Source organism: Drosophila novamexicana, unplaced genomic scaffold (assembly GCF_003285875.2).
Source record: "Drosophila novamexicana strain 15010-1031.04,08,12 unplaced genomic scaffold, DnovRS2.1 tig00001302-arrow-arrow-pilon, whole genome shotgun sequence".
NCBI lineage: Eukaryota > Metazoa > Arthropoda > Insecta > Diptera > Drosophilidae > Drosophila > Drosophila novamexicana.
This window is the reverse complement of record NW_020824849.1, coordinates 890038-1033597: the sequence shown is the minus strand read 5'-3', so window position 1 is coordinate 1033597 and position 143560 is coordinate 890038. Positions and strand designations below refer to the sequence as shown.

At 41.0% G+C, this 143560-nt stretch overlaps 13 protein-coding genes across 16 annotated transcripts in view; 4 read left to right on the top strand and 9 right to left on the bottom strand.

Annotated features, from left to right (window-relative positions):
* LOC115767031 (uncharacterized protein CG43867) overlaps nt 1-47872 on the bottom strand; it is a 137689-nt gene extending 89817 nt beyond the window's left edge. For both annotated transcript variants that reach the window (XM_030711157.1, XM_030711158.1), the window contains exons 1-3: nt 47578-47872; nt 26187-27054; nt 26030-26122 (exon numbers count right to left, since the gene is read on the bottom strand). In XM_030711157.1, coding sequence (XP_030567017.1) covers nt 26030-26122; nt 26187-27041 — 948 coding nt within the window. In that variant the 5' untranslated portion in view covers nt 27042-27054; nt 47578-47872. The remainder of the gene's footprint in view (nt 1-26029; nt 26123-26186; nt 27055-47577) is intronic.
* A 33116-nt stretch (nt 47873-80988) lies between these two features.
* LOC115767057 (leucine-zipper-like transcriptional regulator 1 homolog) lies at nt 80989-86663 on the bottom strand. The gene is made up of 6 exons (XM_030711193.1): nt 85836-86663; nt 85461-85769; nt 84266-85375; nt 84027-84202; nt 83109-83287; nt 80989-83049 (listed from the first exon to the last, which is right to left on the bottom strand). Exons 1-6 carry the CDS (start codon nt 86561-86563, stop codon nt 82645-82647), a joined length of 2907 nt encoding a protein of 968 aa, XP_030567053.1. The 5' UTR covers nt 86564-86663; the 3' UTR covers nt 80989-82644.
* A 568-nt stretch (nt 86664-87231) lies between these two features.
* Nucleotides 87232-89268, top strand: LOC115767065 (mediator of RNA polymerase II transcription subunit 22). Its single transcript, XM_030711205.1, has 3 exons — nt 87232-87343; nt 88295-88396; nt 88956-89268. The coding sequence occupies exons 1-3, from the start codon at nt 87232-87234 to the stop codon at nt 89171-89173; spliced, it is 432 nt and encodes a 143-aa protein (XP_030567065.1). The 3' UTR covers nt 89174-89268.
* On the bottom strand, nt 87351-88288 carry LOC115767064 (ADP-ribosylation factor-like). The gene has a single exon (XM_030711204.1). The coding sequence runs from the start codon at nt 88016-88018 to the stop codon at nt 87437-87439; it is 582 nt and encodes a 193-aa protein (XP_030567064.1). The 5' UTR covers nt 88019-88288; the 3' UTR covers nt 87351-87436.
* Nucleotides 89269-89272: 4 nt separating the features above from the next.
* LOC115767063 (nucleosome assembly protein 1-like 4) lies at nt 89273-90581 on the bottom strand. Its single transcript, XM_030711203.1, has one exon. The coding sequence runs from the start codon at nt 90502-90504 to the stop codon at nt 89305-89307; it is 1200 nt and encodes a 399-aa protein (XP_030567063.1). The 5' UTR covers nt 90505-90581; the 3' UTR covers nt 89273-89304.
* Nucleotides 90582-92910: 2329 nt separating this feature from the next.
* Nucleotides 92911-94442, bottom strand: LOC115767043. The gene has a single exon (XM_030711172.1). It carries the CDS (start codon nt 94399-94401, stop codon nt 93001-93003), a length of 1401 nt encoding a protein of 466 aa, XP_030567032.1. The 5' UTR covers nt 94402-94442; the 3' UTR covers nt 92911-93000.
* A 1428-nt stretch (nt 94443-95870) lies between these two features.
* On the top strand, nt 95871-101258 carry LOC115767038 (nuclear pore glycoprotein p62). The gene is made up of 3 exons (XM_030711167.1): nt 95871-96836; nt 96903-97043; nt 101037-101258. Exons 1-3 carry the CDS (start codon nt 95871-95873, stop codon nt 101106-101108), a joined length of 1179 nt encoding a protein of 392 aa, XP_030567027.1. The 3' UTR covers nt 101109-101258.
* Nucleotides 98259-100365, top strand: LOC115767039 (translocating chain-associated membrane protein 1). The gene is made up of 2 exons (XM_030711168.1): nt 98259-98644; nt 99039-100365. The coding sequence occupies exon 2, from the start codon at nt 99097-99099 to the stop codon at nt 100210-100212; it is 1116 nt and encodes a 371-aa protein (XP_030567028.1). The 5' UTR covers nt 98259-98644; nt 99039-99096; the 3' UTR covers nt 100213-100365.
* Nucleotides 101259-102927: 1669 nt separating the features above from the next.
* Nucleotides 102928-104443, bottom strand: LOC115767027 (GPN-loop GTPase 1). Its single transcript, XM_030711153.1, has 3 exons — nt 103778-104443; nt 103360-103713; nt 102928-103300 (listed from the first exon to the last, which is right to left on the bottom strand). The coding sequence occupies exons 1-3, from the start codon at nt 104411-104413 to the stop codon at nt 103091-103093; spliced, it is 1200 nt and encodes a 399-aa protein (XP_030567013.1). The 5' UTR covers nt 104414-104443; the 3' UTR covers nt 102928-103090.
* An 856-nt stretch (nt 104444-105299) lies between these two features.
* On the top strand, nt 105300-107537 carry LOC115767026 (crossover junction endonuclease MUS81). Its single transcript, XM_030711151.1, has 2 exons — nt 105300-105749; nt 106192-107537. The coding sequence occupies exons 1-2, from the start codon at nt 105653-105655 to the stop codon at nt 107523-107525; spliced, it is 1431 nt and encodes a 476-aa protein (XP_030567011.1). The 5' UTR covers nt 105300-105652; the 3' UTR covers nt 107526-107537.
* On the bottom strand, nt 107535-112857 carry LOC115767025 (RUN domain-containing protein 1). 3 transcript variants are annotated; one of them, XM_030711149.1, is made up of 5 exons: nt 112629-112857; nt 111414-111568; nt 109620-111364; nt 108471-109283; nt 107535-107883 (listed from the first exon to the last, which is right to left on the bottom strand). In XM_030711149.1, exons 3-5 carry the CDS (start codon nt 110948-110950, stop codon nt 107694-107696), a joined length of 2334 nt encoding a protein of 777 aa, XP_030567009.1. In that variant the 5' UTR covers nt 110951-111364; nt 111414-111568; nt 112629-112857; the 3' UTR covers nt 107535-107693. The 3 variants fall into 3 exon arrangements, with proteins under 3 accessions (XP_030567009.1, XP_030567010.1, XP_030567008.1); XM_030711150.1 differs by having other exon boundaries at nt 109620-111359; XM_030711148.1 differs by having other exon boundaries at nt 109620-111349.
* Nucleotides 112858-113986: 1129 nt separating this feature from the next.
* Nucleotides 113987-114920, bottom strand: LOC115767035 (3-oxoacyl-[acyl-carrier-protein] reductase FabG). The gene has a single exon (XM_030711163.1). The coding sequence runs from the start codon at nt 114887-114889 to the stop codon at nt 114122-114124; it is 768 nt and encodes a 255-aa protein (XP_030567023.1). The 5' UTR covers nt 114890-114920; the 3' UTR covers nt 113987-114121.
* Nucleotides 114921-117136: 2216 nt separating this feature from the next.
* On the bottom strand, nt 117137-120945 carry LOC115767045 (synaptic vesicle glycoprotein 2C). Its single transcript, XM_030711176.1, has 8 exons — nt 120404-120945; nt 120164-120342; nt 119070-119251; nt 118786-119009; nt 118429-118733; nt 118212-118371; nt 117368-117495; nt 117137-117310 (listed from the first exon to the last, which is right to left on the bottom strand). Exons 1-8 carry the CDS (start codon nt 120835-120837, stop codon nt 117255-117257), a joined length of 1668 nt encoding a protein of 555 aa, XP_030567036.1. The 5' UTR covers nt 120838-120945; the 3' UTR covers nt 117137-117254.
* Between the last annotated feature and the right edge of the window lie 22615 nt (nt 120946-143560).

Genomic DNA, 143560 nt, shown 5'->3' with positions numbered 1-143560 from the left:
TTACAATTTTTTTATATTCGTGTTTTTTTTTTTGGCGTACTCTCTCAACATTTCAATAGTTTGGCTGATGACAATGACGATGATGATGACTGCAGCTACACAAACGATAAAAGTGCCCCCTTGTGTGTGTGTGAGTGTGTGTGTTTGTGTGGCTGAGTGCTTTGCTGTTGGCCCAAATTAAAATCACATTCAATTTGCATATTTTTGATGTGCATAAGGATTTAGTCGACAACATGAACAGTTATCGATAAATATGTAAATGCAGCTGAGTAAACAGTTGATAAACATTTTGTTTATCAGGGTAGATTTTATATTTTTTCCCTATTAGAAAAAAGGAGATCGATAAAATGCTTGCTGCCTTTCAGAAGGCAGTCCCAAGTGTGTCGATAATTTGTTTTCATTTGCTTAAATACCTAATTATGAAGAATAAATCTACTGAAAAATGTTCTCGCTTCGCTCGAAGCTACAAACAAACAAATAAGTCTTTCAAAAAAAAAATAAACAATAACAATAATAAAAATTCATTATTCCAATGGTGAAGTTTTGGGAAAGGATTTATTTGCAATTTGTTATAGACCAAAACACAATTTCCAATAATTTCACTCACATTTGTTTTGGGGCCAATTATCGATGCATTGTTTATTGCATATGGTTTGGAGATAAACAAACAAATTTTACGTATTCCACAATCAAAAGTTTTCAACAAATTTGCAAATACAAAATCCGAAAAGTTGAATTCACCCAATCTCTAAAACTACACACTAAGTGTGCCAGAAAAGGGAATTGATGGGACAAGTGGCTGGTATGGAATGGATAGGAGAGTGCAATTGTACATAAAAAGGCAAGGATATGTGCCATGTGAGAAAACTCATGATACCCGCCAGAAAGAGGCACTGGGCCATTTGCCTGGCCTTACCGAGCCGTGGAGCTAGTTGGAAACTCGGTCAAGTTGTTGCCAGGCAGCTTAAACATACATTCATACCCACACAACACACAACACACACACACGCACACACACAATAGCATCCAATTGCCAATTGTGATAAATTGTACTTTTAAGCAATTTAAACCCAACAAAAAAAAAAGAAGCACATAGAACAAAAAACAAGAGAAAAAAGTTAAGGCAAAACAAACCGAAACCGAGCGGCCCCTCATCAAAGTTCTTGTCAAGAAAAAAAATAATAGAAAAAGGTTGACTCTCTGGCCAGGCCGGACAAACGGCTTTGGATACCCTGTACGCAGGTTAGCGACAGGTATATAATATCTCAACCCTGAATCGATCAAGTCATAAAATATAAGTAGATCTACGGCATGAATACGAATCCCACATAGAACAAGCCACAAATAAATTAGACGCACACCGCAAGACGCAGGCATGGTTGTTGTCATCACTGAATCGCTGCATTCTTGAACAGGGCATATATAAGTCCTGTATGCTCTCTGTGCTTATTTAAAGTATGTAAAACTACTTTACTAATAATGCCTCAATTGTGCGCCATTTTGAGGCCGGAGCTCGTCTCCAGCTTAATGGCAGTGGGTCCGGCTGATTTTGGGCATTTTTGGGTATCCGGACTGGACTGCATATATGTATGTGTGTGTCTGTGTGTGTATGGAGCACATATGTAAGGCATTACCCTAGTTAAGCGTACGCAACACTCGTTGCAGAATTTTCTCTTTTCTCAGCTTTTCTATTTTGATGCTTGTTGTTTTTGGTATCTAGAGTATTAATCCTAATTGAAGGGAAATCCCTTGATGGGCACACGCATATAGCCAAAGGTGCGGGTTGCGGGTTGCCAGGAGCGGTTAAGCGGTAACCCTTTTCTATTCTTTTTTTTTCTACTCTGGGGCCACTCTGCTGCCCGAGTTCGTTAGTTTTGCTATTTTATGACGCTTTGTGTGTGTGTTTCTCTTTTTTTGTTGTTGCTGGTTTTTCTATTTTTACGGTTTTGCTTTTTTGTTTCTACTCTTTTTGTTTTTTTAGCTTATTGTGAGAAGAGTAGCGCTTAAGGAAATCTGCTGTGAAGGGTTCCCACATGAACGTGCGTGTGTGTGTGTGATGCAAGGATTGCCAACATGTGGCGCAAGATAAATGCGTGACGTCTCAAAATTAGCTGCGTCTATCAGTGCCACTCTGCTCATACACACAAATAGACACACACACACACACATACTCGCATTAAGCTTGAGTTCCGTTAGCTTATAGCTTTGCTCAAGATTTGCACGATATGCGAAATGAGAATAGTTTTCAATTCTTATCAGAATTGGAAGCTAACATAAGCCAGGCAGAGAGAGAAAAGAGAGAGAGAGAGAGAGAGAGAGAGAGAGAGAGAGAGAAAGAGAGAGAGAGAGAGGGAGAGCGGCTCACTAATAAGACAAGAAAGGGACAATGCACAATTTACTAAACCCACACAAAGCTCGTAATTAGAAGGTATTAACGTTGGCTGACAATAGCTCATTGCTATACGGCTTCCACAAATATGGCTGCCGAGTGAAAGCAAAAGAAGAGGCGAAACGCACAAGCCCAAAGACACTGCCAGCGAAAACTGTAAACGCAACGCTCGACTAAATAAATACCCTATAATCAAATTTAATTAACGCTTAGCAAAAGTCGCAGTTTAAATAATTTATATATTTATCAACTAAGTTAAGTTTTTAATTTGAAGCACCACAAGAAGCTTACTTTATCTATGATATGCCGCACTTTTGTAACATAAAACATAAACAACATCCGGCCTTGCGCTCAAAGAAAACTCGAAGATTCTCCCAAAAAATTCCTAATTTCCACACGACGAAGGAAGGACCAAGTATGTAGAACTCTCAAATGAACTTAGCTCACATTGGGGTAAATATAGTATGCGTGAATCATTAATCAGTCAGTCAGTCAATCAATCAGGGCAAGCAGGCTATATATATATATATATAGATTAGCAATAAAAGAAATTGTAACACATGTGCTTACAGTACATTAAGTAATATTAAATTCATTAACTTTAAGGTAAAATTTATAGGCAAAAGTTTGTTATGCCCGTGTCGTACCCATTTTATGGTTACAGGGTATTAAAAAAGCGCAAATAGACATTTAATGATTCCCCATTGTCATTATATAAAGGTGGCTTATAAAAACATTATTTCACAATGCAGGTGTTGTGGATGTGTGTTGTTGTGTGTGTGTGTTAGTGTGCGTTTGCTCGTGCGTGTTTTTGCTTGCGAATGTGTGCTCGTATGTGTGTTTGCTTGAGATGAGTATTGTGTAGCAGTTTTGGGGCCATGCGGGCTGCTGCTCATTTGTTGGCTGACACAGCTCCCAGAACGAAGGCATTTCATGGCGACTAACGAGCGACCAGGGCAAAGAAGCTAACCCAAAAAGCTAACCCAAGCCGCAAGCTTGCCTCACTCCCTGCCGTCGCAAAGCAGGCGTGTAAACCGAACTCACCCCTCCTGCCGTGTGCCCCTCGTCAGGCCCACATGTAATTACGTTAAGGTGTGTACAATTTTTACCCCCACGCCCGGACTCATATATTAAATAATTCTGAGCTGCTGGCCTGCGTCGTCGAGCCATTAAAAATGCCACTGATAGGGCCAATAGACAAATGAGTATATTAAATGGGGCTTCAGCTTAGTTATGCTGTATTTAGTTTATGTAGTTAATGATATAGATAGATCTAAAAAAAACTGATTAAGTTCTAAACATTCAATTTAAATATAACAATACCACATATTTGGGTTCAAATCTGACGACAAGGACCATATTTATGATTTGTTTGCAGTTACATTTCCTCATAGACTCATAACGATTGACTAATTTAAGGCTGGTCAAACAGTTCACACAATGGTCACACTGCACGTCTCTTAAGCCAGTTTATAAAGAAGAACTGATTCACTTTAAACGCATCTGGCCACACTGATAGCTGAAACTCAATTAATTCCCTATAATTGCTTGTCACCCAGCTGTTTGGGAGGCAATTGCTCGTGGTAAAAACTAAAATAAAATTCAGCAAGTAAGAAGTTCTAGTCGGAAGCTCCCGACTAGGGGATACCCTATTTTAGAAGCTATATGTCAAGTTTGGTGACTCTAGCTCTTATTATTTACCAAAATTGCCCAAAAAACAGGATATCGATATCGATTTTTACCGATTGCTTGGAAACGGAGTAAGTTATCGATTATCGGAAACAAACTCGATCTGCGCAGGCACTAGGAGCACTTACATCTAAAATTTCAAGTCCTAGCTCTTATAGGTTCTGAGATCCTTGCGTTCATACAAACAGACGGACAGACGGACAGACAGACAGACGGACATGGCTAGATCGACTCGGCTATTGGTGCTGATCAAGAATATTTATACTATATACTTGATTTTTGACTTCAGCTGGTCACATTGCTTATTGCTTGCCAGACATTTGGCCAAAGCAATGCTTAAATAAGGACAAAATTCAAGTGCATTTTATTGTTCGAGTCACTTCAAACGCAGCTGGGCACACTGTACGCATGCTAAGCAGCCTTCAAATATAAATCAATAGATTAAGCCTATTACTGGAACTGGTCTCTTTTCTTCGGATCAGTTTCATTTCGTTCGCTGACGACTACTTGAAACCCGCAGCCGCAAAGTTTGTTGATGCTTCAAATGCTTCAAACTTGCGCCGCAACTCGATAACAACTTTCGACTAGTTGTTGTTGGTGTTCGTCTTCTTCTTCTCCTTCAGCCCCAATTCGATTTAAGTTCTGCGCTTGCTTTGGCTTTTGCCTTTGACCTCGTCTGCCGTTTATTGCCGCAAAGTTCTAGCGCCCAAGTCCATCTAATTTCCAGTCTATGTTTATGACAAACGTCAAAGTGAATCAAGCCAAACTTTGATTGTCAGCGAGTGGCCCAGTTTTCTTGTGGGGCGGCCAGGCAGGTACTCGCCGGCTGAAGTGGCAGGGAGGGCGCAAACAATGAAATGTCTGCATATTTTGGCACATTATTCAAATTGCCATTATGCACGCGCCTGGACGGGAAACTATGCCACAACAAAATTGCAATCGCAATGGCAAATGGGAAACGGCAAAAGGTAATAGCAACAGCCGCGTCGCAGTCCGTCACAACCGTCGGCAGGTCCGCATGCCGCAGATCCGCAGCCCGCAGGTCCGCTGCCCGCAGCTCCATTATGGCGGCCACAAATGCAATGCAGCAGCAGCAGCAGCAGCTAGAAACGGTGGCAACAACGTTACCAATACCGATACCTACATCAACCATCGACCCATTAAAGGGGGGCAAATGTTAACCTGTGGCAATGCGACACTGCACAATAGAAACAAATAGGTGTGAGCCAAATAGGGCGCACGACTGTTAAATACCCTGCAGCTAGCTATCAAATTTCTGCTTAAAGATCTACTACTTTTAATGGCCAAAGGCTGAGAGTTTGGTTAGGGTTAGGCTTTGGCTGCTCTTTAAACTATAAGTCCAGCTTAGGGCTCGGCATAAAATCGAATTCCGGCTTGAAGCCTTGGTATCCGCTCAGCTTTACGAAATCAGGATCAAGTATATACTTTTTGTTGTATGGTTCTCAATACTAAAATTCAAGCAAACTAGTTTTGCATATTAAATTGAATTTGCCTAGACTCTAAAGACTTTCTTAGCTAAACTTTTGACGAGCTGTATAGCCTTTGGCTATTATACGCACTGCCACAACTTGAAGATACCCCATTTCCGCCGCGTTTCAATGGACAATGCACGCGCGTACAGGAGGCATAGTTGAGGGGTGCACATGCCACAAAGTATGCAACGGTTTCGTTTAGTTTCGCATCGTTTCGCGCTGGTGCACGTGGAGTTCATTATCGCTAATAAAATGCAAGCGGCCAAAATGGTCTAACAACATACACACACCCATACGAATACGTAATATGCACACGAATACGTATACGTAATGCAAATTTGCACGCACACTAAACCCAAGCCAGTTGCCAGGTCAGCTTGCGGCATTGTTGCAGCCAGGCAGCCAGTCCGCCAGCCTATTATACATTAGGCATTCTTTCGGAGCGCATAACAAATTTAAATTGTTTGCATGCCGCTACCATACACACCCACACCCCCCTACACTCTGCCTCACACAAGCAAAATAAACGAGAAAAATTATTTTCATAAAAAAGGAGCCTAAAAAAGGGGCAGAAAAAAAATCTTGTCGCATATTATTTATGGGTCGGCTGCGCGCTTAAAAATGTTCAACACGTAAAAAGCGCTGCATATTTTTTGGGCGCACGGCGCGTCTTGCAGCACACGCTGTGCGACCGGACTAGGCTCTAGATTTATGGCCACGGCGGACAGGCAGACGGACAGCAGACGGCCAGACAGGTCCAAAAAGACGAATAGTAGACGGCGAAGTAGATGCAGCAGTGAAATGGGAGAAAGTTAGCAAGAGAGAGAACAGGGACGAGAGGGCGAAAAATGTTCTTAAAGAGCAGCCCTCCACTCCGACCTTCTACTGGCGCTTGGGCTCAGTATTAAGAGGTATATATATGTAGGTATATATAATATTATGATAAATATAGATGAAAATAATCTTAAGATGAGGTTTATAGCAAAACGTTAGTGCGTTTATAAGATATTCATTTTGCTAACAATTTGTAATTGTCACATGGGCCACACACAGCAAGGTGGCAACACTTACATGTCGAATAAATAACAGCTAGATAAAGGGCATGTTAAATTTTGTATGTATAATTGCCAATGTTTACGCCCAAACAGACAGTTGAAGTAAATTTAACTTCAAGAAACTGAGAGTTTCCTAGTAAGTTAATGTTACGCTCTGTCATCTACTTTAGCTTCAGCGGCGTAAATAGGATATTGCGACAGCTAACTTTGACAGGCAATTGGTAAAGTGGCTTGTAAGTAAGTAAGGGTACCCACTGAACAACCGTTTTGAGTTTTATATTATATTTTATATTTATATTTTGTAAGAAGAACGAAATACATTGTGAGCATTTGTTGCTTTTACTATGCTTATTATGTAAAACATAAAAATGAGAAATAAGCTCCTTACCTTTCGCAGCATATCGTCCAGGGAGTCCACATCGAGTCCGGCGTAGTTATTGTTAAATTGGCTAGAGCAATTCGAGGAGGTGCTTGTGTAGCGCTTACGTCGGCCCAGCGCGGGCGAATTGACCAGCGAGCTGGGCCCACTGGAGCCCACATAGCCCAGTTGGGCGGCAGCCATCAGCGGATACAGCGAATGATGTGCCGCCATATGCGGCACATGGCCCATGGTCATATGATGATGCGTGGACGCGGCGGCGGTCGTTGAACAGCAGACTGCCAGACAACCGCCGGGTGGGGGCGAAGCACCCGAAAGCTGTTGTTGCTGTTGATGTTGCTGCTGCTGAAGCTGTTGTTGTTGATGGCGCACTGAAGCCAGTGGCGAGGGCGGCGCCGTATGGTGCAGCTGCAGCGAATGATGATGATGATGATGATGGGCAAGTGGCGAGTGGGCGCCGTGGTGTAGATGATGATGCAGATACGCCTTGGCGGGCGAACTGTTGCCCGAGGAGCTGTTCGAGGTGCCAGCGATAACAGGTTCGATTACAACTGCATTTGAGCTAGCAGCGGAACCAGAACCGGAACCGGAGCCAGTGGCAACAACATTGACGGATATTTCGTGGCTTTGTGCTGTGCCGCTTGTTGCATCGCCGGACGTTTGGCCGCCCGATTCGCCGCTCTGGCGTTGCAAGTGCCGCTGATGCGAGTGATGTGAATGCTGATTATGCATCTCGTTGGCCGTGGACGCGTCCACCAGCATCAGCGTCGTACCGGCGACTTCCATGTGGGGCTCCACTTTGTGTATGTTTGTGTATGCCTTATAAGATATTCTGGCACAGTGATGTCTCTCTGTGGTCACACTATGTGGCTGCCACTTAGGCGTGGCACTTACAGCTTAGGGCTGCATTTGGTTTTTATTTTGCTTTTGTCGCTCATTAAACGCTCAACGCCTAAAAATTATGCAAAAGCAATTTGGGCTAAGCTTAAGCTCGTGTGTGTGTTTGCGGCAAGGAATTTGTTGCATACCTCACAGCTGCTGATGCTGTGCACCCCACAGCCCACACCACACCACCACCGAACCCTCCCTGCACGCTGCACTCAACATATGTCTGTCTGGCGCTTCAAATTTATGTTGCCGTTGCGTTTTGTTTGCTTTTTAATTGCATGCCGCATGCTGCTTGCTGCATGCCACAGTTGCTGCATACTTTTAGGCGTCACCCACATGATAAATGATTACCCAGGGAATGGCCCGGCTTGGCTCCGGGTCGGCAATGGTCTGTTGTTAACCACAAATGCTCTGCAGTAAATGAAACTGAAAACCGATTGTTGTCATTTGCCATTTGATGAGCGCAAATCGAAACGCCAAGCGCCATAAAGTAGACAACAAATATAATAAATACTCGATATGTATATATATATATATATATATATATATTTCTGAATACATGCGTTGCGATTGCAATTGAAATTGCTGTCCAATATTTCGAACCGAGTGCATAATAAATAAATAAGCTCACAAAATAGCGAGAGCGAAAACAGAATGTGCAAAAATATATCTGAAAATAATTAACAAAAAAGAAAACATGCGAATCATTGTTGAATATTTTACAGACATTATCGATAAGCGTATACCCTATGAAATGCATCAAAACCAGCTGCATTAATGTCCACAAATATTTACAATTAATTAATCATATGCAATTAACAGCTTAAGAGCTGCCAAGCTGTGTTTTTTTTTTTATGAACTTAAATTCCAATCGTAAACGTGAAAAATTTACGTTTGCAGAAAAGAAAGGTATATAAAAGCTTTATGGCCGACTAATTGTGTTCAATATTGTTATTTATTTATTATTAATGATCAATGCACCTGATTTAAGAGCTAAGCAAGCAACAGCACTTATTATTGATGGGAAATAGATGAAAAACTGCTGAGTTAGTTATTTTCTTGATATTACGTTTAAATACAATGAAATAAGCGAACATGCCTAGCTGGGAAAGTCGTATGGACATACCTATGAGCAAAAGTTGAACTTTCATTCGATCGATTTCGACCGTTTATATGAATTTGAATGGACAGCTTGTCAATATAACATGCATTTAACATTTATAATTTGTGTCTATAATTGTCAGTTTAACTACTGAATGTACTTTTATATCAAGAAAAAATAAATAAATTGCTGTCATATAGCTAATGAATGTCATGTGCAATAATTAACTATGATCTAATTACAACAGGCGCCAAAACAAATATCAGCTAAAACGATGCATTTTTGCGTTGCCAACTTTTAGTTGGTAGAACAAAATTTATTTAAAATACAAAAAAAATTTATAAAAAAAAAAAAAAACGAAAAGAGCAGTTTAATGTATTAACAGTACAATTTGTAAAAGTTATCCGAAATAAAAATCAAGCAACGTGCAAAACTGGCTTGAAATGTAAAATAGAAAAATAAATTAGCTAGAGATTGTATAAATATTTATTTAATAAAAATCAAGCAGAGCTTCTTACAATAAAAGTTCGATAAAGATTGGATTTTTCGGATGTGTACGAACCATAATGAAACTAGTAAAAGCCAAGTGTGTGCAACACAGAATATGATTTAATATTTTGGTCCGTTTCGACCAACTCATATACATATATAGGACAATATGTTATATAGCTGCTATAGGAACGATCGGTCCGAAGTAGGTTTTTGTATGACATATTTCTTCATATTTCCCAAGTCTTTATATATATATACTATATGGTCGCCTAGGCAATACATATTTTGTATTGTAAAATTGGAAATGCTTTAGCTACGCCTTGGGCTAAATAAAATGACAAATATAAAATTTCGGAATTTTTATAGAAAAAATTTGCTGCATACTTTGCAGCGCAACTGCAGCAAGCAAAGCTTCGTATGTGTGCGAATCTACGTGTGTGTTGATTATTATTGATGTTGTTGCTGTTGTTGGTATTTACCATTCTGCCTCACGCTTGACTTGTTTGACCAGACTTGGGCGACAACGGAGAAACAGGAGCACGGCAATTTACAACAAACAGCAATCAATTCTGAAGCATAAATAACTCAATTTCTAGCATTAGCCATTGGCTGCTGCTGCTGCTGCTGCTGGTGCTGCCTGGCATCAATAAATTAGCAAAGGATTGAAGCCAAGTGAAGAGCAGCTGTCTGACTGAAGCTGGGCAGGAGGAGTATTGGGATAAGCCGCTGCGGCGCCGGAGCCAATTAGTGGGACGCATATTCTCACAGCGTTTATGCATTGGGCTGATTTAAAAATCCAGTAAGGGGCTAGAACTAGCCACTACAGCTAGTACTATATCAAGATCTAATTTCAAGTTGCAGCAGAGCAAGAGTCGAGTAATTCGAGGCAGCAACAGCAGCAGCAGCAGACAGTGGAGGACGGCAAAGTGCCAGGCGACATGTTTGGCAGGCGGCAGGACATGTCGCTACGTTGCATGGTGTTCTTGCTGTTGCTGTGTGTGCGTGCGTGTGTGTGTGTGTGAGTTGAAGTTTTGTATCGTTCATTTAACAATGTGTGCCACAATGCACGATGATGATACACACATAGACAGAGACGGTAACGAGGTTTGGGGCACATAGAAAAAGGTACATGTTTGGCATGCAAGTGTGTGTGTGTGTGCGGCAGACATTGGCCAGCAGTTGGTGTTCTTGTAAGGACACAACGTTTTGGAATCTATATGGCCAGCCCATAATTCACTAGAGATAATATACATATGTCTGGCTCACTGGCAGGCTGGTTGGCAGAGGCCAAGCACAGGGCAGAGCGTCATATGCAATTGCCTCGCATGCACGCACAACAACAACAACAACAATACACACACACACGCAGAGCTCGGCATATTAATGACACGCTGCCTGACTTGCAACTTAAAGGGGCACGCTTAAAGCTATGCAGCGTGCAGCACTTTTTTGCATATGTTTGTCAAGGTATGCTCATGCAGTTTACAGGCCGGGATATTTATTTAATAACGTTTTTGCTTTTCATCCGTGGCCTCAAAAGCAAACTAATTAAATATGCTAAAGTCTTGTTCTTATTACTATTTTTGTTGTGCTATTTTTGAATTTGAAATGCTTATCAAATATTTATGGCCAAGAAACACACATATATATATATATATATATACACACACAGACAGGCACACGCGTTTTCTTTTGACAGCAAAATTCATCAAATATGCTCGTGTTTTTGCTTGACTGCGCCAAAAATTATGCTACAAAAAAATAAGAAGAGAAAAGAAGAAGCAATTTTCTTTGCCACTGAATAAATATCCTATGGTGAAGTGGCTTGATATAGTCAACATCTTTGAGTAAAAAACTCAATATCTACTTAAAACTGTGAAGATATGAGATTAAATTCAGCAACTTCTTGTTGTTGACTTTGCCAGAAAAGCCAAGAGAATTTTTATCATAACAAATCTGTTTTCTACTAACATCATTTTGCACCTGAGCTACATGATATAGCCAGCCGGTCTGCAGATAGAGAAAGCTTTTTTATATGGCAACAAGAGCCAAGCGACAGACGAAGAAGACTACATTATGTCGACTTAACTTTGCCAACAGACTCTAAATGTATATATGCATATAGTTAACGATGAAATATTTGTTTACAATTATTATGAGAACTATATTATATGGAAAAGTATCTGCAGCAAGAGTGAAGACGAAAACGGCAAACAAAATTAAAGAAAAAATAAAGGGTGGCAATTAGAAAATATATGAACATATAATTTATCTAGTAAAAGACATTGGATATTTAGTCACTAAGTATACTCTGTTCAGGGCAAAAGACAGGCCTTTTGAAAATGGCGCCTGAGCGTCTGCTATTTTAGTGGCCTTGACAATAGCTAAACCGACGCCTCACACAAACCCGCACAGCCCCTAAGGCCCCTAAAGCTGCTTGTCATGTGCAAGAGTCAAGATATTATGAATACAATTCGATTTTCCTGCTCAGCCTGAAAGTATGCAACAAATGCCGCAACACACACACACACACACGCGCAAACAGGTCAATGTATTTATATTAATATTAATTAGTATGCATTATTATTTCGATTAGTTCAGCTTTATACCTTAGCGGCAAACAAAAATACACAAAAAAGCACTTGAAAAAAATAAATAAATATTAATGCTGGAAATTGTTGTCGCTTTTCACTTTTTCGCACACATCACGCAAAATGCCGCAAATGTTCCTTGTTTTTTTTTTTGTTTCGTTGCCTTTGGTCCAAATTCGACAAGTTGCGTTCGAAATTCGTGGAGCGCACTCTGAAAATGGCGAGCGAGGCCGTGTGGAAGCACGCGCTACGCGTTACACAGCCAAACACAAACTGATTGCCGTGTGCCGTGCCATGGTTGTGATTTACCGACAACCGACAACCGACAACCAACACAACCGACAACCGACAAGCGACAACCGACAAGCGCCCCAGTCAGTGCCGGAGTCAGTAGCACAACAAGGAAACGACGGCACGGCGCACACACACACATGCGCACACTCCACAGCTGTCCTGCGTGTATGTGTGTGTGTGTGTGTGTGTGTGTTGAAAGAGCGAAATTTCCCAGTTTGGCTGGGAAAACCTAAATACAGGCTTTTTCCTGTGGCCTTATATGACATGTTTAACAAAATACCTCAGAAACAGCTGAATGAGACTTTAAGAGATTAAAATCAATATTGAATATTGCATTACCCGGCTTTGCATGGGCACGTTTGTTGCTTTATCTTACAGAAAAGCCTTTCGTCCACATTGCACGCCAGTGGAAAATTTGTATGGTTAACAATAAACTACAACCATTTAGCGTCAACTTTCCGCCAATTTTCCGCAGTTGCGGGTGAAATATTGTGGAAATTTATTGTCACTTCTCATCAAGTGGAGTTTGCAAAAAGTGAAATTATTCACACTTTCAAACACGGGCTCTGTTGCACTTACATGACATAAGGTAACCATAGATAAAATTTCAGCCTTTTACTTGGGTTTTGGCTATGCACAAACTTAACTGTTATATATATATAAAGATATAGATAAAGAGAGCTTTTGCTCTGGTATGTCAATTTGTCTGGGAGACTTTTAGGGACTAAAATATGTTTTCAAAAATTACTATTTTCTATCAATGAAGATATGCGCGAATAATATATAAATTAAAGCATGACACATAAATTTATTAAAGCTTCAAAAATAGATTAAAGCTGCGATCTAGCTAAAAGCTAGATAATAAATGAACGTGAAAAAATCTACACTCAAGGTAAAAGAAGCATTTATCAGTCGAAATTTGGTCTAACGAGCCTTAAATCGTTAATCTTTAAGTATAAGAGTGTAAATTGTTTAATTCCAGGCAATATTGTAGTCGAGAATGGATGAAAAGATGCTGTTAAGACAAAGGCAACATTTAATTTCCCGATATTCCATATGGGATATACGAAGGCAAGCTGAGGATATTTTTGTGCCCTTCGGTGTGGTGAACAGCGTCGAGTTCGTGTTTGGCTTGCCAGCCGATGTCATCCCCTTTGACAATGGGTGGTGTGAGTTGAGGTGTGTATGGTGTGTGTGTGTGTGTAGCATACTTTCGTGCGCTGATTGTGTGCGTATCAAAGCCACGTAGTTAGCCTTAAAGACGCAACGCATTTGTTTGGCCGCCTGCGAATTTTAATGACTTAGACTTTACCTAGTTGCGACCTGTGGCAAACTGCTTTTGCATTTGAATTTTAAATGATGACAATGATGGCATGGAAATTGTGAGGAAACTGAGCTGATGATGCGTATGATGACAACATGTTGTCAGTTGGCAGTCGATGCGGCAAAATGCTATTGATTTTTGGCGTGACCTTTAGCGCTCGACGCCCTCCCTCCCCCTTCCCCCTCTAATCATCTTTTCCAAAAATGAATATTTAGGGGCCAGGCAATTAGCGTGCCATGTGACAATGGTGGACTTAAGTCTTGACAGCGACGCATCAACATCAACATCAGCATCAGCATGCGGCGACCATTTTAATTGTGGATTCCCCAGATTGTCATGGCCCAAATCCGCACCTGCTGCCACACACACACACACACACACATGCACACACACAGGCGCGCGCACAGCAGCTGTCAACAGCATTAGATGATGTTGGCCGTGTGTGTGCCGCATGTCACAGCGCCTGGCAGGTGGCCTTTGCTCAAATTGAATGCTAAATTGTATTCGTATGCTGCTTTCCTTTTTTCCATTTTGGTCTTGCCGATTTTATTTGGAGGGGGTGTGCTGGGGACTCTGGCAACGCCGCACGACGCCAACTTGTTGAGCAATTAAGCCAACGCTTAAACCGCCCAGACAGCCAAAACAGCCAAAGAGAGCCAGGGCGCCCATTTGCCAACTCTATGAATTTATGTTAACTCCAAATGAATACAAATACAAATAAAATAACAAACACACAGACACCCACACGCACAAACACTCACACATGTGTGTGTGTCTGCACCCAGTGGGTTACTGGCAGGCGCTAAAATTGAACAAAGCATTTAGCAAATATTTGCGCAGCTCAAATATTAACAAATATTTGATTAAATTCAACTTTAAGCACATTTAATTGAAGCATACTTTACATAATAGAAATATACATGAATAACATGTGGAACACATTCCTCTTTGATCGCTTTTAATTAATTGTTAAAATTACCAAGCACTCAGTGGACTTGTGTTGTGCATAAGGCTGGACTTTCAGAGCTTTAAAAAGAGTTTAATATGAAAGTTATTCTAAACAATCTGCTGATTGACTGACTGACTGAAGGACCGACTGACTGGTTGATAGACTGACAAAAAGATCGATTGATTGATAGACTGACTAATTGACTGATTGACTAATCGACTGACTGACTGATTGACAGACTGACAGATCAACGTTCAGCCCAAGCTCCCTTCGGTTGAAAAGTTATCTCAAAAACATTTTACAAAATTTGACCTACCAGTTGGAGGGTGTGTGTGTGTGTGTGTGTGTGTGTGTGTATAGAAACGTAACGTCATAAGCCGTGTAACATGTGCTTAGCAAGCGAGAAGGCGCTGGTTCAACATCAGAAGCAATTACTTGTTTTTATATTTGTCTATTTAACAACGAAAACAGCAATTATAATAGATAGAATAATAGAAATGAAAAATGAATGAATGCATATTTAAAATATTTCCTTTGTTTTGTCAACTGCGATATGTATATATGTATATTTATACATATGTATCTCTATATTTAGCAACATTTGCCTATGTCAATATCTGCCTGTATATAATTGCATTCCCTGTTAACAATATCGTTCTATTCACCTTTTGTCGCCTGTTTTGTTGTGTGGCATCTGTTATGGCCATTGTTAGCACTTGTTTAACCGGAGCAGAGGCGACAACTGGCTAATATCCTTTTTAATCCCATGCCCATAAATATATATGCTAGTGCCTAGCGTAACATTGAAACTACCTACACAGTTGCCACAATCCGCTGCCCCGTGCCCCTCTCCCCAACCACTGCCCCACCCTGCACGGCAGCTAGTGTGTGGTCGTAAGTATTATTGGTGTTTGCCTTTTGTAGTTATTGTTGTTATTGTTATTGTTGTTGTTGATGTTGTTGTTGTTGCCTTTTCACATAGTTTTTCATAAATTTGAGACGACTCTTGAAGTTGGACTCTACTATGGCTATGGCGCAGTGTTTCTCAGTGTCGTCGGGCAATCCGCTTAATATCATTTTTCGGCATTACTTCCGAGTGTTCCTTTCACATTCTCTTCATCTGCTTTAGTCAGTACGCCAAGCAGGCGATCCTGGAGCTGGCGCGCAAATTTCAGTTGACATACGGCCCACGGCCATAAGTGTGTAGTGCATGCGCGTGTGTGTGTGTGCGTGTATGTGTGTGTGTGTGTGTGTTTGTAAGTAGTGTGTGTATCGCAGTAACACGTAACAACATAAACGGCTTAAATACGCAGCCAAAAGCCGCTTAACACACAACTTTAGTGCGGTCTTCTGCGAAATTTGTTGAGTGGAGGCTAACAGGATAGCAACAGGGTGAAGGGAAAGGGGGAGTGGGGAGGGGGGGCAAAGCATAGCCAGCTTTAATTGCAGGCAGAACTTTAGGTGTCGCTTTCTGGCGGCTGCACATAATCATGTTTTATGCTTCTACCGCGCCAAAAAGTAGGCAACGAATTCGTTTTAATAACTGCATAACTAAGAAGCGGCCCTTTCTAACCTGCCTCTTCACAGCTTCTCCCCAACCAGCCTCACTGCCGCATTATATTTATTAGCTTTTTTTGGCATTTGAAATATGTGCCCTCGCAAGTGGAGAGCATGCATGCAACTTATTTAAGCCGCGCGCCCAAAGGCTGACAACAAGTGAAATACCGGAGCACAGTGGGCAAAACTTTGATAAAAACGAGACAAAAGAAAATGCATGGCAGAAAATGTTCACATAAGCGTAAGTCAATCGATTGATGGATCTCCAAGATCTTCAAAACTTATCGTTAATCATACCAATTACCGTTAAAAATGAGTCGAAGTTGTCCGAGTGCATGCGTATGAGTTCCTTTTCAAACAACTTAAACTTTCAAGGCCAACCTTTTTATCGATAGCCCGAACGCTTCCAAAATCGTTATTTAATTTATTTCTATCGAATTAATGGATATATCCATAACAAGACTTCTCACTTTAGAGTTCTTAAAAGAAAAACAAACATTTTTCGCTGGGATACATTTTCGTAAACTATGGCAGGACTTATCTCAATAGAGGCAGAACTGCCCTTTCAGAAGTTTTTCGATAACACAAATTATTTTTCTATATTTACCATCCAATGTTTTAATTGAGTCGAAACCTGTTTTTCAATCAAACCTAGAAACATAGCTCTAAATAATTTATCGACAGTTTCTGACATACATTTTATTCAAATTTATTAGCTTACCTTCAAGAGCTTTATAACACATGAATTATTTTTATTTTCTGCACAATTTGAACATTCCCATTGCCGGCATTTTAGCTGGCTTTTCCAGGAAAAGATGACCAGTTTCCCCCCCGTCGGCCAATTGCTTCACTTGCTGTCCCACATTCAAATGCTGTCGTCAAAAGCCTGACAAGCGCATAAGTCAAGTATGGCTGGCACACCCCCTGCCACAGGGCCAGCTCAGCCCCAAATCAACTCACTTTCAGTTGCTCGAAAGCAGAAAAAAAAATAAATAACATGAGATAAAAAGGACAAAAGCAGAAAGGACGCAGCACAAAGAAACAACAACTGCAAAATACTTTTGCCTTGAAATATTTATTTGAATCTAATACCCTGTATCTTCATAGTTTAAGCAGCCAAAGGCTATCTAGTTACTATATATTCTGAAAAAACGTAACAAATTATTTTAAATTAAATCTTGAGACAGTTAAGCTGAATTAAATGAGCAAAAGATCGAGCTAAGTATTTATAATAAAAAAAAGTGCTGAGATATGGTCCTCTAAATAGACACAGATTTCGCAGAGTTCGACTGCAACGAATATGGCGGATCGATAGATCTCTCGGATCGGTTTGTAACAACAATAATGCTGTCATATGTATTCATTGGGCTATCACAGATATTTCCCTCGTTCCTATCGATGCAGAAAGTATCTTAAAATTCCGGTTGAGATTTATATTCATGATTTACATTTAAGACACATAGAACGGGGTACATGTTAGTCGAGCATGCTGGCTTTCTATAATTTGTCGCTTTTGTTTTGATGTTTTTGCTGTGCTCGTCGTTTCTTTTTGTTTGTTGTTGTTATTTGCACCGCTTTTGCAGGATTTGAATTCAGTTTTTAAAAAATAATAATAATGAAAAGAATATTTCATAGTATTTCAAGTAGTACTATTTTAATGCATGTAAAAAATATTTTAAAATGAGGGCAAACATAAACAAAGGACCTGCTCATAGTTAGTTCTAAGCGTCCAGTTGCTGCACAGCCGAAGTTTGTGTAGTACTCGAGAATGCCAACTGAGCATTACTTAATCCGCACGGCAAATGGGAGCGCGAGGACAACAAACCAGGACATATATAAGAGCCAGAAGAGGAACGGGGCCAGGGTTGAACGAAGGGAAGGCATGGCATGCTGTATGAGGCATTCTCACGCATAATTAAAATTAAATGCGCTTTTGGGAATAATTCAAATGAATAAACGAGCGTGGCCAACATGTGTGCGCTGCATACACAAAATGAGTTGTCCTTGTCTTTGCGAAGACATGAGACACGCCCCACCCCCCTTCTCGCTACCCTCACACAATCCACCGACTGGTCCTGGCGCCTCATGCCACACGCGAATCTGTTTTGGCTGTGTGTAAAGCATGCCGTCTTAGACACCAAAAACTTTACAACTTTTCTGTCTTGTCGTGTGGGCGTATGGGCGGGTGGGCGTGGCCGAGTAAGCGAAGGACGAAAGACATTGCTTCATTTATTATGCGACTGATGGCCATTAATTTTGCAGGCCACAGTCGCTTGGCAGTTAGTTGCCTCCGAATGTTGTCGCCTGCCTCGCAAGTTGCCAGACAGGCGACGCTGAAAAGTAGGCAGCACATGTTGCTCCTCTGTGTGTGTGTGTGAGTGTGCGCGCATGTGTGTGCGTGCGTGTGTGCCTGTGCATGTGCATATTTAAAAGTTGTCATAAACAAAACCAACCGCCTCACAAAACGGACATGAGAATATGCCAGGCGCAGACCTACGACTGCCAAGTCCTTAACCCATTGACGCACAAAAGTATGCAATGCATTTCGGCTACCAATTAATTATACACAAATGCCGTACGGCTCGAGCGCCCCGGCGTGCTGTCGAACCTTGCCTAATTGCTCAAATAGTTGAGCGAATTTTCGTACAGTCCATTTGACAGCCTCCAAGCGCAATTTATGCCCAGACACGAAGCTGTCGACAATTTTTAATTAAGAATGCCGCCCCAAAAACTGTGCCCCGTTTGTGAATCTCCCCAACTCTATTGCAATTCCATTTGATTCGTTTCCAAACATTTTAAGAGCTTAAACTCGCCGAGAGGTTATTAATAAAAAAATGTATTTTGCTCCACGCATTTCATTAAATTTTTGGGACATTTTACTTTGGACACAAACAAAATTTTCTTCTTTACAATGTTTGTCAGGGACAGATTAAAACTAAAGCTCATTGCAAGAAAGGGCATTATGCTCTTGAAAATATTCATAAAATATTCATGCCAACAAGAAACCGAAGAGCTACGCTTAAGATCAAATACCCTTTCTGACTTTAATACAAAAGCTTTACTTCTGAAGGGCCTAAAGGAGCCATATGATCAGCTAGTCAGATTTTATTCACGAGCTTGGTCAAGAAACCTTCAAAAATAGAAATATATATATAAGCTTAATATTGATAGAATTTCGCGGATATGTTAAGAGTAGTAAGTGCAAAGTTAAGTCAAGATATGTATCTGAGAAAACAAAATGTACATATATGGGATTATTTTGTAAAGTATTTGATGATTTAAACGAGATGATTAGGCATATGAAATTCAAACACGTCTACTCTCGATACACGATATACCTATTTATCGTTTAACATGCAATGGCATTTAACTGGGGTAACAACTGTCCCAACACGACGTGGCACATGAGACATCCTTCCGGCTAAGCTGGAAAAGCGTCGCAACATTTTCAATATCCCATTGTATAATGCGCATAAACAAAGGCACCGCCTCCTGCTATGCAATAATGGAATATGCAAAGTGTGCGAGTGTGTGTGAAATCAGCGCAATGCACGCTTATAGGCGCCTATCTGGAATCTGTCGGATGCGGCATTGTTACAAAAAGGCGTGGCCCACAGCCACGCAGTCAACGACCAAACGCAACCAGATGACAGTCCTGACAGATGCGACTGTTGCACCGGGCTACGTGTGCTCATTGTTGTTATTGCAATGATAGCACATACCCTATATGGTGTGCAATGGGATAGTATACATCCTAACAAACCCAATATATATTCAAATGTACATACAACCATTTGCGGTCAACCATGTGGTATTGCCAAATTCTTCAATACATTAACAAAAATATTTTTATTTTTTTCAATAACAGACTTCAGAGTTTCACAATTTTCGCACAATCCAGCCCCCCTTGTGCGAAAATTTAAGACTTTCTTTTCAGACTCCTCAGCTTTTGGCTCTTTGGTTGTAACCTTCTCCCTTACTTACCCATTCTTAGCTTTTTCTTTTCCTTTTTTATGCATATCACTTTCTTCTCTCTTCTCTTTCTGCTTGTCAGACATTCCCCTATTTTCGGCTACTTCAACTGACTTTTGAAACTTTCATCTATTTTAATTTCGATTCAAGCTCTGATGCTCTTTAGTTCTCATATAGGGTATCGAAGAGGTTAGCACTCTTCGTTTGGCACTTTTATACTTGTTTATGTTATGGCATTTCAGCTGCATCCGATTTCAATGGACGGCAGGACACAACTTTTGTCACCGTTCCTTCATTTTTTGAGACCAATGGGGAAATTGAAATGGCGGGCAATGCCTCTAAGCGCAGCTTTCAACGCGCTAACGCGCTGAACACACAACACACACACACGCACACACATCCCATGGCCTATAGCTTATGGCACTAATGTGGCCACTTTTGGTGCCAGCCTGTTTGCCTGTGTATGTGTGTGTATGTGTGTGTGTGTCCAATGTGCAATCACTAGCAACTGGGCCGCTGGCATTGCAGATTTATTGAAGCCCATTTACGTTCATGACGGTCACATAAAAAACAATACAAACAGAGCGAGAGAGCTAGAGAAAGACAGAAAGAGGGAGAGCGAGAGAGAGAGAGAGAGAGAGAGGGACGAGGACCTAGGCAATTGACAAACAAAATTTCATAACAATGCGCGCGCTCCAATTGAAGGACGAGCAAGGCCACTTGAGTGGCAAAAAGTCGCTGTGGCCGCCATGCCGCGGCAATATCTTAAAAACTTGCCTTAACACTAGAAAGCCGTTGTCTATAGTGCAGTACGGCGCGGCAAAGTACACTTCAACCCAGCAACACGCTAAGAATCTTCAGCTGAACTTTGCGAAACAATAAAATAGGGATTTGAGCACAATAAGCGACCGCTTGAATGGAGCCCAGTTACTTGGTCACTTGAATAAAGATTTCATAGAATTTGAAACAAGAGGAAAAGAAATAACGCGGCACAATAATATATCGCTGCGAGTAAGTTTCGCCTGCTGTATTCGCTACTATAAATAAAGTGTGAAAGAAAAATATGAAAATTGGCAATGTTATCAAACCTATATTCAGTGAATTTTGGCAACATTAAAGTAATGTAAATCGCACCTTAAATAAATGCAACCTCTAAAACTGTCAATTTTAGCTCAAAGTTAACTGAAGCGCGGCAACAATGGCCCATGAATATATAAATATTTCATTCATGATAAGATTTAATTGAAGACAACCTTCTCACTTAGTGTTAAAAACGCGAAATTTGGCAACGTCGCAGCTGTAAACACAACGATATGGGATATTGTGTGCCCAGCTACGTAAAACTTTATTCATTCGGTATTCTTTTCGGCACAGTTCTCGCCTGGTTGGGCCAGTTGTTTGGCTCGGACGACTGTGAACTTCGACTTGGATTGGGCTGAGCTGCGGCTGGGACTGGCTGGCTTGGCAATAAACTTGAATTTTATTATCGTACAAGAATGTTGCAATATGCTTGGCCATAATTTCACGTCTTGCACATTGTTGCCAAAAAACATTTGCTGGCCCAGTCGATGTTGTGGTTTTTAGCTTAACGCCTCTTTTGATTGCTCCTTCGGTGCGCCCCAAAGCGTCCCCTTCCCCCCTTGTCATTGCCATAGCCTGTCCCCATCCTTCAACTTGTGACATTATGAAAAGTGAGCGACAGCCGAAAATTGCGCTTGACTGGAAAATTTGCATTTTATGAGCACTCAAAAATATAAATAATAAAAGGTTTTTCTCGACAGATTTGCTTAGTTTTTATAAATGGGCTTTGCGATGGGTAAAATAAAATGAAAAGAATATACAAAATAAATTATAAATAAACATAATGTTTGCAAAAGGCGGCTGGGGCGTGGCCAAGCTGCAAGTTTGCTGCAACTAATTTAAAATTTATGATGACAAAAATGTGCTGCACTTGAAAGCTGCTGCAGCTGCAGCTGCAAAGTTGCAAGTTGTGTGGCAGGCGGCAAAAACAACCAAAAATAGAAGAGCTCATAAAAATGGGCGATGAAAAAGGCGAAAGGCAAGCAGCAAACAGCAAACAGCAAATAGGAAAAATGGCAAATGGCAAATGCATAAAACACAAATAAAATATTCATTGCATACTTTTAGTCGTTCGAGTTGTTATATTTCTCATTTTGCGTTGATATCCAATTTGGCTTTGCTCTGATATTTTTGAATACCCTGTAACATGACCACGCAGCGGCATAGCCGAATTCTCTCATACATTAGCCCCTATTCGTGTTGCGAATAGTATTAATAACAAGTTTACTTTTCCTCTTGAAACTTTCAAAAAGGTGCATAATTTGAACACTTTAAGATAAAACAAATGTTTTTAGTGACCTGTCAATTATTAATACTTAATTTAAAACAGGCCGGCTCTAGGGGATCCATTTAATCCCAGATAGCTACTAGATCTAACTGGAATAAGCCCTATTCATGTATTTTTGCGAAATATAAAAAATGTTAGAGTTATTTATTCATAAATTTTCTTTAAAAAAATAAATAAATAGAAGAAAACTAAGTTAGATTGAACTCTACAAAATAAATTACTTAAAACCAAAATCTATAAATAATTTTGAGGTTAATTCAAAAGTAAATTCTTTGAATAAGCTTCTATTTGCTTCTATTTGTTTTTTTTTTTTTCTTGTTGTGAAAACTTAATGCAGGGCATCGGCAAGTCGAGCAGCGCAAATGCGATCATACCTCTAGTTGCTTGTGCTTATATCCGGCACTGCTTTGCTTTGATATATATTTATATATATATATTTTTTTTGTCCACTGCTTTGCGAAATTTGCTGCCAATTAAATATTGAAAAGTGCAGCAGCAGCATTTCAGGTGTTCAGGTCAAAGGTTCTTGGAGTTTTTGCTTTTTGCCATAAAGAAGTTTTAGTATTCACAATCAATTTTTGATGCTCGCTCGCAAAGTGAAGAGGGTATATTGGGCTTGGCCGACTTTTTGTCTGTTAGACATAATTGTGTATGGCTATGGCTACGACCACAGGAGGCGTGGCAAATCTATGAATTGTGCTAAAGAGACCATTCATTCCACTCGCAATGAAGACTTCTGATGAGATCCGCTCGAGATCGATAGCACAATATTTATCGAAATAATCGATATATGTTTTAAACTGTTCGTGGTACTGTGAACGGGCATGGCTCAGTTGGCTGCACACGATTCACACTTGTTTTTATTTCTTTCATTAAAAGCGACATGCGACAATGCACAAAGCAAACGAATGCATTCGCCATACTCACTTCATTCACTACATTCCTGCCACCCGCACTGGCCTAGCAAATATCAACAATGGCCTGCAAAGTTTCCATTGCATAGCAATAGGCGCTGCACATATGCACACACATGCCTATACACACGCACACACACATACATACGCGCACACACCTTGACACCAACGTCGCCTAACATAATGAAAACAACAATGCAGAAGCTGGAAGTGAGCAACTTTTGAAGAGGTCATTTCGGGTTATTTGTTAACTTCTCGAGCGACACAAAGAGAATATATGAAAGGGGTGCTTGTGGAAGGGGGGAGACGAGCTAAAGGCGAGCGGCATACCTGCTGCTAGCTGCCAAGCTGCCAACTTGCTGCAAATGTGTCAAGACTCTATTTGGCCCGGCACATTTATTATAGATGCCAAAAGTTTGCAAATAGCACTCTGAAAACGTGTGATTGTGTTTTCCTTTATGCTCTGCTTATAGGCTTATCAAGAGTATATTGGTTCTGGCTGAGAGACAGTCATCGGTGTATCTGACTATATCTACACATTAGTTCCAATCTGATTGATCAGTTCCTCAAGCCAGAAATATTAAAATCTCGATTACTGCCAGAACTGAGTATCTTATGTTAAATCGTAATCTCAACAGTTAAATTAATCCGAAAATCATTTTATTTTTAACTGATTCCATAAAAATTTGATCAACGAGAATTTTCTCTAGAGGGAGAATATTCTCGTGATTGAAAAGAACAGGAATCATCTTCTGAAAGAATCTTCATGATTGTTGAAAATTGAAATCTCCTCTGGAGCCAGTCTCCTTGATTGTGGAAAATGGGAATTCCACCCCCTGAAATAGTCTTCGGGATTGTAGAAAACGGGAAACTCTTCTTATCTCCGTGATTGTGGAAAATGCTTGCATGAATTTAAAAGAACTCTCGGAAAATTCATTTAGAATAATCCAGAAAAAAGTCTCATAGGCCAACCAATCCTGTGCAGAAAATGGGCATATCAGGTTGATAAGCAAAAGTTAAGTTCTGCGTTTTAAACTCATATTCAAATGTCTTTCTAAAATGCGGAATACTTGGAAGAGTAATGTTGAAATTTTTCACGGCCCTGGTTAAGTGACCGTGCAAGGCTATAAATATGAAAATATGAAAATATCAGCAATGTTGCACATATTTATTCATTGATTCACTTGTTTAACTTTAAGCTGGAGATTTCCTACATTTTATTGCGATTGAAAAAGATCGTTACACAAAATACATATACCCGAAATGGGCATTAAGTATGGTCGCGCTCAGCATAATGCATAATTCATGCAGCAAAAATCATTGAAGTGTAATTAATTTATGTCACGACTCATGACCATGTAACCATGTGAAGTGTATACACCATCTGCCATGTGTGCAGAGATGAAAGTAATCCTCACACACACACACAGAGAAACATTTTAATAATTCATATAGTTTTTGCATTACTGCGCCGCTAGATGGCGCTGCCAATAAGCCTAATGACAATGGCGTCGCATATCGCTGCGAGCTCCCTGGAGGTGAGCAGGCGCGGATCGGAGGCTGCTGATGCTGCTGATGCTTTTATTTTGGCCAAATGCCTAATGACTTAATTAGTCTAATCATAAAAGGACTCAAACACTCGCACACACACACACACGTGTGTAGAAACTGTCAACAGACAGCTGCACTATTTCCGCTACAAATTAGCCAACGGGCAAGTAAGGGAGTTCCGGGCGGAGAGCTCTGTTCCTGGCAAGTAGATTAGCTTTTGGCCTGATAATTGTAAGGGGCCGTCATAAAAATGTTTTAACCATGGGCCCCATAAATCATCATTTCGCACAAGTCTCTGCGTGTGCGTGTGTGTGTGTAATTAATGTGTCTGTGCGTCACTTTGTGCTCGTTATTTTATTTTTTTCTGCTCATCTTCTTCTTGATGCTCACTTATTAACTCATTTACGCTAATCAACAAGTCCCCAAGCGTCCCTATTGCCCATGTCGCATACGCTTATCCATTATGAACTTGTTCCAAAACAAGCTGTGAACGGAACCAGTTCACAAGTTTTTATTCACTTTTTGCGAATTTAGATGTATATATAGTGCTCCTTAGAGTACATTCTTCCAATTAATTCTAAAATTGAGCTCCTCATAAGCTAACAAGAGAAAGAATTTATGCAACGAAACAATGAACTGAACCAGTTCCACTTTTATTCGGTCATTGAACCTGCGCTCAGTTTTAATCAAAGTATACATAATTCAGATACTAAACATTCGAGAACCCCATTTTTTCACAGTACGTGCAAAATAGTTCTTTTGAACCAGTTTTATGTGGGTTCGCTGCTAACATTGCAGATTGACATTATGCCTAGCCGCAAGTTTTTGTCATATTTAATGCTAGCGGCTTCTGCCAGATATAATAATACAAGAATATGAAATGGGCTCTATCACATTTGCACTTTTTGAGTTTATAATGAAAAGATTTAGTGCTGTGGATCGCTGAACCAAACCAGTTCAATTTGGCCTCCACATGCTCAACGGTTTCAGATAGAGTTTAATAGAAAAGTATTTGGACTCACCTTTTCGCGCAGCATATCACGAATGCGGCCCGCTTGGTTCTTGGAGCGATGCAGCTCCAACTGCAGCTCCAAGCAGCGCTCCTGCCAATTGATCTGCAAGGCAAAGAGAGAGTGAGAGTCAGCAGGACTTTCATGAGCTGAGTACTCTGGGACGCACCTCGGGCAATGCCTGTCCATAGTTGTTCAGCTGATGCACGTTCAGATGTTCGGTTAGCGTGGAGAAATGTGGCCAGGGTGCGTCGGGTGCATCGAGGGCGGCAAGCACGGGATTCACCGGGGCTGCTGCTGTGTTCGGCTGCAGCTCCTTGGCCGGCTTGGCCGGTATGGGCGGCGGGCGTGGCACACGCCGCGGCATCAGACGCGGACTGTTGGGCGTCGAGGCGGCCACCAGGCGTGCCTCATGCAGCTGGGCGGCGCGCGTCAACGGCATCTGTCCGCTAAACGAGGTGGCGCGCTTGGCCAGCAGTGGCGAGCCGTGCAGCGACTGTGACCCAGAGCCGGAGCCGGAACCGGGCGCCGAACCAGAGCCGGAGCCCGACAGCCGCCCGGGCAGATGGGTGGGCAATGAAGGTGGCTGCTGCAGCTGATGCTGCAGTTGCAGCTGATGTTGATGCTGCTGCTGCTGCTGCTGATAGTAGTGTGAGGAATGTTGCGCGGCGGCCGAGGCCGGGAACGTGTGCAGGTAGCTAGCGCCATCTTGCGGTCGCAGAAAGTAGTTGTGCGTGTGCGTATAATAGAGCGTCTGAGTGGCGGCCACGCCCAGCGCTGCGGCAGGCGTGGCACGGCCCGAAGTCGACGCCGAGGCACTCGCTGACGGTGACGGCGATGAGGAGGCCGAACGTCGACGCTGCTCCGCTGCCGTCGCCTGATGCTGCAGCTGCAGCTGCTGCTGCTGCTGCTGCTGTTGTTGTTGTTGCTGCTGTTGTTGTTGTTGTTGGAGTTGTTGTTGTTGTAAATTGGTAAGTGTATCAAAAATTTGCGATAAACGTCCCAAAGGCACTTCGTCAGACATTTAGCGACGGCAGCTGCAAGTAAAAAACTCTGTTAAAAATGCGTCATTTTGCTGGAAAAAAACTACACTAACTAGCAAATCGCACTTAGAACCAGCTATAAGTTCACAGAACCAGTTCAGTTGTCAAATAAACACTTTTCCATGCAATCCTTACCTAAATGCACAACAGCAGAGCATTAATAAAAGGCTTTTGATCGTATCGAACCCAAAATTCCAGTTAAGTATTTACCATATAGCGAATATTAAGCCGAATTAGCTGGATAAGTTATAGTGAAAGCTATTCCTGAGCCAAATCGTATATTTATATATAAATATATATATGCCCGTCTACCATACGCAGAACGAGTTATCGTTATCGAGATATTCTTATCGATATCTGCTACTATTTTTATGCTATCGATAAATATCGATTTCGACACACGGTTTTTTATGCATAACTCGAGGCTTAAGAGCTAAGAGCTAAGTGCAGCAAATCTGGTATATATATAGCATATATAGCATTAATTTAACGCCTTGGCAAAGCAAACGTGCGCAAAATGCAACAGAGACAAAAAGGCACAAAAAACTAAATGCGAACGGGCAGCTACTGTCCATTGAGCCAGAGCCCAGTAATATGGGAATTGGGAGAATTCGAGAACTGAGCAAAGTGTAGAACTACAACTACAAGGCGAAGCTGTCAGTTAACTGGGTGGAACTCATCTGCCAGAATGGGGGCAACAACAGGTGCGCGAATCTGGGGCGTCAATTGCGATTACGTGTGCGCAATTTTTAATCAAGCCGGGCGGGCAGTTGCCCGTATTTGTACTCAGTTTTTGTGCAAAAGTCCCAGCAATTATGGCCATCATTGGTAAATTGAATGTGCCACACAACATTTGTTAGAGACAGTCAGAAAAAACAAACAGAAAAAAAGATGAAGCTGAACATATTAGTTTTTAGCTTGAGCTGAGGAAGAAGCACGCCATTTCAATCATCAAAGTGTAAGAGTTTGGCCTTTCATCTTTTGTGCGGTTTTGTGTCTGAGCCAAAACCAAAACCGAACAGACCATCAAGGCTATAGACCGTAGTTACAAAGTCTCCAGTCAGATGATGGCTTTTGAAGCACATGCAGGTTACAACGACTACAACAACAACAAGAAGGACCAGTGCATTTGTCGACTTTTCTTTGCTGTGAATTTTTGTGGCCATAAAGGCTCTCGAACTTCCAACTTCAACCCGAACTCCAGCTCTGAACTCCTACAGCTGGCTTCCCATTTGCAGCTGCTGATGCTGCTGCTGTGGTCGTAGGGTGCGCCAAGGCCAAGACCCTTGGTATCCAAGACCAGACCGGAGCACAACTCTCGGGGCATTCATGAGAATTATATTCAAATTTTGTGCTGATTAGGAAGACGAGAACGAAAAGGACGACAACTGGCAGCTGCCCATGAAATTGGAATTGAAGTTGAGGGTTTTAGTTGAAGTCATCGAGTGACTCTCGAATGGTTATTTGTGTGTGCGTGTGTGTGCGTCTGCACTTCATTTTACAAATTTTGATTTAATTTAAGTTGATTGAAATTCAAATTCCGTTTTTGATTTGACAAAATGTGCACTTGAGGGCACAGTTTTGAGTTCTGTTGCTTTGGCCAACTGCACTTTACAACAAAATTGTTTGCTAATTGAAGTTCGGCAACCTCGCAAATGGCTCTTTGAGTGCAACTGGTCAGCAATTAGAGAGCCGGACATGCCCAACTAGAGCGCCTGAAGCCTCACGCATTTTCAATGGGATTGGATTGCCTTTGACAATGTTGACAATTTGTGGCTTTCAAATGTGGCAGTAATGCTTTGGAAAATTTCTTTTGAAAATTGGCAACACGGCAATAAAGATTGCCCACAGCGTATTAAATTATTATTTTAGAACGCTCTGCTGCAGTTTCCAATAAAAGTTTGGCAACAAGGCAAAATGTTCGGAAAGGCTTTAAAACGACACTTTGAAATGTGACAACAATGCAATGCAAAAATTCTGTTGAAAATTGGTAAGGAGGCACTGAAGTTTACCTACTGCGCTTTAGTTATTTACTAACGCTTTGCTAACTTGTTCAAAGCAAATAGTTTCCAGTTATAGTTCGGCAACAAGGCAAATGGTTTGAAAAAGAGGTGGACTCTAATCCAATTTGTCAACAATGCACTGAATGCTCTGAAGTCTGAAATCTGACAATGACGCTTCGAAGATTGAAAACAGTCTATGAAAATTGACAACAGTCTATAATATGCTGATGAGTGTTTGCTATTAAATTATAAACAAATTGCTGGCAATAAATACAAAAGACAGCATTTTGCATAGAAGTTTGGCTAAGTAGAAATGTAGTGTATTTGAGAGTCTTAAGATCTTAAAATTAAAGATGGACACTTTGAAAACTCAATCTGTTGAGGTTTGAAAATATCTCAAAAATACAATGAAGTTTGGCAACAGCGCAGCGTTTGGCCACGGCGTAAAATAGCTGTATGCCAAACAGATGTTTGTTTTTTATTTGTTAACAAGTTGAACGAACTCATTAGCCCTGACAACACTTTGAAGCTTTCAAATCTTAAGCTGCTTAGCAATATGTAACTTACAGATACAGATACTAAGTATTTTCAGTTACCATCTATGTTTGTGACTCGGCTTAATATGGAGTTACACACAGATACACACACACACACACACAAACACAGTGACAGTAGTGTGGATATGTGCAGTTCCTATTTCAGACTTCATTGTCTTGTGTTTACTCTTTGGTTTGCTTAGCCTTACGTTTTTGCAACAACTCGCTAATGCACACACAAATACAAAAATACACGCACACACGCACACACACACATGTTTATAGACAGAAAACCAAATAAGTATAAGAATAGCAGCGTCGGCGGCGGCAACGACGCATGAAAACTCACTCAAATAGTTAGCAAACTTGTTTAGTTGCAATGAAGTGCGGCATGTTGCAAGTGTAGCTGGAAGCAGAAAGCAAATTTGAGACCCCCAGACGACAGTTAACTTGCAACGCTTCGCCCGAGCATCCACAAATATTAGACAATGTATTTGGGTATTATCAAATCCATGTGTGTCTGCTGCAGCAACTTACTTGCTACGGTGGGGCGAGCTCAATAGACTTAAGGCACTAAAGATTCTTTCGCCTTGACAAACCATTTAAAAAGGGGTCGGTAAATTGTGCTAAGAGCAACGATTTATAAAGTTTTCGATCAATATTGCAGAGTGTACAACAGCATAGAGCGAAGAAAATAAAACTGTTTGAATAGCTATTTTTAGCTCAATTTGTTTCATTTTAAAGCAATGCTTGGCCTTTTTATTTGACAGAAAAAGTTTCTTAGATAGTTTATCAATACAGCTAAATAATATTTGTTCATTAGCTCGTTTATCAACACTGGGTGAAAGCAAGTGGATGACTATTCGAATTTAAAAAAATGTAGATAAATAAAAAAAACGCTTATCTTGAGGGCATTTTTTAGTTTTTCAACAACAAAATTACGTTAAATTCATTTTACAAAAAAACACTGGCAGCGCTGAATCAATAAGTTGGCAACGCTAAGCTAAAGATTTGGCAGTGTTGATTAACAAATATTTTATTTACATTTAAGCTGCAAAGTTATTCTATTTTAACAACATGTTAAAGTGATTGTTAACTTTGATCCGCACACAAACACACACACAAAAATCGAATATGTTAACTCATTTAACGCTGGGATAAACGCAAATTGCTGTCGATTAAATTGTTTAACTTATTTAAAAGACAATTGATTAACGTTTAATTAAAGCGATAAATTAAAGTTAATAAAATTAAGCCATAATTACATAAAAATAAAATCAAGCTGATGGCAAATTAATAAAGCAGTTCTCGTTTCATAAAGCAATCAAAAATGAAACTGATAGACAGCACACACACACACTCACGGCACACAGACAGACACACACACACACACTCACGGCACACACACACACAAATACCTCTATTGCCTGAAAATCAAGTATATTTGGCTGCAAATAATGATATATGGTGCTCATGTTGCAAAATACAAAATGCAAGTTGTAAAATTAATACTACATAAAATGACACACACACACACACACACACACACACGCATACTTCTATTATGTGTCTATATGTACATATATATACATATATTTCTGCAGCCCCTTTTACCCCTGGCAACACTTCACCCTGGTGCGGCACTTCAAAAATTTAATAAACGTTGCAGCATCGTTCGCATGCCAATAATTTTACAGCTTGCCACGCGCCCCAACATGCCCCCCCCCCTCCCTTCCATGAAGCATCATGCACCATGCCCACCCACCCCCAACAGCCCCACCCACCCAGCTTATCTTTCCATCTCTCTCACTCTTGTTGTGCGTCGTCAATTTGAAAAACATTGTCAATGCATATTTTGTCGTATGTGTGTGTGTGAGTGAGCGTGTGTTTGTTGGCATGAATGTGTGTGTTTGTGTATGTGTGTGTATGTATGAGACAACTACTAAGCGTCATATTAACAACATTGTAACATGCACAGAATATAGCGGGGGCAGCGGGCCGGGTTGTCGCACATGCAACGGTAGCAACTGTACCAGCCCGACCCACACAACAATCCCTCCCCCCCCTTCCAGCGACTCTCATCAGCACTCGTTCAGTCAACCCCCTGCTCTTCTGTTCTGCTTGTTCTTTATGCGCTTTTATTTATTTGCTCCCGCTTTTTAGTTTATTTTTTTTTTCTTGGTTTTTTACCAACTATTTTTCAGTCAATTCCAACGAAAAATTTATAATAAATGCTCGCGCACATGTGATGTCGCGCATTTTAATTGGTAAGCCCACCACCTTCTACACCAGCCCCCCTCCTCTACCGCCCTGTACCCACACACGCAACAGAGACACCCGCAGCAATGGCAAAGGCTAGGCTGGCCTAGTCGCAGCAGAGCGGTGAAGGGCTGGAGAAGTTATTGTCTGCGCTGCGGTTTGCTGTAAAAACGATTGTCATTGTTGTTGTTGTTGTTGTTTATGCTAGTTGGTAAGTACTTCTGGGCCATGCACAGGGGTGTGGGGGGGAGGAACCGCCGCTCTATGACCTACGTGACAAGCCAAACAGAAGTTGGCAACTCTAAAGACTGCAACTTGGTCGCCAGATCAAGTAAATGATGTGTATGTATGCAACTTAGTGCGTGTGTGTGTATGTGTTTGTGTGTGTGTGTGTGTGTGTGTGTATTGTGGGTGCTTAATGGTTTTTAATAGCCACTGCATAATGCATGACAAATGCAAGCGCTGAGCTCATCGAAATGCAACCCAACAATGTAGCCAGTGTTGTAAAAGCTGCGGCGACAATCAAAGATCAAAGTGAATTCGCCAATGGACTGCAAACTGAGAGCATAATAGGTAACGAAAAAAGCATTTGAATGCCTCTTTAAACCTATGACTTAGAAGTGATTAATCCGTCCGATTATTCCTATGGTCGCTATATAATAGAATGGTACAATTTGACGCGGACTTGCAGATGTGTTGGGAGCATAGTTTGGACAAGGTATCAGGAAAAACAGAGGAGTTTTCCACACAACAAACTTATTTTTCGAGCGATTCTTTCCATAGAGCTATATGTAATAGTAATCCGATTTATCCCAGACGCATTATAAGCTGCATTGTGGCCTAGCTCAAAGGAAGCTTATATCAAGTTTATGTGTAGCTCCAAGAAAAACAAAACCGGTTAGTTGTTGTTTTAGTTGCCAACAATTCGGCCACCCGCTCCAAGCACAGCCGGCAAAAGCGTCGCCCAACCCAGCGAAACAAACAAGCAACGACCTTCGCTGCGGACCAGTTTACAGTTTGCGGCTTAAAGTCGCGACAAGTTGGTAAGGCCTCAGAGTAGACAAAGTGTACACAAAATGCAAAAAAAGCAACAACAGTTATATACGACGATTCAATACCCTACCAGTTACCCTACATACATGCATCACAAACGACAGTTCATAAAGGAGCTATATGATATGGAACTCTTCCAAACTCTGGTCAAAACTTGATTAAATTAAATAAAACTATATTCTATACTGTAAAAAAAAAACACGAAAGCTGCTCAAAAATTGGAGCTTTCAATAAATTATATTATGTTTAAATAGTTTATTTTGGAGACAAATATATAAATTAAGTTGTTTAGCAACATTTGAAATATAGAATTTTAAAAACCTTAAAATGCACTCCTGCAGAAACCAACATATTTATAACACTTTTGAATTTATATGAATCGAGCTTACGGAAGCTACAAATTGTTGACAAATCGGAAAAGTTTATATTTAAGAAAAATATAGAGCTTTGCCAGTTTCGCAACACTATAGAAATCAATATATTTTAAGCATTTAAGAACATATTAAAATTAAACTCATAGAAGTCAAAAATTGTTAGCAAAATTGAATGTGTGACATTAGGTTATGATCATCAGTAAAAACTGCAAAGCTTAAACATAATACGGAACAGAAACTGAAAGCTGTTGGCCATGTCTATAAGACCGAATTAAAGCAGCGAGTAGACAACGTTAGCCTGGCACGTTACTCGACAATTGGGTCTTACAGTTGCTGCGCTGGTATTATAATATTTATGATTCGCATTCGCTTTAATTAAATTGTAACGACAAGGCCCGCAACCGCGCCCGCGCTCGAGCCCGAGCCCTGAGAATGCGACTGTGCGCCCATGCCACATATTTGACTTTACGACTTGCATTTAATTAAAGTCAATTAAAGTAAAAGAGAGAGAGAGAGAGAGAGAGAGACTGCGAGTGAAAGAGTGATAGAGAGAGAGAGAGAGAGAGAGAGAGAGAGAGAGAGAGAGAGAGAGAGAGGTATTCAAGTCCCACTTAGGCAACCTTTACATGCAGCTTTCACGCCTAAAGCCAAATTCGCAGAACTTCTTATGCTTTAGCTATTTCCGGCACAGTACTCTATAAAAAAAAGTGTGAAAAAAAGTGTGAAAAGCTCAAATACGTATATGTCCTCTTTAATAATATTTGTAGCCTGAACCCTTTTAAAGTGAATAAAACTAGTACAAGGGACTCATGTCATACCATTTTCATGCTATCGATAAATATCGAATTTGAGAAATGAACGATAAAATTAGAATGTAGGTATGGAATAGGTATGGGTTTTTAGTTACCAACCACACCTCCCGCCACTTCCCAACGGATAAAGAAAACTATTTGGGCTCTCAAAATCGCATAAAATAACAAAGCTATATATGCAAAACTGCATTTTCCATAGTTATAATAGTTATAATAATAATAATAATATTTAAGTAATCGCCCATTAGCTGATCATTGACTTTGCGCACAAATCACGCCCACTCCTTAACTGCAATTTATTTATAAACAGCCCACAATGAACTTTGGACAACAACTGATATGTTTACACATAAATATGCATATCCATGTGTGTGTGCGTGTATGTGTGTGTGTGAGTGTGCTGTCATAAACTGAAGTTATCTTAATTAAAATGCAACAACAATATAAATATGTAGAGTTGTCTATGCAAGAACGATAGAACAAGAAATACCCTGTACTCAGCTAAACTCTTAAACAGAGTACTAAACAATATAACTGCAAGCTGCATTACAAAATTGTCCAGAATATACATATGTCTAATATTTCATTATAGATTAAAGCATTCAATAAGAGTTGACTATGACATACTCTGTTTTACGTACGTTATTTGAAACCGTTTGTGTTTATTATTTACACATTTGAAGTCCCTTTTGTTGTAATTGCAGTGTTTATAATGAAGTTTGTAGAATGAATTTGATTGGAACTAGGAATTGGGGAAAATCGTTTTAGAAATGCTTCTCTTTCTGATTCTCGATTCTGAATAATATTAGTTACGATAAACACAAATTTTGAAGCAATTACAGCTATAGTGTTACACACTGCTGCTCAAGCTGATTCTACCCATGCTATGCGATTTTTTTAAAAAAGGGGTATTCAAATAAAACTCCCACAGCAGCCAGACAGAGGCTACATATTCATATATATGAATGTATGTGTGTGAGTTTGTAGGTGTGGCTGTGTGTTGTGTTTGGTAGGCAGCCCGAGCCACGCTCAGCACACAGATTGCAGTTTTTATCGTTAATAAACAAAACGGGCTTATGCATGCGTATGAATAAAGTACAAGCAAACATGCAAAAGTGAGAAAAAATCTATACAATAATGCCAATAACAATAACAACAACAACAACAGCAGCAGAGCAGCAGCAGCCGTAGCAGCAGCGGCAGCCGTAGCAGCAGCGGCAGCCGTAGCAGCAGCGGCAGCGACAACGGCAACGGCAGTGCCAGCAACTGTGACAACTGCGCATAGCGCCAGCGACAGCAACAACAGTTACTGAGCAAACTGAAAAAGTCAATGGACTGCAATAACAACAACAATCATACCAACTGGCTGCAGTTGCAGTCGCAGCGAATGCGGCAGAGGCAGCAGCAGTCAAAACGTCAACGTCAAATGCTCACTTACAAAAAAAAATAAAACAAAAGCAACAATAACAACAGCCGCACATTACAAGCAACGACTGCGCTGCGCCCCCACTTGCTCAATTGGCACTCTCTCACTCTCACGCTCTCAAGCATTGCTGCTCTCTGCGCTGCTGTGTTACAAACAGCGAACAGAGTAGTTCACTCACATTGAAATGCGCTGTTGCGCCGCTGTTAGCACTTAACAGACTGCTGTTGTCTTACAGCAAACAATGCAAGCGGCATTGCAAACTATTGTTGTTTCTTTTCTATTGTTGTTGTTGTTGTTGCTGATGTTGTTGTTGCTTGCTTGTTTTTGCATAATGCGAACTGAATGGGCGTGTGCCGACAGGTAGAAAAGGTAGATAGAGTAGCCGCTGTTGCTGCGGCAGCAAAAGCCGCACGCTCCCTTGATACAGCTAAGAGCTGTTGGTGCACAAAAATAAAAGGCCAAGTTTGTTTTGTTTACATTAAGTGGACAGAACTGTTAGCTCATGTTATTACAGAAAGACAAGGAGTATATTGGTTTTGTGCCAAGTTCGTGCTGAAGTCAATTTTTTTTCGACGCCTATTGACGCAATAATCCAAGTTCAAATTCATATTATCAAGAGTTTGATCCAAAAAGTGTTTGGCCACACCCATTCATGGCCATTCTATCTATGTATCTTCAAATAACTTTATGGGCCAGCATAAGTAAGAGTATTCCGCTGTTGGTTACACCCGTCTGCTACACATTTAGTTGTTTTTTCCATTTCAGTTTTCTTAAATTTACTCAGTAAAAGCATTTTAATAGAGTTTTGTTGTTTGTGCGTTAAATGAATGAATTAGCTGGAATGGGTCAAGAGTTCTTGATTTCAAGGGGAGAAAAGTGTCTGTCGTTTTACCAAGATGTACTTTATGTTTATTTACTTTATTTATAACATCTACTGAACTAAACTTAAGTCATGAGTGTCATAAATATAAACGTATATATGTATATATTTTACATACAGATATATAAGATTTCTTTCCACAATATCTGCTGTGCAGAAAAAACTTTTCTTATCTTGTCTATCTGAATATCGGACGTCAGATTCCTTTTTCTTTTTCTTACATATTCTATGTTATAATCTTACATTTTCAGCAGAAATGTATGTCAGTTCTTGGTAAACGACAAGGATTCAGGCATAAAGCAATGATAAAAGAAATTTAAGTCTATGAATAGAAAATAGAATATTCTAAACAAATTCTCATATGCATGGACTTTTTTCTATTTGAATTTTTCTACGTGTGCTTACAATGCATTTGTGTATGTATGTTATATTTGGATGCATATTTATGCAACTATGTGTGTATGGATTTGCACAAGTAGGGATATACATATATTTATGGTTGTTTGTACGTATTCTGTGTATGTGTGAATATATGGTCGTCTAAACCAAATAAAAGACACTTTTGCTTTCCGCTGGGCTGCAATTTAAGTAAAACGCATTTTAAATATTGCCCTACTATGCGATTCTCATGAATTCAAGTAAGCAGGTTGTGTTGACTATCTTATGAACTTCATCTGCTTCTCTCCGTCTTTTCCCATCCAACCTTTCCTTCTTTCTTCCCCTGCTCCTGTGAATAAATAGAAGTCTCTTTCCATTCTACCAAAAATGCATAAATGATAAATGATGATTAATTCAATTTTTGGGTAAGTACACAATCGTATATATTTATATACAAGTAAAAAGATATGTTAAGCCATTTCAGACCTGACACAGGTTCGCTGCTAGTACTCATACATGTCTGCCATGTTTATAGTAAAACACGACTGTATCTATGCAGCGCTCGCCCCCAAAACTTAACAACATATACAGGCACATCCACTATATATCTACATACATATAAATGAGAAGCATCAACTATATATATCTACATACATATAAATGAGAAGCAGGCTAGGGGGCAGAAAAAATCCAAGTAGAGTGCAATTGACGCCATCGATTAAACAAAAAAAAATGGGTAAACACTTTGCGACGGCGCCACTAAAAAGATTCTTTTGAGCGAAATCTTAATTGCCAACCAAAACCGAATCACGAAAAACGCTAGGAACGGCAAGGGGGGGGGACAGGGAAGATGTATACTTATGGACATACACATTTATATAGATGACGACGAAGACGACCCTGACCTTAATATGGGCGTGACTGCCAGGCGCGTGGCAAATTGACTTTGGCAAATAAATAGTTGGCCATAGGTACTTGGAATAAAACAGAAGCGAATTTAAAACGAATTCCAATAAAACACCACAAATAAGGGAAAGAGAATACATATTAAATATATTTGTTCAAGCATAGAATTTTTAACTATATGAAGATAATATAGATGATATCAATTATATCCATCATTTTCTAATCCTTAAATATATATCGAAATTTCTGCGTATAACGTGACGTTCTCATATCATAATTCTTGGCTTTTATCAAATAAAACAACAAAGCCATACAAAAGGTACAAAAGGGAAATGCTCATTAAACGGGAGGAATGACAACATCTACGGAAAAAACAACAAGTAGGAGTGTTTCAGTCGGGTGTGCTCGACTGGAACATACCCTGGAATGGGCATAGGTATCTAAAAATAAATAAAATAATAAATAAATGTATATAGTATACGAGATATATATCCAAGGTTTGGTGTTTCCAGCTCTTATAGTTTTCGAGTTATGCTTGGAAAGCATGTGTCAAAATCGATAATTATCGATCTTAAAGAAACTGTTAGAGATCTCGAGAGATTAGGTTACACTCTTTTTGTGTATTTCGCGCGCGAATACAATGCGAGTTTATTATTTTCTTTCAGGACCGATAATTATCGGTATTAGGAAAACAGAAAGACGGACTAGGCTCAGTTCTGACTAAGAGTATATAGAACACCTTATAGGTTCGAGTCGAGGCTTTTTTCTGCCCGAATCATAGATTTGCACAAAACTATTATACCCGATCCTACACATTTTCAATGGGCATAGGGTAAAACAAGAAGATGGCAAGACGTTGGGTGGGCGAAAAAAAAAATATAAAGGAAAAACAAGGCCGAAGTGCAGGAAATGTCAGCGTTGACAAGAAAATGCACTCGCTTCGCCAAAAGGATATACACTTGACACACACACACACACGTAGACACACACATATTTATAACAGACATTAGCATATGACATGTGTGTGTTTTGTCGTGTGTGAGGGGGGGAGGGCAAACGGCCTCAAAGTGCTTGCTTCGTGCCCTATAAGAACACAACAAGCAAACGGGATGAGTGCGACGAATGGATGTTTGTTTAGGGGCCGCATAGGCAAAGTGGAGCCAAGGGGACTTGGCCCAATGCACGGCAAAAAGTTCAAAGTTCAAGCAGCAAACAAGGCCAACAACACGCACACACACACATACAGCTCGCACCATAAAAATCCAAAGGAAAAATTAACAAAAAAAAAATGCAAATAAGTAAAAACAAAACTTTTCTTTTAGACAAAAATAGAGAGACTCCAGAGTTGATTTTAATTAGTGTAAAATGTTTAGTTTTGATATTTAAATGAAACGAAACAGAGAAGACTTAATTAAAAATTAAAAGCAGCTATATATATAATTTTATATTTAATTTCACTAATTCTGGCTTTTATTAACTTCTGACTTTATTCTCCCTTTTTTATACACTTGTTGAGGGTATTATAGTTTTGGCATGAAATGTGTAACGACCTTCAAAGCAATTGACACAAGCGAGAACACCTGTTCTAGGCAGGCCGAGGATTAAATACCCTTACAGATTTATGAGCAGTTACGTTCATGGATATATCGGCTCGGCTGCTGATACTAATCACAAAGATATTTCCTTTATGGATACTGACTGCCTCCTCTGATTTTTTTTAAATTAGTGTGCCCTTTGCAAGGTATAAGATGTTTATATATTTCAAAAATATCTATATATGGCTTGGCCGAGAACTAGTTCGATGAGCGACAATTTGAACAAGTTCCGCACTTCAGAGCTTCGAACAAGCTGTGCTAAATTTTGTTTTTATTTTGGCATTTTGCATTTTAGATTTAGCCAATAATCACAACACTTGCCCAATGCCATAACCCCACGTGCTGCACACACAACACACAGGTATAGGGGGCTGGCAGGTGGTTCCTTAGGTTTCATCTTGTTTCAAGTAGCTGCTACAAATTCCTAACGTCGTAAATTCACATTCACATTTTTCACGGCTGCTGCACGGGGAGTCGCGTGCGGCTTGGGCTCTGGCTCCGACTCCGGCTCCGACTCCGGCTCAGGGTCTAGCTCAGGGTCTGGTCGTGCCCACGGTGGGGCATTGCGGGCGTGGCAGGCAGCACAGGCAAACAATTTGAACGCTGTCTGCTCGTTATATGGCCAGTCATTTAATCAATTATGCAAAAAACGACGTCGACGATGTCAGCGACGATGTAACCGTAAAATGTTTGCCACGGCTACATTTACGGGCATTTCTTTCTCCGTAGCCGCCAGCCCCACGCCTAACCAACCCCCCCGCCCCCCTCCCTCCCCCTATAACATGCCCCTTGACTAGCTTTGGCTTTGGTTGCTTCTTGCGTGTTTTTCGGGCACGTTTACCTTTTCCGGTATAAATAATTAATTGAATGTACAACAGTTTTGGCCCCCACATTGCAGTCAAGCCAGGGCTTGACTAGGCGCTTACCATGGCGGAGAGTGTGTGAGGAGGGGGAAGGGGTAGACAGGGGGGGGGGGGGGTGGTAATCGCAGTTAGACGCTCTCGGCAGCTCATTGGGCAGTTAGGAAACCACTTCGTTTAGCTGAATGGCATTGCATGAATGCCTGAAATGCCGGAATGAATGTGAATGGAAATGAATATCGAATCACTCGTTCATTCATTCACTCAATCGCACACTCAATCGTAGGTGCCAAGTGGCAAATAAATTGAAATAAAATAAAAAAATTGATTCATCTCGATAGGGAACACATGAATTGGTTTGCAGTGAAACTAGTTGCATTTTGAATGATTCACGGTGAATCAGAATTTGTATTTGTATTTGTATTGATTGAATACTCTTTAAAGAAGATTTCTATATGCCTATCTTTATATTTATATTAAACATTCCAGACATTCAATGCCAACAAACTAAACTAACTAGCTCTTAAGATTTCCATTTGTGAACTAGTTCATAATACAACTGAGTCAAAGCAGCCCCTAGTGAGAAAAGGTGCTTAGACTTAGGTTCATCTAGAACGCAGTTATGTGATTAATAGAAACTGGTCGAAGTAACTGGTGAACCAGTCGTAAAGCTAAGATTCACTTTGGTTTCTTGAATAACAACAGACAACTAGTTTATAAAATGAACTTAGCTAGCTCTTTGTGATTTTAACGTGCTTTTCAGCTTTCACCAAAGATATTCGATTTATTTTGTTTCATCATCAATTTGATATGAGACCAAGCCCTGCCGTACATTCTGGCTCAAAGGAACCGATCTAGTTCACCGATATTGTCTTTAGCGCCCGCTTTAAAGTGGTTCGCAAACAATCTGCGCTAGTGCCAAAAACTAAGAGACAACTTTAGAGTGCTCCAAATCGAAATCGTTTTGCATTTAGTTGGGGCCCATTATCTTCCCCTCGTTTACCTTCCCCCCGTTTACCTTCAGCCCGTTGGCTTTGTGTACGGCCGCACTTGACACTAAAATGCAACTAGAGAATTTGCATACATGGGCCATTGCGTGGTTTTATTGTGTGTGATGTGTGCGTGTGTGTGTGTGTGTGTGGCAAGCACTTGCCCCACTTGCCCCAAAGGGGCCACTTGCAACGCATCGCAGCTGCATGATGCCGTCTTCAAGTAGCGCTCTTAAAGCGGGCCTCGTGTCCAAAATTGGGCAAGTTGGACAACATCACGTAGCCCAGAGCCAGCGGCTCAATGGGAGAAAAGCTCGGCTGGGCGTTGCTGGGCTGGTCTGAGCAGGGTCTGAGCGGGGGTGTGCTCGAGTCATTTGCTGTTGCTATTTATACTCCGACTGCAGTGGGTGTCAAATCTGTGCACAAGATTCATTTTAGCAGGGTGGACGGCAGCGTTGACGCCTTTGCCATGTCAAAGCGTCGCCATCGCCACAGCAAAAATAATCTACGGCAATTGCATATGGCAGGCAATAAACTTGGTCAAGTCCAAAAAACAACAGCAGCAGCAACAAATGCGGCGGGTGGCCAAAAAAAAAAAACTCGACTTGACGCCGTTTGCGGCTGCCACAGCCAAAGAACGGGCGAGCGGGAAGGTCGGGATGGCTGCAACCTGGCGTGGTTGTGTGGGCGTCTCGAGTTTTTCCTCTGCTGCAGTTACTTCAGCGAAAAGTGCTCTTGACATGTTTTTATTAAAGTTTCCTCCTCATTTTCTTGTACCCTGTACTAACAAAAATTGGCAGCTCCGCAGCCACATGGTAAAAAAAAATATATATATATATGCTTATACTATTTATATATTATAACATATATGTAAAATCGGTTTCAACAGCCGAGTCAAAAAAAAATAAGCTCTACTTAAATTTGTCTCACTTTTAAGTTAGCTTCAAGTCTGCAACTTCGGCATAGATTCTACTGCAATCCGTTCGTTAAGTCGGATCGAACCACTATATCATATAGCTGATATACTGGCTTGCCAGTTGGATTTTGAATTTTAAAAGGCAAGAACAATTAGCTGAAATAATTAAACAAGTCTGACTGAGACTAGACTTTACAGGGTAGTTCCCAGTTGCGCACTCTCCACTAGAGCACGCTTGGTTTTTTTTTTGTTTGTGAGCTCTTGTTTTGTCGGCTGCTGTTTTTCTTGGCCGGCTTGTTTGGCCATATGTCGACGGTTCGGGCCAAAAATGCACCAGAAACGAAAATAAAATTGTCTAGCTGCGTGTGCTTCTATGTGTGTGTGCTTGTGTGTGTGTGTATGTGTGTGTGTGTGTGGGGGGGGGGGTATATATTGTGGCAAAGTTATGTTTATGTTGTGTGCGTGCACAGTTCATGGAATTGCTATTTGAGGCTTGCATTTTGCACCGCCAGCTGATGCCACAAAACCAGCTGAAGCACTCGAATCATTTGCAGAACTAACCGATGCAATCTGCAGTCCACAGCTGGATTATTCGACAAATTGCAAATTATTTATGTTTTAAGCAGTTCTTTTTCTATTATTGGACTGATAAGATAAAGCGAATCCTTTATGTTGGGTGGCTAGTTCCGTTTCGAAGGTTTCAGTTCGCAGCTCAAAGCTCGACTAAAGATTGGAAACGAAAGAGTTTGTAGAAGGTTTCAGTTCACAGCTCACAGATCTTACGGTTCAGAGCCTCTATCAAATGCTCTAATCCCGTATGTTTATTCTAATGAGGTGCATCATAAAGCGAATCCCTTTGCTTTTTTGGCTGGTTCCGTTTTGAAGGTTCCAGCTCGAAGTTTTTGCGGCTCAGAGATTGGAAACGAAAGATCGAGCATGTTTATTCGCAATAAAGTACATTTTGTTTATGCCCAGCAGCGGCTCAACAAAAAAGTTCAAGTTCAGCTCAGGTACATTTTATTCTCAAAAAATTTGAACCTATCAACCCAAGTTGACCCACATAAATGTGGGAAACAAGCAAAACGCAGAAACTAATCAAACGTGGCAAAAACGAAATGAAAATCAATTAAACGAAACAAATTTCCGATTGCAGGAAAACGCTCGGAAAAGTATTGACATGGCACCAGTGTCGAGAGAAAAGAAAGGAAAACGAAGCGGAAAATAGAAAATGAAAATGACAACAATAACAATTTCGCAGTCGGGAGCTAATAAAGGCAAAATGTCAAAGGTCAACTAAGCTGCAGCACGGATAATGCAGGTGAATGTTGCACACACACACACACACACACACACAAATAATGGTACTGTGTCTGGAAATCAACTTTAACCAGATGCTCTGAAACTAATTGAAGATCTAAAAACAATTGGCAAATGCTGCTTGCTGAGCTTGAGGACATTTATTGTGGGCTTGGCTACAAATATTATTAGTACAGTAATCGCTCGTTAAATCCAATTTTAGATTTTAGATTTTAGAGGTAAATTAACTTTAATTCCAACCCGCCTTTTGCATGTGGGACAAAGAGGGACAAGAGCAGCAAAAAATCACGGCACCTGAGCTCTAACCATAGTTAATAAAGTTAATTAAGCAGATAAATCGATTTTTTAGCCACATTATAGAGTGGGAAAGAGGGAAAGGGAGAGAGAGAGAAAGAAAGAGATAGATACAGAGAAAGATAAAAAAATATATGTAAAAATAAAGAGAAAGATAGAGAGACAGAGAGCGAGAGAGAGAATAAGATAGAGAGAGCGAATGAGAGAGATAGAGAGAGCGAGTGAGAGAGATAGAGAGAGCGAGTGAGACAGAGAGAGAAAAAGAGAAACGTAGACAAAGAGAGACATAGACAGAGAAAGATACGTAGACTGAGAAAGAGAGAGAGACAGAGAAAGAGAAAGGGAAAGAGAAAGAGAAAGAGAAAGGGAAAGAGACAGAGAAAGAGAGAGACAGAGAAAGAGAGAGAGAGAGAAAGAGAGAGAGAGAGAAAGAGAGACAGATAAAGAGAGACAGATACAGAGAGAGAGAGAGAGAGTGAGAGAGAGAGAGAGAGAGAGAGAGAGAAAACTGTAGAGAGAGAGAGAGAGAGAGAGAGAAAAAACTGTAGAGAGAGAAAAAGAGAGAAAGAAAACTATAGAGAGATTGAGAGGGAGAGACAACTCGAAAAAGAGAGAGATGAACTGAAAGGGAAACAACGAGATAGATAGAAAGAAAAAAATAGCGAAAAAGAAATAGAGAGAGAAAAAGATATAGAGGGACAACAAGAGAGATAGAGAGAGAAAGAGAAATGGGAACATTGCGAGTAAGGGCGCATGATAGAGATAGGCTGCAACTGTAAAAGTTGTTTACACAAGCCCAGCAAAATGAAACGCTATAGAAAATGATCTTTTAACGATTTCCATATGATACCACAAATATGTTCACCCCAGTCACAGCCCCAGCCCCAGCCCTGACGCATTCCTGAGAATTCGTCAAGATATGCAAACAATTCGATTGCAACGTAAATATCTCAATGGAAAACTTGGAACAATCAAAACAAACTGAGGGAAAAAGCTAATGCGTACGGGTTAACCCTAAGACACAACCTACCCTAAAATAAAAATAATAACAAATAAGAGAAATAAAAGTGGAGCCAACCAGACAAAAGAAAACCAAGCCAAGCCAAACCAAATTCAAGGAAACCAAAACCAAAACAAAGTTATAGCTAAGCAAATAAGACAAAGGACATGGTTCCTGGAATGTAGCACCAAATTAACATAAATTCCGTTTTCCAAGCCGGAATCAAGCGGCGAGGAGGGAGAGCAACCGAGCGCTGAGACTCAAAGGAAGTTAAAGGTAAGAAAAAAAAAAAACAGAAAAACAGAAGAAAACGCAACAGTAAACAAGTTTAAATATCTTGTTTGCGACTGCTCGATTGGACGCTACCCTGTAAACGTTTTAAAAGTGCAGCAACAAAAAATGTATCTAATTATGGATAGATTGGAAGAATCTGGGAATATTTTCGTGGAACTGTCCGAATAGACTTGGGAGCAATGATAGCAATAAATCTATTGAAAACTGAACTCATTTGGTGATTTCCAACACTGGAGCTTTTAAATTATTTCATGGCATATTTTCATGGAAAATGACAAGTGAATTGTCAAAATTAATCAGACGCCAGGCAAGCTTGCACAGCCAGTGTTGAAAAATGCACTTATTTAGTATATAGACTAAGTTTAGTCTACCGATCAAGACTATATAGATTTAATGAACTTTCCTTTCGCCTGTTGCATTCGATCGCAGTAGGTCTAGGGTATAGCAGAACGAGGCATGTTGCAAAAAGAAACATGACTATATAGATTTAGTGTACTCTCATATATAAATTTCATGAGTGTTCCGTTGCCAGTTGCATGCGTTCGCAATATGCCCGCTTTGTAGCTTTTCAAAAAGTCTAGGGTATATCAGAACGAAGCATGTTGCAAAAAGTTCAACGACGCAAACGAAGAAGCCGCCCCGCTTCCGCCGCCCCCGCCGCCACAAAGGGGTGCGCGCAGTACTCGGAGCACTGCGTCAGGCGCCGCAGCGTTCGTCAGGGGCTGCGACTACGAGCGGGAGAGAAAAGGGGGGAGGGGTTTCTGTTGTGTCTATATCCATGTCTACCATGTCCATGTCCATGTCCTTGTCTATGTCTATGGCCTGCGCCTGTTGGCCGTGTGCCGCACTTATATTTTCCTATTCCCACAAGAAAAATCAATGGAATTGTTTGGTATATTGTTAGGTCTATGGGTAAATGGGGGTTGCGAGGGTGTGTGGGCGGCGTGGGGGGCGTGGGCGGCGTCTGGCAGAATGCCCTTTCTCTTGATATGTCTTTTCGCTATAGTGAGTTTTTCCTGCTCCTTTTGCACTCGCTTTCGGCTTTTCTGTCTTTCTTTTCCCATTTTTTTTTTTTGGCCAAATGAGCGACGACATTGGCGACAAATGTTTCAAGTCCGTAGTTCCAGTATTTGCCGCCTCCCCCAGCGCTCTCCAAGCCCCTCCGCCGCGACCATACAGCGTCCATCTGCTGTGCAAATGCTGTTGACTCAGTTGACATACTTATTGATGGCACTGTGGTGCATGCAGCGCAGCCACGTGGGCGTGTGCTGTGTGGCAGAATGGGAGGGAGGTGTGGCGCGGATGTGCTGAGAGCGATGAGAGGATATTGCAAAATGCAACGAGGACAAATGGCAGCTGTTCAACTGCAGGCACTGTAAATAATGCGATGTGACCCATCAAACCCAACAAATTCCCAATACTAACCGCACCTCGTCAGACCTTAAGGACCTCTGAGGAAAGAATTAAAGCTGCAAACCGAACCGTTTTGAAACCAGGAAGAGCAAGTTCTATATTATGTATCGATTATGGGGCAAAAAAAAAACAGACGAGCCCAAAACAGAACCAAGGCTAAAAAAAACTTTTTTTTGACATATGAAAAGATTGTACGTGTTTTTTTTCTGAATTTCTAACAATTAAACTTTTTTTAAAATTGGAAATGATACGAATTCTTGAAACAAAATCAAAAATCTAGTTTATGCATGGAACCAGGCATTGATTCGAACCGCAAACCGACAAATTGTGTTCACGTTCGATGTTCTTTGTTTTTTTGTTCTTTTGTCAATCCACACATCCAAAACTAATCATGAACAAGAACTTGACCATTGATATTAACCATAAAAATCAGCTAGGACTTATCCAAGTCTGTTAAGGATTTTACAAGTCCAAAAGTAGTAGAGTACAAATCAACAATGAAATGGAAATACATACATAAATAAGAAACAACATTTTATGGAGCATATATATAGAGGGTATCTAGAGTGTACTGCAATTATAATAATTGCAATGGAAACTTCCAACAAAACATTTAAAAAGCCCGATTTAAAGGAAATCTTACTGAAATTATTTTTTTTATTTTAACATTTTGCCAGCATAAAAAAAAATATATTGCTAAAAAATGTTATTCAGCTGTTAAATAACATTTTGTGAAAATTTCTCTGTTAAAAATTGCAGTCTTATATTTCAAAACTCCACATCTATGCAAAGGGATCAATTTGAAGCTTAGTGCTAACTTAACCAAATCTTAAGGAAAATTATGTTACGCAGCGTTTAATATGACTTGGACAAAAATTAAAGAAGTTATTAGAAGCAAGAGGTTATCAATTTAAAGTCTCATTTCTTCACATTATTTAAATGTAATAGTAGGAATCCCTCAGAAGCATAAATAATTAACTTTCTTTTGTTTAAATTCAGTACATGCATATCTTCAAAATAATGGAATTACGACTACCTATTGCGAATCATTAAAAAAAAAGACGCTAATTTACAACTGGCTTAATGAAATGCAAAAAAATCCCAAAATATACACATACATGCATATGTGTGCACATACATATTTACATATTTCCTCTCTCACAGCGATCAGGAACCGTTACAGCATATAAGCAGAGCTACAAATTTACTCACCTCTTTCTCTGTTGGCAGCGTCCACTTCTGCAGCTGAGCTTATCACAGCAAACGACGCCGACAAGGAGATGTCGACGGCGGCGGCGACAGCAGAGTCCAAGTAAATGGATGGTCCACTGTAGCTGCTACATGGCCGCTGCAGCAGTTGGAGTAACAGTGGCAGCAGCAGCGGTAGCCAAGGAAATGTAACAGTAGGCGGCACACAAAATAAACTGTAGAAAATGTACTAAACGGCCGCATGGGAATTTCTTTGCATTTATCAAACGGGCCGCGGTCGGCGTCGCAGTCGGCGCAAACACGTGAGAGCGCCAAACTGCGCAGGCAAAAAAAAAAAAACAAACAAGAAAAACACAAAAAAAAAAACTTGAGAAACACTTCTTTGCTTGATGCTGCTGTTGTTGTTGCTATTACTGTTGTTGTTATTATTGCGGCAGTCGTCGTTGGCCAGGCGTCTCTCCGCAGCGCACAAAAAACGGTAAATTTGTATTTGGTGTTAGTTTGATTTGTACAATGGGCGTTTTACTGTAAATTTGTTTTGACTACTTTTAAATAAATTTTAGATTTGCCAATGCGACACTTGTCAACTGGCAAACAGCTGTCGCTTCATGTAACTGTTGTTGTTGCTGCTGCTGCAGCTGTACTGCACTTGTTGTTGTTGCTGCTGCTACTGTTACTGTTGCTGGAGACGCGCGCCGTTAATTTCGTTCGCTTTATTTCACAAGGCATCACAAAAACAAAAACAAAGAAAACGCGTTTTATAAAAGGCCGTTACATATGGTATTTAGTAATAACAATAATTTTAACAAATAGTCAAAACGACGACGACAACAACAAACACTGAGCGACGCGACCGCGACACGGACACAACTTGACGGCTGGTGAAAAACTGCTCTTTCCCAATAAGAAAGAGAGTACAACACGTCGAGGCAGCGGCAGCAACGTCGACGTCGCAGCTGTCACGCGCGCTGCTCGTTGGTGTTGTTGTTGTTAGTTGCGTTCTATGCTTTTGCTGTCGTTGTACAACTTTTTTTGCACAACACAAACTGTGTGTGTGTGTGTGTGCGTGTGCGAGAGAGCGAGAGCGCCGTTGCTCTCATACTTGCTCAACAGTTGTTTGTATTAACAGCACGCTGTTAAGCAACAGAGCTTGGGCATGGCTATTAGGTAACATAACACAAATTGATTCAAATGTTAAAACGATTTACTGTTATTCCGTGGCGTTACATTTTGACTGCACGAATTTATAATAACAATATAATTTAGAATACGTAATGACCACATTTATGCATATGTATATTAAGCTAGCCTCGCAATTGGTTATGAAACCTTCCCGTCAAAATTATTTTTTTGCTTTTGTAGTAGGTACTGAAAAAACATATCAAATTGAACGTTACAACATGCGGATCCCGTGTGCACAGCTAAAAAAAAGAAAATGATATTTTATTTTAAAACAATTAGAGATTGGTCCAGACTAGGAAATACCCTGAACCCAGCGTGCAGCTGCTGTTACAGACATTCTATCTTCCCCTCACATTCACAAACACACAACCACGTACGCCGCCTGCTGCGCAGCTCACGCTGCGACTGCGCTGCTTCTTCCCTTAGTCGTGTACTATGGAAAATGTCTCCTTGAATAACTCGGGTGTTTGTAGTGCCATCTTTATGAAATTTTCAGGTCAGAAATATTGTTTCGAAATGCGAGCCTCAACAGAAGCACAAGGCTCTACCATTAAAAATTTGTTCTAAAGCCCAATACAATCTTGTTGATAACCATTTTGGAGGGGCGAGGTACCCGTAAAGCGTATACTAAGCCATTCCTGCATACCAAATTTGGTGCCTTTAGCTTTTATTGGCTTCCAGATATGACCAAAAAACTAGGATTTCTATATTGATTCTCATCACTTTTATAGAAACGGGACAAGTTATCCATGATCTAAAGTATACTGGGTCTGCGCGGATAGGAGAAGGACCTATATTTGGAGATAAACAGACGAATCCGGACACGGCCTTCCTGTTACATAAATTTGCTCGAAACCATCATACCCTTTCTACTAATTTGCAATGGATGCTGGGTATACGAATGACAAGTTTACTTACGGATCTCGCATCAGGAACCGCCACTCTCGGCGTTTTTTGAATTTGAGCACAGTACCTTTGTGATTCGATCTTCTTGTAGCGCGGCCTTGAGTCCCTCCTCTGGAGATAGCTTCTCCTTTGCTTGCATATTATACGAATCCTTGACTATAACCCCGCCAACAGAACCGGTGTATCTTGTCATATTGTTCACCGCCAACTTCACGATATCCCGGAGGGCCAGGACACGTACGGACTGCATCAATGTGCTGAAGCGATTCCACTTGGACATTTTGCGTTTAAAAGCGAAAAAAAATTCCTTTCTTGAGGCAAAAAATTTTCTGAAAAAAATATAATAAAATTTTTTTGAACTGTTCTCTACTAGTGTTAAAATTGAACTCACATTCTAAACGAAACATGGGCAGAATCTGGAACAGAAACAAAAGCATACTTGGATTTTGGGCATGCCTCTTTGAGCCAAAAGGAAAGAGACACAATGAGATAGAGCGAGATAAAGATGTAAATTTGTTCGTAATAAATAAAGGAGATATAGAGAAAGAAAAATGTATCCAAAATGTCTACAGGACTCAAAAATGTATTCAAAATATGTATTTCATAGCAAGAGTCTGGGGAAAAAAGAACATTATAGTGTTAAGTCTAAGTCAGTGCTAGATATTTTGCGTGAATGAGATAAAGCAAGGGAGAGAGAGAGAGACAGTGAGAAAGACAGAGACTACATCCTATTAGTCTGATAGGTTTTAAGCGAGAGAGAGAGAGAGAACGTGGAAGAGACAAAGACTATATTCTTAAAGTCTGATAGGGAGAAAGAAAAGAAAGAGAGAAATAATAAATATTTAAGGATAAGGAGATAGGGAGAGAGAAAGATGAAGACATGGAGACTGTATCCTTAAAGACTGGTTAAATTTTTATCGAATAATAGAGAAAGAATGTGAAAAAGATAGAGAGAGATAAAGATCGAGAGCCGGTGACTTAATCGTAAAATTCTGATAGATTTTTAGCTAGACAGAGATGGATAGAGAGAGGGAAAGAAAAATAAAGAGAGAGAGAAAGAAAAAGAAAGAAAGAGAGAGTAGGAACAAGTAAAAAAGAGGCAGAGACAAAGACAATATCCTTAAAGCTTAATAAATATTAAGTGAGAGACAGAGAAAGAGAGAGTATCTTAGAAATCTGATACATTTGTGTGAGAAAGAGTGAAAGAGTTTAAATTAAAAAGAAAGCTAGGAAGAGTGCGGTATTTTGAGATTAAAGTTAAAAGTCTGTAAGTACCTATAGATAAAAGCGAGAAAGCGACAGCGTTCGCTCTCACTCACTCAATGTTAGCCTTGGCCTCGCACAAATGGTCGGCTTTGGGTGCTTTGAAGGATATCGCAGCCAACCGGACTGTGTGTCCTGGCAATGTCGTCTGGATGACAACAATTAACGGCATTCCAATGTGTCTGGCCGCTTGCAGACTGACGGGAAATTTCAAAAATTTCAATTCACAAAAATTCACAAGAATGCGCCCATTCACACATATACTAGATGCGCTCTACGTACTCGCATGTCCTTTTGTCCTTATGGGCGCACCGTGCCGATGCCCGACCGGTCCAGGCAGGTGTGCGCTGCCCACCTGAACTCCTTCCGGGCAACTTGTCTGCTCGGCAGTTGTAACTACTCGCAATTGGCAGGCCCGTCCTCTATCCATTGCTGCATTGGAGCCTTGTCAAGCTATCAAGTTTTTGATTACATCAATTAAATATCCTTTGGTCCTATGCAATCAACTTAATTGCTTTATATCTGCTGCAATAAATTGTCAAACGCCGTCAGGTGGGGCTTATGGGGTCCTTGCCTAACCAAGGTGCACCCCCTGAAGCCCATCAAGAGCCAGTCATACATATTAAATAGCATTCAACTAACATATCGAGGCCTTGAAAGCAATCCTTGCAATCCATTCATTGTCCTTGAATTGGCCACTTACAGCAACATTTTCGAACTCTTGATTTAAGATAGTTTTGCTCGACTTAACTACTTTCAAATGTAAACTAAGAACTAGATACTTAACCACAAAATGTTCAGGCTTTAAACTAAAGATAGTTTATCTTAACCTAACTACTTTAATATAATAAGCAATAAATACTTGACAGGAAAAAATGCAAATAGTAAAAAATATTATTGGGAAAGCTACATAAGAGTTTCAGTATAAATAAGTCCAATCAATATTCGAGCTTGAGTATTTTTTTTACTAAAAAATAGTCCATTAAATACTCATGTTTGTTTCTTAAATCAAGAACCAGTGAACTTAATAAACTGGCCAACTAACTAAGAACCTTAAGCCATAAAAGTACTCTAAAATCAAAAAAAAAAAAAATTATAAACGGATTATATTTAAAAGAAAACAATCCAATATAAAAATGTAAGAAGTTTGGTATTAAAAAAAAACGCTGCTTAATTTTCAACTTTAAATTCATATTAAATGAAATAAAAATAATAAATCGAAGAAGGAACTGAATACCCTAAACAAAAAAACTTAAGATTAAGTATTAAGAAAATACACAATATTGATTTAAGCACGATTTTTTGGTATAAAAGGAAACTTTTGATAATGCATAAGAATTTCGTACCCCATGAATATTCGAAAACTAAGTAGTTTGTTCTCCAACTTGCATCTTTCGGTGGCATAAGTGTGCCACGGCCTGAGCAGCTCTCCAAATCTCGGCAGCTATAGGAATAGTCTCTGGTGCAGACTTCGCCAGGGCTGACCACAATTTGAGCAACTTATCCTTGCAATCCTTGCCAGCACAAGGCACATTATCCTTAAAAGCTTGTAAGACGCTGTGGCCATAACAAAGTTAAAAGCAACTAAAATAGACACCTGGGACATGGCCAAAAAGAGTGTGTCTGTGAGTGTGTGTGTGGGAGGTGGGAGGTTCTGTGGCTGGAACAGGTAGGCGGCTGCAGCGAGACTCTGGAGTGGCTCTGAGAGTGGATAGTCGGGCTAAATAAGTGCAGCTCAGTTCAGCTCGTTGGCCAATCCAGTGCCACAAAATTTATTGACTTTGTCGTCCTCAACGTCCTTGGATGTCCTACGCGTTGCTTGTCGCTGTCGTTGTTCCCGTCCCTGCCCCTCTCCACGTGTACAGTTGCGACAAAGGTTGTGTGTCCGTCTCTCGACTAGAGTGCTTGACAGGCTGTGGCAGGCTGCCGCTTACGAGCCTGTCTTAATAATTTGGCATCTTGCTAAATTAAAACTAAAGTCCGGCCACATAAATCTTCAGGCCCAGCCGCATGATGGGCATCTACTTTAGCCGGGCTATATGGCTGCTCATGATGTTCATGATACCCTGTAACCATTGAAAACGCGTAAATGGGTAACATGATTTTGTGCATGCATTGAACGACAGCTTGAAAACTTTAGTCGATCAAGCCAAGTCCCTCTTCATTTTCGTCCGTATGACCAGCCTTCTAATAGCATATATACTCCCGTTTCCAAATAAATATTGCAAAAACCACATCATGAGAGCTAGAACCTTGTGCTCTGGGCACAGTTAAGTGCTGAAAATTGCTTAAAGATCGGACTATAAGTAACGAAGTTAGGCAAGAATGCTTTTCCCTACACATGGGGTGAGGCAAGGAGAAGAAGAAGCACAACCGCTATAAAAGGCGCCGCTATAAAGATGAGCACGTGCGCATGTGTGTGTGTTAACTAGGAAGGTTATTCGAATGAGTACAGGGTATTGCCTAGTCGGACACACCCGACTGTTGCATGCTGTTGCATACATGTATCTTAGCTGTGCTGTTGGCATTTACAACTTGGCCCGTTTGCTGGCATTTATGTCCTTGTTTATGAGCACGTGTAATCACTGGCCAAACGGCCATGCTCCATGGAACCACTTCATTGCCAGGCGCTGCCCGACTGCACCTGACTGGAGGGTGGCAGCCAGTTGCCCCTCTCAGACCGTTGCCATGCGTCCAGTCAACGAGGACGTTCGCTTCATTTATTGCCGCACTGGCCCTGTTGGATGTTGGCCCTGTGTCACCGACACTTGGCCACTTCAAGCTGGATGACTATGTTGTGCTCCATGCATTATTGTAATTGCAATACACAGTGCTTGATTTTAACGTTGTTGTTGCTGTTGATCCGCTTGAAGTGTCCTCGTTGATGATCCGAGTGTGCTCTGATGGATGCTGATGCATCAAGTGCTTCAGTGTTAAATCATGGAAGCTATGCGAGCGACTGCTATGCAACTGCTTCGCTCAGGTGTGTGCATCCAAGTGCGGTGTGTGTGTGAGTATGTATACATGTGTGTGTGAAATAGATTCACTTCAAATTCATCAGTCAATGGCACTCCATTCGCCATATCAAAATCAAATGTTGTTTCCAAGCATCTTAACTAAGGCCCCTTTTGTCAGGCTTGTGTTAAAGTTCATGTTAATGCTAACAATCAGTTACATTTGACATAATATTTGAAGATGTCTGGTTAAACTGTCAGACAATGTGGCAACGCCTTGGCCATAGGTGGAAAGGCCAAGCATCAACAAGTGGACAGTGCGTCTCGATTAATTTATCTTTATTTGTCCACCAGCTCAATTGTTCGCTGCAAATTTATCCTCTGGTTAAATATCTAAATCTAGATGCTTCTTATTGAATTTCTTTTAAAGGGAATTTTTGGTATTTCGGTTCATCGAAAGCATAAACAAATTTGATTTCCGCGTCGAACCGGCTCGGCTTAAACTTGATTTGCTGTCTCGATTTCTAGGAGCACACTTTTTAGCTAAAAAGTCTGTTAGCTACGCATTATCCTAGAATATCAAGGAGATTATTAAAGATCAAAGTGCTCACAAGCTAAAGGCCTTGGATATCGACGTAAAGCTTCGTGAAAACGCTTTTCAAACGCTTTTCAAGGAACAACATAATTTCAAAGATAATAAAGTCCTGGCGAGTTACAATGGAAACAATCAAATGCCTCGAGCTAAGATGATTGAGGCGGCTTAACCCACAGAGATTCCAGGACATTCGGGACAACAACAGGCAGAGTGCCAAACAGAACCTTGATGCCAAATGTGATCACGCAGTGCGCATAAACAACGACTGCCGCGTAAAAGTTATAAAACCAACAACAATGACGACAACAACAAAATGCGTCGTTTAGATGGGCGTACAGTTGAAGTGGGCGTGGCACTGGGAAGTAGCTGCTGCCGCAGTGGCGCAACTGAACTATAAACCATAAGAATAAGACGTGCGAAGTGATAAACATCAAACAGGCAAAAAAATCGGCCAAGTGAAACAAATTGATGCCCTGCCATATTGCCATCTAAATGAACTAGTTCATCGTAAGCTATTTAAATGCTCTAATGAACTTTGTTAACCAGTTTGAACGGAAATTGACATATCATTTAGGTAACTTAAACAATGTACTTTGCTGCCATATTATTATCGAGATGAACTAGTTCACAGTGAGCTGGTGTCTTTACACCTTCCTTGGTCAACTTAACGATTTAATGAGCTTTGCCAGAAGCATGCACTCAGTTTGACAAATCTTTCTCTTAATTAAAACAATCCAAAACTAGCCATATTGTCATCTAAATAAATTAGTTCATTTAGTGAGTTCGGTGCCATAATGAACTTTGTCAACCAATGCCAACAATGTGAACTTCTGCCATATTGTCATATAAATGAACTAGCTCACTATGAGCGAATGAAAAGACTACCTTCGATGTCTTATTGAAAATTTTTTGGTTGAACTAGCTTGACATATCTTTAGGTTAATTTAAAGAATTTACTTCACCGTGATCTAATTAAACGCTCTAATAATAACTCAAAATAATGTAAGGCCCTATCATATTGTCCTCTTATTGAACTAGTCCACAGTGAACGAATGCAAATAGTTTATTAAATTAATTTTGCTAACCAGCGATAACTTAGATTACTTCAAGATAAAACTCTCGAAATATATATATATCGACATAAATAGTAACTGGTTCCGATAGTTCTCAAGCTCTTTAAAACCCATGTACACTGCACAAGTAGAAGCAGGGCATGTACAGAACATATGACAGATTATTTCTAACATATGTAGGACGGGGCAACGGTCTCCCATATTCCGGTGTCCCGGTGTCCTGTGACCTGAGTGTGTGTGCGTGGGCGGGACTTGGGTGCGAATGTTGTGCACATACACTCGTGTTCGCAATGCGCCGTACGTGTACTACATATACGTACTGCCTGTGTACTCATTACAAATGAAAGCCGGGCGAATGAAACACCTGTGCCAAGGCGTTGACAACAACAGCAACAACAACTGCTACAAGTCGAGGAACAGCATCAGCTATTCAAGATGGAACTGGAGGGCAAACGATGTATTGTTGCGCCATTAGAGTAACTTTGGCAGTTAGACGACGCACAGTGGAAAGACAGCCACGAAAATCGTAGAGATATAGAAGCATGGAAGACGAAAGGTAGAATTTAAAGAGTTCATTCCAGAGGCTGTCATATTTGACACAAAAAGTTGTAAACTATCTAACTATATATAACATAATGTATATAACTTAAACATATAAAGTTTTTAAAAGATTATTTTGAAGGCATTTTCGAAGTCAGTGCAATGTCAGTCAATGAACTAATTTTCTTGAAAAAAAAGAAAAGAATAGCAAAGGAAAAGATTACTTTATATAACCTAAAGAATATGTAAAATTTATGGAGATCAAAAAATATATTTTATATTTTTTTGATAGGTAAAGTTGCAATTTGCCCCACTGTACGTGGGCACTCATAAACACCAGCGCGAATTGGGCAATGGAACGTGAGATACCGCTGAGCGTTGCGTGTGTGGGGCAGACAACCGGAACCGGTGTGGACTTTACCTCCGTGCCAGCAAAATTAATCAGAGTTTCAATCAAACATAAAATAAACGCTGAGATTTGATATGACAGGCCCGTGCATTGGGCACACGGTAACAAAAATGTGTTAAGTGCCACATGACATACGTTTGACAGCTATCATATATGTGTGTGTGTATATATATAATACTGTCTGCCAAGAAAATATCCACCTTCCATTGCATTGAGACCAATTTATTGTTTTTTCAATTCGCTGATTCATAAAATTTCAATGAATCTGCCTCTTCACATTAAAAGGAGCATAGGAGCAGTTTGTAAATGAAAACGAATCCGAGTGAATTTCTGGATAATTTAAGGAAAAAATGTAAGCCTGGAACGATGGAACTTCGAACAGTGAAAAGTGAAGCAGTGGAATAGAACTTTGGAAAATGGAATGCATGACATGAAGAAGTTGAACAGAATCAAAGAAAGCTATGCAAAAAGAAAAGTGCAATACAGGAAAACGAACTATTTATAATAGAACAACGCAGAAAACGAACCGTACAATATGGAACAATGTCATATAAAACAGTGGCATATGGAACAGTGGCCTCTGGAAAAATGGCAAACGAAACAGTGACATATGGAATGGAAGCATATGCATTACCGCTAGTTGAAATAAATGCGCATGGGCAACATGCATATGGAACAATGACATAGATAACAGAGGAATGGAACAATGCTGAATGAAACGGCAACATATGAACTAGTAGACTATCGGAAAGTAGCAAATGGAACAGTATGCGGCGTATGATAGTGTCAAAATGGAACACTGACGAATGAAACAGTAGCATATGGAACATATGGATATGTGAAACTGTGGCATATAGAAATGCGACATATGGAAATGTGGCATATGGAACAGCGTTAAATGACAGAGTGGAATATGGAATAAAGCAAATGCATAATAACAGTTGCCATGAAACAGAAGCATTTGGAATAGTGATATATGGAACAGAGGCAAAAGAAATGTGGCACATGGAACAGTAACATATGGAACAGTGGCATATGGAACAGAGACATATAAAACAGTGGAATATGCAGCTAGAGTATCTGAAACAAACGCATGTAGAACAGTTGCTATGGAAGAGTAACATATTGAACAGTGGCATTTGGAACAAGTTAACAAGATAAAAAAAAATATATTAAAACTTTTAAATAAATTATAAATTGTTAACTCAGAAATCCCAAAAGGACATAATAGAATATTTTTGCCCCTACGTTAACTTCTGTGATGCCTGAAAAGCAGATCCTATAATCTAGTCCGATCTGTCTGCTTGTGGCAATCATTCAGTTCTTGAGTTTTCGACACTCTACCATCCAATAGCACGCGTTGGAAATTTCATTTAATGCCAAAGCGTGCATGTGTGCGTGTCATGTAGACACGGTAATTTTTCAGGCAATTACACCAGAAGGGCGGGCAGAGAGGCAGGCAACAAACATCCCACCCCTAAATTACACACACGCGCACACCTACACACATGCACACACACACACTCATACACAAACATGCACACACATGATACATTTCACCTGCAAGTAAAATATTATTCAAAAATCAGTTACGCCCCGCATTGTGAAAATTTATTAGACCGGGCATTAGAAAGGGCAACTGGTGCATTACTTCCCCCCAGCTACACCCCCCCCCCCCCCCTCTCCATTCAGACAGCACCATCCCTGCTCGTGCAGAGCACTTAAGAAATGTGAAGTCTAAAAAAAAAAAGAAAAGCAAAAGGAAACCCTTTCCCTTTCCAATTTCGTTTGGCAGTTGCTTGGCTTTAGAACTACATTAAGAAAATCACTCGAAACTCAGCTCAGCAGCTGCTGGTTGAATTGAATTGAATTTATGGCTGCCAAGAGCATATGCGTGTGTGTGTGTGTGTGTGTGTGTGTGTGCGCGGAGGTGTGCGTCGTATGGGCGTGTCATTAGCCGCATTGAAGAGGGCTAAAGAAAATAAGCAACGTGAAATGTTTTATAGCGTGTGTTTGCCGTGAGTTATGTGTGGGCTACAACACGAAATTTACATTATGCGAACGTCTTGTTTGAGAAATTAGCGCTAAACTCTCAAGTCCTTTGGCCCCGCAAGCGCTGGCAGCCCCTCCTGTCCAGAAATCGCGAAAGATTTTGCTCAAACGAACTTTCGCATTTGAAAAAGAAAACTCACTTTTGAACGTATTGCCTTCGGCTATTTAAGCACATTTAGATTTCATCTTTATGCTACTAAGATTTAATAAATATTGGACAATAAACACCAAATTTATTTAAGCATATGCGTGCTTTTGTGCATGTGTCCATATGTTATATCTATATAATGAGGTTAGAATACAAGGTATCTTCTAGTCGGGCATTGCCATCTATTGCGCATTTTTTGTCCAAAAAGTTCATATTAAATTACCATATGGAACAGGGTATAAATGCTGCTGTTAAGACTGGCATTCACTTTAGAAAAGAAAGAGGAACGGGCTGCATGCAAGGCATATTCTAGTCGGACATACCTTACCAAAGCGCCCATTTTGTCCAAAGAGTTTAAGCTGATGTTTAAATTCCATATAAAACAGCATATTAAAGTTTTTTTAATTCTAGCATTCGCCTTAGAGGAATCTCATCTAGAACGAATAGCAAGAAGAAAAAGCCGGTTACAAGGTATATACTAGTCTGCCCTTACTGATTCGAAAGCGAAAATATTTAGCTCATGTTAAACTACCATATGGAACAGAGCATAGAAGCTGCTGTTAATTCCGACATTCACTTTAAAAGAACTTCATCTTCCTGTTTCAATTTTACAATTTGCGTTCGCCCCTCTTAGATGTACCCTAAGAGTGTATTCGCTTTTTAATAAGCAGCTCACATCAAAAAATCAAGGCATTTTATCATTATTTTTTTTCCCGTAGTCCGCTTTTAGGCGTATTCAAAATTAAATTTGCCTCGGCTGCGAACAAGGGGCGATTGTCTTGGCCAGCCCGAAAAGATGTGGCGTTTTTTTCTCTCTACTTTTTTTTTTTATGTTGGCTGACTTTAATGAAATTAGATTGATTTTTATGCTGACGTCCGACGATTGCCGGTTTCAACCAGAAACAGGGCTCCCCACTCGTCGCGGACTTCACTTTTTTACGGCTACTTATTCATCAAGTTGAGCGACTGACTATATAATTTAATTTTTGTGTGTAGTAAAAATAAATTTTTGATAGATGCGTTTGCGCTCGGCCAGCTGCTACGCTTTCAGTTTACGACTTCGGTGCCAGGTGAGGCAGCCCAGACGTTAGCCATGGGCCATGATGGAGGGGATTTCTTTGGGAGGTTCACTTGGTTATTTACGATATGTACACATATTTTCGTTTGGGCCGCCGAAAGCCAGCTGGCAATCGCGGCGAATGTGTGGAAAGCGTTGCATACGCTTAGGCGCCGTCCAAGATTAAAGTCATCCACAGTTAACACTTGACAAAATTATTAAACTTTATTAACCTCTTACGCTGTCTGCATTGCCAGAGCCCCATAAATTCAGCACGGCATTGCAAAGCACACACATATGACTGTGCGAATATTGTGGCAGCTCGAGGGGCACGGTTGACGGGGGCAGTTGGAGCTGCACTGCAGCCAATTGGTACGCGCCAGCCACTTGTAAATTATGGCCACAGTCGGCAAACGACAACGCGGGATTCAGGATTCAGTTGCCGGGCGGGCGCGGCAGATGCCAGAATATTGCCAGCGACATTTTTGGCCAGCCATTGGGGGACAATCACTTGTGGCTTTAAGATATTTGCCATGTGCGCATTTTGCTGCAATATGTATTTGAACTTTGGATTCCGCATGCGAATCCAACCAAATGGGTTGCTTAGCGATTGCAACGACGCGATTGTCCTTCTTAAAGCCATTAAGAAGCTAAAAGGGATTGGTTGACAAGGTTTAAAGCACTTGCGAACTTGCCAGAGTTGTCACCATGGCTGCAGAACGGCTCAGATTCGAGCTCGAAATTAATCTATTTCGATAGATTTTCATATACTTATATCGTTATATGACAGTCTGCTAGTCAGCTATTTAACATGCAGATAAAGAAATTTAATTACATTCTCTAGATAAGCAGCAGCAGTATTCATGTAGAGTACAACTCTTTTGGCCAGGGCTGTCATGCTAATCCCGTTAAATTGATCTTATCATGTGGCTGTTAGGCCATGAAAAGTGTTTATCAATTTGGTAATTTTTAAATGATATCGATAAGAAAAAATGTATCGATCAGCTACAGGATTATAAGCACAATAACAACTGTACTTGCCAGAATTGTCACCCTGTTTCGTTGTCTGAGCTCACTTTCATTTTGTACAGCACACACACACACTCAGATGCTTTGCAAGTGACTGTGTGAAATTTTTGCCATAAATTTGCACATTACACGAAAAGTTAACACGAATTACTGTTGTAAGTGAGCAAAAATTACAATTGTGCAGCACGGGGTCGAGCACAATGTGGGGGACACAGACAAAAAAAAAAAAGAAAGAAAAGTCAGCAACAGCAAGAGCAAGCGAGCTGGTCCAAAGTAAAAGAAGGAGTCGACCGCTGTGTATTGAATGTCCATAAATTTTGGAGAACTTAAGCGGTAAGCTGGTGACAAATATATGAAAGCTGCATGAAAATTACTTTAGTTGGCTCTCCAAAGACGATAGACAGGGGCAAGCATGCATGTGCGCAGCTATCGATAGCAGAAATGATTGCATAACTAAGAAAGGTTTATTTTAAAATTGCAGAGAGACTAACATTTCTTGACTCTTTAATATATCCAGACGACGGTAAGCAGCAGAAATGCATGAGTACAGCTATCGATAACAGAAAAAAGTCAATTAATGTTATCGATAAGAGGGAAAGGCTTCATTTGTTAAGCTTTCTAAATTGATAACAAAACTTTATCATATAGCTCTTTTGGCAGAATCAGCTTGAGTGCATCAAAATATTTAACCAGACGTAGCTATTAATAATTCCACTACTCTGCCAACATATCTGCAAGACCGTATCAGACTACCCAATCGCTCTGATAGGGTAGTTAATGCTGTTTCTTTCTTGTTGTTGTAATAATTATCGTGTATTCAGTGGCCAACATTCTGCCAGGTGTGGCATAAATAGCCATTCAGCATGGATTTGGCCAAAATAAACACGCATAAACACCTTGTTTTGGGCCAACTGCTGCGAATGCTGGTCATGGGATTTGTGTATCCCTTTTTGAAATTTGTTGGAGTGAATGCATTTGGCATTTTGTGGTCACTTTGTGGCATTCAAATGGATTTAGCCCGATCGCAAATCGCTTTTGGTGCCGCTTTTCTAACGATTTGTTCACTCTCTGGAATTTGGCATGCCAATTGTGGCCAAATACACTCCATGAACGACTATTTACAATCAAATTGATGGTTGCAATCGGTTAAAGCACGCAGCTGCCAGCCACCCAACACAATTTCCAATTTCGCTGTGAATTATATATAATCTGAATAACAGAATTGTCAATTAGTTTTTTGGCTAGCCTTAGCTGGAATCGGAAAATTTAATATTGTTCAAATGCGCATTATTTGAAATGTAAAAGCATATTTACCGCTATTTCTATTTGTGTCAGTGGGTATGTACGTATTTATCTGTGTATGTGTGTGTGTGTGTGTATATAGGTATATGTGCATGCATATATGTATGCATGCGTGTACGCATGCATGTGTGCATGCGTGCACTTATCTATTTTATAACATGTATGAATGCGCGTATGCATCACCATGTATTTATAAATGTGTGTGTGTGTGTATGTATTTGTATATGTTTGTATGTATGTATTATGTATGCATGGGTGTATGTGTACATGTTTGTATGTATTAATGTATGTTTGCATGAATGTATGCATGTATATAAGAATTGATGTATGCTTGCAATTAAATATGCATATGTGCATGCATGCATATATGTATATATTATGTATGCATATGTATACATACTTGTATGTATGTATCTATAATATTTTGTATGTTTATATGCAAGAACAAGTTTCCCTGTCCTGCAAATTCAAAAGAAAATCGTATTCTTAACGAATTCCCTTCTACGCGATTCTCATGAATTAAATTAAGTCACATAAGCTTCACTTCAAGTAGAGGAGCTGGCGGCTTCAATATTAAAGGAGATGGCTAGCTGAGGCAGCTTGAGCAAAAGAGGAGACGGCGGACAAACTCAAGGCGTCGGCTTGAGCAATGGAAGAGACGGCGGCTTAAACTAGGAGGAGGAGGCGGCTATGACTTTGACGGAAAAAATTGAAAAAACTGGTACCTTTTATAAACATAACTAAGCCTTACCATATTTAAAATAAAGCTAACAACTATTACAATCGTATGTATGCATGTCGGTCTGTATGTATTTGAATACATGTATATGGATGATGTTTTGGGTACAAAGTCATAATCAAGGATCTTTATGAAAATTCATTTAGCATTCTTCGCAAAATTCAAGCTCCAAGCGGTGGTAAATGCGAATCGAAGACATTTTGGAGATTGGCTTCAAAATTATTTTCAAAGCCCTACATAAGAACTTAATGAACAAGACTTTCGCCGATTTTTGTACAAGTTATTTGTGCTTTTTGTGCCAAAAATAAACTAAGGGTCGGGCAACGATTCGGCTTATGGTAAATAATCAATTTTGAATACCAAGTTCAAACCGGTTCGCCTTCAAATTGACAATTATACAAGGCCCAGAAATTTAATACGCTTAAGATACATATGAGTATTATTTGTGTCTATTAGGTTCGGTGCATGCTCGTCCACAAAAGCATTTTTAAGTTTGCTTTTGCTGGTCCAAGTATTTATGAGCATTTTATATGCTGTGTGCACAAAGGTCACATGACGATATTATTGTTTTGTTAAAAAATAAAACAAAAAACAAACAGGAAAATCAAATAAAAAATGGAGTATATAAAGGGGGCAAAAGCATCGCATACTTTACGGCTGCGTTATAAAATATTTAACGTGCTTTTCATTGTCTCGATGTCCGTTGTGTTTCCGCTGTTTGTTGTTTTGTCTGTTTATGTGCATAAATTTTATTACACATGTGCTTTTGTTTATGCGACGCAACACCAAAAAGTTAATGCAACATAAAATTTTCGTTTTTTATTTATCACTTGTGCTTGTTGTTCATTTTTTTTTTTGGATACGCTTTCCCAGGGGAGCGCAGACTAAAACAAAAAAAATAGACTAAAATCAAAAGGGAAATACAATAAAAAATATATATATACATGCATATATATACATATATATATATATACATGTATACGAAATACAAGGACACAATAAAATGCCACACGCATGCCACACACACACACACACAGAGACACATGCCAAACCGGCATAAACCACAGACGCGGTGCCACGCCCACAAGGCCATGCGCATTCATATATCACAAATATGCTAAATCAGCATATTTGCGAGTTTATTTACAAGGACATTTATAAAAATTTACGGCCGTGCCGTAAATTGCAGCCGCCGGGCAGGTCTTGAGATTTATGCCTCGCCGATTATATCAAAAGGGGACTTCACCCCCCACCCCCCCCCCCCCACCCTCTCACAGTCAGCCCCACCACCAGACTGTCTTATCGGTTAGCAGCGATTTCTCACATAATTCAAAAGTCGTTGCATAACACAAGAGCTACCAGACGGCAGAAAAGAAGTTGAGCTGGGTCAAGCCAAGAGGTGTGAGTTTAGGGTTGTCGCCGCAGCTGGAGCGAAAGATGTGACCCAATTTAGTTAGGGTTAAGCAGGCGTAGCTCAGCTTAAGCAAATGTCAGGGCGGCTTTTGTAAAATTATAATTAAAGCAGGTCACACAGTTGCTGGTACAAAACGTTTTCAAGAAGCAAAGTGTTATATGTATGACATTATAATCACTTATGATCAAGCTCCTAGAGAAGTGTTATACAGCCAAGGTGTTATACCAAATTCAAATGCTCGCATATTAACCAAACACCTTTGTAATAACACCGCTGAATCTGTAATATAAGCAACAATTTGTGTACTGTTAGTTTGCTATGCTGTTATACCACTTAGAGGTCCACAAGAATTAATATTTAAAGAAATTCACAGCATACTGAACCTGTTGTCATATGCAAACAAAACTGTTATACTGCACATCAATATGCTCTACTGTTTTAATCTTATACAAACAATCCTTTAATTTGCTTTTCTCTTTTACTGTTAAACAGTGCTCATTGATTACATTTGCAATCAGAACATTTTTTTTAAAAGTGAGTCAAAATTTGTCACTCCCATAACTTGGTTAAATCCCATGTGATGTTCACGATGCTTGGCTATTGGTTTATAGTTTAGCCTGTAGATAAATTTGACATCTAAATCTGGCAGAAATGGTATCCTTATAGGTCAAAATTTCCCACTCCCATAATTCGGTCAAAACTCAACCGATTTTCACTGTCATTTCAGAAAACTTAGTCAAGTTTAAATCACGAAACCTTCAAGAAGCTTTAATATATGTAGTCATTTGGCCACCCTAAACGGGTGCTATTCATTTGTTTAGTTAACTTTGGAACGACCTTTCCATAAAGTCAATGGCTGGCAGTTGCCAGCGCTTACCCCATGGGTGATTCATCATTGATTACTGTCGTGCTTCATCTTCGTTGGCGTCGTCGACATCGTCGACGTCTTCATCTTAAATCAATTTTGTGCTGCGCTGCGGCCAGGGTTGCCACTGCTGCAGCTGCTGCACACCGTTGTACCGTACCATTGTACCATTACAGATGTACGGCTGTACCGTTACACAAATATCATTGGCGTTAATCCTTTTCTACATCATCAAACAATTTCATCAAATAAATCTAAAGTGATTTGTATTTGTCACACACAGTTTTCAACTGCTGCTCGTCATTCGCGTTGCATGCCCCTTGGCAGCATCAGCATCAAGCGAACGACGACCGGCAAGTGTTGCCAACATGTCTGCAACATTGCCAGCACCCAGCTCCAGCTAGCGATTCTGACGCCGACTCCAACTCCTGCTCCTGCTGCACGCTTCGTCTGTTTTTAAACGCTGTAGCATTTTATTTATTTTTCTTGACTTATTTTCGTGTTACTTTCTTTTTTTTAGCGCCCCCTTCCATCTATTTTTCTTCGCGCTGTTGCGCTGACTGCTCGCTGATTGACTGCCATTGCAGAAGCCAGCAGTAGTCGCGGCAACCAAAAGCCATGCCACATGCCGCATGCCCACATCCTGCAAACCTAGCAGCCAGCATCCTGCATTTGCTGCATGTTTACTTTGCTACATTTCTCATTTGATGCCTTGGCAATGACGTTGACTCGCCGGCTCTGGCGGTGATTGAAAAGTTTGTTTTAGCATCCACTGTACACTAAGTCTGCAGTCCAAAGTGCCCCTCCCCATCACGGCAACCCGACTTGCTCCTAGCAACCCGTCTTGCCACCAGCACAGCTGACATTGGCTTCCTCCTGTGGCAGGCTCTATACTTTCCTTAGTTTGCTGTTTTTAAGTCACAATCAAAATTAATTCCAATTCACATCAAGCACAATATATTGAGAACTATGCGATTTTATGATCCTTGTGATCCTTGTCAACATCTAACTGTATGTATGAACGCAAGGATCTCAGAACCTATAAGAGCAAGGACTTGCAATTTTAGATGTAGGTGCTCCTAGTTCCCGCGCAGATCGAGTTTGTTTCCGATAATCGATACCTTACTCCGTTTCCAAGCAATCGATAAAAATCGATACCGATATCTTGTTTTTTGGGCAATTTTGGTAAATAATAAGAGCTAGAATCACCAAACTTGACATATAGCTTCTAAAATAGAATATATATATGCATTTGATGTTGGAAGAAGAGGGTTCAGGGTATCCCCTAGTCGGAAGCTCCCGACTAGAACCGCTTACTTGTTTTCTTTTCTAAATTTAGATTTAATTTTAACAGCTCTTGGGAAATTTAGATTAAAATAGTGGAATCTTATTTCGTTCGGTCGGAAATTAAGCTTTCATCCTGACAAACTTTAAGCTTAATTTGATCATCAGAAGCGTTCGAGCTTCCGAAAACTGTCTTTGAAAGTGTGTTTAAGGCGTATCGAAACATTTTTCACCAATTTTTCACACTTGAAGGTGGTTTCCAATCAGTCGGGGCATACGCCCAGTTCGTATTTCAAAGCATTAACTTGTTAAGAATTGCAAGCGTCAGTTTTATATATATTCTTGCTCAGATTTAACAGCCGAGTTTGCTAAGCCGTATCGAACCGGACTTACAATATAATTGAACACCTATAGGAACAATAGGTTGAACTAAAGCTTGTGTCTAAAAGGTTATATAATTTGCATTATAATTTAAAAGCTATTCTCTCTGGTTTTGCTTGAATTTGCCAGACTTGGAGCATCATATAAACTAGATTTATTTAAAATTTGCATGGACACAAGGCCTGGCCTCGCCTGCAACAGCTACTCTTCAACGAAATGCAACACAAAACGCTGTGTGTTTGTGCGTGTGCGTGTCTGTGTGCGGGTGTATGTGTGCGTGTGTGTGTGTGTGTGTATGTATGCACTTGACATTTTCAATTTGCTGGCCATCAAGCGGCAACTATGGATTGCAACGTTAACGCGCCCAACAAAACTCTGCAATGGACTTTTTGCCCTGCCAAAAAAATACACATTGAAATCACTTTTGTTCCCTTTTACCATTTGTCAGCGCAGAACGAATGGAATGGGTTAGCAGCGAGCTCATATTATTAATGGCCATTTGTGTTAGCTGCACTTAAAGCTCACTTGCTGAGCTGGTTGTTGCCTTAAAGCAGGCACAATTGGATTTTTGCAAGAGGACTTTGGCAAAATGGCCGCTGGGCTGCAACGTATCAACCAATACGCACACACACAAATACACACACATACACACAGCGCAAACAAACAAATAAATAAATAAATATACAGGCTTTGTGCACATTGTTCGCATTGTTGTTGCTGTTTGTTGCATATTCATGTGCGCTAAAAAGTATGCAGCATTTGTGTGCCGCACGCCTCGCATTCATATTTCTACAGCACACACACACACACACACACACACACACACACACACACACACACACACACATAATAGATGTACATATAAATAAATAAACAAATACCGCATTCGGCCGACAAGCAGCAATGGAATTTTGCTGCGGATTTAACTGGGCGTATGCGTAATATTTTTTTGTGTTTGTTATTTATTTATTTTTCATTTTTATTTTGTTGTTGTGCCACCCGACCCGCTGGCGTCTGCCACAAAACTTGTGCAGCCACAACATGTGGCAAGCTTAGAGATGGTTTTGCGCCTCGCAAACTTCACAGTTTTCGTGCATTGCAATTTTCTAGTGGCCATTTGGCAACTTCAGTGTTGGCTGTTGCTACTTTTGTTGCTGTTGTTGTTATTGTTGTTGTTGACGCCTACGCAACCGAAAGCTGCATTTGAATGTTGCAGTTGCAGCCTTATTGTTGCTGCTGCGGCCTCTACTGCTGCCAGTCACGCTTATTGCAGCTAAAGCGTAAGACGTGCAAGCCCCAAAAAGCAGACAACGCAAATTCCCATTAGCGCTTTGCCATTTGACTGCCGCAGCTACCTTGCGCACCCTTACCAACTGCAACCACCCCCTCCCCCCTCCTGCCTCTCTGCACAGACACACACACACACACAGCATGCAACCATGCCAGCGCCGTCGACTACTTTGTGGGATAAAGTTGAGGCGAACATATGGCAAACTTCGACTTTGACTATTCATATTTTCACAACTATCGCTGAGTGTCTGCGAGTGTGTGTGTGTGTGTGTTATTGCCTGGTTAAGCCTGTCTGTGTACGTGTTTGCATAACAAAACTAACATTTAACAATAACATTTCCTACTCAGCGATGTCGACGCCAAAGCTGAAAGGATAAACATTTTGCGCTCATCGCCTGTTATGCGCTTACCAACACTGGCCGGCATTGTTTACTTTGTCTAGCTCTTTGTTCACAGTGTGCACTTAACTAAACTCCCATTATACTAGCCTTGTTATTTGATATGATTAACTAATATAATTTAAGCCAGCTGGTATATTTGCTTCAAATTTAAGACTTCAGTTTTCCACCCATTTTCCGCAAGTCTCAAGATAAATCCGTCGCATTTAGTTGAAAATGTTAGAATCAACAAATTTTCACATTATCCGAAAAACAAACTATCGCTCATACAACCTTTTGCACTTATTTTCCACCCAGGAGGCGTGGATTTTTCAAAAAGTGTGAACCATTCCTAAATTAATTCATACAAAAATCTCTCAAAACGAATTTGTAAGCCGTTTGTACGGAACTTGAACTGAAGGAAAGTGTGAAACATATCTCAAATAGATTTACATAAATATCTCTGGATATACGTTCACCCAGTTACACCAAGAAGAGATGAATTTTACGAAAAGGGTGGCCAAACAGTAACATGAATTTGAACAATCGTAATTACCAAATTAGAGTGTAACCGTAAAACCCACGATTTTTCCACACTTGTGAGTGGAATTTTCCAAAAGCACGTCGTAATATGCAATTTTCTAGCGTTCCGGATCTGATATTGTCCTTCAATGCTTTGAAATTAGCTTAGTTTGACATTCCGGAACAATATAATACGATTCTGATTCTCTAGTTTAGCTGTTTAGAGTGTATTTAAGCGTCGGTGTGACGCACAATTGACATGCCACTCTTGTTATTTGCTCTCTGGGTGAGCTTTGATTATCATATTTCTTGCTACGCTTCTGCATTCCACACAGCCCGCATACCCTGGCCGCAAGCTCTTACCATCCGGCAATTCCTTGGAGTTTTGCGCTACTTGAAATGCATTTTCTATATTTTATTTTTTCTTTCTTTTTATTTCAATGCCTGCGGCTGTGGCAGCCTGTGAATAAAGTTTAGCGCAACATTTTGATGCGTTTTGATATCTGTCTGTGCAACTCTGCGGGCTGCTTTATATGAGTGTGTGTGTGTATGTGTGTGTGTGTGTGTGAGGGTGGGGATGTGTGTGTGTGAGTGCCTCGACTGGCGCTTACGGTGGCGTATGCGTAATATGATTTTTATTGGCTTAGAAATAGTGCAAAGCGTTATTCAGCATCAAAAAGTGGCTGCCAAGCTGAATGCATATTTGGCAATTTACCAGCGAGACGCGCTCAAATTACCAAGGCAAGGAGAGAGAGAGCGGGCGGAGAGAGAGAAGGGGGTAGAGAGGAAGAGTAAGGAAACAAACTATGCCAGTTTGAATTGGCTCTTTGTTGCCTTTGTTGCACAACTGACCATCGCCTGACAGCACAAAGCATTTTGCATGAGAAGGATATCCAAGTACATGAGGTATAAATAATTATATAGAATTATCGAACAAATATTCTCAATTTTACGAGAAATAGTTTGAATAGCAGAGCATGTGATTAATCCCGTTCAATTTGTTGTGGCAACAATTGAATACGAGGCTGAGTGAGTACTTGAGCCCATCGATTGGAGCTGTAAATAACACAAGTAACAAGTAACAAGACACAAGTTATTTATCGATTAAACAAGTATTGAGGATATAAATGGAGTCTATTGCAATTGTTCACCTATATAGAATACATGTAGCCTACAAAATTTCAATCGATGGCATACCAAAATGTAATCATTTATAATAATTTATTTATTGGCAGCTCTCTGATAAGCAGGAGCTAAACCTTGTCAGATCTATATGTGACCTGTCATTTTAAGTTCAAGCAGCCTTCTTCCCGAGAACAACTTCCCCCCTTCTGAGACCAACTTAACTTATGAATGTTTCATTAAAATTGCCAAAATATATTTTATGTGCAACTCAAACAAGGAAAACGAGTGGAAAAGTTGGCAACGAGTGGGCGAGGGCGACCCTAAGGTCGGCAGCTGTCAAATTATGACCAAGAGGAGATAGAGAGTGCCGTACAGATAGAGGGAGAGAGAGAGAGAGAGAGAGAGCATCATAAAAATCATGTTGTTTTGGGATCCAAAAGTGACGTCCAATCGCCCCCTCACCGTTCACGCCCATTGTCCAGTGCCGAAGGCTGCTGCTTCTGCTGCTTCTGCTGCTTGTCAATAATGTCAACAATGTTGTTTGTTGGTCCATAAATTACAACCTCTCTACCTTCTGCTCCACGAACTTCGTTTTGGCAGCGGGTCCAGCGTTTTATGAGTGCAGCTGGTGCCGCCATTGAAGCTGAAGTAACAACATGAATCGAATAACTATTTATTGCTAACCGATGCACTAATACCCTAACTTAGTTAACTAACGCTAAGGCTGCCATCCACTGGATCTACCTAACAGGGTTCTATAAGACACATCTCATTGAAAAAATATATAATATAATAATCAGCAAAATAAAAACATTATGCACCTTAGACTAATTAGTATTAAGTCTTGTTAAATTTTTTTCGTCATAAATAAATATACACATTTTTACAAAAAAAAAAAAAAAAAAAAAAAAAAAAGACTGAATGTTGGAAGTACATGTTAAAGTTAATGTTAGTTACAGAAGTGCACATTTGTCTGGTATATGACATAAATAGCATATGGTTTTCTCATGTTAAGCAAAAAATGTCTGGCAACGCCACTTTCTTAAGCAGGCTACGCTCATTTTATTTGCTTACATAGCAAATGGCAACACTGCAGCTATACTTGCATGTCAAATATATTACCCTACAGTTAAATTTTCAAGCAACAAGCCCCAAAACAGTTACCTTTTACTGATGGGAATTATTATTATTAATTATTAATTATTAAACAGTCGAGAACTGTTTATTATTACATCTGTTAATTATTGGATATATCTGTATAATTATTCGCTTGTATTATAACATTGGCCTTATCCACTTTACTTTAATTTGTAGTATATTAGCTTGAATCGTTTCTTCCTGAATTTTTAATAGAAAAGTATATCTATATAGAAATATATGTCTTCACTTCAATCATTAAACTCCTATCTCTAGACATTTGTCATTATTTTGAATGACCGATTTGGAAAGAGTAATAATAATCCATACAAAAGAGGTGAATTCTAGTCGCACATTTTTTGGGTATTTTTAGCCCTACAACTATTCAATAGAAATATTTGTTAATTTTTGCCAATACCTTTTGGAACTTAAGTTATACTAGACTTAATATGTATATGAAAAATATGATATAAAGTCAAAGCAGAAAAAGAAGAAGCAATTATTTTTGAGTCAACTTTTGGCAACTTTGTTAAGTTTGTCGTCATTGTGTGCTTGGGACTGGCATAAAATGTTTATGATGCGCCTAATTAGAAGCGAAAACTTTCCTTGGAGTCGGTGCCAAGTCATAAAAAAACGAGCTCAACCAAATGCTCGGGCGGCATATTGAATTAAATATTCAATCATAAGAACAAAAGGCAACAGTTGCTACGCAGCTGGAAATCCGTCCAGGCCCCCTCCATCAAAAATCCACTCATACCCCCAGCCACCATCTAACATTCGCCCCATCCAGCTGCTCCACTTGCTTCAAGTGACATTTTATGGCCTGTTCCGACAGCGACGTCGCGACATCGTCAGCTGAACTTGATAGACAATTTTGAGTACGTCATAAACATTTACCGTTCGACGTGAGCCCAGGCACAAGTGGGGCAGGAGGCAGGCTCGAGTGACATTTCCATGCCAATCAGAGTGCGTCTATCGGCATGTGAGTTCAGCACGAATAAGCCGACAAACAGCTGTATGTATATATAGAAAACTGTTTTTACTCACTGATTGACTGACTGAATGATTGAATTACAGAATTACTGATTGACTAACAGACTACCTGAATGACTGACTGACATATATACACACGCGCATATACAAATAATACTGATTGTCTTGACTGATTGACTGATTCACTGATTGACTAACAGACTGATTGAGTGACTGACTAACAGACTGATTGATAAACAACACGCATCTTTCTACATACATATATAAAATTGCTTGTCATGGCTGTTTGATTATTGACTGATGGACTGACTGACTAACTGAATAACTGACTCAACACACATCTTTAAGCCTGCTTGTCCTGACTGATTGATTGACTGAGTGAAAGAATAGCTGAATGACTGACTGACTGACTTAATAAAAGTTTGATGATCAACACGCATTTGTATTTATACATATATAGAACTGTTTGCCTTGACTGATTGACTGACTGAGTGACCTAATGCCAGAGTGACAGAATGACAGAGTGATTGGATATCATCTCTATATATATATATACATATTTAAAACTTCTGACTGATTCACTGACTGATTACCTGAGTGAGCGATTAACTGACTGATTGACTGACTGACTGAATTATTGATTAGTGATCAGCACGCATTTTCGATTTCTATTGTAGTTTTATATACAAAAAGGAGTTTATTCCTGACTGACTGACATTTTATTTAATTTAAGTTTTGTTGTTTGTTTTGTTCTCAGAAGCGATTCTTAAACCATGCCTGCCGCATCGGTTGCATATGCAGTTAATATTCGTATGCGTTTGCTTACTGCTTTGAACAGGCAAATCCCTTTGAAGCCCTTAAGCTGCTTTAGCGCTAATACCATGAGGTGGCCGGTGGCTGTGGTATAGAAGGAGGCCTTTCTATATTTTGTGTATTGGCCTTAGTCCATGCCATATTATGTGCATTATGGTTGCAATTTGGAAAGTGCCTGCAACGCACTCGCAGTTTAGTGAAACGGAAATCTTGCGGCACTCGAGCGACTATTCCCGACTCGCAACGCCCCACATCCAGGCCGGCCGACATCCTGTGCATATGCATGGCATGTAATTATTATTTTATGGCATACAATTAGTCGCCGGGCGGAAATGCTGCCAGCCACGTGGCACGGCACGGTGCGAGCTACGTGAGCCGAGCTAACAGCCAGCTTTGCCGGTTGTCCCGCCGTTGTCGTTACACCCGGGCTCTGAGTGGCTTTGTGAGCTTTGCTCCTGCTGTTGCAGTTGTTATTAGTTATGTCAGAGGCAATTAGCCAAAATAATTTGTAATCTTATTAGGCGCGCACACACACATAGAGTGTATGTCTATCAAATATTACTGACAGTCACTCGAAGAGTTTGCTCGAAGCTACGCACCTCACACAATTGGCTGAGTGTGTATGTGTGTGTGTGTGTGTGTGTGTGCGATAATTACATGCATGAAAATTAGGGTTTAATTTTGTGCTTTGTGCACATCAAGCATGTACTATTTGCAATTGAGTTGGGGCAAAAGAAACTATTGCATAACCAAAGGCGCACAATCGCCTCACCCACACACGCACACACACAAAGGCCCTTCGACCCACACCTGCGGCCACAGACAGTTTTATTTGATAGCTTAACATTATTAATTTATAATCAATTGACAAACAGGACACACATCAAATTTCGTATGTGCTTAAGTAAATATTTATGCTGCTCACAATTGACATGCCATAACATGCACACACACACACACGCACACATAAGCGCAAACACGGACACACTCAACACTTAAAATGCATTCTATTCAACCGATAGACAGGAATGTTTTACATTTGCCGAAACATTTAATATAATTTAATTTATTGCTTACTCCGAATCAACTGTGCATTTTAAACACTTATTAAAGGCTGTGTTTCATTGGAGAACTCACATACTTTTACAGACTAGAAATCGGTTGGTTACCATATAATATAATCATTATAATATAACACAAAGGACTTGAGGTTTGGTCGTCAGCACTCTCTGAGCAAATGCAGCGCTTTATTTTTTCTCGTTCAATTTCAATCTTTTAACTTCTTCCAAAATCTTTCGATTTATTCTGAATTTTTTGCTTTTCCATTCTTCAAGTTGTATCCCCAAAGTGCGCAGGTTGTCTGTACATGTCAACGCTTATAATTCTCAAAGAGTTACAGCAGCACATGGATGGTAAGGTGGTTAATAAGCTAGAACCTTAATTCTAGCCACACAGACAACCTACTAGACGCAGTCAAGCTTAATATGTTTCATAATTTTAATATTATTAATTATATTTTATTTTAACAAAAAAAAAAAAAAAAACAAGTTGACAGGTAAACAAGGTGTCTTTCATATAGATAGATAGATATTATATTTATTTATTTTTTTTTATTTTAACTAAAAACTACAAATTGAGAGAAAAATAAATCGTTTTTCACATGGAACAACAAGTTTTTAGTTAATTTTCTTTCAGCGGCAATGGTAAGGACCAACTTAGGTGCTCAAGAGGCTCAATTAGCCGCACCTAACCTAACATTATGTGTAAAGTTGGAAGCCAAGTTGATAAAAGCATGTTACAAGTGCACATCATATATATATCTATACATATATATATATATATATATATACGTGCCAGCCAGCCGAAAGCCTACCCGAGAGACCTACTTATTAGCAAGAGTATCTCATATATGAGTCCCATACACACACACACACACACACGCGCGCGCATACACTTTCGTCTATTAAGATGAAAAGAGAGCTCGTGTTTTTACCGTTAGCTGTCATCGTCATGCCGAATCCACTGAGCCCCTGAGCAGGCAATCATTTGGTCCATAAAGCACACGATGCGCCCAAATGTCATGTGCCAAACGGATTACATGTTACAACACGTGGGAGCTGAGTGGGGGATGGCGGGACTTGGGGGTACTTGCGGGTGGACGAAAGGTGGGTAGATCTCATATAAAAGTTAAATGGCAGAAACGGAAGCGTTGACGTCGCGCCCGGAAATCAGTTGAGGCATAGAGCACAAACTCAGGAACACTCTGCCTCAAGCCTAGCCTGGCTGCGGTAATCGTACTTATGTGTGCGTAATCGTAGAACCTTAACCCTTGACACACACACACACACGCTCTTGTTGTGTGTGCCATAAAGTAACTGAAAACTATCGCTGGCCATAAAGCTGATAGGAGCGGTTCGCACAATGCCAAACCCGAGCAGCCTGCCGCGATATATGCCAAATATCCTTCAGCGAATGTCACAGCATTTACTTAACCTGCAAATGGGCCGTTCAATGCTTTGTGCCCGACTGTACCCCGCTCCGCAGTGCTGTCACGGGCGCAACTGTACCCTGTTATCGGGCATTGGGTAACGGTTAAGGCCTTGCCATGGCCGCATGCAAAACGTAATTACTTTATATTGCATTTCTCTCTGTCTGCCCAATTAAACTTCAATTGCCAGGTGTTGTTTTAATGCACCTACGCAGCTTATGCTGGGGTATCTTAGTTGGCAGCAATAGTTTGTAACATGTCTAAGCACGGCTACTAAATGTTTATTTAATTTCTGTGAAATATATATACATTCATTCTTCTTTATTATTAATGCACACTTTTATACTCTACTCACAAAGCGAAACGGGGCATATAGGCTTATGCAAATATTGCTTGCCACCTTTCAAGCTAAAGTCTTCAAACTTTAAGCCTTCAGCCTATTTTTAGATGATGGGTAAACCATGAATATCTTTTGGAGTTAGCAACATATTTATTCGTCTGATTGCAGTTACAGCTTCTACCAAGCATTGCGCAGTCTGTTGTGCCCTGGCATCTTTAACAGCTGTTAAATAATGTTGTTGTTAAAATGTTCAACTATTTAGAGGTTAATAAAATCAATCAGACTTTAAATCTTTTTCGCAGAACAAATTAAAATATATCTCAACAAGTCCCCAACAAAACGCTTTCGTAATGCGATGGGCTCTGCGACAGCACACTGAGCACAAGGTTTAGAGATCGAACCCCTTAAGTATTTTCTAATAGCGACGATTGAGTTTTGATACCACTTGCACTTGCGGCACTATTCATTTGACCTGAGCGAGTACAATATATAGCTATTAAGCAGCGAGGTGCTCGCCACGAATTATTCTTTTGAAACCTCGTGTAGGGTATTTTATGGATGCTTCCATATGCACATACGGTGGATGGTAGGGGGGTTGGGGGGACATGTTTGGATGCCTGGGGCGCAGTTTTTTAATTAAACTTCTCTCTGGGAATACGATGCAATGGCAAATGGTAGAATTGAGTTGTGCCGGAATGGCCCCAAAATTGATGCCTTTAATCAGGCAGCCACTTTAATGACACTTTATGAGACTCATGCCATGGGCGTTGTGAGGCGCTGGTCGGGGGATGCGACGGCGCAAATCCTTATCCCAATAAATTAATCGAAGTTGGTCAGCGGAATAATGTGGAGGGGCAGCAAAAAGAGAAAAACTTTGAAAAATGCCACAAGTCAATTTAAGTAAAGTTCCCGCAGCCTGCTGCGGCAGCCGGCAGCCATTACAAGTTAACCCTTTGTCAGCTGTGGGGATTGGGGACTAGAGATTGGGTATTCGGCGTATTCGGGTGGGGAGGGGCCGTTGTTGCTGTAGTTCTTTTTGGCGTGCTTCAATTGCCATGAAATTTATGTGTTGGCACTCAGCGTGAACTTGAAGCGCATAAATCCACATGAAACGGATATTAAAAATCATGAAACGAATGCCATAGCAAACCCCAAACACAAGCCCAAACCCAAACCCAAAAGCCTCATCCGTTTCGGGCCTGTTACCAAAATGCCTGCATATAGACATATTATATAGCTGATTGACTTCGATCGCATCGGCTTTGTTGCCTTTGAATTATGAACATAGAAATTGACAGGCGGCAAACGGAATTTCTTTTCATTTTTCTTTCCTGCGCTTGCCAAGGGGAAAGTGTTCAACAGCCGCACATAGCTGACAGTGGCAGGGTATTAGTTAGATGATATGAGATTGGCTGAAACTAAATGGATGTGCAAGTTGTGAGTTTCAAGGGCCGAAGTTAAGGGCGCACTTGAGCTGATTTTGTTAGTATGCTTTTCTGATTAATTGAAATTGTACAGCAAACATTTTGAGAGCTTAAATCGGAATTTTTCCACCCTCAGGGGTGAAACATTTGTGAAAAACTGTTGAATGCTATTTTTACTGCTTTCTCAGCTTAAAACTTTCTTTAAAAATGCAATAAACATATAAAATCGCCACAAATTACAACGTCTTTCAAAAATTCACGCGCAAATACGGAAAATGCATGAACCGTTAAAAATAACAATTGTACTAAGCCGAGGCGACACTCATGAATATTTACGGGGAAAACTCCCACAACTCAGAGATTTAAATATATAAATTTGTCCATAAGCCGTTGCAATCGTATCGTTGTCGAACCTGCCCTGGAGTCCCTCAATTCAGATGATAGTTTTCAAATAATTTAGCATGTTTCCATGCCAACAAATTGAATTGAAATGCATGCACTTGTATAACTCTATCTGCAGCTATAACTGTATTTGTATCTCCATCTGTATAGCTGTATCTGTATCTGAAAGTTTGACATGCACAAGGCCGACACATACTCATTCTTCTGCTCGCACTCTAGCGGCAGAGATGAGCGCGTGTCGAGTTTATTAACACGGCACAAGCTTTGACTGCAATTGGTTTATCGAGTTCGGAATTTGAATTAAGTGAACGAGTGTTGCCTGGAGGCGGGTTAAGCATATCGGTCAGGTGTCAGGAATATTACTAGAAATTTTTGTGTTTTCTCCTGGGCCGCACAGATAACTCTTGATAGTTCGGTTCACGGCTCGAATCCACTTCCTGCCAGTTTTGGCTCACAGTTCAAATTTGCTACCTTCCTTTTTGTTGCACCTACTACAATAACATTTGTCTTTTCTCCTAGACTGCACAGATGAATGTAGATGGTTCGGTTGTCGGCTCGAAACCACTTCCTGCCAGATTCCGTGCACGGCTCGTATTCACGACCTGACTTTGACTCTGGTTCGTATAGCTGGTTTTCCGCATTCATGCACCCAGGACTTGCTCCCAACCTAGGATTCTTATATATTTTCCAAATTGTAAGCTTTAGTTAAAAAATGCAATTTTACTCTTTTAACAATAATCGTGTTAATTTATTTGCAAGCTTCACTCACGACACGCAGCCAGCTCTTCAATATTCGAACTGTTGCCAAAAAATGTCTGGCTGCTTGGTTCAGTCAGCTCCAGGCCTGGAGGCAGCTCCGACTCTCTGGTCCTGGCATATTTGATTTTGTAATTTGCATTTGATAAGCAAGCAGCTAACGGAGCCAAACCAAGCCAAGGCGAGTCGAATCGAGTCGAGGCGTAGCTCAACACGATTTGGCTTTGTCCTTGGCAGCCTTTTGTTTTGTTTTAATTCCATTGAGCTATGATATCTAACATTATCCATCTGAGAAGTTGCCATCATCTCTATCTCAATGTGCTGCCGCCAGTTTGTTTGTCTACAATTTTATTAGGTATTTGTATTTCCATTTCCATTCTCATTCTCATTTTTGTTGTCACTTCAGCTTTGCCCCGCGCCAATGCCAACTTGCATTAGCACATTCTCTCTACTGAGTGTGTGCGTGTGCGTGTGTAGATGGGTGTTAAAGTTTCCTTTGGCAAATTGTGCAGCTTTTGAACTAACAAAAATTAAAAATACCCAGGGGCATCGTTTGACCATTGTATCCATATTATGGCTAGGCATTCCCTGCGGGCACGTTCCGAGCCGCTAGTTGCCCAAAAATTCCAATTTATTAAAAAACATCACTTGTTTCCTTTTTGTTTCTTTTTTTTGTTTTTGTTTTGGCCTTTATTTTGAATACCAATTGTAAATTTGACTTTATTATTGTATATCAACTACGCTTAATCAATAATATTTGTTTGGGTTAATACTTTAATTTTGGGAGCTTTCCGGATTTTTCCTTTCCATTTAAGATGCAGTTCAAGACAAGAATGAGAATGAATGAGCTTAACGAGACATTAAGTAATTAAATATATGTACAGGCATGAAATGGTATAACTATGATAGAAAAATATGATGGGTTTTCTTTTAAATTAATAAAAAAATATATTTGAAAAAAGAAAAATGCAAAATTGCCTCAACAAAAATAAAAAGTCTTAACAAATACTTAGAGTTATTTTGTTTAATAAAATGGATCGTCAGTGAAATTTATATTATGGCAAAGGAATAGAAACACAATCTGTGAGCCAATATATAAAATCCAAAAATAGTCATAAAGGGGTTATATAATATAATAATTAAGAAGTATTATAAAATAATAATGACTATCCCTGATAAATATGCTAGAAAGTGATTAAGGACAGGACGAGGTATTGTATAAAACAGGACTGTCTTAGCAAATATTTAATAGTTCAAATATATGAGACACTTGTGCGGTTCTTTTAGCGTCAACTCAATTGTTTGTTACCAGTTTAGCACAAATAAAACCACACAGGTGTCATTTATATTTTAGCTTACGATACTCGCTGCAAGTCTAACTTATACAAAGCAAATCGGTCAAAAAGTAAAAGCAATAATAATGAATGTATTAGTTAAACAAGAGCTTCAATTGAATAAATTAGTCAAACAAAAGCTGCAACTGTTTGATGAGTGAATGTTGTTTGCATTGAATGAAATACAACCACTGCAGATCGCAAAACACTGGACAACAAATTGCACGTTATAATGCAAACAAGTGTTGTATAATCTTAGTCAACACTGGTAATCTAAAGTCTAACTAACAACAGTATATCAATAAATAACATCTAGTTATGTTATATCCTTAATACATATTTGTCCAAAATGAACATAAAATTTATTTTCAAGAAAAAATCATATAAATAATAGCATAATATACATAAAATAAACAAAGTTATAAGAAAAATAAATATAAAATATTGCTTATTTAAGAATACATTAAACTAAAGAATAATTACAAATTACTAATACTCCATAAACATTAAAAATTAAACATTTAAACAGAAACAGCTATCACAACTCTGTCCTAATATACTTTTCTGGCAAGACTTAAGCAACTCAAATTTCTTACAATTAACAATAATATAAAAAAAAAAACTTCATAAAAAAAAAGAATTTTGATATAACGTTGCAATTTGACAGTCAAAATTTGTTATTCAATTTCTTTATAAATATTTGTAAAACGTTAACTGTTTGTTTGTTCTTCCTCATCTATTGCTTATGTTGACTTGAGTGCATTGAAAATGATTTGTTTATGGACCCAAATGAAAGCTTTTTAGATCGGATCCATATCATTATATATATAGAAAGAGTATGTGCTATATAGACGAGAGGCTGGAATTCAGTGCGAACATAACTTTGTTGGTTAGTGTTAAACGGCATTTGTAAACAATTACGCACACAGTTTACAAATGCTTTGTATTTATGTTGTTGTTGTATATATCTCTTAGTATGTATTTATATTTGTTGGTTTATGTGTTAGCTTTGAGCTTGGACATTTGGTTAAAACTAGTTAAGATATTGTTAAATCGAATTGCAGCGTCAAGTAAGTATAGTAAGTAAACGATAAACCATATACCCATTAAACATGCATGAGGACCTTTAACTTCTAGGTACATATTGTGTGTATTCATATATATATATATATATATATATACATATCTATATATACATATGTATAGGGGCTATAGCGTAGTGTGTATAGTATATATAGATACGTTATAAATTATATCAAACAATACTTATATTTTTATACTTATTCCGCATATACATAATACGACTATTTTCTGTATCCTTAAGCACAATTCAAACTACCAAAATAGCATTTTATATCCTTCAATTCTACGATTTCCATGGTTCACGTATTGATTCTTTCAAGAATCCAATATATATGCGTCTGTTCCTTATAAATAAATCTTGGCCGTGTAAATTATATCTGTGTTTTAAGCTCGGACTTTAAAGCGAACTGATCATCATTTGATATCTTTTTCCTAGAATAAAGAAATCCCAGATAACGTGATAGAATTATTTTGTAAATAATTCTATTCTATCAGTTCATATATACAGAATCCTTAGAACATATTTTGGCTCATCCATTATCAATAGATTGTTTATTTTTTCGTATATCCAATTGGGTTTGCCACAATTCAATTCAATTCACTTTGTATATGGTCCAGATTGCGTTTGAAAGGTATTAAAATACCATATTTGAAACTTAATCTTCCCGTTCTTTGAAAGACTGGGGAATGCGCACAGTTTTTAATTGCTATATCATCCATGTCAGAAGAATTTGAAATATGAAAAGGTAAGATGTTATCAGTAGACTTGGAGTTCGGATATCAGGTTTAAATATTGCAATACTTTCATTCGAATTTACCAATATTCTGGACAACTCTTTGTCTTGCCAAGCATTTATATTCTGAATCGGAAATTTCGACTCAGCAGTTGCCGACAAAATTGATGACAAGGCTAATGCATATATACCGATTTTTGGAGCAATCAACACAACATAGAACGTACGAACTCTTGGTTATCAACAATCAATGCCTTTGCGACTAACTTTGTCCTGGAACTAACATCCCAACGACCCTATTCAATCTAACTTCTGAAGGTTTCAACCGTAGTCCAACAACTTAGTATTTAATACACGTATCAACGCATATATATATATCGAATATGTTTTTACATATAGATATATATGGATATTTTGAGATATATATAAATAGAGATTAGATAATTGTTCATCATACTGTATAGATAGATACTTTGGTGCTATGGTATAGATACTGTGGTAATTAGAATTCTTTGTATTGGAAAATATTGACATTGAAATTACCTTCATTTCAGTAAACTCCATTAATATCGGAGCAAAACACTAAAGTACCTTCAGTTCCAGGAGCACTTAACATATAGATTATATGCAGACCTATAAATCCTTCCTTATCATAGCAATTTTAAAGAACAGCTACCGCTTACGATCTACACAAAAGACGATCTAAGATATCGAAATTTCTGACTCTCTCTCCCTCTCTTTCTGTCGTTCTCTCTCTCTCTGTCTCTATATTGTGCTTATATCGCTGTCTCCATCATATTCGTTTCTTTGGATTGTTGATTATCGTGAGTATATGGGCGTGTTTGTGTTTTGTTTTTGTTTTAAATTATGCAAAAGCATTATAGTTTGAGATTATTGTGTCAGTTAGAGATTAGGTTAGGATTTAGGAACAGAAGGGAAGTAAGGTGTTGCTTGGGTGTATTCATTGCGCTACCAACCGCTACTGCTGCTCTACGTGCTACGTCCGATTTGCAACCAGGCGAGCAACAACTGCAAAGCCGGCTGTAGCAGCACTATTTTTCAGATATCGGCATTGATATTAATGCGGGTCAGAAACTCGCCTTGCGAATCGGCCACAGCGCGTATTATCTCCAGTAACAGTTCGCGCGACAAACCTCCAAGTTTGGGCAGCCTGGCCACTTTGGCAAAATCTTTAACAATTAATTTTAATGCATAATCCTTTATGTCATAGATTTTTGTTATATCGGAGGCCTCCAATGTTTGTAGAACATTCTCTGATGTAATATTATGCTCCAATGAGTATTTGCAAAATGCATGCAAACGATTGTTGGACAGGCCATAAAAACAGGGTGCCTGGAACAGGTAGAGTGCATCCTGTGGCGGCATCTTGGTCTCCCCATAATATATATAGCGTAACAGCGAGTGGAAAGCATCCAGCGAGGGTGAAATTTCGCCAATTTGTATCTGATGGATTAATTAATTAACAGCATGATAGATAATTGATAACAATCGATGGCATTTACATTGACGGTATTATCCGGTGGCATGAACGAGCGAAACATGCCCTGAAAATAGGTACAACGTGCTGATAACACAGACTTATGGGCCGGTATCACATGATCCTCCAGTATAAGGCTTATATCGCAAAAGTCCTTGCCCGTTGTCTCCAAGAACAAGGCCATATCCAGCTCCAACGTGGTGCCTAAATACATGCATGGATATTGATGGATTTGTCAATATATATTTGTAAAGATATATCTGTATTGGCGTTAGCCGGCCTTGTCCGTGCCGGGTAGTTTACTTGCGCTGGATTATCTAAATTCAGGAATCTATTTTTGTTTTATGCGGCGCTTAATGAGCTTAAGTCCAGACAGACGGAAAATATCATTCAACCATTGGCCTTTGATTTGCCAAACGAACAGCAAATTAATTTTCACGTTTTCTTAAAAGAAAGAATAACATTATAGCTATAATGAACGCCTTCTATGGTCCGGCTTTGCACATACGCTGGCAGAACAGCGAGGCTTGTGATTACTGAGTTTGGTGAAGATTTGTTGAAAAACGGAAAACGTTCCCCTGGAAAAACCCAGTTTATGACCAGTTCTTCCCTTGGAGCTATATATTATAATACTCCATGTGGATAGCTTGGTCAAGATATCTTGAAAAACAACGAGTTTTTCATATAAGAACCAAAAATTTGACTTATTCCTATGAAATATTTGGGCACATGAACTGCCTGCTATACACAGGAATAGCTTGCATTGGTTTGGATACGTGTTCTTCAATGCATTAAAAGCATATTTAAATAAGTAAAGGCTTTAAAAGGGTTGAAAACAGAAGTATACGACGGTATACGACAAGATTCCTTGGTTTTGGGTGGAGTTTTTCGCATATTCATAATGCATAATAATAATAAACGTATATATTGGTCAAATACTCACCAATATTTGATTCAAAGCTGATGTCCAAGACCAATTTGCTGGGATGCAAACGCTTGCGTATAATCTCGACCAGCAACGGCTTGTCTAGATCACTGAACTCACTGGACATGACCACTTCGGTGAAGTTCTCCTCCTTGATAATGAATTGCATGCAGTGATCCTTAATGATTTTGATGCTGAGACGTAAATCAACAAAATTGAATTGAAATGAATTGAATTGAAGGCAGCCAGATACTCACTTGTTTCTGTCCGCATTGTAGAGTGCTTCGAGCACATTTATCTTGTTGATCTTATAGTCCAGATACTGTATGCAGCCGTGCGCCAGGCGCGGCATGGTGAACAGGCCAGCCAACTGATAGATGTCCGTGATGAGTATGATGATATTCTTGCTGTAGGAGTCCTTCAAATCAATGCGATCCGTATAGATGTAGTTAAGTATGATCTCGAACGCTTCGGGTGAGGCATGTGACAGTCGCACCTCCAGCATGGGCTCACGATCTGCACCGACGCCCGTATATAATACCAACGCATCCACCTGACCAACACCATAGACCTTCTCCATTTGCTGTTGACGCGCCTCGCGCGCCGACAATATCTTATTGCGCAAATACTTGGAGCGTGCCGCCACAAAGGCAATGTGCGCCAAAATGCGTATCTCTTCAGCGCCCACCACAAACTGAATGTCACAGAATTGCTTCTCCTGAAAGAACTTGCCAAAGTCGTCGCGCAGTGTACACTTGGGATAGCTGGAGAACTGAAAGCGATACGTATCGCCACGTCGGACGCTGTTGTCGACGGTGCCGCCAAAGATATACATTGCATCGCCAATTACGGCCGATGCATGGAACACACGACCGGATGGCACATCTGAGTTCTGTTCCGGATGTATTACAGACCACACCTGCGAGTCCAGATCGTAACAGTGCAAATCATTTGGCAGCGTGGAGTCTGCCGAACCACCAAACACATACAGGAAACGATCGTGATGCACCATGGTGTGACCATAGCGGCGTGATGGTGGCGCCGACGTGGCACCACGCAGCACCGGCTCATTGGAGATGCGACGCCAGGTGCGCGTCTTAAAGTGAAACTCAAACAGCGAATTTGTAATCTGCAAGCCACTCTGGCCAGAGAAGACATACATGGCATCGCGTGCAACGGCAACGGGAAAATTGCAGCAAGTGGGCGGACGATCACCTTGCTGTTCCACCTCCTCCCATTGATGATTCTCGCCGGTCAAATTAAGCGTCCACATATCATTGAGACGTGCATTGCCGTCGTAGCCAGCATAAATCCACATTTTGTTATCATAAACTGCAGCACCATGCGCCGAGCGTGGCACGGGTTGCCTGTCAAATTTGGAGAGAGAGAGAGAGAGAAAGCAGCAGCTTTTAGTTGTGATTCCGGACTAACGACTGGCGAGATTCGTCTTACCTGCCCGAGAATTTCCATTCCACCCACATGGCGCTGAGAAATTTGTACTCAAACAAATCATTCTTATTGGTCAAATTCGAGTTGGAATGTATGTCACCCGTATAGCCGCCAAAGATGAACATTGAGCTGCCCGCGACAACAGCTGAATGATGATAGCGCGGTGCTGGTGGTGTGCCCGTTGCGCATGCCCGTCCCCATGACTTGTCCTTGACCCCAAACCTTATCAGATCGTTGAGCATGTTCTTGCCATTGTCACCGCCGAACACAAACATGGCATCCTTGTAGGCAACCACCGTGTGCTTGCTACGCCTGTAAGAAAAACAACAAAAACCATGTTTAAAAATGTTCCTGCATTGCGCACTTGGCTAAACTTACTTGGCGCCCACAAACTCGGCACACTCCAGCATGCGTGTCCATTGATGCGTAGCCGTATAGGAGTTGAAGTCCACATTGAGCGCATTGCAGCTGTAGCTGCCCGGAGAGATGGCTTTACCATTGACGCTGCTGCAGCTGCCATTGCTGCTGCCATCGTATGCCAGACTGCAGCCAGCGAATGGTACCACAGCGGAAGCCGTGCTGCTACTGCTGCTGCTGCCAGCGCCGTTGCCGTTGCCACGTGTGCTTCGCATTGAGCTCGATGTGGACATCTTCAGATTGTTGCGTATATGCTGTGCGTCCAAACAGCCAGCCGTTGATGCACTTTTGCGCGCCTTAATCCGCTTGCCCGATTTTGATTCTCGCAATTGGAACGCCTCAGCCCCTGAGGCAAATGCCAACTGCTGCTGCTGCCGCTGCTGTGAGCTGTTTGCTACGCATGCGGGGCAAAACACGGATGCTGGTGTGCTGCCACCGCTTGTACTCCCACTCCCACTGCCACTGCGACTCGCACTCGCACTCCCACTTCCGACTAGGCCACAGACAGCACTTAGGCCACTGGATATTGAGCTGGAGCCAAGGCCGTAACTGGCTCGGCTTAATGCTCCAGCGCTGGTGCTGCTACCACTGCCACTCCCGCCACTACTGCCGTTGGCCACGCCAACGCCTCCGCTTGGTATATCTTCCCCAGAACCATTCGTGTCCGCGCCAAGTATGGACTTTAGCATTAAAGCATTACAGTTGTAGAATCTCCTTCGTTGGCTTATCTTGATGGAAATTACGCTGCGGCCCAATGCCTTGCTCAACTCTGACGCTATTTTCGAGATCACTTTTCACAACCCCTGCAGGTCAAGAACTAGCGATGGGCAAGCAAAGAATTTCCATGTATCGATATTTAAAACGCATCAATCGATAATTAATATCGCCAAAATATGCAAGAACTATCCCAGGAATTGTGCGATACAAGAGATTGCGCCATACGTTGTAAGCAATTGTTTTCATATATTGTGACGTCACGGCTGTCCGAATTCTTGTCTAAGCAATGCGAATGTTGGTCTAAATATATTTAATGCGTACCATCTATTTAAACCCATATGGGGTCAAATGATAAATGCAATTGCCGAATTTGTAATTGTATTGGACTTGGACTTCATTTGCAATCGTGACGTCATACTTACCAAGTGAAATAATAATTTAAAAAACGCGGCGTTATCTTGTACTAGCCATAATTTTTGACACCATGCACGTATATGAGCAACCCTGCTTGGTAGCCAAAACCGCGGCAAAGACCACAAATAAATTATAAATAAAGCGAAATAATTTTAATAACAAACTGTTAACTAAAGAAAATTTATAGCCCTGCAACAGCCGTGTGGTTGATTGCTGCGCTCACCAAATGGCAAGCAGCTCACGGACCACAATACTGCCGCAATCGAAAGAGGCGCTCCTGAAGTCCTACAATGCGCGCCTCAAAGATGATGTTCGCAGCATGTTGGAAAACTTTGAAGGTAATAACATACACATTTATGCTACATATATATGTATATAAGAGCTAGGAGCTGGAAATGGCGCGAACGCTGAAGCTGGAGCTGCCAATGGGGCTAGAAGAATGATTTGAAACGACGCTCTCTACGGACACGCTGACGACGCTGTCGTATCATGCGATAGAGCAGTTCCATGCCCTCGAGAACGCCATGTCCGTTGGCGGCGCTGACGCCGTGCACCTTCCAGCGCTGTTGTAGCTCGTCCAAGCGCAATCGCAAGGCTAGCTCTGCCGGTGCAATCGCATGCGGCAGATCCTGCTTGTTGGCGAAAACCAATACGACACTGTCCTTTAGTTCGTTCACGCGCAGCACCGAATGCAGCTCGGTCATAGCCTCGGGAAAGCGTTCAACATCGGCGGCATCCACCACAAATATAACGCCAGCTGCATTGTTGTAGTAATATCGCCACATGGAACGCACACGCTTCTGGCCGCCAATATCCCAAACAGTCAGACGGAGGCGCTTGTATTCCAATATTTCCACATTGAATCCAATGGTCGGTATGTTGGTTAGAGTGGCGCCCAGCTTAAGTTGATACAGAGTTGTTGTCTTGCCGGCTGCGTCCAGGCCAATCATCAACACACGCACATCCTCCTTGGCAGCAAACCGATCGAAGAAAAATGAAAATGATGTGCCCATTGCGTATGCGGCTGCTAATTTTGTTGTATTTTATAATTGAGAACTGAGCAAATATTTTTGCATGTAACTGTATGTAAATGACAAGATCCACACGCGTTCTGGCCCCAACTGTAGCTCTGCCCGGCTGCCACAAGGCAACCATAGCCTCTCTTTAAGCCCAAAGGCATTTGTTTATGCCATCCGATACGAGCAGAGTGTATGTTCTGTGTGTGTTCTCTCTTTTGCACTCCGCTCTCAAACAATAACTGACTCCGTTGTTTATGCTTTTGTTTACAGAAATTCTGAAGCTGGCGCGGCGCGAAAGTCACAGTCAAATTTCAAAGACAACACAGTGCGAGCAGGATGCACTAGAGATGCAAGTGAGAGCCGCCAACATGGGTAAGCGGACAACTAAATACATATAGAGACCACTGATATCAGTTAGCTTTCTGTGATGACGATCATTAAATACCCTGCCAACCATACCATGACAGTTGTACGATATACTATTCTGATCTTAGCCAACAACAACATCGTTATTTATATGACTCGCTTCTATGGCAGCTTTATGATATAGTAGTTAGTGTGTTTTAAGCGCGACAAACAACAAATACACAAGTATTATACAGGATATCAATATCAACGGATAGTTCCCATGGCAGCTAACTTATATAGTAATACAGTGTTGATTAGTTTTATTTCGAAATATTTGAAATATTTTTAAAAGCAAGGAAAATGACAGGATCTTACAAGATAAATCGAAGCCCAAAGCAAATATTTCTGCATCTTTACAAACTACGAATTTGTATTTAAATATGTCGATGATGACTGATAGTTCCGATATATATATATTGACGACAGATACCCTTACTTCAACAAAGCGTATTTGGGTCTGGATCCTTAAATGACTGAACGCCCATTTTGTGACACATTTAAAAAAATACTCTCTGTGTTGCAGTGCGAGCTGGTGAATCGCTGATGAAGCTAGTTGCAGATCTCAAGCAATATCTTATACTCAATGACTTTCATTCGGTGAATGAGGCAATCACAAACAACTCACAGCTGTTTCGGGCCACGCAAATTGAGTGCGACAAAAAGCTGATGAAGCTGCGCGACGAGATGGCCATGGACCTGTACGATCTGGAGGAGGAGTACTACACTAGCATATTTAAATAGCTCTTAATTAGAATCTAGTTAGCTACACACATTTATGTATGTATATGTATATGTGTATACCTTGTGTATATGTATGTAGAGAGTATGAAAGAATGAAAATGCATGCACGATTTATGAAAATCTTAAAAGTTCTATTTAGGATTAACACTGCTAATGCTGGGGCGTTCCTTTGAGTTCCTTTGATTATCTTGGTCACCATGCGACAGAGAGGACAACGATGCCGATGTATTGTCCGCTGTGCAGAGCTCATCGTTGACGTTATCCACAATGTCGCCGGTATAGAAGAGTATCGCCTTGGGCACAATTTGGGTGCGCAGCAAATAGCCCACCTCAAAGTCGGCGCCAAGTACCATTTTTGTCTTCTCATCGGCCAATGATAGATCCATCGCCTGCGGCGGTGAGAAGAATCGAAAGAAGGACTCGCGTGGCATCACTTTTGATATATTGCGTGCACCTTTCCGAGGACGTTTCTGTTTGACCGTCTGTAATGTCAGATTAGAGCCATCCCGCCAGTGGATGTGACAGCCCTCGCAACGCACAATTTCTGGACCCTCGAACATAAATGGATAGTCCTTGTCCGCCTCGTGACGCAGTATATATTTTTTGGTTAGCTGCAGAGAGGATGTGTGCAGATACCCATTGGGACGAAACTGAAAATGAACTGTATAACTATCTGGCTCGTAGCTAATGCGCACATCGAGCAGGCACTCGAGTAACGGCTCATCGTGCTCCTGCACCAGATCTGAGATAAGGGCCACATTGCGGAAGACCGTTAACCAGAAGCTAGGCACGCCCACCGCATTGGATGGTAATTGATGCAGCTGTTCGGTCAGTTGCTTAAATTCCTCCGTGGTCTTAATCTCCTCGAGCAATTCATCGGGCTCCTCGCGCCAATAGCGCTCCATCACCGGCGGCTCCACATCACCGGCGACAATATCGCGCCGGACATCAAAGAGCGTACAACTCTGCAAATAGAAACGCTTCTCCAGATCGTACACCTCGCGAAAGAACTGCTCCGATATTTTAATCTGCTGCAATTGATTGTGCTTCAGCGCCAACACACGATTGCGCACCGTCTTTGGCAAATTATCGACCATGTGCTGTAGAAAGGCTCTGCGACTGTTCGACGGCATCTCTGCCGGACTCAACTTAAAGCTGTCGGAGATGGCACCGGGACTCCGACTGCGACTGCGACTACGACTACGACTACGACTACGACTCCTAATACGATTGCAATTAGCAATTGAGACAGTTGGCGTATTCATCGCATCCTTCACATTTACAATGGTCGCCGTTGAGCTGACTTCCGAGCTGGTGCCAATGTTGAACATCTTAAAACCTATGAATTTTGATATTGAATTTTGAACGGAAGCCTGACAAAATTCTTTTATATTTCTTTTTACTTCTATATATTTTGAAAGCAAAATGAAAACTGTTCCAATAAATAGCTGAAAAAATGTCAGGCAAGAATTCAAGTCGTAATGCAAATCAAAATCATGCCATGCAATAAAGTGCAGGCTTTTATTTATATTCTATATCAAAATACAACTAAGGAATCATCTAAGCATAAGACTAGACGAATCTTGGGACTGACAATTAGATACCCTTGTATTAACTTCCGATTGTAGTCCGAAAACAACTTAAGAGCGATTCATTCTGTGAAATATTCTATACATGTGAAGTTTAATCAAGCTCTTTGTAATTAAGAATTTAATACTTGAGCGCATGGACTGTTCGTTTTTTTGGTAAAGATATAAATAAACTAGCGGATATTGCCCGGCCTTGCACGTGGAACGTTTTATGCTAAAAATGTTAGATATTACCTTTCCACTAAGTACACGTTCGCGGAAAATTGAAATCTATTCATCTTGATCTCCACTTTTATTTAAAAATATGACAATCTTGAAACTGTAGAATAAACTTTCATTTATTAAACCTTTGATCCGGCTGGTAAGCAAAAACCTTTCATGTAACCGTTTTTCGCCAATTAACCTTATATAAATATGCACATATATATTCTTGTTCATTATATCTGATAGTATTATCTTCGTCTTCTATCTATTGCATTTAAAGAGACTAAAGACAAACGTGGCTAAGGTCGACACGTCTGTTGATACTGATCCTTATGTGATCGCTCTAAGCGTTACCCACTTCGAGATATAACAATAATACGCTTGACGAGGGTGTTAATTATATGCCCTAGGGTATACAACGCCGCCAAGATAGAGCTTTCAGGAATTCTACGAATAAGCACTTCAAGCGATATGCTCGCCAATCTAAATACTGCGATGATCACAGTTCTGTCATTGCTTTTGTATTTTTTCTTCCAGTGAAATAACTACTAACTTATTAAATACAAACAAAAACCAAGCCCTAAACTTGTACTTAGTAATATCTGATTGACTGATTCAGAGGGACTTTGAACTTCGTTATTATCATTCCATGAAATGTCCAGAAGCGTACTTAAAGAATCGTATCCAATTTAATGCTACCATGGTGTGTGGAGTAATCGTGGTCGTAAACCGATATTTGTCGTAGGTCAGTCAATCATAAGACAGCATGAATACTGATTACCTTGTCCGTCCCAGCCGCATAACCTATTATGTACAAAGGTCTTGATAGTTCTTGAGTTTTCCCTTATCGCAGAAACACGGTTCTACACAGCTGGACTGGATCGTTACTAATCCCTGGCATAAGACCGCATCGATAACACAAGTCATTGTCTTTGCCTTCATAAATCAGGGGTATATAAAATACGTAACCGCCTTCCTTGTTTTATTTATTGATAGAAAATCCCAAATATTTTCTTATCTTATCCCAGATTGCTTACGGCTGTGGCCCGGTAAGCTGCATTCTACGCTAACGTGCTCAAGTTGATTTATTTTTAAATATTCAAAGTACTTGTGGGTGGTCCACACTTCAAAATATGTTATTTGCTATAATTCAAAGTCGTTTAATGAATAAACGTTTATAATACAGAAGACGAAGTCCTGTGCTTGATTAGACCATCAGTAGATATTATCAAGCATACGTTTTTTTATTTCAGACATCTTTGGCACACCCCATTTATAATACTTACTTATATATTAACAGCCGATTCGGTATAGCCATGCCCGGCTTTTCGCTCGTCTATTTCCAGGCTTTAAGCTTAGAATATATCCGTCTTTCGGTTGCAGGCATATAGTATATCAGAATCGGCCAGATCGGATCATTATGTTAAGTCATTAAAAGGATCCTTCGAAAATTAATTTTTTTTGTATCGATATCTTGACCAAACCTGGGATTTAAGGAATTCAATAGGCTTCCTACATGTGAACAACCTTATACGCTTCGGAATACTAAATATATATATGTATATATAAAGCTCTATAGAAGGAATCGGTCCATACTGATCAATTAGGAATTTCATTTTACTATTATATTATATAGCAGCTATATTAGAGTATACTATATCATATATTTGTCCTAGAAACTTTCGTTTTATGACTCTGAAAAAGGGGTTTTCTGAAAACCCAGGAAGACTAGGTTTTTGCTTCGTTAAAGGCCAAGAGTTCTAAGTTGTTGAGCGTCTCTTTTGATGGTTGTCTTCCGGCGCTGTCTTATTTTAGGCATAGGTATTATACTGCTCTGTTGTGTGTTATAAAATGTATTATATATCATAATGCACGACGCGCCCGAGGACATGTCCTTGAGTATGTCACCGAGCAAGACAAAATCCTTTGGTGTTCAATAGCTATATAATTTTATTTACTTATTTCTGTTAAAGAGTAACATTATTTATCACATAGGTATGCATCAAGTTGTATATATATCCAATTTGGGATGTCCTAGAATATGAAATCCTCATCGCAGACCAGCTCCATGTTGCTCAGACTGCGCTCGAAGCACTTAATACGCTGATACCACTGCGGATCCTGGGCGGTGACCGACTCGGGCCGACCCATGTTGTGCCTGTAGAGATATTCGGCATGTCCCTGGCCGCTGACGCCATTAACGGTACAGGCCACAAACTGGTTGTACACCTTGGACTCCCAGTCGCCGCCCACATAGCGCACAGCACTGTGTTCCACACGTATTTGGACCAGATAGGCGCGCTCAGCGGTATGCACTATGAAATTCTGATGCTGGGGCGGCGTGCCCTTCTCCCCGTAGGAGTACAGCTCAAAATTGCTGGCGGTGATCGGCTGATAGACACCTTGGGGCGTGCACACATAGCCCACTTTGAGCGATGATAGAAAGAACGAGGGCTGGCTAAGATTGCCAACGACCATGCTGCTGCCATCGTCCAGCAGTAGGGCAAAGTAGACATAACGATTGATGGAGCTCAGGCAGCGCTCGGTGCCAAAGCTGTGATCCCGAAATCCGCGCAGTTCCAGCTGCAGCCGGCTCTGGCCGAGCACAATGCTGCCGGAAAGCTGGCCATTCTGCTCATAGTGGGTACGCTTCTCCACAATGTGACCGACGCTCTTAAGCATGCCATAGAAGCTATCGTTCCAGGCCTCACGCGCTATAGAGTCGGCAATCAACGATGAGCTAAGATCGCGATTGTAGTTGAAATGTTCCGCCGTGCTTGTGAATTTCATATCCAGCTGCACTTCCACCAGCTGCTCATCATTCGTCTCCGGCTCGTTGATCATGGAGCGTCGCAGCTGGCCCACATATTCGAGTCGCCAGACGCGCATCGATTCCTCCGGATAGATATGGAAGCCAGCACCACGAAATTCGGTGCTCTCCTCGTTGCCATCGCTGGTAAAGTGCACCATGTCCGGCAGTTTGGGCAACGAGTACAAATGACCATCGGGTAACCATAGATACAGCGCCGCCTTTAGCACGCCGCGCCTACGTCGCTCCAGCGACACCATCAGCTTCTGGCCAGCTGCATTGGCAGCCATAAAGCTAACCACATCATAGCTTTTCGGATCATTGGTCAGCGGCTGCGGACGATCCAGCGTGGCCAGATGCGCCGCCGAGCTGAGCTGATCCTCGTTGCGTTGGTAGATGCGATATCGCAGCTGGCGAAGCACAAGCAACGCAATGCCATACTTGATCCTGTAGAAGATGCCCTTGCATGGATATTTGCCAAAGATGAGCGCCGACTTGCGGCTGAGCAGCAGCAGCGACAGGCCCAACAGCACCACCAGCAAGCCAAGCAGGGGCAGCAGCACCATTAAGCCAAGGCTAAGCAGCGCCGCCATTAAGCCAAGGCCAAGACAGATTATCAAGAGCATGTTGCTCGCACTCCAGTGGCGTTTACGTGACTGAGCTGTTCCAGGCAACGGACGGCCAATGCATTGAAAAATTGTCGGCGATAAGCAGTCACTTCCACTTCTCCCTTTAGCCTTCGTACGCAAACAAGCCACTTGGTCAGGGCTCTTATCAATATGGGTCTTATCAGTCGGCCACATTCACGCAGCCTTTGGCTTACAATACCAGCAGAAATGTTGGCCATTGAAACCGGTCGATTGCTCAATTAATGTTGCATTTGCTTTTGGCCATAAATCAGTTGACAATTTGTTTGTTTAATTTATGATACGTATCGTAAACCCAACCCGTCAGTCGACGATAAAAATTAAATTCTATTCCCGCTTCCCATTTAAGGCCTATGCGTAGCATTTATCTTTTGTCAGCGCAGCCAGCTATGCTATTCATGTATACACATGCATACATATTGTTTTATATATCAATAAGCTTTTGTCATGTCATATCAGAGAGTTTGCGCCGTTTATATCACAGTATCCGTATCCTTGCTTATACTCGTCCACAAAATGAAATGAGTATACTCGTTCTGTTCAATGTCCATCATGCCTGACCGTCCGTCTGCCCATCTGTCTGGTTAAGCGCGTGTCTACGACGCAATTAAATTTAGAGACCCAAAATTTGGCAATATACTTATATTCGTGTTTACTCGTGTCAGATAATGTTCAGATTATATGGTGCCGTCCAATAGGGAGTTTCAGAGGTACAGTGCCTAAATTTAGAACGCAGGCTAGCGATATGGCGCTTTAATGATCGAAACAAATTTTTAAAAGCACATATGTAAACTCAACGAACTTTACGGAAATGAAAACTTTATGCTCTATGCATGTGCATAATAATAATTCGATTGCATTCGAATCATTTGAAGGTTAAATTTAAGTTATTTGTAATATGAAATCTAAAATTCGATGGACTTTTTTGTTTGTTTCTGATGTAATGTGCTCTACTCCTGGAAGCATACACAGGAATATGATTGCGTTTTCCAGCACTGTCAATATTTATTATTAACCGTTAAGAGTGTTACCAACAGCAAAGCCAAATGCGATTTGCGACTGCGCCAAAACTTTTGCAGTTTTTCGAGCTGCTGTTGCCTGCGCTCGTCTCTCTTCGACTGGCAAAACAACAAAAGCTAAATCAATAAAAACATAAAATTAGTACGCAAGGAGCATGCAACAACAGCAACAACAACAACAACAATTGGCACAACAGCTTTTGGCGTGAAGCACAATTAAGCAGCAGGAAACGCGAAGCTCAACAGCAAAAGTGTCCCGTAGTGTCCTTGCTTCCCGTTACAGATTCGCAACATTTACAGTTACACACACAAAAAACAAAAAAAAAAAAAGAAGAAGCGAGAGAGCGCAAAGAAAGAAAACGGAAAACCAAAAAACAACAACAAAGCAAGTCTCAAAGTAAGTTATAAGAGCAAAAGAACAAAATAAAAATGTACAAAACAATACGGCACGGCGAGAACAGTTTGCAATATACAATTTTGCCGCAAAACGACGATTTTCGGATTGAGGGCAAACTGACAAACGCCAGCTGCTTGGCAGCAAACGCTTCCGCATCCGCGTCCAATACGTCCGCCACGTCCTGCACGCCCGGGCCGGGCGGCAAGCGCAGCTCATCGGCGTCGCCACGCAGACGTCGCACATTCTTTGCATATCTGGGCCTGATCTTTGTCTGCACGGTTATCATTGGCGCCGTGCTTATACCGTTTCTGGTGTCCGCCGAGTGCTTGCCCAGCCCCGCTGAATGGTTCCTCAAAACGAAGGCGGCGTTCACGCACAGTGGCAGCGGCGGCGAGCGACAGCTGCCGCATATTGCAGCCGGAAAAGCGGCAACAGCTGCGGCTCCAGCTCCGCCAGTGGCGGCCATTTTGGGTCAGAATGTTGGCAAAACCGTGCAGATTGTCAAGCACGATGGCATTGAGCAGTTCGTCTTAAAGCTTGACAAAACTGCGCCAACAACAACAACAACAACCACAACAATCGCAGCAGCAACCGCAACAACAACAACAACATCTGGCATGCAGACAACTGAACAACATCTTCCGGCTAACACCGTACGGTCAGCCTTGCCGCCAGCAACATATTCAACACTGGCAACAGTTGCCACCACCACCACCACCACCGCCGTCCCATCGGTTAGCAATCGCCTGGCCGCAACCATAACCACGCGCATTATACAAGTACCGCTGCTCAAGTCGGCAGCCAAGAAGCCCATCATGCCGCCCGTGCTGGCCAAGACCCAGAGCACACAGCTGCAACAGCAGCAGCAGCAACAGCAGCAGCAGCAGCAACAACAACAATTGCCTGGCAACGAGGCTGTGGAGCAGAACAGAAGCAACAGCGCTTGGATGAACACACGCTGGGCCTACATAGATCCATCCACATACGTCCAGTGGTCGGTAAGTATGGAGCCTGTGGTTTGCGCCTCTGGCCTCGTTCTGACACCCACTCACTCTCGTTCGCAGGGCTACAAGGCTGAGGATAGCGTGCTGTTGCCCGCATTGCTTGGATTTGCACTCATTGGCATGATTTTAATTATAACGGTCTGCCTGGTGGCACGCAACAAGCGCACCATTGTGTCCTCTGTGCGCAAGCGGAATCGTAACGTGAGTACAAATGCATTTAATTACCATTTCGCATGACTGGCTTGTAATGCTTTTAAAATGTCACAGAATTGACCAATATTTGTAGTTCTATCCCATATACTAAGAAACCGTGTCGAATATCGCCTTCCCTCATCCCTCAGACCCCACACTTTGTTAGGGAGGGCTCTAATTTACCGCCTGGGTTCAAATCCCAGGCTACCCTTTCTCAGGCAATTATTTCTTAGTCGAAACTCCGTAAAAGACATTAGTTTTTCAAATAATGTCAGTTTGATAGGTTGTAACCAATGTTGCAAAACTCATTAAAAGTGTTAAATTCCCAAAACTATACAATCTTACCCAAATAGCAATAACTTAAACATTAACACAACTAAATAAATTTCCTCAAAGGTTAAATAATGAATAAAAAATATGTCCAACTAATAATAATTAGCTCATTATTGGCGTTAAGTGCATAGATACAATTTTAGTTTTAATTTCCCTGTTAGTTAATCAATAACCTACGTGCGCGTTTATTGAATTTAAAATATATTTGAATTTTAACCGTTATATTCGAGTAGTGCAATGAGCGCGTATTAATGTGAATGGCAAAGATGAAAGAGAGCGGTAACTCTGTTAAGCATTCAGTTCTCTGCGCATGACGTCAGAATGCAAGCGTGGATAGGTTGTGCTAACAAAAAATGTGTATTTCAAGTTACATAGATGGCGTATCTAGCATAAGCCTTGACGTATATACGAGTATGTGATCTCACGCGTGTAACGCCGCCTTGGGCGAACTTTCTTTTTTGTGCCTCTTGGCAGAGTTGCAAATGTGCGGTGATGACGCCTATTGTGTCTATCGATAAGCCAAACATACAACGAATTCCACGTCACTGTCGGCTGGCACACGAAGCAAACAAAAATCAAAAACGGACATCGTGGCCAAACATCGTGACATCGACGATTGGGTGCCCCAACATAATATTGTGGCGCTCTGGGCGTGTGGAAGCGAGAACGCATATCATTAGCCGGCAATACGTAAGCGCTACGCTGTGTGTGCGCAAGCGAGCAGGCAATAAACAACAACGTGAACAAGTGGTAGTGAGCAGAAACAACAACAACAAGGCGACAGATACACTATTACCCGTTGGAGCCGAGAGTCGTTTGCGTGGCAGTTTTTTTTTTTTTTTTTCTGTGTTGCTGTTGTTGCTACCGCTGGCTGTATGTTTTGTTGTACTGCTGCGGCTGGTGGCAGCGCCGTTGTTGTTGCTGCTTGGCTCTGTTTGCCAGTAGGCCGCCTTGGCATTCACACACACTGGCATACACAGCGTTTTCGGTGAAACGTAGCCACACATTCATTCAGTTAGTCAGTCAGTCAGTTAGTCAGTCACTCACTTACAGGTGAGCAGCAGCAGCAGCAGCAGCTAAACTAAAAGCCAGAGGCAGGCAGGCAGCAGAGGCGGCTGGACCACAGGCGCACTGGAATAAAAAAAAAAAAAAGTAAACTGTAATTAAAAACTAAGAGTGTTTAACAAGAATAACAAAAAGAAGAAGAAGGAAAATCACAAGAAATACACAACTGGAAGACGCCTACGTCAGCAAATTGCAGCACAAATTCCAATCCTGTAAGCAACCAAAAATAACAACAACAAACTCGCTTGTCTAGTGAAAAGCAAAAAGAAATTTGCTTGCGTGTGGCGCTAGCAGCGCTGCCTCTCTTGTATGTATGTGTGTGCCAACACGGCAAATTTGTATTGTGTGTTTTGTTAGTGTGCGTGAGTGTGTGTGTGTGTGCGTGTGTGTGTCTGCGCGCTGCTGTTGTATGGGCTGCACAGGCCAATTGGCATTTGCATGCACATGGCCATAATTCCGCTGGCGATGCGATGTCAGCTGCTGCTGACGTTGCAACAGCCACGCGCACACACTCGCACCGACAGCGTGTGTGTGAAAGAGAGAGAGAGCGAGAGGCAGTCACTTGATTGCATTCACCAAACACTAATCCAACTTGCAACATTGCAGCAACTAGCCAGAAGAAACAACAACAACAAAAACAAGAAGAAGAAGAAGAAGAATAACTATGGCCATCAAACCGGGACTCGGCCGCAAGACGAGCAACAAAAATCCACCGATATTGAGCCACGAGTTTGTCATACAAAACCATGCGGACATCATCTCATGTGTGGCAATGGTATTTGTTGTTGGACTGATGAACGAATCGACGGCATCGTTCGCCAGCGCCTTCATATCGCTGCATCACAATGTTAGTGGCGAGGAGGCTAGCCGGGAGCAGCCGTATGGCAAGCCATACACGTATTTGGCCGGCATTAAGGACTATTGTGCGATATTCTTTTATACGCTCACCTGCATCATAATGCACGCCATCATACAGGAGTTTGTGCTGGACAAGATTAGCAAGAAGCTGCACTTATCGAAATTCAAGCTGGCACGCTTTAACGAATCCGGCCAGCTGGTTGCCTTCTATCTGCTCTCATTCGTTTGGGGCACGCATGTGGCGCTGCGCGAAGGCTACCTGGGCCAAGTGGCCCAACTGTGGGAGGGCTATCCGGCGCATCCGATGAGTTTCCTGCATAAATTCTACTTTATCATCCAGTTGGCATACTATCTACACATGCTGCCCGAACTCTATTTCCAGAAGGTGCGCGCCAAGGAGGAGCAACAGCCCAAGATAATACATTCCATAAGCGGATTCACGCTCATCGTATTGGCCTATACGCTTAGCTTCCAGCGCTTGGCGCTTGTCCTGCTCACGCTGCACTACTTCAGCGAGCTGCTCGCCCACATATTCCAGCTGATTGGCGTCTTTGATCGCGAGGAGCGTCTGGCACGTGCCAACATTGTGAACAATGCATGCTTTGTCCTGGTGCGCTTTGCCACCTCGGTGATCGGTGTGCTGACGCTCTACTATGGCATTGGCCGATCTGGCGGCAGCTATAAGGCGCGTGCGGTAATCGCCATGATTGGCCTGATCGCCCTGCAGGGCTATCTGGTCTACTCATTTATCACCGAACAGCTGCGCGCCAAGCGGGAGGCGAAACGCGAGGCTAAGCTGCTGGCGGCGCAGACTAAGAAGGCGAAGGCGCCCAACAAGGACAAGCTGAAGCGCAAGAAGGAGAGCGATCTGCCCGAGGCCGACCAGGCGTCGCCCAGTCCCGTCAAGCAGAAGCTCAAGTGAATCAGCTAAGCACAGCTGCGGCTCCAGCAAACAACAAAATCTTCCGCACACTTCCAGACGCTCAAGCAACAAACAACAAAAACAACAACAAGAAAACGAACACGAACAGAACAGACTATCAGCGAAATCCAGCATTTGCTACACTAAACAACACAACACGTAAAATATTTTTATACTGTCGCGCTGCATTTACAATATTCTCTCAGAGCGGAAGCTATTTGTAAACCTAAATGTTTTGTTTCAATTTAAGTTTTTCTTTTTTTTTTTAAACATTATTATTACAAATTACAAATATTTTTTATTTGAAATAAACAAATTTTTTATTTTTATACATGACTGCGAAAAAAAATCAAAATTATATGCACAAATGTGTTTTTCGTCTCTCTCCCTCTCTCTCTCTCTCTCTCTCTCTCTCTCTCTCTCTCTCTGTGTGTAAATGTGAACTACAAAAGCAATGTAACATATACATATGTATGCATATGTACATATGTGCGCATTGCTTACATGTATGCATGTATATGCATATGTTTGTGTGTGTGTGCGTGTGTGTATCAAGTACTTTTAATGTTAGTTTATCATTTTGATCGTGTGGTTTTATACGTCCTAATGAATGTAACGAAAACAAACAAAAAGAAATTGCTAAAAATATATTTTGTATAAGAAAAATAACAAACACTTAACTTATTTTTTTTTTTATCCAGGCTTGGGGCTAGGGGTTGACAAAGACTTGAGTTTTATTTCTCGAAACAATGGAACTCGGTTTCTATTAACTTAAATACTAGAATTTACCTAAGAACGCCTCTTCTCTCTCTTTTCTCATGCAGGATATTGAGGAGCAAGGCGCCGAAGATAATGCCACACTGCTTACAACAACAAATCTGTCCGACGATGATTAATTGAACTGTAAAATATATACAAAACAAAAGCATCAATATAAACAGTAAAACAAATGTTCATCCCCTTTACTTTGGTCGCTTATTGATGGCTTTTTGTTTCTCAATTTTATTTAACGTTTGTATCTACATATTTTTATGATATATATACAAGAACCTACTACAGGCATATTAAGATAACAAATTTTTGATCAAAGCAAAAATTGTAATTATTAAAGAACAAGAAAAAACAAATGAAAGAAAGCTTGATACCAACACAAAAGTAAACTTATATAAAGCGTATTTTAATCAAATGTACCTTCTGCAAATATACAGGTATGTGCGCCATTTATGCAGCTTCAATACTTGAACAACATATAGAAAATCCTTGAAATATCCATGATATCTATTTCCATACGTTTGATGATATTTCAACTGCTTCAAATGGGCGCACATAGTTGTCGATTTGTATTTGGGCATATTTAGTATATTAAGTATCTAAAAAACTTTTCAAACAAAAAAAAAAAAAAAACAAAATGCTGTCCAAGCTAAGCTACCCATAACAAACGCAGCTCGCATAATGGAATGCCAAGTTGACAACATTTATTGACACTCAAGCAATTTTCAATGTTATGTTTCCAAAGTAAACAAAAAACCCACAAAAAATCCAAAAAAAAAAATACCTAGAAGACTGTTTCTTGAAAACACATATTAAGGATTCTTTAAATAAGCTGTTACCATATATCATATTATTATTATTTATTTTTTTATTTTTTTTTTGGCACAAATCTCCGTTTCGATTGTATGTGTGTATGTGTGTGTGTGCCTGTTTAAATCAACTATTTGCATACACTTATTAACTTATACGAATATACATAATTTTTAGCACAAATATTAAACGATTTTTAAGCTTAAAATGCATTTAAGATGGCAGATTTTGAGTGTTGAAAAAAAAAGAACTTATCAAAAATCTATGGCACGCACAAGCGCCTGCAGTGCTGGGCATTTTGCAAGGGGTCGATGGGAGGGGAGGGGGCGGGGGGTGACTGGTAGATAGAGCCGGGTGGTGGGGGTTAGGGAAATGCGATACACGTAATTCTGTAATCATATTAAGTCGCAGTCTATATAAATCTTGAGCACAAATATATTGCAGCAAATGTTTTTGAAACATAAGTATTAAGTTTACGTCTCGGATCGGAGCAGAAATTAGATGTGGGAAAATTAGAAATGGGTTAGCTTCTAGATCATAGTTCGATTGATAAGAAAAGTAATACTATGTACACTGTATACACTATATATATTTATGAATATGTATGTATAACTGTATAACTTATATGTCGATCTATATAACTGTGTATAACTATGTAAAAATCATTGAGAGCTGTAATTTGAGATGATCTGTATTTTTGTAAGCATAATATTTAACAAAAACAAAAACCAAAAACAAAAAACAACCCCTATGTGCTATAAGGCGAGCTGGGCGTGGCATGGCGCACTCACAATTGATTTGCTCATTATACTTATATGTGCATATAGATATATATATTTGTGTGGTACATATAGAGTATTTGCTATAATATAGGACAAATCCACGACGGCTTGCATTTACATATACACAAGCATTATCCAATAAATCAAATCAAAGATTCCCAAATGGATAGTATATCCGTCATATATCACTGTAATTGTTACAAATAATTTGCAAAGCTAAACACTTAAGTCCATATATACCAGAGAACTACGCAAACATTATATACATACACACACAATTATAAATATACACACATACATATACAAAAAAAAAAAATATATTAAACAAAAAAAAAAAAGAAACACAAACACTATATTGAATGTTTTTGCTTGTTAAAGTGAATAAAATAATAAAGAACAAACTAACTGCATAAAATATAAGGATTTCATTACGAATTTCACAGTGTGTATATAGCTATAAACTTAGTTTTTCTTTAAGCTTAAAACTAGATTTACTGACGAGCTTAATCTATCGCCTAAGATTTCTGTTCCTGCTGCGCCCGCTGCTGTTTGTCGTGTTTGTTTTGCTGCGCCGTCAAATGATCTTGAACGAAACTCTGAAAATTTTGCTCCTCTGTTGTATTCTTGGCATCGGCTTCAGACTCCTCTGTATCTGCATCCATTTGTACCGGCACCAGACTGGGCGCCATGAGGAATACGCTGTTGTCCGCATTGCTTATTGGATCCTGCAAATATGTATATAAAAGTAATTAGGTAGGTCTTTCTTATATTATTTATAACTAACACTCAGATTTAGGCCCATGGGCACCGCTGTGCCCGCCGCATCGACGACTGTTGCTGGGAATGATATGGCCTTTTGGTCGGCCAGGCGCTGTAGACGCATCTTTTCATACACCGGCTTGTAATCGCGCTCGTATTCGTTGACACAGTCGAGGATGTGCTTTATCAAGGTGGCAAAGCCAATGCCCGTTTTGGCTGAGACACCGCATGTGATTAGATTCTCGTAAAATGTGTCAAGTGTCAGCGACATAGTGCGTGTCAGATTGTTGACATAGCTGTGCTCCTGCTCCAATGCATCTTGGAACACCTCGAAGTCGGTCATCCATTCCTGGACAAAGCTGCAGTCCTTCAGGTCAATCTGTTTCAACGACAATAAAATTAGTTTTTAAAGAATCTGTTTCGCTCATATCTATTGCACTCACCTTGTTGAGCGCTATCAAGAAGGGCAGCCGCGTCTTGTACAATATGGAACAGGCGTACAGCATATTGGACATGAATGTGGTGGGGCAACTGGAGCGCACAACATCCATAACATAGACAACTATTGTGGGAAACATGGTGGCCAGGCCCTCAGTGATAATGCTGCCCGATGCTGACCAAGTGAACACTTCAATTTGACCGGGCGTATCGATGATGCACCATTTGTGGCCACGCTCGCCGGCGCGACGCACCAGCTCCGCAAATTTGGGCATCTTGGTGGTGAACATGTTCAGCGCAGTCACAATGCCGCCATTGGGGCCCAGCTGATATTGTTTCATTACCTCTCTGTAGTTCACGGTGTCGCGTATATCAATATGCGCCGCATAAGGAACCTCCCGGCATGCGGGATCAAGGTTGACCACATACGGATTAAACTGCGCCTGAGCGTGCTGGATAAGACTGCGTGTGAACGTTGTCTTGCCGGAACCGGCCATGCCAAGCACAATAATGCAGACGGGCGAGTCCCGTATACCTTCGCTGAGTGTCAGCGCCTCCAGATTGATGTCATCAATGCCAGGATTAGCATTGCCACGACTGGTGCTGCTATTGCTGCAGCTGCTGGATGGTTTCGTAGTCATTCTTACTGCAGCTTGCGCCAAAACAAAGTTGCACGTTTAAGAATTACTAAACATTCACACTGCAGCGTAGTTTTGCAACAGCTGGCAGCACTGCCAAGTATTGTTTGCGTCGATGTGGTAGCTCAGAGCAACCAATGGATAATAGATGGCGGACCATTACGTGGTCGTGCACATGCGCATTTAATATATAATTTTTGACAATAGGTGGCATCAATAAAAGTGTGGTTGCTGTGCATGCTGAAACGATAATTTGTGCCATAACATCGGATTTATTGTACAATTTATTAAATACAGTGAAGCTGCCTGACAATAGATGGAGATAAATAATGCACATGCGCAGAAACGGATATGAACGCTTCTAAGATATCTGGCATTTAAAATTCAAGTAATGACAACAGATGGCGGCACACAAACCAAGGCTATTTTAAAAACAAAGCTCAGCTCATTAAAAGTCTCAACGCCAAAAATATAATATGTTTTATAACATCGGCTTAACAGCACAAATTAATTGGTTGCAGTGGCGGCACATTGCTTGACAAGCGCATGCGCTCTTTACTCACCAATATTTTTTAAAAGTCTGGCACTTTAAACCTAAATATAGACTATAGATGGCGGGAAACGCCAGCTCGCGCGAGATATTTAAATTTAATTTATTTAGATAAATAATATAAATGTAACATCAGCTGTTACAACAGAGATTATCTTGTTGCTTTTGCCATTCACACAAAAACACTTCCATAGTTTCAACTAGGTGGCAGCCTCTATGTGCATTTTGGCGCGGTTATAGAAGCACGTTTCGCAATTAAGCTGCAGAAAACAAATCCAATTTTCACGCTCTTGCCAGAACTCTTACTTCATAAGTCCGAGAGGCACATTTGCAAGTCGCAGCACAAGCTGAAGCAGGTGCTAGAGGCATTGCGCAACCATCCGCTGCCACTCTACAGCGGTCCCGAGCATGCCGATAGGGAGCTGCGGCAGCACCGGATGCTGGCAAGCAAAGGAACGCTGCCAATGGCTGCCCCTGTATCACAGTATGAGTTGCAAAAGAAACAACAACAGCAACAGCATTATATGCACGTGGCCAAGTCACTGACAAGACCCAGCTTGAGGTAAAGTCCGACATGTGGGTTCGCTCAAGTTTTGATGGTTCGGCACGTAAAGTGCGCGAGGTGTTTGTGCAGCGGCTGACCCGGCTGCAACCTCTCTTCCTCCGCCGTACCCTTGCCATTGTGGAGCGCTATGCTACGCCGCGCCAGCTGTTGGGAAAAGTCAAAACGAGGCCGAGGCACCTCTTCTGCTGGCCGGTCTGTACTGTGGTCCGCTACTTGGCCAAAAGGTAAGCCAGTGCATTCATAAGCATTACAATAGCAATAGCATTCCCACCTCTGTCGTGTACCATTTGCAACGATGTAGTAGCTCAGAGCAACCAAATGGCAATAGATGGCGGATCATTGCGTGGTCATGCACACAAGCATTATGCAAGTCATCTCAACAGATGGAGGTACAAAACCTAGTCAATTTTAAAGCACAAGATAATTGGTGTGCAGTGTGGCCATCTGACAATAGATGACGGCACATTGCTTGGCATGCGCATGCGCACGATACTAAATCAAAGAATTGATAATAGATGGCAGCACACAAACCTAGTCAGTTTTAAAGAAGTCAGCACGAACATTTAAAATATGCATGCAAAGAAATAATATGACATCAGCTGTTATCGCACAAATTATCTAGTTGCCTTTGCCATTCACACTAAGACGTTAATTTTGTTCAACTAGGTGGCATCCCCAGGTTGCATTTTGGCGGGGCTATGGAAGCACGTTTAGAAATAAAGCTGCTGGAACCAAATCCACTCTTCACGCGCTGGCTAGAACGCTGGCTCCATCAGGCCGAGCGCCGCAATCGCAAGTCCCAGCACAAGCTGCGGCAGGCGCTGGAGGCATTGCGCAACTATCCGCTGCCACTCTACAGCGGCCGCGAGTGCGCCGTTCTGCGTGGATTTGGCTCAACGCTCTGTCAGCTCATCGATGAAGAGCTGCGGCAGTACCAGGTGCTGGCAAGCAAAGGAACACTGCCAATGGCTGCGAATGTAACACAGTACCAGGAGCAGGTTCAACAGGTGGTTAAAGTGGTGCAAAAGAAACAAGAAAAACAGCAGCAGCAGCTGCTGAAGCAGCCCAAGAAATTGACCAAAAAAGCGCTGCAGGAGCTGGCAGCAGCTGAGGAACGGGAGCGCATCGTCCAGATGAGCGCGGGCAGCTATCGCATTGTGCTGCTCGTCGACACGCAAGAGACAAGCGGCAAGAATAAGCGCATATTGGATCAGACACGCAGCTATCTGCAGACATTGAACGTGGAGCACGAAGTGCGCCGCCTAACTGTCGGCGACTTTCTGTGGATAGCACGCGATGCCGCCGGCAATGAGCTGGTGCTGCCCTACATCGTCGAGCGCAAGCGCATGGACGATTTGGCTAGCAGCATACGCGATGGCCGATTTCACGAGCAGAAGCATCGCTTGGCCCAGTGCGGTCTGCCGCACATTGTCTACCTGATCGAAGACTATGGCGACAATGAGCAGCTCGGTCTGCCGCTGGACTCCCTGCTGCAGGCGTTGACCAACGCGCGCATTCAGTCCGCCAACATCCAAGTTGTACGCTCTGACAATCACTATCGCTCCATGTGCTATCTGAGAGGCGTGAGTAGCGCCTTGGAGCAGCTCTATGTGCACGCGGCCAAGTCGCTGCACAGCGTCGACAAGACGCAGCTGGAGGCACAGTCTCAGCACAGCTCCCGGAGCAGCAGCAGCAGCCGTCATGTGGGCTTGCTCAAGTTTCGAGCCCTCTATGAGGACTCTGCACGCAATGCGCAGCTGACGGTGCGCGAGGTGTTTGTGCAGCAGCTGCTCCAGCTGCACTCTCTCTCCATCGATCGTGCCTTAGCCATTGTGGAGCGCTATGCTACGCCGCGCCAGCTGCTGGATGCCTACGGGAAGTGCCAAAGCGAGGCCGAGGCACGTCTACTGCTGGCCGGTCTGTGCTGTGGTCCGCTACAGCGTCCACTGGGCGAAAAGGTGAGCCAGTGTATCCATCAGTTTTATATGAGCGAATTTTAGGCATTAGGTTTAGTAATTGTATTTAGTGGGCATTAGTTAATTGGACATATCTAAAGTTATATACACATATTTATACATTAAGATTCATGACTTGGACTAGTTTTTTAAAAGAGAACAAAAATTACGAGATGTCATAATCGAACGATCCGATCGATAAATCCATTCAGTTTAGATATTGCGAAAATGCCGTATGGCCAGATCTACGGGCAAATCGAAATCAAACTTGGACAGTGCGTCAATAGAGCGCAGCGAGTCGCGAAATCCCGTGCATGCCACATAGCTATTGGACGTATAGTATGTATCAATAAGCTCGTTGCAGCTGAGTATCAGATTAAGCCACTCTACCAGAAGATGTGCGCTGCGAACAAGAACAAAATTAAATATATAAGTTAAATGCTTAGGCAAGAGGTTAGGTTCTGGGCGGGAGTGTCCGTCCGCGTGCTATCCTGTACATGATTTCAAGTTTTGCCTTAGCAACTAGATTTTTGGTTTATTTTAGCTAACAGGGTTAGAAATTGATACTTCTCAATCTCCGCTAAATTTCTGAAACATACCTAATCTAGCTACCAAATCCAAATATAATATATCTATATATATATATACAAATTGCCTCCACTACCATATAAATATATATATATATATATAGTTCCCCAAATTTGGTATCTATTAAATTGATTATGTGAAATACATATTAATTCTAAGCTTTAAGCTACCCAGCGCCTACGTGCTGCGATATATAAGACTCAAAAGCGTACGCTATCGATCGATATTTATCGATTTGAAATAATTTTGTTATCATGTGGTATGCGGTATATAGACAGACGCACATGACTACAATTAAATGGGGAATATAAGTTTTATGGAGTGGGAGATGCATTTGCACAACTGCAATATACCCCGTTTGCAATGTCTAGAGGGTATTTAAGCGTAAGATTGCGCACTCACTTAAGTCCGGCACAGATTAATGCCTTAAAATGGGCGTTGTAGCTGCGTTTGTAGGGCCGATGCATGGCCAGGATCATGCCAATGGCGCTCAGCAGGCTCTGCTTGGCCGTAACCACCTGTGCATCCACAATATCCAATTGAAAACTTTGGGATAGCTTCCGGGCCGGCGTATTGTTGTACTCCTCGCCATGCTTCAGATTATAGTACTCGAGTATCAGCTCCCAGGCGTGCATGGCACGACCAATGCCAAGAAATTGCATCTCTGGCGCCGCACCCGCCGCCACACGCTGTGCGCCCGGCTGCAGGCAGCGCATGAAGGGCACCATCAGGCTGGTGGCCGCCGATTCGGCTGGTATGCGTAGTCCGTGCTGAATGAGCTGCTGCAGTGTGCGCGCAAAGTTCTTGCGCACCACACTGGTCAGTTCGCGTCCGATAGTGGCTATGGAATCGCCGCGCATATGCACAATGCGTCGGCCCATAGACTTGTCCTTGTCCCAGTCATACCGATCGTAAATATCTTCATCCGAGTCAGATGAGGCGGCAGCTGCTGCGCTTGCGGCATACGGCGTCAGCTCGTGGCCGGCGGCGGCAGCAGCGTTGGCAACTGCACGCCTGCAACGTGGCGGCAAAGTGGTTAATGCCCCATTTTGTGCATTAAACGAGCCGCTTGCATTGTTGGCATTGGTCGCCGCCAGCTGCTGTTGCTGGCGCAGCGCGCGCTTGATATTCGCCAACTTTTGGCGATCGCAGCTTAGTGTGGCAGCCAATGCGGCTACCTCCTGGATGTCCACCTCCAGCTGTGCGCGCAGATCCCTAAAAAACAAATATGTATTTGAAAAATCATCGCTTTAACTTTTTTTCATCGAATATTGTCAGTTAAATTTGATTTTAGCATTTTATCGATCTGTGCTGCCAGCTTGTCGCTGAGCGATATTGCCAGCCTTTGCAACATGGCGTTGCCACAATCGAACGATAAATTCTAGTATATTATTACAATTAATCGACCAGCTGTCCATCGATTAGATATTGTCGTTGACGTTGCCACCGTGGCATGCAATCGTAACGCATTTTCGAATATTCTCGCAACTGTTCCAATTCCCATTATAAGTATATGTATGACAATATAATTGCCCATTATTGGGTACTCACCCCCAGTGGTTGCCCTTGTGCGTTTTCTTCAGCGAGTTTTGCTGAAAGTCCGCTTGTCGCTTGGCGAAATGGGTTGTGGCAAACATTTGCATTAGCAGAGATGCCTTGTCAAGCAGTCCGTGCGCCTTGCTGTGCAGGCTTTCGCGTCGTGGTTCATGCTCCGCGGAGGATGTTCCTGCTGCTGCAGTCATGTGGCTGCTACCGTTGGCTGTCGCTGCTGTTGCTGCCGATGTGGTTGCCATCACGGGCAGCTGGGCGGGTGTCTGACGGGCTGTCTGCTTGGCCGCATAGCTATTGTAGGCACCACTAAGTAGCTTTAGCTTGTCGCTGGCGCTAGTGGTGCCGCTGCCGCCATCGCCACCGCCGGCGGTGTCGCACTGCAGGAAGGCAATAAAACGCTCCAGATCGGTGATTTGCGTTTTGAGCTGTGCCACCAGCTGTTCCTTCATTTTGAGCGGGCCCACAAACTCGCCAATGGCATTGTCCACCTGATGGCGCAGCTGTTCGGTGCTAAGTGCGGGCAGCTGATGCTGTTCCACCTGCAAATTGAGCTTAGTGCGCAGCTCGTCCAGTATGAACTTTTGCTTCTCAAGCAGCACATGCTGCGGCAATACGCCCGGCGCGCCTGAATCATACGCCAATTGCTCCAGTTCCGTTAGCTGCGACTTCAGCTGCTCGATCAGCTGGCCATCGGGTGGTGCCGTCGTCGCTTGCATTTCATCAGTGCCATTGTCGTTATTGGGCTGCACCACCTCCGGTATGCCCTGAAAGGCGAAATCCTCCAGGTCACGCAACAATTGATCTCGCTCATCTGTGGGCGCCTCCACAATTTGTCGCACGCGCAGCTGAACGTGCGCAAACTGTGAGGTTAATGCCAACAGAGAGCTGGTCAGCAGCTCCTGCTCCTCCTCAATGCTGCGCAAACGTGCCAATTCGCTGGCATTATCCGCGCCAGCTGTGACCACTGTCGGCGGCGCCGGCGGCGGCGGCTTGTCCAGTGTCAGGCAACCAAGCAACTGTGGCTCATCTAGCTCGGCACAGTCGCCGCCGCTCGTCATCAGCTCTGAGCTGGCGATGTTCGCATCATCATAGTTGGCGCCCAATGGTGACCAGCGTTCGCTCAATGGCTGCGCCTCATCCTCGGCATCCGCCTCCGGATCTGTTTCTGGATATGCTTGACTATCAACATTTGCCTCGTTCACATTGACAGCGACAATTGTTGATGCTGTTGTTGTTGTTGTTGTTGGTTGCACATTGTCACAGCTGCTGCTGCTGCTGCTGGTGCTGCTCGCTGGCTGCTGACCTTCGGCCAGCGTGTCATTCATTTCCATATGTATGCCTGGCCAGCTCACTTGTCACACTTTCACCACGCAACTGCAACTTTCGCCTTAAGATTCAAATGCGAAAAATCAATCGGTCGCTTTTTCAATTCGTCCAACAGCTGTGCAATCCTCACGCTAATATGTGGGCGGGTGTGGGTGGTTCTCGAGTGTTCAGTTATGACCACAATATAAGGCGACGAACCAGGCTGTTGGATATTGCAGTCACGATGCGCACGCTGCGACTGCCTTTGACGCACTGACAGTTGCCAACATTTTCCATGGCAGAGCTTTTATCAATGGGGTTGCTTTCAGCTTTAAGCTCAACACTTTTAGGGGTTGCAAGGTGCATGTTATGCCAAAAGCTCGCCAAATATCGCTACCTTCAGCTACCAAGCTTTTACAACACATCTACCATCCGCTGGGCTAGTTAGTTAAAAATAGACGCAAGCTTTAAGTGCTAACTGAAACTTACCCTGTGGAAAGTTTGACAATTACTAGAATCACAACTTGCAAATTTTCATAGCTCATCCAAAGTTGGTTATGTGTACTCTTCTTGCTCAAGATATCAGTGCTGCTCCAACAGTGCTTCTTTGTACTGGACTTTCAGCATCAGTAACGTTGTTGAAACTAGGGAAAGGTTGTAAGGAAATTGTTCAAAAATCAGACACTTTATTTCGAGCATTGTGAAGAAAATTAATAAATTAATAAATTGCAACAAATTTGGAAGAATAAACATTAAATTAAAAAAAATAATATGGTACATTTTGAAAAATCTTTTAAATGAAAAATTCAATCAATTGCAACAATTAAAAAAAACTTTAAATTATACAATATTTCAAATTGCGAAAGTTGTGAAAAAAATTAACTATATAACTTAAATTTCGTTTATCTAAACAAAATATTAAAAAAAATATATATTAAACTATTTAACTTAAATTTGGAGTATCCAATCAAAAAAATTTTATTATATAACAAAGTTTGTGAAAAGAAACATTTCGTTATATAATAAATTAAATAATAAACCTTGAACCCATTAACTAAAGTAAAGTAATTTCGAATTTCTAACAAATGAATTTCAACATTATTAAGAATTAAAGCATTTAATAATAAAACATTATTTCAATATGCAAATAACTTTTTAAACAAATTTAAATTCCATGTCGTATTTTCGAATAACTTATCAAAACATTTTGAAAAAAAAAAACATTTAACTATAACTCAATTTCGTACATCATAATGGAAGACCAGCCTGACAGAGAATTGACCAAAAATCTTTTAATAATTATATATAACATTTATAGATGAAATGGTAAATTAAAAAAAAAATGCTAATTAACATCTGAAGAAAAGCTTCTCAGTTAAATACTTAAATCTAGCTTTAGAACGTGGTATATATCTGGCTTTTAGACTTTTCTGATTAAACACTCTCTCTGATATACACGAGTATATATTTTAAGATTCAATTCAACCGTTTTACAGCTAAGGCGTTAAAATTCGCAACAAGTTTAAGCTTCGTTTAGTGGCAGTGCTTCACAACAAAGTCAGCTGTTAGAACTGGAAGGTTCTTAAATTAGCTATGCAGAATGCCAACTCTTTAATGTTTATTACTTTAATAATAACCAGCTTATTATTGGTCTTGGATCACTAAAGCCAAGTGTCTCACCGCTCAATAGTTGTAGCTATTTACCTGTATCATTTTTGTACCAAAAAAGGAACCATATATTGTTTGAGCTCCCTGAGCTCACTTGAATATGGTGCCCCGTACATGTTGCTTCGCTCCGAAAACTTGTCGAACAATGCTTTTTCGAGCATTCAGAAGCACTGTTGGAGCAGCTCTAATATCTTTTAAAAGGCAAATTGAATTTCTTTTCTTACTCTGTTCTGTAATTTAGACACGTGAAGTGAATATTTTCTAAAAGTTTTGAATGTTGTGTCAACAATTTAAAAGATTGCTTTGCGTTTCAGCATTTTTCATAGAATCTTGCATTGGCCTACTTATATAGAAGTTAGAGTGCTTTTGTCGGGAGTGCACAACTAGAAGGTGGAAAATAATTTCCAGATATGTTTTGGTGCTTAAAATGCGTCCATTTACCAAGTGTTAAACTCTTACTATTTTGGAAGAAACGGGGGGAGATATTTAAAAGTGTAATATTTCCAATATTGGTACAACAAATTTGGTACTAATTGAAGTCTACGGATTTCCCTACTGTTGTTCAAAGAGAATATCGCCGATGGTTTTTCTTTGCTCTGGACTTTTGACAAACTTAGAAACTGCTGAGTAGAATCTACTTTCATCTTATTTTCAAATAACTATTTAAAATAATGACAGCGAGCGAAAACAATTCACAACTCTGGGTGAAAATGGGGTTTAAGATAGTACGTGTGAATTTAAACATTCTCATGGATGGGAAATGGGTGGAAAAGAAAATTAATGGAGAAAACTTTGTCTAAGCCGTGAAGCAACCTCTAGTCTTAAATATTGAGCAAATAAGTTTAAATATATTTATGAAACCGATTTTATGTTTTAACTTTATTTTTGTGCCGATGCATAAGCTAAAAGCTTTCAAGCTTGGTTCAGTGCACGGCTAAAGCTTGACACGAACTTTCCAAACTCATAAATCCACCATAGCTTGGCGTAAGTGTATCCCAAAGTTGTCCCAAAGTCAAATTCCCGACATTGTTTACCCATTTCGTTAGGGGAACAATGACCGACACATTTCTAGTTTCTCCTTCAACGAAAAGAACCAAAAAAAAACCCAATATTTGTGAGTGGCTGATAAGTGCAGACTTCAGATTAGGAAAGCCCCAACGCATGTACGCATGTGGTCTGAGATAACCAGTGTCAGCTGTATCTGGAGGCATTACATATATGATGGACATGTTCTGGTCGGCGGTTAAGTTAACTGAATCGCTTGTGTGCGGCTGCTCGTGATAAGCTGATAAGCTCGAGGCGAGTCCGAGTAGAGGGCAAACCATGACGGTCACTTTGGGGTCGTCTGGTCTGGAGACACGACGACGCACAGTTTGAAGCCACACGTTTTAAATTTCAAATAACATTCGCATTTTGCATGTATTTTCGCTTAAAAATAGGAAAGGCAAAAATAAAAAAACAAAACAAAATAATAATAATAATAATAATGAAAGTGTGACCTCGGGGCAACCGGGAATACTTGGTGTCACTTAACGTGGCGTAAAATTATGCTTGCCACCATCGACGGGCAGCAGGGCGCCGGTGGTGAAGCTGGCCTTCGAGCTGGCCAGAAACGCAACGGCCTCGGCCACTTCAAAGACATCGCCGACGCGGCCCAATGGATGGGAATTGACGGCACGTTCGTGCACCTTTTTGTATTCCTCATCCACAATGCCAATGCGACTGTGTATATTGGTGACCACAAAACCGGGATTCACCGAATTCACACGCACACCCTGCGGCGCCAGTTCCAATGAGACAATTTTTGTAAATTGATCCAGTGCCGCCTTCGATATGCCATAGGTGAGTGAGTCAGCGAAGTGACAGATGCCGGCACAGCTGCTCACATTGACCACATTGCCCTTCGTCTTGAGCAGATGCGGCACTGCCGCCTTGGTTAGCAGCACAATGGCGCGCAGATTCGTATTGAGCACCGTGTCGAATTCATTAATGTCCAGATCGATGAGCGGACCGGTGCTCAGGATGCCGGCATTATTGACCAGGACATCGATGCGTCCGAATTGCTTCAGTGTCTGCTGTATAATCACATCCGTATCCTTGGTAACATCAGCGACGACAGTCAGTGCCTGAATGCCCTTGTTCTGCTTCTGCAGTAAGGCGCGCGTTGCCTCCAAATTGGTCACGTTGCGTCCAACCAGCGACAGATGCGCTCCCTCACGGGCCAGCACCTGTGCAATGGCCACACCAATGCCACTGCTGGCGCCCGTCACAATCACCACCTTGTCGCTGAGGCTCATCTTCTCGACTGTGCTCGTCGTGCGCTGCCCCCCATCCATTTATGGCTCAACCACTGCCTGGCCCAGCAGAGCTCTGACATTCCTTATGCTCGCTGATAAGATTAAACTGACGACGGCGAACGTGACGCAAATCGCTGCATTTTGTGCTCGAGTGCAACCTGTTGCAGTAATGCGTTCCCTGGGCTCAGCTGATGCTCACGGATTGACAGTTCTATTGGTGAACTGGTTCAACCTGTCCCCCTCCTCCCCCTACCTTTAAATTACCCCTTATATTTTTAGCAAGTCGAGCGTCAAGTTTTTAATTAAAAGTTTTTTGTGGCTTCTCTGAATTCAAACATTTGTGAAATCACGCTGACACCGCATCCGTCGCCAACCAGAAGCTTATCCCGTTCCATGCAGCTAGAATCCTTAGTTTGGAGCTCCCAGCCAGACAGGGGCCTTCTAAATGCCTGCGGCCAGCTGCCAGCTCACATTAACTTAAAGCGTTTCCGTTGTCAGATAATTAACATTTCCATTTAGCTAGCGTTGGGACTGGCGAGCTGGCGGGCTGACGTCCACGAATCGGCTCATATATCACCCAAACCAGCCAAGAGAGTGTGCTTAAGATATATGAGCGGGAAGAGAAAGAGAGAGAGACAGACAGACAGAAAAGGGGAGAGAGTGAAACAGCTGATGACGATAACAATAGTTGCAAATTATCGTAGCACTTATTATGTGGAATGTAGAGCAAGCGGTTGGAATCTGTTGGATTTACTAAAAATATTCCATTCGTTAACTAGCCAACTACTTATCTGACCGAGCCAACAGTTATTTTGAGCATCTCATAAATTTTCTGCAAAAGTTACGGAGTCATTAAGGCCACCGAGCAATGGGAATTGCGGGTTCAAATCCTACTCTACTGTAACAAAAGTGTATTTTGTTCCACTGACTGATTGCTTGATTGTTGATCAATTACCGCATGTGAAATATTCCATCATCGACTTTAAATGTATATTCCATGGTTTTCATACTCACCACATTAGAGCTCCACATAAAAAATGATTAAAGACATTTTTCAAAGATTTTTGGAATATCCATATGCGCACAAACTGTTTGAAAACATATTTTTTTATTCTGGTCTAAGGTCTGCATAAAAATGTCTTGTAATATTAACGGAAAGTTTGGCGAATTGTAGGGGAAGTAGGGGAAAAACTGGTTAGAATTTACAGATAAAAGCTTGGCATGTGCAGACCGAATTTAATCAACCTGTTTGATAGCTTCTTTTTGAATATAGCTCCTCTTTGCGATTCTCATAAGCTAAACATTTACAGATTTTCATGGTTTGATTAGAAGCGAAATAATATGTTATGTTGGCAATCAGAGAAACTGTATTTTTGTTTGTATGTGTAAATATATGTCTACATGCATGCATGCATGCATGTAATATGCACATCTACATGCATGTTTGTAAATATGTGAGTATGTATGTATGTATATATATGAGTGTTTTTATGTATGTATATATGTATGTATGTATGTATGTATGTATGTATGCATGCATGCATGTATGCATGTTTGTGTGTAGGCATGCATGTAAGGATGTGTATACACATGCGTATAACGTATGTAAGTTCTCCTTTACCAAGCGCAAACTTAGTTTACTGTCCACTGCGCTGCCAGTAAAAATTGTTATTTATACTTACCTACTTTGTGATTCTCATGACTTTAAGTAAGACTTACAGCTGTTCATTTATTGATTATAAGTGTTACATTAAGAAGTTGTGCTGGCAATTTTAAAACTTTATCTTGATCTCACGAATGAATTCTGTGCTTAACCGATTCGTAGCCTTGTTTGTTATTTGCTCTGATTAATGCCCTTTCATTCGTTGTATAAATTACAAATGTGTATTAACTTCTATTCAAAAAAGCACTTAAGCTAGAGAAGGATCTAACAGATACGAGTCCAAAATATTTTCACAAAAGCTGATTAAAGTTCTTTGCTAGTCGCAGTTATCAACTCAATTACACGGCTATCGTCGTTTTTTGCCATTCCTTGAACAGCGTTGGAAAACTTTCTTTTTCCTGTTTGTTTTCCTTTCACCAGTCTCCTGGCTTGCCGCCTGTTCACACTAATGTATGCGTAGCAGAACAGGAATTAATAAGTGACTGCAATTAAGGAGTGTCAGGCACAAAGTTTATGGAAATTGACAAGCAGTTGCAAGATTCATTTTGTAATAAATTAAGTTTTAATAACAGCAGAACCAAAAAAAAAAAAGAAAAAATAGGAGAAAAACTCAGGAATAAAACTAAAAACAAACTATATATATAGAGCAATCCGTTAGCAAATTGATTGGGGGAAATTGTGTTAATGCATACGGATATCGGGTTACTTCAGTACGGCTTTGTTTTTCACTGGCAGAAATGAGGCCAAGAGGCAGGCACCTAAAAGGCAGATACATATGTGAGAATTAATGGAATTGATACAGGCTAACAACTTACAGAACATAAACGCGCTGACCATAAGGAATGGCGGCAGGCAGCCCATCGACATCAATGCCGGAAAAAATATGTTGCCCGCCAAGGAGCCCATGCGACCCACCATCATGCTCAGCGATACGATCATTGTGCTATCGGATGAAAAATTTCAAAGTTAGAAAAGGTGGGGAAAACGAGAGGAAGAGATAGCATGAGAGGGAATGAGAGAGAGAATGCGAGAGAGAGAGTGAGAAAGATCAAGAGAACCCGAGACAGCGAGAAAATAGGAGAGAGATAGAATGAGGATGAGAGAGAAACTGAGTAGTAATGAGAGGAAGAGAGAGATTAAGCGAGAGAGAATGATGGAGTATGAGACAGAAAGAAACTTATTCTCATAAGAGAGAGAGAGAATGAGAGCTAGATAGAGGCAGAGCTAGGAAATTAGTAAAATAAAATGAGGGAGAGAGAGCATGTGAGAGAATGAGAGGAAGAATGGGAAAGCATGAAAGAGAATTAGAAAGAATATGAGAAAGAGAATGAGAGTAGGAGAATGAAAGAGATAGAATGATAATGAGAGAGTCTCTATCTTATTGAGAGAGAGAGAGAGAGATATAATGAGAGGACAGAATGAAATAGAGATAGAACGAGAAAGAGAGGTTGAGAGAGACAGAGAATGAGAGAGAACAAATTAAAGTAAGAATGAAAAAACTTGAAAGTAAGAGAATGAACGAGATAGAATGAAAATGGGAGAAGGATCTAAATTGAGATCGATAGAATGAGATAGAGATAGAGTGAGTCAGAGAGCATAAGAGAGACAGGGAGCATGAGGAACAGCGAGAGAGTGAGAGAATGGCGATCTTACACCTACCGCAATGAGGTGGGAAACATGCTGAGGGAGGCGCTTATAAGTGATGTGCCCGAAATGCTGCCCATGCTGACAAATACAGAGGCAAGCGCCACGGTGGTCACAGATGAACTCGACCAGTACATGCCCAGGGCACAGGAGCCGGCGGCAAAGAGACACATGGCTACAAATAAATAAAGAATACATTTCTAGGGAAACATTAAAATGATTTTCTACGCACACATGATCCGCTTAAAGCCCACCAGATTGACCAGGACACCGGCCAGGGTATAGGAAACCAAACCAGCGGCGGCCACAATTAAATTGTTGGTGTAACTGCCGGCACTTACATTGACCGTGCAGACGGCCAATGGATCATCATCAAGGGCAGCTGCCGCCAGTTGTCGCTGTGTACGATTCACGCTGTACTCAACTATGTTGCAAATGCTTGTGCCACCGGACTCCGGCTGCTGGCTGCTGGCCAGCTGCTCGTACTCGTTGATGGAGGCAAATAGCTGTGGAAGCCACAAGCGCATCGTGTTCTGCCTGCCAATTGGTTGGGATTAGCTAAGTTCATGTGAAATTGGCTGACGCTTACCCCAGGAGAACGCAAAAATTCAGCAGATACACCCAAAGAGAGAGACCCAAATAGGGCTTGACAAACAGCGGTCGCAGCTGCAGTAGACCCGAGTGCAGCGAACTCCGTGGCCGGTTGGCCAGCTCCACGTCCGCTTCAGCAGCGACTTCCTTGGGCTGCGATTTATCGACAACGTCTAGCTTCGGCTCTGGTTTAGCGGGCACTTCATTGGCAAGTTGTTTTATCTGCGAAACAGTTCTTTAGTTTTTATGAGATTTTTGAGATTTTCCATTCCATTCACTCACTGGAAACGCGTTGCGCGGCTGGCGTGTGTTCAATGCATAGATGAACTTGAAGGCTTCCAGTGCCTCTTTGTTACGTCCACGTGACATCAGAAACTTGGGACTTTCGGGAAAGAAGGGGAACAGAGCACAGCTCAAGATGCTGGGCAATGCACTGACAGCCACAAATACCTGCCAAGCATGCACTGCAAGCGGAACATTGAAGTTCTTGTTAAATATTTAATTATATTTGACACAGCGAGTTTTTCATTGAGAAAGCTAGTCAATTGTAACTTGAACCATTTTTCTTATCATTTAGTATAGGAGATGAAATCTTTGTGTTTAAATATGAACCTGTTATTAATTTAACATGAGGGCCGCCGCCTAACATTAGGGTTGACACCTAATACAAGTGTTGCCACTTAGCAATGCTTATCACACTGAGAATAATATTCATGACTGACAAATATAAATTTAATATATCAATAAGTTGATTTAGTTCTTGCATATCTACGGACAATTCGTTGACAAGAGGATGACAATATCCCATATATATATTTGATCCCTACCTAAAATTGGCATTTACCAAATATGTTTAAGCAAACTATTTCGAATAGAATTCTTTGGTTCGGCTTTGTTTCGACTGCCTTTTAAGTAAATGGTTTGGTTTAGAGCTTGGCTCCGAGTAAAAATATAAGAAAGTTCGAGGCCTGAAAGGGATTGCTTCAAACCCGATAAACATATATTAAAAGCTATTTAGAATGGGCGTTAATGCTGGTACTAAAGGTCTGTAGCCAGTGTTGCCAACTGTCGTTTATTTAAAAAAAAAAATGTATACATTTGCAATGAATTTTTATTATGCTATTGTTTTATGGGGAGTGTGTAAACAAACCACTTGCTAACCCAAACAAAACAAGCAGCTGTAGCTGTATCAGCTGTTTGGGTTATGTGCGTCCAGCTAAGTATCTTAGATAAAAGCGACTACTATCAGCAGCATTATCAGATAGTATATAAATACTGTGTGTAATTAGCTTAGCTGACAAAACAAGCTGAAATGCCCTCAACAGATATTCGTCAAGGGCAGGCAGCTCAGCACCTGGTGGGGTAAATGTACTTACATGATAGGCCCAAAATTTGAATATCCCAGGATTGGGGCAATATGCCCATGGCCAGGCCAGGCAAACTGAGCGTTGCTATCGAAAACATAATGCCAACTGCCATCATAATCCGCTGACGATATTGTCGTCCATGCAGCTCCGTTAAATATGTCATCAGCACCGCAAAGGGTCCGCTCATACTAGGAGGATGTACATCAAAGTACATCGTGTTTGGGGCGTATTTATATAATTGCCACTTACATGAAGCCGCCCAAATACTTGAAGATCATTAGCTGCACCACATTCTGGCTGATGGCACCGCCCAGCACGCAAATCGTATCCGCCAAATAGCCATAGACGAGCAGCTTTTTGCGCCCCTTCGTATCGGCCACATAGCCCCAAAAGATGGCCGATGATATCATGCCCGCATATGTGATCGCATTCAGTACACCCTTATCGATGAGACTCAAATGCAGATCACACTCGGCGCTGGGCAGTATATACGACATGGTCGATGTCTCATAAACTGTGCCCATGGCAGCCGGCACGGCCACCAGGAGCAGCAATATATTGAACATGCCAAAGCCAGCCGCATCGATGGCTGTCTCAAAGTCCGCTGGTTGATCTGTGGTTTTTGTGGGGGGTGTGTCTGCGGATGATTTAACACTTTCCTGCTCTGCCTCTAGTTTGGTCATTTTGTTTGCTGTTGTTGAGATTGTTGTTGTTGAGATTGTTGTTGCCACTGGCAGGCCTCCAAGCTGTCCTACAGTTTGGCTTATACCGTGTGCTCTCGCAGTCGTTGGCCTACTAAACGTCTACGTCGCAGTTTCGCCGTATCTTGTAGATGCGTTCATTTTAAATCTGTCCAAGTGAGAAAGTTTACATAGCGCCTACTTTTGTTTATCCAGTGCTCGTGGCCTTACCTCCCAACAGCTCCCCGCTTCAGCAACCATCTTGATAGACGGGTAAGCTAAGCAAAGCTAAGATCACGCCTGTTCACACGGCTGGGTCTGGCCCGATCACGGCACTGATTGTACGGCCATAATAAATCCGATGACGACATGGTTGCTTGGCGCCACATTTTGATTGATGGGAGTGTCCACAATTGTCGACGCACCTGGCAACCCAACGAAGAGCTGACGAATTCTCTGGGCAAATAAACGCTAAGCGGACTAATTTGCCATGATTACATGTCTACTCCCGGTTCCCAGGGCAATTAAAACCATTTGGGATTAGTCATGGACATGGCATTACTGAATGGAGAGGCACCTGTGTGTGGCGTGTGCTCGTGTTTGTTTCGATTACCTGCTTTACAGTGGGGCAAATACGCCAAATACTGGGCATGATTAGTTAGGCCGACGAGGGAGAAGCGATAAGTTATGCAAAGCAGCTAAAATATGCTTCCAAATTTGGCCTCTCATGCAAGCTGTCTCCAGTGAGAAGCGATGGCAGAAGCTACTGCAAAAAAATCGAAAATTGCTCGAAAGCCATATGAGATGCTAAAAATTAAAAAAAAAAAAATCAGCTCTCGAAACGTGTCCAGAGCGAAAAATGATGAGTGTGAGAAAAAAAAAATGCTAAACATTTTCGCAAAAGCTTTCTTATGCAACTGCTTGACATGTGTCCAAAGAGGGAAGAGTTGAGGAAAGCGCAAAAAGTGCTGCAAATGTTTTCCATGTGAGAGGCGAAGCGAGAAACGTGTAAAATAAAAATAGAAAGAACGAAAAATGGAATTCCTGTCGCCAGAATTTACTTTCTTTTGTGCTTTTGAGTTGATTATATTTCTGAAGGTGTCTAGAAATTTGATTTGATTGCGACACTTTTCACCTTCCAACTTCACAGAAAGTCCGTTAGCTGCCAAAGACTTGCGTATAATTTAATAAAAATCAGACAGAGTTATATTTAAGGCTGCCGTTCCTTTCAGATGGGCTTAAAGACAGACACTGGCCCATAATTCCCAATCCTGTGCGTGTATATTGTCATAGGATTGTTGTTATCTAGTGGGCTGGTAATTACAATAATTTCAAGCGCTTTTATTCCTAATCTGCCCAAAAGTGGCTGGGATTAGTGATGGAGCCGCATAATTCGCCTGCTGCCGCATGCGCCACAGCTTTGTGCTTGCCGCACTGTGGCACCCTGGAAACCGAGGGGCAATTACATTTTTGTCATTCAATAAGGCTTAAAATCGTATCATTCTATGGGTTAGTTTAAATATATGAAATGGCTTTCAATATTCTGGCTTGAATACCGTTGTGTTGCAATCAAAATTCCAAACATTCGATAAAATGTTGCATATGCGTTAGAATTTTATTTATTTAGTTGACAAGCCACCAATTAAATGCATATTATAAAATAAAAAACAGAAGAGCTTTAATCGGGTTTGAGCGAGTAGCAAATACCTAGTTTCAAATTGTCCTTACATACATGATTTCGTTGTACAAAGTCTGATTTCATTGCCTGAGCATTAGCATAAAATAAAGGGTATATGACAATCAAATGTATACATTTACTAAAATGTATACATTTACTTGATCCCAAAAAGGATATTTGTTGTTTGTGAAAGTGTTGAAGTTCTCAATTAGCGATATATTTGAAAGAATTTCTCTTTACCCTCGACATATGCCCTTTTTAGTCAATCGCCATGGCTACAGGGTATATTAAGAGTTACATTAGATTATTTTATCAACCGTTCATCCGTACTCGAATTACAAATGGACAAAACAAAATTTATTTAGTTTTTTTTTAAAGCTAACGACGGTTTTATTTGCTTAATGTACTGAGCTAGTAGTTGTTTTATATATATATAAATAGTTATTTTTATTTTTTTTTTGTTTCTCATCTAAAATGCGTCTTAACTAGTTTGGGTTGTCGCTGTTGCTGGTTGGGCTGTTGTTTGGCCTGGCCATAAGCCAGCCATAAAATATATGACGTAGCTAAATGTTAACTGAAATTTTTCCACGCTTCAAATTTGTAAAATTTCATCAGCATCAGCAAAAATCTAGCGCCTTCCGTTATCAAAGTCAAACAGAACAGGAATGCATGGCTAACTCTGGCGCGCCGAAAATTAAATACTCTTACGATTTTAGATTTCTTGAAAATCTAATTTTTCGTTTCCACATAAAATCTCATTATATAAGCCGATTTAAGTCCGATGTTTTTAAGATCCTGCTGATATCTAGGAAGATTGAAAAGCTCATAAATGACAGCTTAAGTCAAGATATTTCGAAAAGTGAATAATTTCAATCGACATTTTCAATGCTAACTGCGACAAAAAGATCGAGCTATTTAAAAGTTTCATGACTGAAGGACTAGTTGCCCGACGGACATATCTTTATAGACTAAGTTGTTGTCACTGATCAGGAATATATATATGCCATGTGGAGACGTTTCCCACTACGTGTTACACATTTCATGAGAAATGTATAATAAACTTTAGAAGGGTATAACGAGCAACTGCAGAGGCAGAGACAGTGGCTAAAAGCCGAATATATAGGTATACATATATAGTAGTTATATAGGGATACATAGACAGTCGTGGCGTTGTTTCTTGGAAACTTTTGGCAAGCCGAAAAGTGTCAAGTTGTGGGCGGAGAAGAGGGGTGAGGGGTTAGCGCTAAAAGGCGTGGAATGCGCGAGCACTTCTGAAGGCGTTGGCCAGTTAACGGCTTTGGCATTTTGGACAGCATCGCAACTTGGCAACAAATTGGAGTTTTGTTTGTGTTTGCTAAAAGGCTTAATTTGTTGTGCCACGGGCCCCAGGCAGCGCAAACATTATGAAAGAGGCTTAAACTAAAACCCAACCACTCGAGACTGCACGCACCTAAGCCAAGCATGGAAGCAGGTTTGTGCCATCTTAAGATGCAAACCAGGCAAAAGTGCTTCAAATAACTTATCGCCACCACGGCTAGCTAAATATGCTTGAGGCACATGTGTGCGTGCGTGTGTGTGTTTAGCAAAGTATGTGCTGCTCGCCTAAATCAAGCTTAAACAATTTCAACTATTTGAATTGCCGAGCAGGCACTCTAATGTGCCACAAACGCACACACACACGCACACACACACACACAATGACAGTGGGCTGGGTGAAATGGTGGGCTGGTGACTCGCACTTGCCACTCGGCTAACGACGTGCCAAAGTAAATGTCAAACTAATGCCAACAACCAAAGTGCCACCACAATGCGGCCACCAAATGGAGCTGGAACGGAAGTCAATGCAGGACACAATCAGGTGCAGGATGAAGCAAATGACGGGAGTGCAGGCGGAGTTGGCCAGCCAGCTGCTAGTCAGCCGTCAACGGCCAGCAATGGCCCCTCATTGACGTTTAAAGTTGATTTATGCAATGGGCTGTGCCGTGGGCAGAGTATTGATGACTCGCAACGAGACGGCACACGGAAGCCGTCAAGTTAAACGCCATTTATTGCACTTAACTGCCCAGTGGGTGTGGGTAAAAAAAACCTAACGACAAAAACAGACGCCTGTCACACACATTTGAGCGCAAGCTGCCGCTTTTGCTTATTAGTTAAAGAGTTCTAGTCAAGGGCTGGGTGTTGCATTGGCAGCTCAACGCACTAAAACGTGATCGAGCTGTAAATTGGCATTAAATTGTTGCCCGCATGCATCTCAGTTATTGAGTCGATCAATCAGTCAGTCAGCCAGACAGTCAGGCAGTCAATCAAGGCAGTCCATCAAGCCATTTATTATGCCGCTTGATGCATCAGTGTGGCGGCAGCTGTTGCTACGTGATGCTGAATTATGTGTAGCAATAATATATTGACTCGAAATTCAATTAATTACACATTATTATCGATAATAATTGCTATCGATAACAATGGACAGCAGCAGCAGCAAAGCGCCAATATGTGTAAGCTAAATATTTTTTGTTATTTAAATATTGTTCAAATCTCTAGAAAACTTAAGCCTGCTGCATTAGCACAGAGCGCCAGCTTTTATAATAAGAGTAATGCCTTAGGGCTTTCCATAAATATATTTGCGAAATTCATGAATCGAGCAGAGCTTACAAAAATGCCATCAATTTCAGCGTTAATTTAAAGCAATTTCTCAATATGTGACCGCTCGCTGAGCTTCAATACAGACGCTCAATCTTGAAGGACAAATAGTTGGCCATTGCCACATGTCCTTACGTTGGTTGGCAGCTGAGATGAACGATGGCATTTGAAAAATTCGAAAATGCGCACAATTTGAAAGTAAGTGCTGCACAACGATTTCAGTAAATGCATTTAAATAACTTAAAATTCTTGAATTTAATTTATCGATCCGCCCCCGTCGACTCGTCGCAAAGATGAAATCAACATTTTAATATGGTGCCGACTGTGGGGCAAAGAATTTTTGCATTTTGTTAAGAATTACGAAACACAATTTCGTTGACAGGGATTTGAGCAAACTCGGTTTACAATTTAACTTCTGGTCAACTAACATGAACTTTGACCGGAGCACCAGTAAACTGGCCTTATAGTTGAGTAATTACACTGCCTTAAAGTTTGACAAATGAGTTGCTCCTCCACCTAAACTTTCAGTCACTCTAGGTATGTGCATGTATGTGCGTATACCCTGTATTCATTGAACAGGGGTATGACAGGTTGCATGTAACAGGCAGAGAGAGGCATACCCCCATTAGGTATATGCGTGTGCAAGATGAGTCGATCTAAGGGTGTCCGTCCGACAATACGACTGTTTGTCTGTCCATCTGTCTGCCCGTCCGTCCATCAAACGGTCCTGTCTGTTTAATCAAGTCGCTTTCAAAACTGCAACTGCTAGACCTCAAATTTATGACATGTTATATGCAGACTGCGTTTATCACATCTCTTTTCGATGTCTTCTTGCATTTCCATAATATCAATAAATATCGATTTTGAGAGTTCGCTTTTTAGGCATAGTTCAGGGCTATAGGAGCTAGGCTTGTGTTTTCTTCTAAAATATTCACTGCTTTTGAGTATTTCAATTGTTTTTGTTTCACCCATTCTCCACAAAAAGCCCATTTTTAATATATAAAGTTAAAAGTTTCGCATGTTTGTTAACGTCAGCTCGGCTTTGGTTACAGGGTACTTTATTATCGAGCACCCCCTAACTGCTCTACTCGTACTTGCTGTATATGTAGGTATTATCCTTGGGAGTGGCAGCCCAGCTCGTTCAGTCCATTACCACCTTGGACTTTCGTTTAATTTTCACAGTGTGTACGCTGTCATCGCTGTTGCTTTTGTTATTGTCGCTCTGCTCGTAACTTTCCGCTTAAAGAAGCTTAGGAAATTTGCGCGCGCTTGGGATGCGAAAGCGTTTCGGACTCCCACACACATATACATATATATATATATATATATATATAGACACATACGTACTCCAAACGACCAAGGAGCAAATCCAGACGCATACCCAGACCCGGACCCAGATACCGCTCCATTGTAACTCTTCCGGCTAGTGCTTGTTTTTCTCAGCAACTAACGGGGTAATAGCGGGTAATGCCCGCTTTAAGTTGAATACTTGGGAGAGGCTATGCTTCGCTGTGTTGCACGCAGTTCCGTGCCTGGGACGCAATTTGCACGCATAAACAACAGCAACAACGCGTCCAGAGAGCAAATGGTGAGCGGTTGGGTGCGGGTGGTGTGAGATGGGGTGGGGTTGGGATAGGGGCTGGGTTGGAGCGTTGCCTGCAGGCTCAACCGCAGAGCTAAGCCATGGCACATGCTAAATCCTTTGTGCCTCTAATTTGTTATTGTATTTGCGTGCCAGGGCTTTCTCTATGTAAGTGTGTGTGTCTGTGTCTGTGTGTCTCTGTGTGTGTGCAGCACACTCAAATTTGAATGCTGTTGTTGTCGTACGGCCAACCACACGCGACAGCCAACGAACGCTGCGCTGGTCACCCATCCAAAACAAGAAACTATGCAATTTTTTAAGGGGCAGCAAAACACAAAATGCAACAACAACAACAAGAACAACGCGAACAATAACAAACAACAAACAGAAACAAAAGCAAAAACCATGCAAACTGCCAACAACAAAACAGCAATTGCTACGACACACACACACACTCACTCACACACGCGCATGTTCGCGCACACACACACCACAGGCAACATTTACATTTACACATGTAAGCACAAATGCATGCACAGACACACACACACACACACTCACGCATTTAAATGGTTTTGCGTGTGTGTGTGTGTGTGTACAGGACAGTTCTGGGCAGGCGACAAGCGACGGCAGCTCCCTTTTGGTGATTCAAAAAGAAAACAAAAATAAAAGGAAGAAAAAAGATACCAACAAAATGTACAAAGGCTGCTGCAATCATGAATTTTACTTTAAGCCGAGACACACACTCATGATAATTACAAGCAGCTCAGTCCCCTGATATATATATGCATATATATATATATACATATGCATGTGTATTAAACGTCACAATGCATCAATTCAGCTGCAAGGCAGATGTCATTTGCAGTGTTACCTTTTCCGTTTTTTGTACTTAATATGCTTGTTTTGTGCATATTCTCTTTGGTAATGTTTAATTTATAAAAAAAAAATGAATAAATATTTATATTCATGGATAAATTTCCCATGCAGCATACGACATGTTTTTTTTTTAAACTATATTTTAATGTTCTATGAGTTTTTTATGTAATATATTACAATATTTGTATTATTATTATGAACATTGCTGCAAGCCGAAAATTATGGCTAGTTAGCCAGTTTTTCAGGTCCAAGAAAGCCAGTTTTAGGCTTGAATCTTGTTTTGTATTATTTTCAAACTGTAACAAAAGAATTCAATGCCCGATCTATTGAAAATATTGAAAGCCATATATATTTTCATATCTAATTCGCGGGCTACATTTGAACTTCTTTCAAATTTGGCTTTTACCGAATGTGGTTAGATAAATCAAAGTTATTAAAACTTTGAGGCTGAGCCCCTATCAAAAATTTGTTTTATTTAAAGTTAAATTATTTTTGAAAAAAGTCATGTTAAAGCTTGGAATAGGATAGCAATAAATACATTAGAATTCCAAGCTCCAGTAAGATTGATTGTAAACAGCTATTCGCGTCATCTTCCTAGCCAAACGACTGTTATCAAAATGATATTAAAATCAAATCAACACATGCTTTTAGCTTATTTTCTACTTAGCAAGTGACGTGCTTATCTATAATAAAAATTAAATTAAATGTGGGAGTACCCGTATTGTGTCAGCGCAATATTAAAAAAAAGTGTGTTGCGCTTTTCTCAAACCTATTACCGTTCAGTGTTGAGTAACTTGCAAATGTCTAAATAATCATTTTAACGAATATTATCTTTAATGAAAACTAAGAGAAATTTAGCTCGTATTGTCAGTGCCAATTTGCGGTACTTTTTCATTCAAATTTTGTATTAGTGTTGTGTAACTCACAAATGAGTTAATTATCTTGTTTTTTTCATTTAAATTTTATTTAATTTAAAAATTTAATTGAATGTAGTAATTGACCTTTCTCAAATTGAGCTGGATTTTTGTTTAAAATGTTATACAATTTAGTGTTGTGTAACTCACAAATGAGTAAATATCCAATGCAGAGAGTCTCCATATTATATATGCACATTATTTAGAATTACAATTTAAATTGGGATACGTTTCTTTTAAACCTTTTACAATTTAGTGTTGAGTAACTCGCAAATGAATTGGATTTTTGTTTTGTCGCCTGTCCTTTGTTGTTGGCTGGCTGTTGTCCTAGCCACTCCTTCTGCTGGATGCATGTTTATCAGCTCATCTCTAATGGAACGTTATGTTTTGGCGTTGGTTTCGACGTTGGTGTTGCTCTGCTTGGCTAACTTTTGCGATGCGACGGCAGCCACAGCCACAGAAGCAGCCACAGTCGTTAACCGCCCACGCACATTTGCAGCGCTCAGCTTCATTAGATGCGCAAATGAACAGCAGCATTCACACAAACACACACACACACACATACGCACACACAGACACACACACAAACCGACACAGACAGACACATGCATGCAGTGGCGGGGATGGCTAAAAAGCTGTGTGTGTGAACTTTAACAGCTGGCAGCAGTTGGGCTAACGGCTGCTCTGCTCCAGCGTTACCAACAATGTTGCTGATACCTCCCACACATCCGATGACTCCACATCCAGCCTCGGGCGCCCGCTGTAGTCCTTCCATTTGGGCTGACAGCATTTGGTGTTTGGTGGTTTCAACGTTTTGTTTTTGTTGCAATTGCAGCTACAGCTGCACAGAGTCCGGCTAGGTTCCGTAGGAACTGGGCACAGCTCAGCGATGCTTAGCCAGTTACCACAACAAGCAGCTGGCCACGGCATGGGGCATGCGGCATGAGGCACGGGACTTGGCTAAATCATGTGGCATGGTGTGGGCGTCAGCAGCCAGAGCTCATAGGCTTAAAAACAACTTTGCGCCATTTCGCCATTGGGCAATAAGGCTGCCGTTTTGTGGTATTTTCTAGCCGGCTTACTTCCCATCAATTTTTAGCTTTTAATCTTAAAAACAAGTGCATCGAAGTTAACACTCGGCTGATTAGTTTGCCGTTGCAGTTTCTAATTGGTTTGTGCAACAGCTAGAGCCCATCAGCCAAATACCTACTCTACACTTCATCAGGTATGCTAAGCGAACATAGTTTAGTATATTCCTGTATTTGTGTAGAAGCGCAATCAAGCTTAAGACGATTGCAGCTCTTCTTAATTGCGTTTATATTAAGGTTAGTTCCGAAACCAAAAGCTTCTTTTTTTATACGCTTAGAAATGTGGAAATGTTTGTGCAAATCCAAATGTAAGATAGAAGGAAGCATTCCCGATTCTATAAAGTATATACTATATTTTTGACTCTACTGCTTAAGATGAATTGATCTAGTTCTCCTTATGTCCTTTTGCCTGTCTCTCTGTCATGGAAACTATAAGCGCAGACTCGTTTTTCATATGCAGAACAAGTTTATCGTTTTCTTCCATATCTTTCGCCCTTCGTAAATCAAAAGAAATCGATTTTGAGGTATTGCTTTTTAAGCCCCTCATTTGGTATGTTGGTAGATATATAATATATACAGACTATGAATATTTCACTTTTTAGATACGCTTGCCAAAATTTAAAAATCTCATTACGAAATATGGACCCTTGTGCTTTTGGTAGACACTTCTGAATGCCATATTATGGCCTGCGTTCTTGTACAAGTTAGCTGGAATGTTTGTAAGGATTAAGGGTATCTTCTAGTCGGACACTTCCGATTAGAGCACTTCCACTTGTTCTTTATGATGGTCATACCCTTAGTAAGGGTACTCAAAATCTAGCACAAGCGTTTTCAATGTCAGTGTTGACGTCATCAAACGCAATTGTAATTTATTTTTTCTTCTGTTACCTTCCGAGTGATGAATTGTTCTGCGTATTGATAAAAATATTCGCAATTTATTTCAATCAAAATTTAAATGTTCTAACATATTGTCGAATTTAGGATCTTAAACCGACATGTGAAATGTTGGGATTTGGTTTTTCTTGTGCATGTGCCAAACGCTGCCAAACGGCAAACGCCATGTGGCATCTAGCATGTGGCATGCGGCGAGTAGCATGTAGCATGTGGCATTAGCCCTCACAGTGGCAGTCTGGCCATTCAAAAATTCAATGCGGATACGTTTTGTTTGCATTCTTTAAAATTGAAATTTGACGCTTGCTGTTGTCGGATTTTTTGCTTTTTGACCATTTGGCTAAAGCAATAAAATATTTGATTTGTTATGGTAATTGCATTTGCTGCGATGCCATTTTTGCCGAATTGTTTTTTTTTTTTCTTTGGGGTTTCGCGCTCGTACATATGTATGTATGCATGCGCGTATATTTGGAATTCGCGCGCAATGCACAATGCAATCAATGTGCACAAACGTATATGGGAGCAGCGAACTGCAGCGGCATGTCCGGTCGCTGCAATGGGTTTCAATAAAATTACAATCCATCTGAAAAACGTAGCTTAAACATTTGCGCAGCGCATTGCAAAATGCTGTATGTTTGTTTTTGTTCAAAATGATCCATCAGAATTTTACATTTTATGCGGAATAGTTTCATGAAAACGCAACCGAAACTCCAAAAAAACTCTATGCCAAAAGTTTCTTTACCTAGTTCTTATTAGGTATTTTCACGGGGCAATATAATTTCAATATTCTAAGCCCATTGAAAATGGGTAGTAAGGGTATTATGAAAATTTCGGAGATTGCTTCGAAAGATGTCTAATTTGAAATATGTAAATATTCTCGTATTCCTTACGCAGAACGAGCTTGGCATTTGTTTCGCGGTATTTTCGCTCATTTCCATTTAAACGATAAATATTGATTGACGGATGTTGATTTTTTAGCATAACTCGAAAATTATAGGGTTTATTTACACCAAATTTGTTGTGTAGATTTTCGAATAGTTTATATAGATTGGAAATATTTTACTTTTTGGATATCTCATTCCCATTTCCCCTAAATTGGAAATAGCTTATTCTTTAAGGTTGAGATTTGCGCTTAGGTATTTAAGCATTCTTATATGTTAATCTGGAAAGAGAAGAAGAAGAAGATTGGGTTTGTGTGTGTGTGCTTGTGTATGTATAGAAAGAAAGCTGAAATTCTTGTAACGACCGCTTACCACTTGCTTCAGGGTATCTCCTAGTCGGACACTTTCTACTTGTTTACTTTTTTTATTGGGTCACAATATTCGATACGAATGTACACAAAGTCACGCTCGTGGCCAGCCCAAGGTGAATATTATTATACCAAAATACTAAAATAAGGATTTAAGGAGGTATTAACTTGGTAAGCTTTAAAAGGCAACATGTAATCTTGTTACTACAAAATACTGAGCACATATATCGGTAAAAATGTGATAAAAATGTTGAAAGGTCTTTTGTTTTTTTTTCTTCTTCCCTTTTTTTTGTTTTAGCTTGGAATTGTGATTTTTTTAAGGGTCACGCACGGAACTAAATTTTTTTTTGATTAACATTGTGTTGATGTAATGTTGTAAAAAAATAAACGACACGTGCTCACAGCTAGCTCCAACTGCTGTTTTTGAGTGTGAGTGTGTGTGTGCTTGTGTGTATGCCTGCTTGTGTTAGTGTGAGCAGCAATTGCATATGTTCCGTGCTGGTCAAGTTCAACATTCAATTAGAATACATTACAGGCTCGGTGACATGGGAACCCAGGCCCAGGCCCGGTACCAGGCTCAGACCCGCAACCAAGTCCGTAAATAGAAACTCCCAGCATGGTAACTGAAACTAAAACTGGAGTGTCCTGCCCTTGGCACATGACCTGCTGTTCGGGTGCTGCTAAAAGATTGGCCAGTAAACCTGCTGCAGTCAGTCCGTTGTTCGACCCTGTCCGACCCACTATCTGTGCGTTTTGGGAAAGTTTTTCTCTGCTCTGCCAAATGCCCGAATAGTTTTATATTCATATGCATATTTGGGCAGCACCATATGAACGAGTGAGCAATCGCCGGATGTGGAATATGGTCAACAAATGTAGGCGGTCGGACGTGCAACGTGCTCGGCAATATGCAAAGGATACACTTGTTTAAAGAGCCGGCAATGCCATCCACCTATCACCTAGTTACTTGGCTTTCCATTTTTGCTTTTAGCCAGGCACTTTGCCCCAATTTTCCGGTTTCGTTTGCCGCTTGTGAAGCTTATGTACATTTTTATGGCCTATGTGTATATTGTAGTTGAGTCTGTGTATGTGTATGTGTGTGTGGGATCTGAAGGGTTTTTATGACTTTGTTATGAAGTTTGTTAGGTGTAAATTTGATGTGGCGAGCGGCTGTTACTCCTCCATAGCCCAGTATCAGGAGCCTCGGCCTTTTTCGGCACGCTTCTGTCGAGTAGATGATGATGATGATGTTCAGTGGCCGCCCCCCCGGCTGTCAGCCAAGAGTCCGGGCGAGCACGTTGCTTGCCTGGCAACATAATTTATGGCCTGACCATGACATGTTATGAAATGGAAAACGCTGCCAACGGTTGCCAGCGCAATTGAATACAAATTCGCTTGCAACTAATTAAACAGATGGCCAGAGACTGCAAGGAGCAGCACGCAGAGAGAGAGAGAGAGAGAGAGAGAGAGAGAGAAAAAGAGAGAAAGAGAGAGAGAGACAGAGCGTGTGGCGTTAGGCATGTGGCAGCAAACACTAGCTCGCATTATATGATTTGATTTGGTTACAAACTAAGCTTCGACTCAGTTTGCAATTGCGGTTGCCGTGCATGCCGCTCAAGTTGGTAACCCCCAAAGGCACGTGGCACGCAACGCGAGTGCGTGTATAACAAGCTGCCACAAAGCGTTGCATACATTTTGGGGCCAGTCTTGTGTTGCCTGCAATTAATGCCCTGCGTATAGTCTGTTGACGACTATTCACTGAGCCGGCAACACACTCATATCCATATTCACGTCGAACGTCCAATCCAGCTTAGACTCGAACTTATGTACGCATTCATATATATGCATATGCAGGTGCCTCACACAGTGCCTCAATGGCAAAAACTGACAGCAATCAACATCCAATAGCAAGTTCAATTTTCTGCCCTCAACGCATGAACCAGATATTTGGCAATGGGCCATTCCGTGAAAAGGATTTGCTTTATAGCTATAACCCAGGTGTGGATTCACTTGTTTAACGAACTGCTACCTGGTTTAATCTTTTTTTTTTTTTTAATTCCTTTGTAGTTTTGATAAATTTGCATATTTATTAATATGGAATACATTAATGTGGAACATTTACGAAGGTTCTGGGAAAAACAAAGTTCCGCGAACTTCACCAGAGTTAAGATATTCCCTCAATTTTTTAAATACATATTTCAAATATTATGATTATTATTATTTATTTCTCAACCTGTTGAACAGCTATTCTTTTTTCAAAACAAGCTTGCTTTCAAGGTTACGCCACAATAAGCCGCTTTCAATGCCAATTCACAGCAGTCACAGTCGAAATGTGGAAAATTATACCAATGCCACAGTCAACAATTTTTATTGATTTCTGATGATTTCCATAAAGCCTTGTAAAGCATCCAGCGGGCCAGCTGTGTCTGTCAATGTTAAGCGGTCAATTAAAAAGGTTTTGATACCCATTGGAAATGGATAGACAAGGGTATAATCGGGGTGTGCAAATGTATGTAACAGGCAGAAGGCCCAGCAAGAGGAGCTGAGTCAATCTAACCATATTAATCTCGAATATTTAAAGAGCTTAACAATTGAAATATATATATTTAAGTATATCATTCGCAAACAAGTTTGTAATTTTTTTCAATTTCTTTTGCTATTGATATATTATCGATAAATATTGACTTTGAGATATGAGTTTTTTAGCATAACCTGAAAACAACTATAAGAGCTAGTTAGAGCATCTGCAGAACAAATTTGTCAATTTCTCAAAATATTTCCCAATCTTTATATAATCGATTAATATCGATTTTGAAATGTGGGCTATGAGATATTTTAGCATAACTCGAAAACTATAAGAGCTATTATAAGCATCTGCCGAACAAGTTTGTCATTTTATCGATATCTTTTCCAATTTTCATATCAATAAATATCAATTTTGATATAAGAGCTATTTATACCGAATTTAGTATTCTATTTATTATCAATGATGGAGTTTCGTATGGTATGTATAAAACTCCATCATTCGCTCGAACATTAAAAAGAAACCTCATTGTTTAAGGTAGAGTCTTATGATTTGGTACTTGTACATATGTATTTGCGTGCCAAAATTTCATATGGATCGGACTATAAACACCAAAGCTAGTCTAGAATGGATTTTCCATGGTGTGGGGTACAGGCAAGAAGAAGCATATGTGATATGCACAGATTGAGGCGTGCCTACTTTGTATGCTTGTGTATGTATAGCAGGAAGCTAGAACTCTTGTAAAGATAGCTTGGCGCAAGGCTTAGGGTATCTCGGCAAGCACTCCCAACTGGAGAACTGTAACTAGTTGTGACTAAAAATATGTCACTAAAGCAAACGTTTACTAAGAGATACTCTGTAAAGTTATAGAGAACTCGTGATGAAATTTAAGTGTGTTTATAAAAACGTGGTCTCATTGTTAAATTTAAATAAATGTTTTGCTGCTTGTGCCCGACCCTTATACCATCGAAAAAGCTCTTTAGCACTGTACCTGCCTCTTTCTTAACAGCTCTTGCCCACTCTTTCTCTCTCTCTCTCTCTCTCTCTCTCTCTCTCTCTCTCTCTCTCTATTTTTCGCCTTTGCCCTTTTCTCTTCGTAATTCCTTGTCAATCATCTATTTCTGTAAATATTTTCGAGTCTCAGATCCTTTAATACTCTCCCTCTTAATCTGCTTATCCTCACTCCCTCTCCATCTCTCCCTCTCTATCCCTCTCTCTCTCTCTCTCTCTCTCTCTCTCTCACTCTCTCTCTCTTTCTCTCTCTGTCTATCGGTTGGGTAATTGACTATCTGCTTTTAGCATACATATTTTATTATACATTATTAAAGCCATTTTAGTGTTATAGGGTATTAAAACTCGGTGTTGCCGTGAGTGCTAAGCTCGTAAGCTCCACTTTCCATAGAAATAGTATGTGCTGTAAATGCGCATCTATGTGTACACATGTTGGTCGCAAGCGTCGCGACGTAACGTTCAATTTTTAAGCTGTTTGTAAACGTTTCGACTTTTGTGCCCCATAAGAGCGCGTGTGGCTTATCATTTGTTGTTGTTGGCAGCGTGTTGCATGCATCGCTTTTATGGCCGCTTTGCCGTGTGTCTCCAATAATAATGACAAATCGGTTCACACAGCTCCAGCGGCATGCCGGGTTCCGGGTGCTATGTAGTTGGCTGTAGCTTTCATGTCACGTTCCGGCACGGAATGGACTCCATAAAGTCAAAGGCCCAGCCACAAACGTGAATCCCGGCGAGGCTATAAAATCAACAGATTTATTGGGTCTTATCATATACTATATATGTGCATATATATATATCTTAACATATATGTATTTCTTTATTTATATACATATCTGTGTTCTTATATTTATTTATATATAAGGAAATTAGGCTTATATAGTCAGCTATTGCGTGTATAGAAATTGCCAAGTGACAAACATTTGTTTAACTGAAAAGTGTCCCTGGTTACGCCTTTGTCCGCTTCAGCATAAGTTTTGGAAAAATAAGTTAAATTGCTTGATCTGTAAATACCCTGTAGTTCAGTCAATTTTCAATGTAGGAGCTAAAGGACGTGAGTAGGACATTAAGCAGAAGATAAGACTCACATATGGCACCCTATAATTAAGTTTGAGAGCTTCTGGGGAATGATTCAAACTTCGAGATATATATATGTATATTGCTAAACAAAAATAAAGGTTCGTTGATTGGGATCACAGTTTGAACCAAAGCCCTATTTAAAGGTTCGGCTCGTGAGCCTTAAAACAGTTAAGTTGAATTATTATTTGGTTCTGGTTTCGGTTTGTTTTAAAGATTTTGTTCCGAGGAGGTAAGAAACTGGAATTTCTACCTCGAGCCGGCTCAGTTCTTGAAATTAATGTTAGATAGTTAAATTTTATTTGTATTGTGTGAATTGTGCAATATCCACTTGACTGGAGACATTCGTGGGAGAGCACACATACAACATACAAGCACATACAAAACAACTGATATTCAATAACACAGGGTTTGCTTATCACTGAGGTCAAAGTTGACAGCCCTTTGCCCATTTGTTGCAAAATACAGGGTATTCCGGGACTCGTAACGTAAGCATGAGGCGCAACTATTCATGCATTTGTCGCAATGAGCAGATAACGTTTATGGCTGGCTGGACAAGCCGTGAGCGGCAAACAAAGCCGACGCACACACACACATACACGTACACACACACACATGCGCGCACACACAGCATGGAGTGGGTGTGCATGCCGAGGCAGTCAGGCAGTCAAGCATTAGCATGTGTCTTGGGCCCTGACAATGTCAAAAACTGTTTATGCTCCAACGCCTTCACACTGTTTGCCATGTGCGTACACAATGGCCAAAAGCCGCACCCCCTGTTACCCTAGCCCACTGTCCGGGCCGCAACGCCCATGCCGAACCGATTGGCCCGACTGTGTCGCTGTGTTATTTTCGCATCACTTTGTTTGGGTGTTGGCTTAAACACGATATTTATTGGCTCACCACATGGATGTTGCCGGGACCCGGTCGCACTTTTCACAGTTGACATCTCAATGACGCTTTTTTACGCTTGACAACAGCATCAGCAGCCACAGTCCCAGTCCCAGTCCACAGTCCACAGTGCCCCCTTCCGTTGTATCCAATTGGGCCCTGTCTCCTGCTGCATGGGCTCACTAGACAGCACCAGTATTCGCACGATGGGAATACCAATTGACAAAAGCCACCGATTTCTTTTTTTTTTTTCTGTTTATATACATATACATACTCGAGCGTACACACGCATGTATGCGAATATGTATGTAGCATTCGAGTAGGTATTTGCAAATGGGTTCTGTGTCGCCATATTTGTATCTGACTCTGTTTTTTGGATGATGAATGCCATGCATGTAGATTGATGGCCAACACCCACCAGCTAGCACCACTAATGGCAGACCTAGCACCACTAGACCGGCTGCGACATATGTAGAGGCATGCATACATACATACATACTTACGTAACTACATATGTGAGTATGGCCAGGCAGCTGTTACATGGTATAGTGCAGTTTGTCATTCGCTTGATGCGCGGGCCAATCTGTATTGGCAGTCAGCTTAAATCAAGTTATCGATAAATGTGTCCAAAAAATAAAAGAAAGCTGGAACAAATTCAATTATTAAGGCTATTGGATGCTGATCCACGATGATGGGATGTGCTTGCCTGAGCCTTGAATAATTGATGGGCTTATCATGATGATATATCGATAAGTCAATTTGATATGTCGATATCCGGCTCAAATACAGCTATTGGGAAATGTGTCAACAAATTGTTATCGATAGATGTGACTTAAGGGCTGTTTCTACTGCTTTGTGGTGTGCTTAGAAAAGCAATTTGCTAATCGTCGTCGTATATCGGAAAATGAAATCTTCGATAAGTGTTTTAAAAAGGAAAGGGGTCTAGTATATGAATCAGTTAATCATGAAGGCTAAAAAGTGCAGTTTAATCTTTGTAATTTTTGGTGTAATTGACCGATATATATGTATATCAAAAAATATATAGGAGAGCTATTTATTGGAATGCATCAATAGCTATTATTTTAAATTTAAGTAGACATATTAAGAGGAGTCTATTCTATAAGCCAATCAATCATGTGGGCGATAAATTGCAGTTTAATCTTTGAGCATTAGATGGGATCATATTATTCAATTGTGGTTAGCAGACTTGTGGTCTCCCCTACCCATACACGTAAAAATACGTATACGCATATACCCCATTCCAGATGTCGTTCCCGTTCATCATTCCCCTTGAACTTTTGTCGCCTGCTTTTCACAGTATTTATGCGTTTTGCTCTTTAGTCATGGCTCGGAAAATATGGCGATAAACATGTCACTCGTTTGCCGTTACTTCTGACTTGTTCTGGCTGCTTGTTGTTGTTGCTCAGTCATGGAACTAGAAACAGAAATAGAATGGGGATTGGGGACTGGGTACTGGGAGCTGAAACTGGCAACAGGATCAGTAGAAATCAGACTAGAACAGGACCAAAACCTGGTACCAGCCACAGGACCACAGCACGCACAACTTCGGTTGCGTTTCGACGACTGGAGGGGTAGTTGTGTGATGGTGACAGGGGCTAGGTGGGGGGGGGGGGGGGGGGGCTGTGGACACAATATGGCGATGCTGATAATACATACTCGTAGTTACTAACATAATACATACTTGTCATACTTGCACTCGCATATCATTTGATTTACGCTTTGTGTCGCACTTGTGATATATGCGTTGGCACGCCCCCGCTCCTACAAAACCCCAAGCTCCTCATCATTCCTTTGCAGCTGCCCCTGTCGTGGACTAAATGGCAATGTATTCAAACATTTCAGTTTCGGGCTTGATGGCAGCCATAATTGAAAGCACAGCGCGCGCTCAGCAGGACCGGGAATCCAATAGACCCACACACGCACACACACACACGCACACACACACAAACAAAGCGACATGTGTAGCCAGCCATTTTGAGTTTAAGTGGCAATACGATTTGAATTCTTTATGTGGGCGATTGGGCGTGTGGGCGTGGCAGCGGGAGTGGGTGTGGGTTAGCTGTTAGTTAGTGTGTCCTCGTGTTGAGAGCCTGGGCGCGCGCCATGTACAGCCCCAAGTTCTGCAACTTTTTTTTTTGGGGTCGAAGTTCGGGGGCTGACACGCCAGTCCCTTGGGTTGTATTGGATTTGCTTGTTGATTGGTTTGCATATATATATATATATATATATTTTTTTTTTTATTTATTTATTTTATTTTTTGTTGGAAACGCGCTGATTATTCATGTCTTCGACCCGGCTCAGCTAGGAGTTGCTCCGCTCCGCCCCACCCAACCCCCAATCTACGCACTTTTCAATGACACTCGTTTTGGCCAGCTGGCATTTAAGTGCACTTTTTATTTTATTGCATATTTCGAGGAGCAGGCACATGAATGTTATGGCCATGGCTCTAATTTGTGTGTCAGGAACAGCAACAGCAGCAGTCGAGCAGCAAATTATGTAACTACATTTGAGCACAACAACAGAATTCCCAGATACATATATATATATATATATATATATATATATCTACACTATTTGCACAAAAGTGTATGTGTATATATGTTTATGTGTGTATATCAGTTATGTGTACATTATGGCCAACAATGAATGGCTCTAGTTGTGTGTGTGTATGTGTATGTGTGTATTGCATGCACATTATATTACTTATACGAGCCTTTGCTGCTTAAACACAACAGCACAGCAGAAAAACAAATAAAGACCTATCTCAGAGTAACCGAAGATTAAACACACTTGCCGACAGTTGCCAATGTGCCATTGAACAAATTCAAAGATTTATTGAAACAACTAGAAAAAAAAAACTCAAACTGCAAAACTCAAGGCTCGTTCCGAACTTCTTTTCACATCTTTTTTTAGAGGTCAAAGTTTGAACTTAGATTCGTATTTTTTTTTTTTTTAATTTTCATTAAAGTATCTGCATATATTTAGTCGGTTCAGGCCCAGAGATTCGGTCTTAGATTCAGTTTAAGCTTTGGGCTCATGTTACATCCAAATATTGGAATTAAGGACTCGAATTGAATAACAGTCTTGGATAACATAGAAACAGATAGATAGATAGACAAACGGATATGTTTCAAGCAAAGAAAAATATGATAAAAAGTACGAATTAATCCCATATATATCTTCATCAAGTCCCAATGCATTTCGTGAATAAGGAATTGTACTGCCCGCTGATAGGGTATAAAGCAGACAAGAAATGAAACAGGAAAGAAGAAAAACCAACTGAGAGCTCTGTGAAACCCGCATATGTTTGAGTAGCACATCACAGCGTGAGTGAAGGGACGTTGTGTTGTGGCGTGGCGGAGGTGTCAGAGTAGCGGGTAGATTGTGAGAGTGAGCATTGCGGGAAAATTGGCCTGCTGGGGCAGTGGCAGGGGCAGCGCAACGCCAACAGCTTGCATAAATTTGGATATTGAGAGACTATGGAATGGAATAACTGCTTAGTTCCATTCACCACATTCGCTTTCACAAATCGCATTCGTCATTCCGCTTGCCTGATGTCTTTGTCAAATATGCGAGTAACTGTAGCTGTCGAAGGCGACTTCAATCTCAATGGGCCTTCCGGCCACGTGTAAGCCAGCGGCAGCGCCAGCGCCAGCCCAAACGCCCCACTTTCAATACCAATGCCCAAAACTCAAACTCAAACCTAGTCCTAATCCCCAACTCAAGCCCCCAAACCCCAGCCCAATCCCAGTCGCAGCCTTTTTGTCGTTTCGAGCAATGATTTGTCGTCATGTGGCATGTGAAACGGGCGTCAAAAGTGGGCTGCGCAAACCAACGGTTAAATATGCGTAGGTATGCCACATACTCGACAGTAGCTGCCACCTGGCGAGGGCAGGTGATGGAGCGTCTACTTAAACAATTTTCTTCACTGCGCGCAAACCAGGCCAAATCACACGCCTGGGCGGCAATTTTAGTCGCTTGATTGAGTTTTTGCTTGAATTCTATAAGACGGACTACCATATATATAGATAAGTATATGTATACACATATATGCTTGCCAAGCATATTATAAAAATAATGCCATTTGGCATTTTCACTTGAATATGTTCACTGGCATGCCTTTATGTAAGGCGAAATAAAACAACATAAGTTATTTTTATAACAAAACATTTCAAAGCGTTTATTTCTTAGTTTTTTATTTTTTTTATTTAGGGGAATAGCCCTAACGAAAATGCTTTGCCACAAAAATGTTTACATTTTCGCAAAGTTGACAGTTCAGGCAGTGCAGTTGGCAAGAATTTAAGGTGTCCAAAATACAATTTTTCCGTTCTTAAATTCATTCATTTATGTTACTTATAAATCAAATACCTTCGAAAAGAAACATGTTAAAAAAAAAGAATTGGTTTAATTATATTTTGCAAGAAACGCTTTTGATATTTTATCCATGACAGTTTCCCAGTCTGGCAAATGCAGTTTTATTCTTGGAAGGGTAAAAAGCGTATAAGAGTTTTGTGAGACAGGCATTTTATATCGATAACTCCCCACATCTTCGTAAAATCGATACTTTTTTGTATTGACACAAGGCTTAAGTTGAATTTTATTAAAAGCCAACGACTCCAAATTTGCCATGTGTCTTCTCATATAAGTAGCATATACAGCTTGCAAATATTATACTTTTTTGATACTCCTCTCTGTTCTTCCCAAAATTGAGAGAATTGTGTTTTCAAAGCAAAAGCCTTGTACTTTGTTTTATAATAGAACATTTCATTAGAATCGAAAACTATTCTATAACTCATTTTGTTTGCTTCAGCAGCTTGGCCTGTGTTCAGGGTATTTTCAAGTCGGTTTTCATATTTAAAGCCTATGATTTGCCATATTAAAATTGTTTTGCATTAAAGATTCAATCTTTGCATTTGCTCAAAGGCATTTCGATATTTATCTTTTACTCTGTGCATGTCAAGCTAGATGCCATGCACATGTGCGTGTGCATGTGCATGTGTCTGCATGCGTATGCGTATCTAATTGGTTAAAAGACTTACGGACCCATAAAGTGATACCATACGTGTGCTAATGATTACTCTGCAGCTAAGCTCGACCTTTTGGTTAGGTGAACTGAATAGCGTGTGCATCGTGTAGTATTTGCTCTGCGTGCAAAAATTTGTCGAGCACCTTTGCCGACACTGGAAAAACAATGCGTGCAACTGCTGCTGCTGTTGCTCTAATGTCAGTATTCGCATAACGCATACGCCACGTTGTATCTGCTGCATGGAGCCCCGCACAAATGTAATACAAACGTTGCCAGCTGCCGCATCATTATGGTTAGGCAAACTGAAGGGCAAGTGGAACAGCATACTAAGATGCTTCGCAAATATTGTGATTTCATTTAGGGGTCTCTGCGCTTGGCTAGGAGAACGCGGCGGATGCGCTATATTTTAAAGAGCCAGGCTATAAAATTAATGCACGCGTGCAAAAAATATTTAAATTATATATATATGTTTTTTTTTATAGTATAAGTCGAGTGTATATATTTCATATTCACTTAACATGCCTAAGTACACAAAGTAAAAAAGGCAAATTTAAATCGATTGCGAATTAAATCCATTGAAATCATTTTTCATAGTTTTCAGGCCGTGAAATCCAAACAAAATGAAGCCTTCAACAACAGAGCACGGCACGCACACAAATCAAAACTAACAAGCAGCGAGGGCTGCGGCAGAAAAATTGCATATCTAAAGTAAATACGGAAGCTCTAGTCGACAATGCTCAACCAACAGATACCCCATAAGCAACATGTTACCCTTGAATATACCCAGCTATATTTATGGTAAGTACATCCTTTTACTACATTAAAACACTTGTAAGCTATACGATTGATGGATATTGCTTGATTAACGTTGGCAATTGCACAAGAGTGCTCGTCTGTTTTTGCCCTCAAATTATAATACTTACGTTTTGAATATATTTGAAACGATTTATTTTAGCCTGATATCAAAACTTGATCTGCACAAAAATTTAATTTCAATTGACTGATAGAACAAACCATCAACCATTTGTCTTAGGGATTTTGTTCATTTTTCCCTGCAATGAATTCATGGTTATATGAAACTGATATCCGTTTGGCGTCCAACTCCTTTTCATATTCAAATTCGCTTGAGACGTGTTTCACTCCTGTTCAAACTTATTTTCAAGGACATTTGTGACAACTCCTCCTGACCCTTGCGTTTGTTGGACAGAAAATTTGGTTGCAAATTTGTCAACAATAAAACAGATTTAAAAAAAAAATATAATTA

Excerpts from the sequence above, each read along its gene's own strand:
- LOC115767057 (XM_030711193.1), bottom strand. The coding sequence starts at position 86,563 with ATGCTAAAGTCCATACTTGGCGCGGACACGAATGGTTCTGGGGAAGAT. Across the intron at positions 85,376-85,460 it reads GAATGGAAATTCTCGGGCAG|GCAACCCGTGCCACGCTCGG; the intron begins GTAAGACGAATC and ends CAAATTTGACAG. Across the intron at positions 83,288-84,026 it reads CAGCTTTGAATCAAATATTG|GCACCACGTTGGAGCTGGAT; the intron begins GTGAGTATTTGA and ends GCATGTATTTAG.
- LOC115767065 (XM_030711205.1), top strand. The coding sequence starts at position 87,232 with ATGGCAAGCAGCTCACGGACCACAATACTGCCGCAATCGAAAGAGGCG. Across the intron at positions 87,344-88,294 it reads CATGTTGGAAAACTTTGAAG|AAATTCTGAAGCTGGCGCGG; the intron begins GTAATAACATAC and ends TTTTGTTTACAG. Across the intron at positions 88,397-88,955 it reads AGTGAGAGCCGCCAACATGG|TGCGAGCTGGTGAATCGCTG; the intron begins GTAAGCGGACAA and ends TCTGTGTTGCAG.
- LOC115767064 (XM_030711204.1), bottom strand. The coding sequence starts at position 88,018 with ATGGGCACATCATTTTCATTTTTCTTCGATCGGTTTGCTGCCAAGGAG.
- LOC115767063 (XM_030711203.1), bottom strand. The coding sequence starts at position 90,504 with ATGTTCAACATTGGCACCAGCTCGGAAGTCAGCTCAACGGCGACCATT.
- LOC115767043 (XM_030711172.1), bottom strand. The coding sequence starts at position 94,401 with ATGCTCTTGATAATCTGTCTTGGCCTTGGCTTAATGGCGGCGCTGCTT.
- LOC115767038 (XM_030711167.1), top strand. The coding sequence starts at position 95,871 with ATGTACAAAACAATACGGCACGGCGAGAACAGTTTGCAATATACAATT. Across the intron at positions 96,837-96,902 it reads CCACATACGTCCAGTGGTCG|GGCTACAAGGCTGAGGATAG; the intron begins GTAAGTATGGAG and ends TCTCGTTCGCAG. Across the intron at positions 97,044-101,036 it reads TGCGCAAGCGGAATCGTAAC|GATATTGAGGAGCAAGGCGC; the intron begins GTGAGTACAAAT and ends TTTCTCATGCAG.
- LOC115767039 (XM_030711168.1), top strand. The coding sequence starts at position 99,097 with ATGGCCATCAAACCGGGACTCGGCCGCAAGACGAGCAACAAAAATCCA.
- LOC115767027 (XM_030711153.1), bottom strand. The coding sequence starts at position 104,413 with ATGACTACGAAACCATCCAGCAGCTGCAGCAATAGCAGCACCAGTCGT. Across the intron at positions 103,714-103,777 it reads TCTTGATAGCGCTCAACAAG|ATTGACCTGAAGGACTGCAG; the intron begins GTGAGTGCAATA and ends TCGTTGAAACAG. Across the intron at positions 103,301-103,359 it reads CCATGGGCCTAAATCTGAGT|GATCCAATAAGCAATGCGGA; the intron begins GTTAGTTATAAA and ends ACATATTTGCAG.
- LOC115767026 (XM_030711151.1), top strand. The coding sequence starts at position 105,653 with ATGCTACGCCGCGCCAGCTGTTGGGAAAAGTCAAAACGAGGCCGAGGC. Across the intron at positions 105,750-106,191 it reads GTCCGCTACTTGGCCAAAAG|GTGGCATCCCCAGGTTGCAT; the intron begins GTAAGCCAGTGC and ends TTGTTCAACTAG.
- LOC115767025 (XM_030711149.1), bottom strand. The coding sequence starts at position 110,950 with ATGGAAATGAATGACACGCTGGCCGAAGGTCAGCAGCCAGCGAGCAGC. Across the intron at positions 109,284-109,619 it reads CACAAGGGCAACCACTGGGG|GGATCTGCGCGCACAGCTGG; the intron begins GTGAGTACCCAA and ends TTTGTTTTTTAG. Across the intron at positions 107,884-108,470 it reads TTAATCTGTGCCGGACTTAA|CGCACATCTTCTGGTAGAGT; the intron begins GTGAGTGCGCAA and ends TCTTGTTCGCAG.
- LOC115767035 (XM_030711163.1), bottom strand. The coding sequence starts at position 114,889 with ATGAGCCTCAGCGACAAGGTGGTGATTGTGACGGGCGCCAGCAGTGGC.
- LOC115767045 (XM_030711176.1), bottom strand. The coding sequence starts at position 120,837 with ATGACCAAACTAGAGGCAGAGCAGGAAAGTGTTAAATCATCCGCAGAC. Across the intron at positions 119,010-119,069 it reads AGCCGCGCAACGCGTTTCCA|ATAAAACAACTTGCCAATGA; the intron begins GTGAGTGAATGG and ends ACTGTTTCGCAG. Across the intron at positions 117,311-117,367 it reads GGTCAGCGCGTTTATGTTCT|GTGCCTGCCTCTTGGCCTCA; the intron begins GTAAGTTGTTAG and ends TCTGCCTTTTAG.